The sequence below is a fragment of the Mustela putorius genome, unplaced genomic scaffold (genome assembly GCF_011764305.1).
Source record: "Mustela putorius furo isolate JIRA1106 unplaced genomic scaffold, ASM1176430v1.1 tig00000867_pilon_pilon_pilon, whole genome shotgun sequence".
Classification (NCBI taxonomy): Eukaryota; Metazoa; Chordata; class Mammalia; order Carnivora; family Mustelidae; genus Mustela; species Mustela putorius.
The window spans coordinates 351,952-496,130 of NW_025421501.1; the positions used below are offsets into that span (position 1 = coordinate 351,952).

General features: G+C 43.6%; 1 protein-coding gene across 1 annotated transcript; it reads right to left on the minus strand.

The window, feature by feature from the left end:
* Positions 1-25,269: 25,269 nt before the first annotated feature.
* Positions 25,270-119,355, minus strand: HS3ST3A1 (heparan sulfate-glucosamine 3-sulfotransferase 3A1). The gene is made up of 2 exons (XM_045085390.1): positions 117,884-119,355; positions 25,270-27,190 (listed from the first exon to the last, which is right to left on the minus strand). The coding sequence occupies exons 1-2, from the start codon at positions 118,480-118,482 to the stop codon at positions 26,569-26,571; spliced, it is 1,221 nt and encodes a 406-aa protein (XP_044941325.1). The 5' UTR covers positions 118,483-119,355; the 3' UTR covers positions 25,270-26,568.
* Between the last annotated feature and the right edge of the window lie 24,824 nt (positions 119,356-144,179).

Consider the following 144,179-nt stretch of genomic DNA (forward strand, 5'->3'; position numbering starts at 1 on the left):
CCCCCGGCAATGCAGAGTGATATGAGCTACTGTACATGGCCCGCTCCCAGTAGGTTGTCAGGATACCGCTGGAAAATTGCTCTGGGCATCCATTACCCCTCTCACTGTCCTTCCCCAGAGGTTAGAACGCCTTTCTAAGTTCCATTACCTTCTGGAATGCTAGCAGGGGCAGGGTGATAGTGATACTCAGACACATGTGATCCATGGGTATAGCCCAAACTGTTCGATGAGGGTGTGGAGGGGAGAGAAAGGAGAAGGGTTTTCACCAAATTAGATTGAAATTTTTCTGGACTGACACAGACAGGAAAGAGAGAGAAGAGATTTGAATTCTCTTCTAAGATGTTCCTCTCAACAAGGACTCAGTTCAAGTTCGTTTGCTTCTCGCTGTAAAAGGTCGGAACATCCCATGTGTTTTTCTGCTTTTCTGAGCATATTTGGTATGGCATTATCTTGCTCTTGGAAGAGATTCATTTTTGCATCAATAAAGTTTATGAGCCAAAACAGAAACGAAAACAATGACAAAAGAGCAGTTACTAGACAAGCATCCCAGGACTGCAGAGCATATCCAAAGAGATGCTTAAGAAAGGGGAGACTCCTTGCTTGGAGGGCGGGCTAGACCAGGCAGGGGACCACCAGGGGCACTTTCTCCCAAAGAGCAGAGAGGTGATGGGAGTTGAGTCGGTGCCTTAGGGTTCTCCCATCTTTCCTATTGAACATTATTCCCTGTCACGGAAGGCAGAGCATCTCCCATTTGTGCATACTGAGATAGCCTATCAACGCATTACTGATCTAGTTGCACTTTATTCGGAAAAAATAAATTGAAGAGCCGAATTTTGAAAAATCGCAGGAGAAATCAAATGAAGAACCACATCACTCCGAAAGCCCCCATGTACCATCCCCATTACAATGAGCAATCCTATTTCACCTGTAAACAGACATTTGTGAGACTTTCTGTCCACGTTCTTTGTGCTTTGCTATTGTTTCTGTGCCTAAAGCAATACTAGTTAACTGGTATGCCTCTGTTTTAGCATGCAATGTAAGTCCAACCCCAAATCCTTTTTAATCTCGTGAAGGTGTCCTTTGAACATTCATTAAGTGGTAGTACTAATGCTATTCCAAAAATCGCACATGAAAATCAGAAGGTTAGGTGTGGAATTTAAGTGGTACACATTGCTATGAAAAAGGCCAGATAGGCCCTATGCTACGTCAAGTTATTCTTCAGAAAAAGACCTCTACAGAATATTCGATAGTACTGGAGGAGGACTGGAAGCATGACAACAAAACCTTTTTCAGTGATTGTAGATTTGTGGAATCCAGGGGTGTATTCCTCTTGCCTTATGGTATGCAGGTCTTCCAAGAATTTATCCTTTGCACCAAACATCACATCTTTGGTCACTGATGAGACTCTAATGTTCTCATCTTGCGACTGCTCACCCTGAGGGACATTTAGCTAGACTCTAAGACCTTTGCCCAGTCTCTGTCTTCTCCTTGCCCGTGCAATGCCCCAGAACCACCACCAGCCCAGATTAGAGGGGGGAACATCAGACGCTGGAGGGGATGGAGGGGAACAGGAGTTGGGGAACCTCTTGCATGTGTCCTTTGGTGCCAAAGAGCGTTGACATGAACCATTTCAGAATCCCGTGAGTTGTCATTGATAACCCCTTTCATTTCACTGATGTTATAAAGGTATCAGCTCGGTTTCTCCCTTCAGAGTCATGGTGATGGGATTCACTGAAGTGAGAATTTATAGTTCAAGAAAATGTTGGGGCTACAAGAGTAATCCGAAGGTAGATCAAGTTACAGAACCAGAGAAATGAAGGTTTTGATGTGTGGGAAAGCAAACGCAGAAATAGGATATTATGTCATCTCCCAAAAGGCTTGCTAGTGGTTGATACTCAGCTTTCTGCAGCATGATAGCTCAATAACTCAGGATTAAGGGTTTGCAGAAGGCACTGTGGGTGGGCACATTTCCTGGAATGGGGGTGTGGCCTCTGGGGACTGTGCCTGGGATGATAGCTGCCACCACCAAAGAGTGATATCCTTTAGGATAGTCATGGGTTAGGATGTCATGAGTGGAGTGTAGACTGAAGCCAGAAATAAACTGTGGAGAACTCACAAAAGAAACCAACCACACATCTGCTAGGGTCAGAACTCAAGAGTATTAATGATCATTCTAGAGGTAGGTAAAGTGTTAAAAATAAGGCCAGTCCCCCATCTATCAAGGTTTACTACTACAACTCCTTGGAATACTTGTGTAGATAGATTGAAAAGAAATGCAATTTCCTAATTTACTCAGTTGGGCCGTACACTCAGTTCTTCTATGGATGACTCTTTGCAGAGAGACCTTAGTCATTCCATCTGCTGGGAACTTCCGGGATTGTGGGAGTGACATCCTGTGGCTGGAGAGAATATCCTTCTGGAATATGCCAGGAGTTAAGGAGTAGAGCCTTACTGATGAAATCAACCCACATGTCACGATCTTGATCTTCTCATCTCTTCCCGAGTCCCTTTGGGGATTCTTGCACACTGTTTTATCTTTATTTGTTCTTGGCTTTCTCTCACCTCATGCCACTCCCTCATCAGTGATTTTGGCCTGCAGTAAATTTCCTTCAAACTTTGAGCATTCTGTTTGCTATAACCAGCGCTTTATTTGTACTAGACTCTGGCTCTCTGAATTGGATCAGACCTCTCTCTGTCCCTATCCCACATGTGGTTTGCATTAATATCAGAAAGAATGTCTCGTGCCCACCCTTGAGCTGAGCCCAGCATGCTACACAATGCAGTGGTGTCCATTTCTTCCCTCCGACTCTGAAGCTCCACTTCCTGCAGGTGAATGCTCTGATGCTTTCTGTGTTGAGTCCCAAGAGAATTCAGAAAGAACCTAGAACTGAGCAGACAGCTTAAGTAACTTCCAGGCTACAGACATTGTGGCTAGGAGCATAGCAGCCAGGAGAAGGGGCAAGGAGCTAAACATGTGATTAGCAAGAAAGTCAGACCAAATGGTATTACTTGGACAAATTATAGATTCCACCAAAGCAGGTCTGGATGCACACCCAGAGGGCAAAGCCAAGAGTGACTGAAGGATGGAATTGTTTGTGGTAACCAGCAACTTCCACTGGAAGTACTGGGTTCTCCCCTCCCCACCCCTTCTAATCTTAAAAAAAAAAAAAAAAGTTTCCATGGTGCTATTGGATGCAGTGTTTGAAGTTGTAGAAATAGAGTTAAAATCTCCTATTCTGCCGTGGAGGGTGCATCTAGGATCTCCCTTAATTTGGAATAGTTAATAGAACAAGAGGGGCTGAAAGGACTTCTTCCTCTGTTCTCTTAGAAGGTTGAGAGGATCAGGATGTGACCACAGGAGAAAAGGACTAAGATAGGCCCTTGGTGGGGGGCATTGTGTAGGTCTTAACAAAGCTGGAATGGCTAACCCCATAGATCTCTTTGAATTCCAAGATCAAATTGAATTGAAAACTAATTAAGATTTTCTATATTACAGTTGACATTTTATTGACAGTTCTGTGCATTTGTTGATGCCCCTGGCTAATCATATTGAATTCTTGGATTTGGGTCCAGGGGGTTGGGAAAAAGATCAGATTGTTTTGTTGTCTTTAAAATTCTAAGTAGTTGGAAAACTTTAAAAATTAATGCATCTTCTGTTTTTCATGAAAGAGAGTAGTATAGGTTGTGGATATAATTAGGATCTAAACAGAACATTTTTAGTGGCAATAATTGGAATCAATGAGTTCATTGAGTTTTTTTTCATTGTTTTCAAATATATATATAATTTTTTTTATTTAGAGAATGCACACACACACAGACACTGTGATTTGCCGAATTCTTTAATCAAACCACCTTTCCTATTATGGCCCTTTGGAATGTTACAGTGAGTGGCCCAAGGGAACAAGGAGGAGGGAATGATGTTCCTTCCACGTCTGGAATGGAAGTTGAAATCTCAGGACATTTCATAAATCTGGGGGGCGGGGTGGGGGACATGGTTCTCCCTTATGCCTGTTGGCAACACTTAGTCTCCAATCCCTCAGCCAGATTGAGTAGCACCTTGCCTCCAAGGCTCTCAGATCAGTAGCATGACCCCATTATGCCATAAGAAGGTCCCTGAGGGCCAGCTGGCTCCATCTTTCATTGCTCTTTTGAAAGGAGCAATGAAATGATGTTTCATCCATTCTTTTTAGTTTTAGGCAGTGACATGGAGACAAAGGTAGGCAAAGAGGTTGAGGCAATGACCATCATCCACTCTACCCTGAACACGTGATAGAAACCCAGCATTCTTTTTTGCTTCAAGGCTACAGCTAAGCCCACCGAAACTGCCATGTGTCACCAAGAGCGCGATGACAAAATTACTTTTCTTAATGGCTCTTGAATGCAATGCAGCAGAAAAGGGAAGGATTTCCAAGAAGGATTTCGACTCTTAGCCTCATCGGTAGCTAATGAATCGAGCATTCCGTCCCTGGATACCATGGGTTTTAACTAGCCCGAGGTGGAGGATTTATTGGGGCCGATGGTTATGACGTGGGATACCGCTAGGAAAAGTTCCCTTGGAGTTGGAGGGCGGTGCACCCACTGGGGCAACCTGGTGCTGCGGAACAGATGTATTTCCTGCCCTGGTTACTTCACTTGGGCTCTGTAACGAAGAGGTCCCTCATGACAAATTCCTCCAGCACTTTTAAAACCACATTTCCCACGAAGGTCTTTCTGAGGTGAAGTAAAAGTTAACGGGAAGCACAGTGAGGGGCCAGGGTCAGGTTGCGTTCGGGAAGTTTATTATGATTCACACAACACTGTGGACCTGGCCGACAGAGCCACTTTGCCGGGACACGGTGAATGTAGAGGGAAGCAAGATTGCCAGTTCCTTCCCATGGCTGGTCCCTGAGGCAGAGGCAGAATTCCTCCCAGCCCACACAAGGGAGGCTGTGTTGGTGGGGAAAAAAGACTTCCTAATTTCATCAAAAGGGTAACTTCTTGGAAATCCTAAGTAATATCAATATCAATGTATATTGCTAGTATCTATCAAGTACCTACTCCATACCAGGCACTACTCTTAAGAACCTGTTGTATATAATTTGATTGGATGACTTCAGTAATACTTGATTTGAAACCATTGTTACTCCTCGTTTGCAAAGGAAATTTTTGCAAAGGAAAATGAAGCAAAACACTATAATCTGGCTGTGCAGTCTCCATGAACTCAGATATCTTCTGGGTGCCTGTATTTCAGTTGTAGGGCTGGAAGGCTCAAGCGCGGTGAAGTTAATCATACTATAAGAAAGAGTGAGCTGTCATTTGAGATCCCTGTAATCCTGTCCGTTTTCCTTTATAAGTTTCCCTTCTGCATTTTATCCCTTTATATACCGTGAGCTGTAGAGCAAGGATGGCAAAGAGATTTCATCGTGCGTGCCAGCTTTAATCAATTGGTAGTAGTTTCCCAAAGTATGTGGCGGGGGAGGATTTTCAGGACAAATCAGGGGTTCAGTATGTCAAAGTACTGTGATCAGTTAGCAAAGTCTTCTGCGGTCATGGAGGAAAAGTACGACGCAGGTGACCCAGGGAATCTCCATTCGCACAGCGGTGTCATTGTATCTCTGTTGATGGTTTACGAGTGACCTGAGACAATAATCTCATTTATTAACTTATGTATTCTGAGAAGCTTCTCTGTGGTGGTACTACACTGTCTGCTGCCCTCACACCACCAAAAATAATCCTATCCAGGGGCACCTGGGTGGCTCAGTTGGTTAAGCGTCCAACTCTTGACTTTGGCTCAGGTCGTGATCTCAGGGAGTGAGACCGAGCCCCATGTTGGGCTCCACACTCAGTGGGGAGTCTGCTCAAGATTGTCTCTCTTCCTCTCCCTCTGCCCCTCCCCCCACTCTCTGTCTCTAAGATAAATAAATACTTCTTTAAAAAAGATAACCCTATCCATCCTATGAAGGTACTCTCATATACTACACTGAGGTATGGGTTCACTGTTGTAAGGTTGGCAATTCAAAAAAGAGTTTCAGCAGATACTGACCCCCCGGTTGGAAGTATTCAACTGAAATCTCGAGGTAAAACTGATCCAGCTCTGTATTGTTGTATCTCAGGTTTGAGAATGTCTTTCTCTTACCAGTAGGCAAGAGGTAGGTTGGGGGTAAGCATGGAGTGTAGAGCAGGCTGAGGAGGAGAGAAGAGGGTATTAGAGCTTCAGGAACTGCCATGTCAACTTAAACTAGGCACTAAAGAACCTAGTGTCCTGGGTGGGGGTGGGGACATGTCAGTTTTGAGCTCTTCTCTCCCAGAGAGCATCATTTAAACTCAGAAATGCTATAGTAAAAAGAAGGGTGGGCATATAACTAGGTGGATTAGTGCTGGGAAAGGGTGATGAACAAAGACACCAACACAGATATAAGAAAAGATAAAGAAAGGCAGCGGGCACTTCAGGATCGTGTGTGTGTGTGTGTGTATTTTGCTGCTGTTTTTATTTGAATGCTGTAGCTAGAGAGAATAGAAAATAGGGGGAAAGAAGGTAGCAGAGTAAGCAAAGGGAATCTGGTGGCAAGTGACCAGAGGAGGATTATGAAACAAGCCTTCTAAACAAGAGTCACGTGGAGACGAGGTCTGATTAAAAACATCCCAGGGAGAGGAAAAACAATATGATAGTGACCTTCTTGAGCATCAGTAAGTTATTTCAAAAAGTCGTAGTTCTGTAATTCACCTTTTCAGAAGCAAGGGATTTGAGGATAACCTCAGATCAGCAAAAAAAGTGCTCGTATTCCTCAAGAGACTACACAAGAGAGCGTATCAAGAAAAAAAAATAAACAAGTCAAGAGTGCTCTAAATTTAAGTTATTCCACTCAGTCAGAGGAAAGTGAAAGTTTTGTTTTATGCAGAAATTAAAAATCCCCATATGTTGGTTGAAGAAGCCTTTCTATGAATGCTTACCCATCTTAGCAAATGTAGCTGAGAAGTCTGAGTCTTTTATTGATGAAAACATGGACACGGTTATGAATGGCTCTGTGCTTAGAAGTCAAAAGCGGGACGTGATGGATGGAGGAAGAGGTTACCAGCAGATGCAAACTTAGGGGTGAAGGATCTCCCTAGACATTTAGATACAAGGGCTGAAGGAAATCTTCACACCAACTTTAGTCCCTTCATTCATCAGGTGAGGAAACACATGGCAGACAGACTCTAAGGGGTCCCCCAAGACCTCCACTTCCTGGTGTACATGCCTTTGGTAATCCCCTCCCCTCAAGTGTGGTCAGGACTTCCTTCTAGCCAACAGACTATGGCAAAGGTTACGGATCTCCTTCCTGTCATTATGTTACACGATATAAGATTTCACCTTGCTAGCTGACTCACTCTCGAGACTCTCCTTCCTGACTTGATGAAGTACACAGGCATGTTGAGAAAATCTTCACAGCAAGAAACTGTGGTGGCTTCTAAGAGCTGAGTGACTTCCAGCTGACAGCAAGAGCAGGGTCCTTGGTTCACCTAAAAAAATTCTGCCAACACCTTGTATGAGTTTGAAAGCAGATCCTTTCTCAGACTAGCCTCCAGATAAGAGGGCAACCTGCCTGATTACGACTTTGTGAGACTCCAGTCAGAAGACCCAACTAAGCTGTGCTTGGACTTCTGATCCACAGAAACTATGAGATAATAAACTTGTGACAACTTGTTCTGCAGCAATAGATAATACACACACACACGCGCGCACACACACACACACACACACACACGTGCGCATGTGCTCACACACACACACAAACACACACAGCCCCAAAGAATAAATCATTAGTCTATGGTGAATTCAGTGTAACTCAGTAAATATTTACTTCAAGTCCTCTGAATTTTTGGTACTGCTTGGGACTGAGTTATGTTACCCCATCGAGATCTGTTGAAATCCACTTACCTATGAATAGGACTTTTTGGTCTTTGAGAATATAATCAAGTTAAGAAGAGGTCATCCTATTTAAAAACGATAAAAAATTGAAAGAGAACCACCATATGATCTAGCAATTCCACCTCTAGGTATTTATTTGAAGAAAAGGAAAACAATAACTCCAAACAATATGTGCAACTCTGTGTTCATTGCAACATTATTTACAATAGCTGAGATATGGAAACAACCTAAGTGTCCATAAATAGAGGGGTGGATAAAGCAAACGTGGACGACATGCACAATAGGATGCTCTAAAGCCCTAAAAAAAGAATGAAATATTGCCATTTCTGTCCATATGGATGGACCTAGTGGGCATTATGAAGTAAGTCAGACAGAGAAAGACAAATACCATATAATTTCATTTATATGTGGAATCTAAGCAAGCAAGCAAACAAATACAAAATAAGCCCACAGATACAGAGACCAGATTGATGGTTGCCAAGGCCAGAGGGTGGGGAGTAAGTGAAATGGATGAAGGTGATCAAAAGGTACAAATTTCTAGTTATAAAATAAGTTTTGGAGATGTCACTTACAGCATGGTGACTAAGTTAATCATACTGTATTATAGATTTAAAAGTTGGCTAGGGGAGTAGATCTTGAAAGTTTTTTTTTTTTTTTACCTTTTGTTCTTTTTTTTTTTTAAATTTTTTATTTTTTATAAACATATATTTTTATCCCCAGGGGTACAGGTCTGTAAATCACCAGGTTTATACACTTCACAGCACTCACCAAAGCACATACCCTCCCCAATGTCCATAATCCCACCCCCTTCTCCCAACCCCCCTCCCCCTAGCAACCCTCAGTTTGTTTTGTGAGATTAAGAGTCACTTATGGTTTGTCTCCCTCCCAATTCCATATTGTTTTATTGATTCTTCTTCTACCCACTTAAGCCCCCATGTTGCATCACCACTTCCTCATATCAAGGAGATCATATGATAATTGTCTTTCTCTGCTTGACTTATTTCACTAAGCATGATATGCTCTAATTCCATCCATGTTGTCGCAAATGGCAAGATTTCATTTCTTTTGATGGCTGCATAGTATTCCATTGTGTATATATACCACATCTTCTTGATCCATTCATCTAGGTTCTTTCCATAGTTTGGCTATTGTGGACATTGCTGCTATAAACATTCGGGTGCATGTGCCCCTTTGGATCACTACGTTTGTATCTTTAGGGTAAATACCCAGTAGTGCAATTGCTGGGTCATAGGGCAGTTCTATTTTCAACATTTTGAGGAACCTCCATGCTGTTTTCCAGAGTGGCTGCACCAGCTTGCATTCCCACCAACAGTGTAGGAGGGTTCCCCTTTCTCCGCATCCTCGCCAGCATCTGTCATTTCCTGACTTGTTGATTTTAGCCATTCTGACTGGTGTGAGGTGATATCTCATTGTGGTTTTGATTTGTATTTCCCTGATGCCGAGTGATATGGAGCACTTTTTCATGTGTCTGTTGGCCATCTGGATGTCTTCTTTGCAGAAATGTCTGTTCATGTCCTCTGCCCATTTCTTGATTAGATTATTTGTTCTTTGGGTGTTGAGTTTGCTAAGTTCTTTATAGATTCTGGACACTAGTCCTTTATCTGATATGTCGTTTGCAAATATCTTCTCCCATTCTGTCAGTTGTCTTTTGATTTTGTTAACTGTTTCCTTTGCTGTGCAAAAGCTTTTGATCTTGATGAAATCCCAATCGTTCATTTTTGCCCTTGCTTCCCTTGCCTTTGGCGATGTTCCTAGGAAGATGTTGCTGCGGCTGAGGTCGAAGAGGTTGCTGCCTGTGTTCTCCTCAAGGATTTTGATGGATTCCTTTCGCACATTGAGGTCCTTCATCCATTTTGATTCTGTTTTTGTGTGTGGTGTAAGGAAATGGTCCAATTTCATTTTTCTGCATGTGGCTGTCCAATTTTCCCAGCACCATTTATTGAAGAGGCTGTCTTTTTTCCATTGGACATTCTTTCCTGCTTTGTCGAAGATTAGTTGACTGTAGAGTTGAGGGTCTATTTCTGGGCTCTCTATTCTGTTCCATTGATCTATGTGTCTGTTTTTGTGCCAGTACCATGCTGTCTTGATGATGACAGCTTTGTAATAGAGCTTGAAGTCCGGAATTGTGATGCCACCAACTTTGGCTTTCTTTTTCAATATCCCTTTGGCTATTCGAGGTATTTTCTGGTTCCATATAAATTTTAGAATTATTTGTTCCATTTCTTTGAAAAAGATGGATGGTACTTTGATAGGAATTGCATTAAATGTGTAGATTGCTTTAGGTAGCATAGACATTTTCACAATATTTATTCTTCCAATCCAGGAGCATTGAAAGTTCTTATCATAAGAGAAATTTTAACTGTGTATGATGATGGGTGTTAGCTAGATTAATTGATTATGGTTGTGTGATAACTGATTGTGGTGATCATTTCACAATATATACAATTATTGAATTATTATGGTGTATACCTAAAACTAACATAGTGTTATATATCAATTATATATATTATATATATTGTATATATATGTATAGATATAGATATAGATATATGTAAGTTATATATATATATATATCAATTAAAAAAGAAAAGCTAAGGGCATACTAGATTAGGATGGGCCCTGAATATAATGACTCGTGTTTTTTAAGGATAGGGCAATTTGAACAAAGAGGGGATACAGACAGAGAGAGAGAGAAGATGGCTATATGAAGACAGAAACAGAAATTTCAGTGATACACCAAGGAACGGCACGAATTCTGGAAACCACCAGAACCTAGGAGTGGCATGGAACAGATTCTCCTTCAGAGTCTACAGAGGGAATTAATTCTGCCAAAACTTTGGTTTCAGACTTCTGGACTCCTTAAGTATAAGAGAATAAATTTTTGTTGTTTTAAGCTATTCATTTTGTGGTAATTTGTTAGGGAAGCCTTAATACCATGATAGTAAGCTTACTGACCCCAATTCTCAAGGTTCCTTAGTCTGAGTTCTTTAAAGTGATGAGATCCCAGGATAGAGTTAGAGATGTGCAAGACCAAATGAGAGCAGTGGGGAGATAAATTGTGTGAGTGTGTGTGTGCGTGTATATGTACACATGTTCATTTAAACCACACGCAATCAACCTCAATAAGGAGTAGATGGGAAGGTAGGATTTAATGCCAGATGTCACATGGAAGAAATATTTTTGTCATGAAACTATAAAGACTAGACAATGTGACAATCCCACTTCGTGGACATCTCACATAAGAAGAAAACAAGACTCACTATGCTAAATAATCCACTCCAACAGCCAACAAAGACAAGGTGGCATCATAAATAATAGTCAACTAATCCAAAAGAAGGTATAACTACATAAAGAAAAGTCAAATAGTAAACAAATATCAAGAGGATAGATTTTAACCTAACTATATCAATAATCACATTAAATATAAATGGTCTAACTACCTTAGTCAAACTCCAGAGACTGTCATAATGGCTAAAAAAGGAAGACCCAACAATATGCTACCTACAAGACAAATATTTGAAATATTTTGTCACAAATGGATTAAAAGAAAAAGATTGGGGTGCAGGGAAGGCTTACCAAACTAATCAAAACAAAACTTGAGTGACTATTACTTTTAGACAAAATTTATTTCCAAGAAAATAATATTCCAAGGATAAAGAAAGCTATTTCATAATGGTAAAAAAGTCAACTCATCAAAGGTATAGAATAATCCTAAATGTGCACATACCTAATAACATAACTTCAAAATGTATAAAACAAAATCTGATAGAACTACAAGAAGAAATAAAAAACTTTTTGGAATGTTGGTTTTTTTTTTTTTTAAATTTTGAGTATGGAGATGGTTTCATGGGTTTTTACATATCTCAAAACTTATCAGGTCAAATGCCTTAAATATGCATAGTTTATTACATTCAACTGTATTTCAATAGAGCTGTTAAAAAGTATTTTTGAAATCCAAAAGAATAGCATGAACAAAAAATAAATAAATTGACATTAATTTTTGCTTTATCAAAAACCCCAAATGCTCCCATGTCTTGCTTTTGGGTCAAAGGAAAATTAGACAGCTGATTTTAAGGAAGGATAAGAATATATGCAAGTCTAAAGTTCTGGTAATTTTCATTTCAAAGAACGTAAGATTAATTTTAATTTTGAAATAATGTTTACCCCAGCAGTAATATTAGGATCCTTAAGCATTATGTTGTATAAACAGGAATCAATAGATGAGAACAACTAAACTGTGTTGTATTGAACAGGTGCCTTTTATTAAATAAAATAAAAACACAAGTCAAATTTATTTTCTTAAACAGAAATGACTCTGAGGGAAAATGTCCAACAAAACATTATATGAAGACACATGTTTTAAACTCTTTAAACCTTTATCATAGAAAGCATACATATTTTTTGTTTACGTAAGAGGACACAGAAAACCTTGTGTCATGATGCAATTTAATAAATACATTTAAAATGGGATTTTTCCAATATTAAGTTTAAATTTGTAATTTGTTGCTATTGTCTATACTTTTCTTGGTAGTTTTGTCACAGTGAATTTACATTTAATAGATGAGACAGTTCCCAGTTTAAATTACTGGAGTGGAAAAGTCACAGAATTAAGAACATTCTCAGAGAAGCATTTTGAATAAAAGACCTTTGCAACTATTGTAAGAAATAATCAAGAATGATCAACATAGGGGCGCCTGGGTGGCTCAGTGGGTTAAGCCGCTGCCTTTGGCTCAGGTCATGATCCTAGGGTCCTGGGATCGAGCCCCACATTGGGCTCTCTGCTCAGCAGGGAGCCTGCTTCCTCCTCTCTCTCTGCCTGCCTCTCTGACTACTTGTAATCTCTCTCTGTCAAATAAATAAATAAAATCTTTAAAAAAAAAAAAGAATGATCAACATAAAACAGGAGAAAAATTTATATTTCCTCAGAGAAAGAAACTGGTGAGTTCTCTCAGGTGGGACAAAATTTGCAATACTTAAAAAAAAAAAAAATCAAAGACTTAAAACACATGAAAGCAGCCTTTTTGATGACTTAGTCATAGAAAAATATTTTAAAGGAGCTTTGAAAAGAGCTTTTTAAAAATGTAAATCATCATCAAATATGGTCAAACAACTTGGAACTTCAAATACAGTGCCTCCTTAATATAGCATATGCATAAATATAATTACTACTTCAACAAATATGAGAAAACAAATTGCATCAAATCACCATCCACCACCACAAATGATCTTTCAGTTCCTTTTCCACTACAGGGGGAAGAAAATAAACAAAAATGCACAATTGGCTTAACTGAACCAAACCATTAAGGGAAACTATTAATTTGCTTGTTTTTTATGAACTTTAATATATTTGCAAAAATCCCTGGGATGCCCACATTTGCCTTTGGAAAGCTGTAACTTTTAATTTTAAAAAAGAGAGGGAAGCTAAAACTGTTTAACCAACTTGATAGATACATAAAATGCTAATTTCCCTAGACTATAAAGCTGGGAGCCCTGTAAAGCTTTATTTCACAGCATAGAAGTCTGACTTCATGGTAAATATTGTCATCTTATGAAACCACTGCTAACAACTATTTTTGTCCTGTGGAAATTGTGCAACTGTAGGTGTGAATTTGTTCCATGACCTCAAAACATTCTGACAAACAGAGCATCCGCATTTAAATAACCTAGTTTTAAAGATTTCTATTTATTTATTTGTGAGAGAGAGAGAGAGAGAGAGAGAGAGAGCACAAGCAGGGGGAGGGGCAGAAGGAGAAACAGGCTCTCCACTGATCACAGAGTCGACGTAAGGTGATGGGATGCGTGCTCCATCCCAGGACCCTAGTTCATGACAAGCTGAAATCAAGCATCTCTCACTTAATCTGCTGAGCCACCCAGACATCCTGATTAAGGTAGTTTTTATAGTAGTTGGGGTTGAACAACACCCTTGCCAGAATATGAATCACATCCCATCACTCATTTTTCCCCTAAAGCTTATCACTTGAAAAATCAACAGATTTTTAACTTCAGTATCACCATCTTTCTTCCTCTGCTAACCAACATATACAATCTGCATTTAAGTTGTTTCTAGACTAGATGATTGCGGAACTATGGTGTGGCATGGATGGTTTAATCTACCTGATTGTTGTGCCTATGAAGTGATTTTTTTTTTTAAAGATTTTATTTATTTGTTTGACAGGCAGAGATCACAAGTAGGCAGAGAGGCAGGCAGAGAGAGGAGGAAGCAGGCTCCCTGCCGAGCAGAGAGCCCGATGCGGGGCTCAATCCCAGGACCCCGAGATCATGACCTGAGCCGAAGACAGAGGCTTTAACCCACTGAGCCACCCAGGCACCCCTATGAAGTGATTTTTTAAGTAAAGAATATACTCTGCTATATTGCTACCAAGGCATTACAGAGAAATATTGAACTCAGGTGTTTTAGGAGTGTAGAGTGTGGGAGATGGAATATCCCAGCTTTAGGGACACTGACTGTGAGAGAAAAAAGGGGAATGGGGGTTGCCTGGGTGGCTCAGTTGGTTAGGCATCTGCCTTTGGCTCAGGTCATGATCCCAGGAATAGAGCCCTACATTAGGCTCTCCACTCAGCAGGAAGTCTGCTTCTCCCTCTCCCTCTGCTCATGCACGCTCTCTCTTAAATAAATAAAATCTTTTTTTTTAAAGATTTTATTTATTTATTTGACAGAGATCACAAGTAGGCAGAGAGGCAGGCAGAGAGAGAGGAGGAAGCAGGCTCCCCACTGAGCAGCGAGCCGGATGTGGGGCTCAATCCCAAGACCCTGAGATCATGACCTGAGCTGAAGGCAGAGGCTTTAACCCACTGAGCCACCCAGGCACCCCATAAATAAAATCTTTTTAAAGAAAGAAAAAACTGTAGCCTGTGCCATTTAAAGACCTGTGCAAACCCTGAAGTGTTCTACAAATGAAATGTGTCATCAACTAGAATTCCCCAAGCAAACAGTTTGATGAAACTTGCATTTATATTTGCTCACAGCTGGAAGGGACCTTCGAAACTATTTAATCTACTCCCTGATGAGCAAACGGAAACTCTGAGGATTTATGGAAAGTCACAGGATCATGCCAGACAGAGCAAAACTCCAGAACTGGTTACAGGCTTCTCCATGCAGAGCCTCACAGCTTTGTAGTGGGGAGAACCATGGGTGACTCTACCAAGTATCCCCGAGTGTTTGCCTTCTTCTTCTTTTTTTTTTTTTTAATTAAAAATAAGTAGTACCCCTACAGTGGGGCTCAAACGCACAACTCTGAGATCCACAGTCACATGTTCTCCCCATGGAGCCAGCCCGGGGCCCCAGATGTTCCCCTTCTCTTGGATGACTTGACAAAGAAGCCTAGCTGGTGTCTTTCCTGCCAATGACTTGTTTCTGCAAAATATGGGGATGCAAATATAGAATGACAAACATCAACTCTGCCATGGATTTAAATTCTTCCTTGCTCCTGTTCTCCCTGCCCCCCACCTCCGCCCTGCTGCCCTTCCTGCTCCTTTTGATTTCTACCTAGTTATTAGGCAGATTTAAGATTTGGAAACTTTTGGTACATATCTGAACTGTCTTTTAATTCAGGAGAAAACAACATTAAAGTGTAATGCAGTGATTCCTGGTTGCATAATCTCCATACGAAGGGGCCTGGGAGTGCACAGGAAGATAAGATGCTTGTGTGTGTAAATATATTCATGCAAACTATAGTCATTCTCTGGAACCCACATAAATCTTCTAAATAAAAGCTGGAACTAATATCTTATTTATTATGTCCTGGGCATTGATATAAGCACTTCTCATAACACTTCAGTCTTCCTACCAACCTTATTCTGTGAGTGTTACTATTATCACCCCTTCTTTACACGTTAGAAGACTGAGGATCAGTTTTTGCTTCCCAAAGTCACACAGCTAGAAACTGGAAAATTTAGAATTCAAATCAAAAGTGCACACTCTTTTTTTTTTTTAAGATTCATTCATTTATTTGAAGAGAGCAAGAGCAAGAGAGATCACAGAGGGAGAGGAAGAGGGAGAAGCAGACTCCCTGCTGAGCAGGGATTCCAATGTGGGACTCAGTCCCAGCACCCTGGAATCATGACCTGAGCTAAAGGCAGATGCCTAACCACCTGAGCCACCCAGGAGCCCACTGTTATTGTTTCTAACATGGACCCATAGGTCTCCCTGTAAGTCAGAGCTATCTCTAGGTGCAGTAGAGAGAGGATGAGGAACTAGACAATATAACTGAGGGGTTGAGGGAGGGTTGAATTTGAGGTGTGCTACCAAGAGGGGGGTGATGGGAAAGAAACCACATCCAGCTGATGAGGCAAATGTATCCTCCCCCAGAATCACACAGGCAGAAGTGGAGACAGTTTCATGGGGCCTGAAACTCAGACAATTTTGTAGATCTAAAGTTGGGTAAAGACTCTTTAAGGGTCTTACCACCAGTGAGGGACCTGAAGCTTGAGTTTTATTTCCTTCATGGTAAATTCACCCGCTCGAGGGTAAAGGTAGGAGAGGACAGAAAGCACTGCGGTCTGTGCACCCAGGTAGACAGGAGCTCTCTGCAAGAACACCCTTCAAGAGAATCAACAGCCTCCCAGGGAATATCAACGAATTTGGAAGGAGCTAAAGCCACATAAGCTACCCTTCAGTTTCCTACAAGAAACATTCAACTTAAGAGTGGAAACACATTTGCCTTAGAAAATGTATGAGAAAGGAAATGAGCCATGGTCATTGAAACATGCTCTTTAGAATTAGGCTTCCTGAATTTAGCACAGGTCAACAGTACCATCACTTAGATAATCAAATAAATAGAGAATACTAAAAGGCACAGGTCAGGTGCCTCAGCAAACTCAAATGGAAATTTACTGTCCTATCACCTGACCTGCCTAGGTAGATAAAGCTAGGAAGGGGACATCAGGAATGTGGTCAAAGAGACAGATTTGGACACATCTCCTGAGCCTGAACTAACTGGAGGAAGAGGGTAGAAAGGCAGATACCCAATTGTAGAGGTAAAAGACAACATTTAGGAACTAGGCTGAATTTTGAGATTGGAAGCTTGACTACAGAAAATAAAAATGAGCCTACTTGTCAGAAGTTGAACAAAGTGTCGAGACAGGTGGGACCTCAGTGGGTGTGGCTGCCTATGTAGGATGTAGGCATCTATTCCCATCTGAAGACAGAATTGGGCTATGAACCTTGGGTGGCTCTGAATTTGTTCCTAGTGGCATTTTTCTGAGATACATTTTTCAAGAGACAGCAGCAATAATTCATGCAGATTCTTCTTCTTTTTTTTTTTTTTTGAAGATTTTTAAAATTTGTTTGACAGAGAGATCAAAATTAGGCAGAGCAGTAGGCAGAGAGAGAGGGGGAAGCAGGCTCCCTGCTGAGCAGAGAGCCCTATGTGGAGCTCGATCCCAGGACCCTGAGATCACCACCTGAGCCGAAGGCAGATACTTAACCCACTGAGCCACCCAGGCGCCCCTCATGCAGACTCTTTATTCATGGTAATACTTGGTTGTTTTTAAGTGAAAATGATGAATCACTTCTATTCATAGTGATCCTACTAAGTAGGTTTAAATTTTGCTTATCCCTTCAGAATAAAGGAGACACTGTGACCCAGGAAAGAAGCACTGACTATGTTTACAATTCTGGTGAGGTCAACAAGTCATCCTCGAGACTGTATTGATGAATATATTACATGCAAAAGGAATGTGGCAGGAAGGAAATCATGTCTGTTCTCTGGAACTTGCTTGGTTATGGCTGGTAGTCAAAGACCTAGACTACTCAGTCATTAATGGACTCAACGTCCAGAGGAGGTTGAAGAGGTCTCTTGAGTGTTTTATACCAACAAAAAATCATCTCCAATGTTCAAAACAAGAATCTGGCAATACTTGGAGTAAAAGTGAGACTGAATGTGGTCTTTGGGGGAAGGCTGCGTGTGGGTTCATGAATGTGGGTACCCTTACCACAGGCTTCCTGTGATGAGGAGCAAGGGACAAGTTGGTCAGCTTCAGGAGTCCAGAACGGGGTGAAATCAGGATCCATCCAAATGAAGCCACCACATGCTTTCATGATCGATGACCATGGGGGAGGTTACACGGTGTGGGGAGTGTGAGAGAAAGCGGAGGAAGCAGTTTTTAAAAAGTAGAGCAGCTGCACTTTCCTGCTGTTGAAAGAAAAGGGAGAAGCTTATTTCATCCGAGGGAAGGGGAAGGGGGGCACAAAAAAGCAAGGAAAATGAGAGGTGAGTCTGGATAGTATTATTTTAAAAAAATGATCAAGAAGAAGACGAGGAAGTAAAGAGGCATCCGAAGATTTTAAGTTAAGGAATAAGAACAGGAAACAACCTCTCAACAACAACAAACACCTTTTTTCTTCAAACCTACTAGGATGATGACAATTATTTCGGAGGGAGGGAGGGAAGGAAGGAAGGGTTAGGGTTAGAAAGTAGAATAGAAATTACCTGGGGCTGAAAGCCGTGGGATGGGGAGTCATTGTCCAACGGGTACAAAATTTCTGTTAGGGGTGACGAAAAAGATCTAGAGATGGATGGGGGTGACAGCTGCAGAACCACACGGCAAATGTACTTAATGTCACTGAATTATACACTTAATGGTTAAGAGGGTAAATTTTATAGGATGTGTATTTTACACAGTTTTTTTTTTTAAATGACCCTCCTTTCTTTGTAAAAGGGAATTCAAAAGACACATTGGGACCTAAGTAAATTCCCACAAATGAAAGCTGGCTGGATTTCATTGTAGGGACCATATAGGCAAGGCCCCAAAGCAACGTATAATTGCCTTTTCTATTAATCGATGACACTCCTTGTGCAAATCCTAGACTCAGAAGGCATTTTGATGGTTGACCAGGAAGCCAGAAGCACTCTCTCCAATTTCAAGTTGTTATAAAAGGTTAAAAAAGAGGAAGAGAGCTACATCCTTCTTTTGCAAAAGCAAGGAAGGGAGCAGGGGGTGGGGAAAACATGGTATAAAAATTTTCAGAAAATAGCAGATGTCCAAGGGAAGACATGTTTTATCTGGACCAGATCAAAGTAATGATGGAGGCAATGGTTAGCACAAGAAGGAATGAGTTTCTTTATATTTTACTGTTCCAGGTGAGAGGTGGTCTGTAAATTAAAGAGGCTAAAATGGATGGATTAAGATAGGCCCAATTTAGAAACTGTGATTAAGGACTTTTTTTTTTTTCCCCAACAAAACTTTTTCAAAATCCGGAAAAGATACAGCCTCAGAGTTGAGAAGCAATGATAATGCCTGGACTTTAAGGAAAGTAGGAAGAAACCCACAATTCAAATCCAGTTACACTCCTCCAACGTTGACAAATGTGACCCAAGTGGTAGAGGGAAGAAAATTTTGGTGGCCAGCCGGCACTAAATCTTACTAATAAAAACAGTTTGGTTATAGTTTCCAGTGGCCTATGGTAAAGAGGTAAAGTGATTGATCTAATGATAACCGTTTTAAGAGAGAAGAAAAATAATTAGTGACGACCCCTACCATAAAATGTTTCCAGACATTTTGATTGCAATGAACACAGTTTATTTTCTGCATTTTTAAATTTATTTAAAACACACACACACACACACACACACACTGAAGTTCAGCAGTCTGAATGATTCATGTAAGACTTCCTTATTTGTGGTCAAATTAAGACTATTCCCCCAATTATCCACAAGATATGGGGTTTCATCATTAAGACACAGGAAGAGCTGATGGATTAAAGGAACATCATCTTTTGAAAAAAAAAAAAAGTAGGATCAAGAAAATGGGTGGTTTGGACAAAGTCTGGCTTCCTTTCGAGGCCCATAGAGGTGTGGCATGCCAGGAAAGTCTAATGAATACATAATCACATGATTTATCATGTGGTTGGATCCCAGGACTCAGCAAATGCACAAACATTTTAAATACTTTCTTTATTTGATGTTGATGAAGGAGGGGTTGGTGAAGATGCGAGAGCATCAGGAAAGGCACAGTCAGCACAGACACCTAAAAAGTTGTCATAGTGGTAAGAGTAGAAATAAAGGAATGATTCTGAAATGGGTGATCACTGGGCTGGAGAAATGGGAGCTAGAGTAAATTCAGTGAAAACATGGTGGGAATAAATGAGCATGGAAAAGCACAGAAGACTGGTTGGGAAACCTCGGCACACACGCTGAAGGACTGACTTGAAAACCAGACACTGGGCCTCCATACCACCTGGGAGATTTGCAACCCAAGTTAGAAGACAAGATGCAGCTGGTAGAACCAGATCTGCTTCCAATTTTTTCTGGATATTCATTATCTGTGGGCTTGGGCAAGTAGGGTTTATCATTCTTTTGATACAGAATTTCTTTTTGATGGCCTCCTCAAATAGCAGGGGCTTAAGAGTCCTGAAAAAGAGCTCATTATTTATGGCTAGGTAGAAGAGTGGAGGGTGTTCAAGAACGGAAATCATTTTACAGTTGGAAGCCAATGCTGCTTGCTTCTTCTGTGCTTTCGTGGGTAAGGAGAGGGTCACGCATCTCCAGCCCCAGAGAGTTCCAAATGCCATAGGCTGGAAGGCTGGTGGAAAGGAAGTGGTTCTCTAAAGAGAACGTGCCCTAAAATGGAGAGGCACCATCTGAGCAAAAGTAAAGGGGAATCCAAGCAGATAGAATGATGGCCAACTTTTGAAATGAAAAATAAGGTATAATTCTGGGGCCAGATGGTTAGCAAAAAGTGGGGGAAGACACAGTTACCAGTCTCGTTGAAAAGCAAAGAGGAATACACAAAAATAAAGACATAAGATGGCTTTTCACTGAAGGAAAATATGAAAATGTTAAAGGGTAAAATCTCAGGCAGAAGAAAAATGATACTGTCAGAAGAAATGATATGATTTGCAAGTCGTTCAGTTGAAGGGGAAATGTGGTTAGAAATGAGAAAATGTGATAATTATAAACTCTTTTTTTTCCTCCTCTGGAAAATAGAGGAAAACCAACAAAGGAAAAGATATTCCAGGCTAAAGTTGTATATAAAAATGCTTTGAATCATTTTATTCAAAGTAAGTTGCTGCTATGATAGACTAGTTAGTCGCATCTTTCCTAACAGAGCACCGATCTGGGATTCGAAGAGTAGTATCAAATAGTCGGAGAGAAGAATTGGGTTGGAGCTCTAAAGGCTTCAGTTGATGGGAGTGATCTAGAACTTTTGTTCATGTTAAGAAATGGCAGCGAAAGGTTTTTTGTTTCCTCCTATCCTTTGACCAGCTGTTGTAGGCTTGAAATAAGGAAGTAGGAGCTTGGATAAGACTTCTTGGAAAACAGGCGGGGGGAAATGCCACTGCCCAGACCAGAGGCAAATAGGGCCTCAGAAGGGGAAAGCCAAGGTGCCAACCCTGTTCTTCAGGTGTGTGGTGACGGGTGGGGTGCGGGACACAGGACTGGGAAGTGTCCTTCCAACAGCACCTCCATCCCCTGTCAAAAAAAGTGCCCTGGTTCACATTTCGTTTCATCTGTCTTCCTCTGGGCCCTCTTCTCCTCATATAGACATTCTTGGGGAAAGTTAAAGATTTTTTTTTTTAATTTATTTATTTATTTGACAGAGAGAGAGATCACAGGTAGGCAGAGAGGCAGGCAGAGCGAGAGAGAAGCAGGCTCCCCGCTGAGCAGAGAGCCTGATGTGGGACTCGATCCCAGGACCCTGAGATCATGACCTGAGCCGAAGGCAGTAGCTTAACCCACTGAGCCACTCAGGTGCCCCTTGGGGAAAGTTAAATCCATCTGCTCTCCACCCATCCTGGTGTCTCCATCAGTCCAACTACCTTCTCTAGAGCTGCCGAAGCTGAGAGCAATTTCCCCCCAGGAATCTGAGGTAGGAAGTGGACACCATAGAGGACAGTGCGTTTGAAGATAGAAGGGCTTAGGTCGGTAGAGGCTGGGATGCAAGCAATCACAGGACACAGGCAGGACATGGAGAGAAGGCACTAGAAAGCGTAGGAAGCATGGAGAGGAAGTGAGAAGGGAAAAAGGCACATTGGTCCTGTTTTCAATGAAGACAGCCCCCCAGGGGTGTCTAAACCCTTGGGGCCTACTAGAAAGTGACTTTGCGAGGGATGTGAAGCAGAGACTAGTGCTTGCTTGACCCTACATGAACCAGTCGGTGCCCTAAACGTCTTCTGAGTCATCAGCTAACACCACGCTAAAAATCCAGCCTGATCACATCTGGTCCTTCAGAACCACCTAAAACATCAGACCCAGGAATTGTGGGATGGAAAGGAGTCCTAGCAGAAAGCACGTTCCCCATTTATTGCTAGCTTTTATTTTGACGGTAAAACGGAAGGAGGCTAAGTTGTTGAGCGTATCGCTCTTAAAAGAACACAATGGACAGTTAAAAGGAACTGAAAAGAGTCTGAGACATACTGACATTTCCCAATACGCCACAATGGGTCCATATATTAGAAGCAATTTCTATTTTCAGTTTTCTTTCCTCCTGGCATAGTGAAAATCCACAATTTTACGACTGCGTATAAAGTTGCACTGCCTTGTGAACTCTCCAAATTCATCCTTTTTTCAAGCTTTAAAGGGAAGGACTACCACTCCAACATTCCATGATGGGACACACAGGTTTATAGATTTCCCCCTCTCTATTTTTCACCCAGAGAATTGAGACTCTAAAATGCAAATCCGTTTGCACATTGAAGATGTTTCAAGGACCAGACAGGCTCCCCAACAGGCCTTGAGGTTTGGGTTTGGAAAGAGTCATTTTTCTTCTGTGATTACAGGATACACTAGGAGAATAGGTAGGGTCTTTTATTTCTACAAGAAGAATTTTCTTGGACAGAATCCCAGCCGCACTTCCCCATGTTTGGCTATCATAAGCTCTTCCCTTTCCCTGATTCAATGGAAATTAGACACAAAGTTCTGGGGTTTCTAGAAAATACGGCAGAAAGAATTTGCCTTCCTCTGCAATTTATTCAGAAGCTCAGGGCCCTTGTAAGCCCTAACACATCCGTCTGAATTCTGCTGTTTAACAGAAGTGGGACGTGTTTACTTTTTGCTCTCTCGACATGATGGTTGTGTCAGGTAGCAAGAAATACAGTCAACAGCACTGTTGTGGAGGCAAATTGAAACTGCAGGACTTGAACTTGAGAACACCTTTAGAAATGTTTTATCACCCTGTGAGGTTCCCACTCGAAGTTGACAGATTCCACTTCACAGAAACTCAATTATCTGTTTGTTGGAAGCGGTTCCTGGATCTTGGCTGTAAAAACCCAGTTCAATGAAGTTTCTTGTTAGTGCTCCTCTTGGCCAGACAGGACGGTCAACATTCATCTGCTTACTATGATGGAATCAGTCACGGAGTGAGAGGGAGAATGAAAGGTTGCAAGGGAAAAACTTAGGGTGATGAGGGGAAGAATTCCCAGCCAAGCATTCATTAGAATTTGTAGACCTGTTTCAGACACGCACTAGCTGGTGGTGTGTAGGATGATTCGTGCTACGGGGGGCTCTCCTGGGCATCACCGCCCATTAGAAGCACCCTACACTCTACCAGTGTTGGGAAAACCGAAGTATTTCCAGAGATCCCCTTGGGAGGCAGAGTGGTCTTTGGTGGGGAACCACTGTTCTCCCAAGTGTTCACTTGCTTGTCTGGAAAATACAACTCGTGGAGAACAAGAGAGTGGCTGTCGGTTTAAGGGGGCAATGAAAGGATAATCTGCTAGATGAATGTAATGCACCATTATTAATATGTGCACCTGTAGATATCCACACGTTGAAGTGTAAGTATCTTCATGTGTAACAGATTTGGCCGATCTCAGCCCGCGGAACCGGATGATGGTGTTGAAGCTGATCGTCTTTACAACAGCAAAATTGAGAGAGGAGAATTCCCAGACACGTTCGTGTTCGAAACCGCCGTGCGACTGGTTAAAGAAAGGATTTGAGGGCCAAATGGCAATTTGATCCACTAGGTATATTCTAACTTTGAAGATCTTGGAAATTAAGAAAACTACGAGGAGCAATACTCCTTAGGTAATAAATATTCATTCTCTAGCAGCTTATTAACCTCCAGTTCTTAGAATCAATGAATTTCCCCTAAAAGTTACTAAGTGACTGAGAGAAGTTTTTACACCATAGATGGGGCTTCAAGGGCAAACTGTTCAGGATAAAACTCCAGACCTTAGTTGCTCTTTTAGAGAGAAAGAATGCTCTACCCCTATCAAGAACGTAGGTCAGTGGCGTGGCCATGGAGCCCATGGCTCAGAGGAAGCATGGCTAAGACATTCGAATCAAGAACCGTACCTTTTAATTGGTACAGCTACATGGACAAAAGAAATTTGAAGCCACACATAGCAGGACTAAGTAGAATTCCTGTTCTGGAAGAACTCGAGTGAATGGACTCTAGGTCTCTAGATGTTCTGCTGTGATCTAGAACTTTTGACACTCGTATGAACTTTAAGTTACAAAGTTTTCCTAAAAGGCTCTAGAGTCATTCATTATTTAAAACATAAGAATTTTTAAAAAAAAAAATCTACATGCAAGAAGAGGTGCATTGAACTCAATTCTGTTCTTTTATTATTTCTTCACACAGAAAGAGGAAGATTGTTCAATACAATTTTTAGATGCACTTCTTTCCTTGTGCAAGCCTTGTCTGCCTATTGCCAAGCAAATGCTTACAAAAGGATCAGAGGCACAAACAAAATGCGTTAAGAGAAAAAAAATGGAAAGAGTTTAAGAGGAGTATCTTGTTTCTAGAAGTGATGATTTAAGTACAGTGAAAACAGGGTGTTGCATTGGAAAACTAAGGGCACCAGAAGGGAAGAAAATCTACTGGGCAAAGGAGACCGGGGAATTATTTTTCTTTTCAATCCTCATAAATGGAATAATCACACAGAAATTCAAAGGTTTGGAGCAATGTTGGAATATCTAGACACTTAAGAAATCTTTCCCCTTTTTGCCTGCATTTTAATCCCGTGTTAGCCCTCTCAGGAAGATTTATTTCACCTGATGCAGCTTTTAGGGTTGATGCCCATTTGCACTCTGCGTGTTTTCCAGCAACTTTAGTTTCCTTGGACTGACAACCCTGGAGAAATAAAGAATAACTACTTAAGAATACCATAGTGTCTGCGCCTTTAAATTTTCAGTAGATATGAAAAACTTCCACAAGATAGGAGACATTTTCCTCTTGGGTTTAAACCTGTAATAAAATGTTGCTGACAGACTAATTATAAATGTTTTATATATTTTGTGCATATGTGCTTCTCTCTAAACCAATTTAATTCCCATTAATGCTAATCTTGTTAATGCCCACTCAGAGAGGAAAGGAATACTGTTAATAAACTATTGATTTATTCGAGCTATTTAAATGGGGAACGAGAGAACTAGAAGGGAGAAGAAAAACCTCCGTTTTACTCACATCTGTATTTCTTAGAATATTTTCCAAATATTCATGAATATTCCGTTATTCTTGGTACGAACAGGAAGTGGGGGAAAGTAAAGTGACAAAGTGACAGTCCTCCACTCATGAAAAATAATAACATTTATTCATCTTTTTAGTATTAGCTCCAGGATGAGAAATAGATATTACAAAGAGAAGCAGATTTTCTTTGTTAAAAAAAGAGGTAAAAAAAAAAAAAAAAACATGGTAAAGGAAAATGAGATTCATTCAGTAAGCCCTTACTAAAGTGTGTTTTTCTTATATAAAAAAAAAAAGTCAAAACCAAAACTACTAATTAGTTCCTAATACTTTTTGTCTTGTTCCTAGTGTGATTGTCCATCTCGTTCTCCAAATAAGAATCCAGTAATTTCTCTGAGCCTCAGTCAATCCGAGAGTTCCAACCTCAGGGCATTTCAACTTGCCAAGACTGGCTCTTAAAAGATAATGTGCCCGGGTGTCCTTGAACCCTGGTGATTCCTCATGACAGAGCGTCATAGGGCTGGCCAGGAACTTTCGAAGGCAACAGGAAACCCTCTCTGTCCTGTCTCCAATCATCCCCAAACTAGTGAACCGTTTCTAAAAGTAGAGCTGTGTTACTTCTCATTCTCTCTGAAAAAAGGGGCATGGGAAAGGGAACAAGTGGACGATGGGGTTTTTGCCCAACCTCCCTGAGACTCAGTTTCCTTATCTGTAAAATGGGGATCATCATCTCTGCTACGTTCTTCTACCGCACCGCATAAATACGGAAGGTGTTTTATTTGAAAACACTGTGGTTAACTGTGAGATGGTGGGCAAACGTGCAGTATTATTAACTGGGAAATGGTTTTCGAGAAAAGGAAAAAAACGAAAAGGGAGGAAATATAAAGAGAGAGAGTTTTATCTGGGACCTGTGAAAGAGACAGAAAGAGAGAAGCAGAGACAGAAACAGAGACAGATTTACCCTTAGGACTTCTTTGAAAGTTTTCACGGCGACCGACGCTCAGAGTCTAGAACTGTGCATATTAAACATAAAACAGAAATCAAAAATTGCAAGTATTTCGATGCGTGAGGTTTTCCTTCTTTGTTTATCCAAATGTTCCATGCCCGTGACCCACAAAGATGGGGGCAGAGGTGAGAACACTCTTAACATTCATTGGGGAAAAAAAACAAAAAACAAAAAAATACTGAAACAAACATTTTCAGCACAAATATTAAACTGCCTTTCCTCTACCGATTGGTAAAAAAATATATTATACTTTGATATTCTTTTTTCTTTTTAAATTAGACGGTTATCCATCCCAGCCGAAGTCCTGGCCGGTCATCTGGTAGAACTTCAGGTTGAACGGCCGGTAGAACTCGCGCAGCCTGCGCACCACCTCGCGGTCGATCTCGGGGTGGGTCCTGCCCTTGGTCTTGCCCAGGCAGTGGGGCTTGCTGCTGCCCTCGGCCTTCTTGAGGCAGGGGAAGCCCTTGGTCTTGTTGAAGTAGAAGTGCTTGTCCGTGATGATCCTCTTGAGGCCCAGGAAGTCCTGCACGCGGCCCAGCTCGCCGGCCGGGTCGCTGATGAGCCGCTCGCCGCTCACGAAGAGCATCTGGCCGATGGGGAAGTGGCGCAGCCAGTGCTCCAGGTGCTTGGCGTAGATGCCGATCTGGATGGCGCTCCACGACGTGTCGATGAGGCCCGTCGTGCGGTTCTTGAACGTCAGGCTCTCGAAGGTGGGGATGTCAGGCCGCTTGGACAGCGTCTGCGTGTAGTCCGAGATGGCGCGGGTCACCGGGTCCCGCACCACCACGATGAGCTTGGTGTCCTTGGACATGGCCGAGATGCGCGCGGGCGCTTCGCGGGTGACGAAGTAACTGGGGGTCTTCTCCATGGTGATCTGGCCCTCCAGGGTCCTCGGCATCAGTTCCCTGGGGAAGAAGCAAAAGGGCCTGTTAGAGGCTGCAAAGGGAGCGCTTTCCCTGCTGTACAGAGAGAGCGCGCACTGCAGGGAGGGGAGTGTCCTACAGACTCGCGAGCCTGGGGGGGGGGGTGCCTGGGCTGCGGTGCCCACCCTCCCACTTCCTAGATGGAGAAGTTGCACAGACTTCTCAGGTTCCTCGTGTATTCATTTATTTATTTATTTAGGATTTTATTTATTTATTTATTTATTTGAGAGAGAGAGAGAGAGAGAGCGCCAGCCAAGAGGAGAGGGAGAAGCAAGTTCCCCCACTGAGTGGGGAGCCCGACACGGGGCTCGATCCCAGGACACTGGGGTGAAGACCTGAGCGCAAGGCAGACCCTTGGCCCACCCAGGTGCCCATTCCTTGGGTATTTAATGGGAAATAGGAATCCATCTCACACGATTGTTGGGATGATTAAATTAATATAATATCCTTCAATACTTCCGAAGAGGGCCTGGCACTGAATTTAAGTGCTACGTAATTTCTTATTTTATTTTTATCCTTAACCCACACTGCTGTCAGAAAGTCACCTTCATCAAATTCTTTTGGTAAATTAGACTATCCTAATAATAACACGATCACACTACTAGGAGATGGTATTAAAATATCCTGAGCCTATTCTACAGTTTTCTTTTTTTTTTTAATGTATTTTTAAAAGATTTTATTTATTTATTTGACAGACAGAAATCACAGGTAGGCAGAGAGGCAGGCAGAGAGGGAGGGGGAGGTAGGCTCCCCACTGAGCAGAGAGCCTGACGTGGGACTCGATCCCAGGACACTGAGAGCATGACCTGAGCCGAAGGCAGAGGCTTAACCCACTGAGCCACCCAGGCACCCCCTATTCTGTACTTTTCTTACAAACAAAGGAGTTCTATTTAATATAAAGCCACTGCCTGGTACGCAACACTACTTTTCTTTAGAATTTCTGAATTTTCCTGTTAACAAACCAGACTTATTAAATAATCCATCGTTTATCGAACGTGAAACGCCATCACTGCGACAGTCTGTAGATCTTGGTTCCTCTCAACTGGGCCCAGTTGTTGTTATTATCATGTATTTTCCCCACGACAAAGTGAATTCTGGCTCTTTGCTGTTCCAAACATTCTTGATTCTTGTCTGCTTGTTTTTCCTGATGAATGTATGTTAGGATCACTTTGCCCCGTGGAAAGAAAAATACGCCACTGGGGTCTTGACAGAGCAGACGTTCCCACCTAGGTCAAGCAAACAGTACCTACTGAGAATTGGTGGGTGTCAGGGCCAGTCAAAAAGGATGAACCAGAGAGAAAAAACCTATTTACTCTTCCAATTTAAACATACTACCATTACATCCACTATTCGATATTACCCCACTGTCTTTCTAATCCCAAGTTTTATAAGAAACAGCTCTGGCTCAAATCAGTATTAGAATAAATATAGCTGGGGACTTATTTCAATAACCACACTAAATTTGTCCTCTGATCCATTGGGAGAAGGATCAAACTTCTACATATTCTTATACAGGATTCACTTTTATTCCTGGAATACAAGCCATTTCCATTTGATTCTGATAGATTTTTCTTCTAATATCATTCTGGATTTGGTTCATCATTATTTTGTTCCAGATTTTTCATTCATATTCACTCATGGGATGTTCCTGTAGTTTTTCTTGAGATCAATAGCTTAATCATTGGCTGGAATATGAATTATTCCACCAATAAAATGAGTTGAGAAATGTTTCACATTTTTCTTTATCCTAGAAGAGTGTAGGTAGCAAAATAATTTTTTTTTAAGATTTTTAAAATTTATTTCCTTGAGAGAAAGAGAGAGAAAGATCATGGTGGGGCAGAGGGAGAGAGAGAGAAGTGGACTCCCAGCTGAGCTCAGAGCCCAACCTGGGGTTCAGTCTCAAGACCCTGAGATCATGACCTCAGCTGAAATCAAGAATCAGACCTTTAACTGACTGGACCACCCAAGTGCCTGGCAAAATAATTTTTCTTTCTTTCTTTATTATTTTTTAAGATTTCATTTATTCATTTGACAAACAGGAAATCACAAGTGGGCAGAGAGGCAGGTACAGAGAGAGAGAGAGGAGGAAGCAGGCTCCCTGCTGAGCAGAGAGCCTGACGTGGGGCTTGATCCCAGGACCCTGAGACCATGACCTGAGCTGAAGGCAGAGGCTTAACCCACTGAGCCATCAGGCGCCCCTAATTTTCTGTTGCTTAAACTTGGTGGGCATTACCTTCAAAGCCATCTTATACTGATGCTTTTGAGGGTAAGGATAGGAAAGAAAGGAGAATTTTCAAACCCATCTTTTCAGTTTCTTCCATGGTAATTGGTTTCTGGTAAATACTCTGCCTTGTCTTGTGTCAATTTTGGCAACTGATGTTTCTAAAAATCACCCATTTGTGCAGTGAGTTACATCAGCAGTCTGGACTGTGATTTGATAGTCCCCAGGGTTTTCCTGTTTTTTTCACTTTCTTTCTGCTCTCTAGATTGTTTTCTTTTTAATTTTTATTTTTAAAAAATTTTATTTATTTATTTGACAGAGAGAGATCACAAGGAGGCAGAGAGGCAGGCAGAGAGAGAGAGGAGGAAGCAGGCTCCCTGCTGAGCAGAGGGTCCTATGCGGGACTTGATCCCAGGACCCTGAGATCATGACCTGAGCTGGAGGCAGAGGCTTAACCCACTGAGCCACCCAGGCGCCCTGTTCTGTTATCTTTTTAAATTCACTTATTTGCATTTTACCTTCCTAATGCTCCCCTTTATTCTTCTTCTATCTATCTGCTGTTCTCCTAATTTATTTAGCAGGATGCTTCACTATTTTCAATCCCTTTTTGCAAGTAATAAAAGCATTTTGAAGCTATTATTTACCTCTTTACCTAAAAACTTGGTCAAACTTCATGTTTTGACATGTACTGTTGTCATTTTCATAAATATTTACTTAGTTAATTGTGTTTTGTACTTTTTATCTCCTTTATAGCCCCGGTGTGATCTAGGATTGCTTTTGTTTTTACTTTTAATTCTAATGGTTGGAAAATAATGTACTTTGTGTTATGTGAATTTGTCTTTGTTGACTTCCTATAATTTAGTCCCACTTACACTATATGCTAACTTTATATTAAGAAAAATTTCAGACACAATCCCAAGTAGAGAGAATTGTAATGTCAATCTTGTGTACCTTACATTCAACTTCAAAAAACAACTGGTGGCCAATTTCATTTCATTCATAACCCTCTCCCTTTCTACTCCCTCCTCCACAAATAAGCTACTTTCAAGTCTGTCTCAGACATCACATCAACTAGTTCATAGACATTCTGGTCCCCCAACAGGTGTTAGGAGGATGCAGAGAAAGGGGAACACTCTTGCACCATTGGTAGGAAAGCAAACTGCTGCAGCCACTCTGGAAAAGAGAATGGAGGTTCCTCAAAAAGTTAAAAATAGAGCTACCCTAAAACCCAGCAACTGCACTACTAGCTATTTACCCCAAGAATTCAAAAATGCTAATTTTCAAAGAGATACATGCATGTCCATGCTTACAGCCAAATGATGGAAGTAGCCCAATGTCCAATGATTGCTGAATGGCTAAAGATGTGATTGATACACACGGTGGAATATTACGCAGCCATCAAAAAGAATGGAATCTTGACATTTGCAGTGATGTGGATGGAACTAGAAAGGATTATGCTGAGGAAGATAAGCCAATCAGAGAAAGACAAATACTACATGATTTCACTCATATGCAGAATTTAAGAAACAAAACAAATGAGCAAAGGAAAAACAGAGGGAGACAAACTGAGAAACAGACTCTTAAATATAGAGAACCAACTGAAAGGGGAGGTGGGTGGGGGGGTGGTGGATGAAACAGGTGATGGGGATTAAGGAGCGCACTTATGATGAGCAGAGGGTAACCTATGGAAGTGCTGTATCACTCTCGCGTACCCCTGAAAGGAATATTACACCATATGTTACCTAAATGGGATTTATGTAAGAACTTTTAAAAGACCCATTCTGCTTCCCATTGTCATTATTTTTGGCACAAATTCCTCAACATCTGTAGCAATAAGCCATTGACCCTTGGCTAGTTCAGTGATGCTGGGATTCTCAGATTTTTGTTGTCTTTGGTATTTTAGTCTGGTTATGTTTGCTTTTATCCTTAGGGAAGGACATGATAATTAGATATCTGATTTCTCTTGCTCTTTGTTGTTCTTTCCAGAAACCTGCAATTCTTTTTGCAAAAGAACCTTTTATGTCACCCATCCCCCACTCCCTAAATATACCTTTGGGTCTGGGGAAGATCAAGCAGCAACCAAAATTTAGTGTTGCCGCAAAGCAGACCCAGGTAGCGGTCAGTGTCCATGCTCACACTGGTGTCACTGCACGACCTGAATTCATGGCCTCATCACCGTGCCTCTCCCCACAGAGAACTGAGAAACTGGCGAGGCCAACCCACTGTGGAAGCTTAGCTTACACCTTTATGAGATGAGCCAGGAGATCCATCCAGACATTGTTGGAATAATTCGGTGAAGGAAATTTGATCAACTCTGTGAAAAAAGTCTGGGTTAGCAAAAGCAAATACTAAGCACCAGCAAAAGTGATAAGAAAGAATATTTGGTGATTAAAAAGAAAAAAAAAAGTCCGCATTCTTGCCTCTTTTCCTGTGATCTCTGACTTTTAACTAGTCAACCTCTTTTTTTTTTTGGCCCATAAGATGGAGAGAAAATACTTCGCTCAGAAGCTACTGGTTGGGGATCTCAATCTTCCTCTCTCCTGTCTCAGAGGAACATAGAGATCTCCAGCAGCCCTTTTCAGCCCAGATTCTGGCTGGAGATTGTGCTGCATGAGAGGAAATCCCACTAACATCTCTGAAAAAAGAAACCACATTTTCCATCCTTTCAACAGAGGCAGGGAAAGAGCAATTCAAAATAGGCATTTGAAGAGGAAACAGCTAAAATAGGATTTCAGAAGAAAAACACATTAATGACTGTCATCTCTGGGATGCGGAAAACAGACTGGTTTGCAATGGGGTGGTGGGGGGAGAGGGCGACAGTGGGAAGTCCTAGCAAACCGGAAGCTGCCTGCAAGCCGGTTTTTTCAAAAAGGAAGAAGTGATAGTCTAAATAAATCCTTAATGAAGCTTATATTGTAGAAGGACTCACAATAGGATTCTTTAAATCGTCATCTCCTTTTTCATTTCTTTATTCATTTTCTTACCGCAATTTGAATCTCCATGTTTAGAGCAGAGCTCATCTATCACAGAAACCGAAACACGTGTGTCACTTGGAATACCATTTTTCAAAGTGTTGAGAACTTGCAAATCGCCCTTCCTTACCTGAGTGAGACAGACACTGTGACTCTACTCTGTGCCAGGACTTGGGCCCGAATGGGCAGAGAAAAAGCCACCCCAGTTATCATGAAAGCTTGGAAAAGATACCAGACAGGCTAATAAGGGAAAAGAAAGGTGTGTATAGTAAGATACATCAAGTTTTCCTAAAGATGGGACAAGTTGGGGTGGGGAGTGGGAAATACGACTAGACGAGGGGAGGGGTGGCTCCTAGGAGGCCCTAATTTCCTGGCTCACCAGGTGATGCTAACATAACTTCACTTCTAAATAGTAATGCAGATCTGGAGATGTTAAGAGTAGGTATGGGGATGTGGAAATGGATAGAAATCAAAATGATAAGGAAAAATCAGGAAAACTTATTTACTTTTTGCTCTGAAGGAAGGCAAGGGTTAGAAGGGATCTCACAAGCAAAGTAAGGATTATTACAGAGTGGGTTACACACATGTGCTCTTTCTCCCCAAAGAACACAACAGCCCCAAAATGGAAGCAACCCAACAGTTCATAAGCGGACGAACAGAGAAACAAAATATGCTCCATATCACACAATGGAATAGTATTCAGTCGTTAAAAAGGAAGGGAATTCTGACACCTACTCCAAAATGGAGGAACCCTGAGGACATCCTGCTCTAAGAAACTAGCCTGTCACAGAAGGACAAACATTATGTGACTTCACATATATGAGGCCTCTAGAATCGTCATGTTCATAAAGACAGAAAGTATAATGGCAGTTACTAGGGGCTGAGAGATGGGGAGGGAGTTGTTTAATGGCTTGGAGTTTTAGTTTTGCGAGAGGTAGAGTTCTAGAAAATGATTGCTCCACAGTGTGAATGCCCTCAGCACTACTGAATGGTACACTTAAAAATGGTAAACATTACGTGACGTCTATTTTTACTGTATTATCAATTAAAAAATAAAACTCACCAAGAAGACAAGGTCTTCAATTGCATTAGTAGAATTTAATTAGAAAAAAGCCTTTTTGGTTTTGCAGATAATTAAACATTTAGCACAAGGTGCTGAAAGAGGCTACAGTTTTGCTTTCCTCTTGCTGGACCAAAGGGGAATATAATAATTTATGTGCTATTATGGAACTGTCTGATTAGGAAATAATGTTCTGTAGCCTGCATCTACTCACCACTGGGTAGGTGACCACGAGCTAGTCATCCAACCTCTCCAATCTCAGCTCACCTTACCCAAAAAATCAAGCCAAGGGACTGGGCAATCTGGACCATAAGCAGAGTTGACATGACCATTAGGGTAAGGAGCATACCAAGAACTGTTCCTTAAGAAGGTGATGCCTGGTGTTTAGAATTTTCAGCTGCCAGGAGAACCCCATCTAGTCCAGATCACAAGAGTCCAGAGAAGGTCAGAACCCCTCTGAAATATTCCTGCGACAGCCACACACCTGTCCATTAGAGACCCTATATGTATGACATTCCAGCAGTGACAGTGCCTGGTTTGAAGGCCACAAACTGGCAAAAGCAAGTTATTTGCCTATTACGATGGGAGAGAGGGGAGCTCAGTTTTTAAGGGGAATCAATTTCTTCCCATGCCATGTGGCACAGTTATTTCTGGAAGGGAACTGCTTGGTAACACTTCCACGTGACTCGGGATATTGTGCCTCCTGGATGTCCTGGGGGTTTCATTTTGGATCCAACCAATCACATTGGGTTGAATCATTGTGGGCCTACAGTTATTTGAACAGTTTTCTAGTGGTCTCTAGTATAGGAAACAGCCAAGTATGAACCATGAGACACCTGCCAAATAATTTATTTTTTCTTAAGCCCTAAGCCGACTGAGTACTTCATGGTAAGAGTACAAAGGTGACCCAGAAGGCCTTCCACCTGCCACACTGTGGACAGGACAGATCTGCCTCCATGACAGCGCCCCACTTATAGTCCCAGAGGCAAGGTCACCACCATCTGCATCACCCTCATCCGCGTGGTCAGTGGCACCACCAAGAGGCAGCCCTCAAAGGCAATGAACAACACATATTCATTGCACATACCACACACTCAAGAAAGAGTAAGAAAGAACCTACCTCATGTGCTTCACCCTACTCCTTTGTTCCAAATTCCCTCTGTCCTTATACTGTCCTCCCGTGCCTGCACCCTTCCACCAGAACTGCTATTAGCCCTCTCTGCAGGTCTTCCTTAAAAAATTACCATCCCTCATTGCATTATCCACATGGAAAAATAAATCTTGATATCTCACCATATGGAAAAATCAACTCCAGATGGCTGGTACATATAAATACAAATGATAAAATAATATAACTTTTGGAAGGAGACCTAGGAGAGCATCTTAAGTTTCTTAAAGGAAGAACCACAAAGAAAAGAATGATGAATTGGACTATATTAAAAATAAGAATATCTGTTCACCAAATGATACCAATAAGAGAGTAAAAAGGCAAGCATGAGAATGATAGAAAATATTTAAAATACATATACCTGACTAGAGATTTACATCCATCATATGTAAAGAGTTCCTACAAATCAATGAGTTAAAAAACTAGACATCAGGAAAGAGAAATGGGCGAATGTCTTGAATAGGCACTGCACACGAAAAGCAGTATCAAAGAGTCCATCAACGTATGAAAACATACTGCACTTCATTAGTCCTCAAGGGACTACAAATTAAAACACAATAACCTTCACCCACCTGAATGGCTTAAAATAAAAACCACAGTGAATTCCAAATGTGGCAAAGATGTGGAACAACTGTTGGTCTGAGTATAAACTTGCATAATGACTTTCGGAAAACTATTTGGAACGATCTACCAAAGCTGCATATATATATATATATATATATATATATATATATATGTATATATACACACACACATGTGTACACACATATATGTGTATATATGTACACATATGTACACACATATGCATGTATATGTATATGTATATGTATATGTATATGTATATGTATATACACACACATATATATGTGTGTACATACATATACATAAGTCCCAGCTATTTTGCTCCCAGGAAATATAGACAGACATCATACATATGCCCATCAAAAGTCCTGGTCATGCATGTGCCTTCTAATATGAGAGAGCATAGTAACTCTTCTCTGCTGCCCATAATAGCACAGTTAATTGTGGAGCAAAATTCTCAGCTGGGCCATAAGATGGGATTGTGGCAGAGGAAAGGTCAACGATCTTCCGTCTGTCTGGGATTAATGTAACAGTGTAATTATACTGGAATTTTTAAAAATTAAAAAATTTTTAAATAAAAAAATGACCTTCCTTCTGTACTAATTAGGAAATATGACTAATCCTCTCCTGGCTTGTGAGAGAGAATATCTCCCAAACTGTTTTTCAACATGGGTTGGGAAATAAGTAATTTTAAAGAGCATCTTTAAATTCTTATCTTAGCAGCATCAAAGATCAGCTTAGACTAAAGCAATGTATAAGGTTTGGCTTTACTGAAGTTGATAAATACAGTATGTCTTTTAAAATATAAAATACATTTATTGAACTACAAAAAAAAAAAAAAAAAAAGTCCTGGTCATGAATGCTCATAGTTAATCATCACAGCCCCAAAGGCCAGCTCCCTAAAGACCCATCAAAAACAGAAGGATGTTTGTATATATTTATGTATGTATATGTAGATACATGTCTATATATATGTGTGTGTGTGTCTATCTTTTTTGATTACATAAACAATGTATTGCATACATATATGTATATATAAATAAGATATACATGAAATACAGAATTGGCATGAATGACTCAACATTTGTGAATGAATCCCGTAAACACAATGTTGACACACATAGCCAGTCACAAAAATGTATGTACTGTATGATTTCTCTTATAAAATTTCAAAAACAGCCAAACCCCACCTACAGTGTTCGATATCAGGGACAGTGCCTACCCTTAGGGGAATGAGTGACTGGAAGTGGGCACAAGGTGCTTCTGGAGAGGTGGGCATGTCCCACTCCGTAACGTGGGATTTGTGTTCTTTTCTGAATTTGGTTATACCAATAAAAAGTTGTTTTGAAGAAAGAAGGAAGCTCCTCTTCCTCTCAAAAAAGGGGGGGAGGGAAAATGTTTCTCTTTAAGGAGAGTTGAGACCAATTTTTATATATTTTTTTAATTTTTAAAAAAGATTTTATTTATTTATTTGGCAAAGAGCGAGCGGCACAAGGAGGGGGAACAGCGAAGGGAGAGGGAGCAAGGACCCTGCTGAGGGAGGACCCTGACGTGGGGCTTGACTAAAGGACTCCAGGATCATGATGTGGGCTAAAGCTGCTTAACCCACTGAGCCACCCAGGTGCCAAGAGGCTAATTTTTTTTTTTTAAGATTTTATTTATTTATTTGACACAGAGAGAGAGAGATCACAAGTAGGTAGAGAGGCAGGCAAGAGAGAGAGGGGGAAGCAGGCCCCCCGCTGAGCAGAGAGCCTGATGTGGGGCTTGATCCCAGAACCCTGAGATCATGACCTGAGTCGAAGGCAGAGGCTTAACCCACTGAGCCACCCAGGCGCCCCCCCCTTTTTTTTAAGTTAAGATTTCTGCCTAAGAATTCTCATGAGGGCAAAACATTATTGATTTTATTATAAAATACAATACTGAGGGATCACCTATGTCTCCATAAAGACAACATCATTTTATAGGAAACTCAAAACTGGGAATAGGAATGTGGACCCATCTTGATCCTGCTGTTCCTAAACTGTGTGATCTTGAGCAAATAATTTTCTTTCTCTGGGCCTTGGCTGCCTCACAAGCAAAACAGTAACACTATTGTCCTCCAGGTCTCTAGGGCCTTCCCACCTCCAAGACTCCATGTATGGCTCAGAAGTTAAATTTATTGTTAATTTTTCAGGCTTACGACTCTGCATAGCCTCACAACTGCTCTGTTCTGAAGTGTGACCCCATCAACCACATCAAATGATTTGTATAAATCAGGGGAGCCTGGGTGGCTCGGTCGGTTAAGCATCTGCCCTTGGCTCAGGTCTTGATTTAGGGGTAATGGGTTCGAGCCCCGCATGGGGCTCCCTGATCAGCTGAGGGTCTGTTTCTCCCTCTGTGATCTCTCTTGTTCTCTCTCAAATAAATAAATAAAAATCGGAAAAAAAATTGTATAAATCATTAGGAAAAATCTGCATCAACAGGATTCATTCAAAATCAATGAGATCTGAAAGAATGGGGTTAGTCCCAATGAAGATTCCCTTGCTGTTCCCTTGGTGCTTGGAGGCAGAAGAAAGACCAGGAAGTCCAGGAGATGAGTGGTCTCAAAGCAGGGGTAACCAAGAATTCAAATGGAGGTGTCTGAAGACAGAAGCCAATGGACACTCACCACGCATTTACCACAGACCCGGATCCGATAAAGATTTCTCGCGTCATTAAAAACAAGGGAAAAGCTGGAATTACTAATGTAATTGCATGGTTGTAGAGATAGGTTCAGAGAGGTGATGCGACTTGTCCGAAGACACACAGCAATGAGGGAAAAAGACAGAATGAAAGTCTAGGTTCGTTCAGCTCTCATGTGCTTTGAACCTCCCCCAGACAGCCAGGCGGCACGAGCAGGACCCCTGCGGTGGGGGGTTATTGGCTATCTTGATATTCTGTCAAAACAAATGAGCATTCAATGCACTCACTTCTCTATGCATCGCAGAGTGCAAATCATTCTGCTTGGAATCTTGCAAACAGGCGAGAGGCGGAACATGTTTGTCAAAGGCTTTCTTCCGTCAGGGAAGGTCACGCTGCAAGGAAAAGTCCCCGGAGTTGTAACACAAAGGTAATTTACCTTGAGGAGTCAATAAATCTGGCTCTTGCAAGCACACATTTGCTTTGTCCATACAACCCAACAGAAACAACATGTCTGTTTCTGGAAGCCTCTGGCAGCAGGAAATTCTAGGAAAAACATGCTCTTTGCATGGCCCTGGAGCGAAGGTGGCTCCCAGGGGTCCCTGATGGCGTGAGTCTGGAGCAGGGGAAGTTTCCAGCAAACTCCCCGCGCTGTCAGCCCGCCATCCCTCGGGCCAAGGTCCAACCGCATCAGTATTTCTTTTCCTGCTGTTGTGATGTGGGACCCCACTCCAAACGTGACTTGCAAGGCTGGAAAGAAAACTCCCTTGAGTTGACTTCTGTCGGGGAGGAAGGCTTATGTTTCTGAACCAGCCCCCATGCTGACCCCGTCTAGATGTACGATTCTAATAACCCAACCCTCGTCAAGGCACGTCAACATCACGCGTAAAGTCTGGTACGTGTCCCATGGTCGTTGATGGGCGACTCTGGGTAAAACTGTGAATGATCAAGTGAAGAAAGAGGAAGCTTTCTAACTCTCCCCAGGCTCTATGACAAAGGAAGAAAGCTTCTTTGAAAAACAACCAACCAACCAAACAAACAAAGCCCCATTATGTTCCTTGGTGCTCCAGGGGAGGAGAGAGAAGTCAAGCATTCTTGGTTGATCGTTTTTTTTTCGGGGGGGGGGGCATCATAATAGGGCAGAAAAAACATCTGTATCTGGGTCAGAGGAGAAGAACCCTGACAGGGAAGGAACAAGAGTTATCGTACATCATAGATTCCAGCACGAACCCTTTATGCCTCTGCAGGCCTTACTTTCCCCAAGCCAGGCCACGAATTCTCTCATCCCTGGACTCTGAGCAGATACAGAAATAGACCAGTGTTTCCCAAGGCTCCATGCTTCACCCTGATTTTCTCCTTCCAGGTTTACTGCATTGGGGGAATTTGTGCATTCGTAAGATTTAAAATATAATTTTTAACTCTATATCCATGGATCCCAAATTCTGTTTTAAAAAGGGGTCTGGTTCTTGGGAACTGATGTGCTTTTCCCAATGTCCTATCAAGATGCCAAAAAATATCCAGGGGGGAAAAACAAAAACAAAAACAAAACCTAACAACAATAAAAACTGAAATTCATATACAGCTTTCTCTTTTTCTAAGGAATCATGTAGAGAAAGACAGGAACCTGTCAAGCCTCTCCACAGTGGGTCTGTCTCTGAACTTTAGATATTCTTTTCTTTTTTAAATATATTTTTTAAAGATTTATTTATTTATTCCAGTGGGGGGGGGCAGAGGAAAGGGGCAAGAAAGAATTACAAGCAGAACCCCCACCAAGGATGGAACCCCCGAGCCCACATACACACAGACAAGGAGCTCAATCCCACTACCCATGAAATCATGACCTGAGTCACAATCACCAGTCAGACTACGCCACCAAGGACCCTGAACCTCAGACACTCCTGAGGCACCAAACTAAAAAGTGACAACTATCACAAAAAGCCCTCCTAGAGATCCACGCTTTGAAAACTATTTGCAAAATTCTGGGTGTTTGAGAAAAAAGAAAGCATTTCATAGGCATTTATATAGAAAGGCAAACGCAGTAACACCAGAACTAGCTACTTGAAAAACAAAGGTCAAGATGTGGGGTGGGGGGAGGGTTGAAATTGCACTTCTGTAGGAAGCACCCAAAGGTTGTTATAGATTAAAAAGAGAAGAACTCCTTTCCTGAGCTAAGCGGTGTTTCATTTAAAGTCACAGCAATATAACATTTTCAGATATGCAATGATTCAGAAACCTTAGCATCGATGTGACCTTGGGGGAAAAAACCCTGAAGTTTCACTTTGGTTGAACAACAGAGCCAAATTAAAAGCTCAAGAATAAAGAAGTCCATGTATAAGAAACCAAGGGGACATCTACCATCAGTTAGAATAGAAATGTCTCAAAGAATGATTCGGCAGCTAGTTATAAAAAAAGGACTACAAAGAGCAGAGATGAAGTGTGATTAAATTAGTTGGGATCGGAAGTCTGATAAGTATTTACAAACCCTCAGAAGAGTGTGTGAGAGAGAGAAAGAAAGAAAAGAGAGAGAGGGAGAGGGAAAGAGAGGTGTGGGGTGGGTAGGGGAAGAGACAGATTACAGAGAAGACGAAGGTAGGATTAAAAGGAGAAGAATGTTCTGGAAAAAGAAAAGTGGGAGGACCGCTCTGCTCGGCAGCAGAACCCCTGGACGTGAGAATGGGAGGAGTCTCAGAAATCCCCTAATCCATCCCCCTTCATTTCAGATGCATAAGGTCCGAGAAGTCAGGCCAAGCAGGGGACACAAAGCTTAGCTTAGATGCTGGTCCACTGGCTACCCTCCGCTGTCGCTGGTTCACTCCCTTTCTGTGACAGAGCTTTCTTCGCTGTTTCTAGAAACAAGATGCACCGGGCTGGACCACCTTCTCATTTCAAGGCCCTGGAAAAGAAACTTCCCCTGGTGGAGAATGAATTCCCTTCCACTGTGTCTGACGCCGGAAAGGGACATTGAACGTGAGCCCTGATTAAAAGGAGAATCGGGTTTTCTTGGTCCTCCTATCTGGTACTTTAACCGACGGTAGAAGATAAACGGTCTAGAAGGGGAATATGGAGTTCCTCATGGACGTGGGCAGGCATGCGCGGAGGGTGGGCACCCCCTCCTCGCTCTGTGGCAGCCGCCCCCACAAAGCCCCATCAAGGCTCCTCTTGGCCATGACGGGAGTTTTATAAATGATATGTGGGAGAGCCGGGCTATCAGCTCCGTGCTACTGTGGACAGCTGCTTCCGAGCAGAGCCCTCTCCTAACCCGGAATTATCAGCTCTTTGCAGATGTGTTGCTGGAGATAAGGGAAGAATCATGCTTTCCTTGCCTGGGAATGGAAACTAAGGACAGTGGGGGATACTAGCACAGGTGCAGGGAAACCTGAAGGAGGTCCTTTGTTACGTTTTGGAAACAGTGGGGACATGTGCTTCTTTTGGTGTCTTTGATTTTTTTTTTCCTTCTGTTTTTTTTTTTTTTTTTTTTAGGTTCTGGACGCAGAGTAGCTGCTAAGTCAGTAGGTCTTTCAAGTTTAAAACAGGAAAGGCGACTCGGAGCTGTGGTTTTAACATGGTCCAGGGTGCCAGACTGCCTGGATGTTCTTTCCAAAATTGCCAGCAGGTGTGCATCTTGGCGGCTCAGTTGGTTAAGCCTCTGCCTTGGCTCAGGTCCTGATCCCCGGGGTCCAGCATCGGGCTCAGGGTCCTGCTCAGCAGGAAGCCTGCTTCTCCCTCTCTACGTGCTCTCTTCTCTCTCTCTCTCTCTCAAAGAAATAAATAAATAATAGACAAATAAATAAAATTGCCAGCAGGTGACCCAGTCCCCAGCTTCCCTGGTTTCGTACAGCAGAAAAAGATATACCTTCTGTCCTGCCAATGGAACTTCCCAAATCATCTCACTTGTATGCTATAGAGAAGCCTCCAGAATATGACCTCATCGTGAAATGAGGCGTGCAGACAAAACAAACTTCGGGAAAGCAATCAATGAGCATCCATTAGACACAGTCCGTCAGTGTGGATATGCCACAGGGCACTCTCGTCGCTCTACTAGGGACCCCGGGGCACAGCATCAGCAAGGACGCCCTTGGACGAAAAGCATCCTTGCTCAGAGCCCCGCCATGCAGGAGGTCCTCCTGGGACAGACCTAACTTTGTGGTCCCATTTAGGCAACCCGTGACCCTAGGCATCCACTTTCGTGACTAACCCTACTCAGGTTCCAGGGAAAAGCTTCTCCCTAACTCTTACCCTGTGTCTTCCAAGCAAATGTCTGAATGCTGACATGGGACATGGCTGAGTCACTGCGGACACTGGACGGGGGACACGGATCCGTTTTGGGGAAGATCTGAGTGAGCGAAGTGGATCATGGAGGGAAAGAACAATTCATTTATCAAATAGAGCAGATCAGAGAGCATGGCATCCCTTCTTGGTATGAAAGTATCATTTGCTAGTGTTACTGAGCGATCATTCCTTTGCTTTGTTTTCCTGTTCCAATTCATGGTCCCGGAGGTGTTCACACACTAGCCTGCAGCTCACAAGAGTTGCACCCGGAGGTAGAGGGACATTTTGTACTATTAAGCAAAAGGGGCTATGCAAAACTTTTTAAATGTGTAGTTCAAGGTCAAAAAGGCAGAAAAGCACAACGCTGTAGTCTTTCCCTGGGAAGCCAGATGGGACATGGAAAGCTAGGCTTCAGAATAGTTCCAATTTTCCAAAAATGTTTAGTAAGATTTAATTTAATCATCATTAAATTTTATTTATAATATTTACACATTTTAATGTAGCAAAAATTCCAGTTTATCATTTTTCATGTACTCTTTGTTTATAGTACTTCAAATTTTTGTAATGTTCTCCAATCTGTCAGATTTTTTCTTACGACCTTCCCTCTGCTCCCTCTACTTCCCTCACAATGTTTTCTAAGTAAGGCTGTTTTTCCTTTAACATTAAATAAATATTCACCACTGATTTTCATTTTATTTTGAAATTCACTTGAAATGCTTGCTGATACTGAATTCTAGACTTTTTTCCTTTTTAAAAAATGACAGATAATTGGCTTTTTATCCAGTTCTGATAGGCCATCTACTCCATATACTGAATTCCTATGTAACCTTCGTATTATACATAAAGTTTATAACCTGTTCTAGATTTATTTTTGCACCAGGAGAACACGTTTTCAATTATTGTAATTTTAGGCTATGTCTCCAATCTCACATGAAATTGCCTGTATATTCTATTCTTTAGTATTTTTTTTGAAGATTTTATTTATTTATTTGACACAGAGAGAGAGAGCACAAGTAGGCAGAGTGAGAGGCAGAGAGAAAGAGGAGGAAGCAGACTCCCTGCTGAGCAGACAGCCCAATGCATGGCTCGATCCCAGGATCCTGAGATCACGACCTGAGCCAAAGGCAGAGGCTTAACCCACTGAGCCACCCAGGTGCCTCTATTCTTGAGTCTTTTTTATTAAGTGGGTTTTCTTCCAAAAGAAGGAATTATAAAATATTTTCATCAACTCCCCTTCCCCTCTTCACTTCCAGTTGGCACTGGAATGTCATTACATGCTAAGTACTGATTCAGGAAGAAAGGACATCTTGCTATACTGAGTCTGTCAGTCTAGAAAGACGACATGGTTTTCATGTGCACAGATCTTTACATTCCTAATAAAACTTCATATTTAAATGGACATGTACAAAACTGACTTTTTTGGAGCAGGGTTCTATCAAATTCAGTGTGTATCTAGGTCTGTTTGGCTACCACCTCAATCAGAGTGTAAAACAGATCCATTGCTCCCACATTGTGCTCTTACTTTGTAGTCTTACCCTCTCTTCCTCCCCACCTCCTGGCAAATGTTGATCTGTTCTCCATCACTATAGTGTTGACTTTTTGAAAATATCCTATAAATGGAATTATGACGAGTAACTTTTCTTTTGAAGTAGGCTCCATGCTCAATTGGAGCCCAACACAGGGCCTGAACTCACCACCCTGAAAGCAAGACCTGAGCTGAGATCAAGAGTTGGATGCTTAACCAAATGAGCCACCCAGGCGCCCCAGAATTATGACACTTAATTTTTTGAGCGTGGCTTCTTTCACTCAGCTTAATGTCTCTGAGATCCATTCAAGCTCCTGCATGCATCAAGAGTCTGTTCCTTTTCACTGCTGCATAGTATTCCACTGTGTGGGCATACCATATTTTTATTCATTCACACATTGAGGACAATTGGTTTGGTTCCAGCTTTCAACAATCATGACCAGAACTGCTAAAAATACTTGGCATATAGTTTTTTGTGTGAATAGCAGTTTTTTGTCAGGTAACTAGCAAAAAGATGTATTCCTGGGTTATTCGATGAGTTATATATTTAACTTCATAAAAAACTGCCCATTTTCAAAGAGTGGCCCTCCCATGCACATTCCCGAAGCAATGTATGAGAGTTCCATTTGCTCCAATCCTTGTCATCACTTGGTAGTGTCAGACTTTCTTTGTTTTTCCTTTCTTATAGATACACAGTGATACCTCATACTGGTTTTCATCTACATCTTCTTAATGGCTAGTGCTATTGAACATCTTTTCCTTTACTTAATACCCTTCTTTGTTGAATGTTTGTGAAAGCCTTTTGCCCATTTTTTAAATTGGGCTATTAATTTTCTTACTGCTGAATTTTGAAAGTTCTTTGTATATTGTAACTAGAAATCCTCTGTTGGCAACAGAATTTTGAAATGTTTTCCCAGTCCGCAATTTGTCTTTTCATTATTTTTTTTCATAACTGCTTGACTATTCTGTGATGATTAAATTTTGAACACTGTTTTGGTCTCCACCCCCCCAACTTTTTTTTTGGTTTTTGGTGAGAACATTTAAGTTGTACTCTCTTAGTAAATTTCAACAGTGTTACCAACTATAGTCACCATGTTTTACACTAGATTCTCAGAGTTTACTCATCTTTTAAGTGAGAATTTGTATCCTTTTGCCAGCCTGTCCTTACTTTCCAACCCCAAGCACTTGGTAAGTACTTTTCTACTTTCACAATTTTTACTTTTCTTTTTAGATTCATCATCAAAGTGATACCACAGAGTATTTGTCTTTCTTTTAGCAATGATTCTGGTGGAACAAAAGTTTTAATTTTGATGTAGTTCAATTTACCCATGTATTTCCCAGATTATACTTTTGGTACCATGTCTACGACTCTTGGTTACAAATCCTCAGTAAAGCTTTTTACAGACTAGTGATGTATACTTCTTGTTGCTATTATCCCTGAATAGCTTCTATTTCTTGCTATTTTAAGTGGATTACTGATTTTTCACTTTATTTAAATTCTACCTTAAAATGAAGATGCAAAAATCGTATTTCTTATTTGGCAATGTTTTTCAAATTTCTTTCTTCCAATAAATTGAACAGATCGCATGTTTACACAGAATTATGGTCATGTAATGGCAAATAAGTCATGAGGCATATATGCAATAGATGCTTCCACTCATATGTGTCTCATAAAAATAACATGTGAGTGTCAAAAAATATTTTAGGGGCAGGCAAGATATCAAAAATATAGATGATGATATATAGGTATCTATAGATAGATAAGGCAGAATCCATATATTCTGGCCACTTGGACACTTGGAATGAGCTAAGAATGAGGATTGTGATGGGTGGGTCAGTCACAATGATGGTCTAACCTTAAGTCCTCAGATCTGTCCTTTGGGTAGTCTGACACCTGCCCACCACCTGAAGTCAGAGGTTTTTAACCTAAGCTCCAAGAATGAGTATTGGGAGGTAATGAAACCACTGTTAAGTGTGTACAAAAATGTGAATGTGAGCATATGTGCATTACCCTGGGTAAAAAGTCTGAAATCTCATCAGACTCTCTAAAAATACCATTCTATTCCAAGAAGGCACACTCACGTTCTCCCCATTCTCTCATTTCAAACATATCCAACTCACTGTACACATTCAATAAATATTTATTGAATGACTGAACAAATATATGTTTCTTGAACTATTATGATACAGTAAAACTTTGGGTCTGACCTCAAGTTTAAGGTTTTTATTTAGCATTTATTGAGTGCCTGCTTTGGCCAAGCACCCAAGTAGAATACTTGGGTAGAACTGCAATGTTTCTGCAAAGACATAATAGCAAGTGTATTTCAGTGGGAGAAACTCCAGAATGGGAGTCTCCGTTCATTAAGTTCAGAAAAGGAGCACTGGATCTCCTGCAGACTGTGGAGAAAACTCCCCAAATACAGTGGTGCATGAGTGCAGATGAGAATGTTGATGACAGCAGAGCTCTAAGTGGCCTGCAGAACCCTTCAACTGCAAACGCTGGGACCTGAGGTTATTGAAGAGTGAGCGTGACATGGAGCCTAGGAACCCATCACCAGTTATATACAGACTTTCTTTATCATGGCTTTCAGGACAGTTTATCAAAGTCAAGTAGAAGAGGCAGGAGGATTCTAGAAGAAAGCATTTGAAGACACAGAGGTATAAGAGATCATGGCATGTTTGGGGGACTCCAAGTGGCTTAGTCTTGTTGGAGGATTAAGTGTGAGGGATCCCACCATTCTACATCTGCTGGTTCAGAAATTTCCAGAAATACCAGTATAAATACCCAAGCATCAATGCAAATGCATGTCCACCACAGCACTGTCAAAAAGGTCTCCAAAACAGGAAACGATTTAAATGTCCACCACCAGAAGACTGGGTAGAATCTTCTGGTACACCCATATAATGGAACATTTTGCAACATTAAAAAGATTAATTACAGCTTTTCAAATTAAGATCTTTTCAAACCAATTTCAAGTTAAGTAAGATCACCAAAATCCGAGTCTGAAATTTCGCAATAGTATAAGCCATAAAGCAACAGGATATTATCTCATAATTTTTTTAAAAACATACAATATAAAAAAATGCTTGTGTGTTTAAATATGTTTCAGTGATTATTAGGCTGATTGTATTGATGGCCCCAATTTTCTGCCCCTTTTCCCAATCCTTGCCTTCTGCCATGGATTCTGCAGCTTTTCAATGTGAGTGGAATCTCTTTTCCCATTCCTGATACTGAGTTCAACCATGTGACCTGCTTTTGGCCAATGGACACCAGCGAGTGTATAGTTATTTCAAGAAGAGGCTTAAAAAGCCTCTTGTCTATTCCACTCATGCTCTTGTGCCTGGCCATCACTATGAGGACATGTCTGGACCAGGCTTCTGGAAGATGAAGGACAAAGTTGAGACACCCAAGTTATCCAAGCAAAGACTACCCGAAATCAGCCTTCGGCCAGCAGATTCCCATACATGTGACCAGACCCAGACAAGATCAGAAGAACCATCTGGCCGACTCACAGCTGACCACAGACACATGAACAAGGCCGGCTCAGATCTCAAACCAAGCATGGAACCCAGCAGCCTTGTAAAATAAAGAACTCTATGTCTCTGAGGTTTTGTGGTAATGCCATGGAATATTATTTTAGCCATAGATAACTAATACACTGCATTTGTCTATAATACAGGCTTAACCAAATGACTGGACAGATGCACACCCAACTATTAATAGTGGTTACCTCTAGGGAATGGAATTGTTGGTCAGCCTGTACTTCCAAACACTGAAAGGCCTGCTGTACTCTCGAAGAAACAGAACTGGTACTCCTGATCTGATTCATTTACCTTCTTTAACTTGTTCTTTCAGTGTCAAAAGTGGGCTAGATAAGAAATTAGGTCCTGATTTTGGAAGCTGCCAGAAGAGTAAGTCTAAATGGTTACAGCACTTACTTTATTCGCAAAGTGTTAAAATAGTTAAAATAGCTCCCGTCTGCAACACAAACAGAACATCGGTGAACGAGCCACTAACCTCTACTTTTTAGCCCATTTTTCTTTTGTAAAGAGGCAAGAGGCTGCTGCTAGGGGTGGGGTCACTGAGATAATCATCATTGTCTGCTACGAACGAGATAAGCCTTGATGAGAAACTGTTAAAGCTATCTGAACTCTGTACCAATGAGCAAATAATCTGAGAGTATTGAGCATGGCGATGATGATGGTGGTGGTGATGATGATGGTGGTGATGATGGGGATGATGATGATGATGGTGATGATGACGATGATGATGGTGATGATGGCATGTGTATTTTTAGACCCAGCAACGGTCAACTAACTGAGCTCTTAAACTCCTTGAGGTTGGTCTAGTTTGGACTTTCAGATGATCAAATTAAATCAGATGTTTTACAGGTGGCTGGATACTGATGTGTATCATTATTTCATTCATTCATACCAACTCTCTGGAAGAAGATGTGGTTAATGCTTAACCTTTACCATGTCTTAAACAAAGAAAGTAATTACAAACCACTATTAATTTGCTTGGATTGCTCTCCCCACATCAAGCTTCAACAAGTACAGTTAACTGCCTGCAGAGCATTTCAGGTAACTGCAGAAATCCAAAATCTCAGGGGATCATCCCTTGTTGAGAAGCACAGAACTCAGAGGTAGTAGGATGGGAAAATACCTTGGAAATGGGTCAGGTTTGGGGACTAAAAGTATATGGCCCCATTTTCCAGCCGGCAGGTGACCCATAAGTGTCTTAATTTCACTGTGGCTCAGTTTCCCCATCCATTTAATGGAAATCACCAAAGTACTCTCATTATGAAAATCAAATTCATTTTCATTTGCCATCATCTCCTTACTTCGGCCTTCAAAATAAGTCTGGCGAAGGATCAATAAAAACTGAAGCACTATGCTACTGACACTCTCCATCTCTCTCTCTTTTTTAAAGATTTATTTATTCATTTAGAGAGACAGACAGAGAGAGAGACAATCCCCAGCAGATGTCCTGCTAAGTGTGGAGCCCACTAGGGGGCTCGATCCCAGGACCCTGAGATCATGACCTGAGCTAAAATCAAGAGTCCATTGCGCAACCGACTGAGCCACCCAAGTGCCCCCTCTCACTATCTCTTAGAAGGAGAAAGTTTTGATTCATTATTAAGGACCCTTTCCTGCCATGCCTTTATCTTCAGTGTCCACTTGAATGGAGCTATAAAAGATCTGCTATAGTCAGGACAGTTCCACTGAGACCCAGTTCTCTTAAATCCATAAGACACCTTTATGGATGATACCACCCAACCATACACTCACATTTGCATTTAAACATAAAGGTAAATTTATACTTACAAGTACCTGACTAGGAGATGTGAGATAATTTGCCCAACAAAGTCTAGGACCCCATCGTCTAGGCCAGAGCAGCTTCTCCAACATTCCCCAACCAATATATGTCTGCAGAAGCAATCCATGGTGATGAGAGCTAAGAATGCTAAAGAAGATGCAAAATAGTTCCATTTTTTAAAAAATTTGATTTATTTAATTTGGAGAGAAGAGCATGCACACATCGGGAAGGGGCAGAGGGAGAGGGAAAAGCAGACTCCCCACTGAGCAGAGAGCCCAACGCAGGACTTGATCCCAGGACCCCAGGATCATGAGCTGAGCCGAAGGCAGTCGCTTAACCAGCTGAGCCATTAGGCACCCCAACATTTCCATTTAGATAAATAAAACAGACTGCTTTTCACAGAAGCACTAGAACAACATCCCTCTCTACTGGGCTTGTTGAGACAGCCTCAAACCTTTCAAATAAAAGCAACTTCATATGCTTCCTTCCAGACTCTCCATTGTGCACACACGAACTGTTGTCTCCTTTCTCCACGGCGCAGCTGTCCGTGGTGGCACGGTCCCAAAACCCACGCTTCTGGGTTAGAGCCACAATGTGCCCGCTGGCCGTGTCATTCTACAGACCACATTAGAAGTCCCTCCACCATGTGCCCCGCTTTCATAGTCTTTGCTAATCGCCTGCTTCTTTTGAAGGGCACAAAACCTGCCTCGGCTTCCCCACCCCAGTAGGCAGGATGTTCTCTGCTTTCAGAGGTCACGGCGTTGCCAGACCATAGTCTTGATCTTGGGAAAAGAAGTAATTAGCCCGATGGGGAATAAATTGCCATGTCAGCGATTTTTTTCCCTACTGGATTTTGAAGACACAGAGGCCCAAGCAGGTCAGAAAGAAGTTGACTGCCGTTGGGTCTTAATGCCCCACTTAAGCTCAAATACCAATTACTGGCACCCAGAGCTCATTAGCTCTGACCCAACATTGCTAATCGCCCCGAACACTGAATCAGCTTTCAGGGACACTTAAGAGACGCATTTGTTAACGTTTTAACCTCAAAGTGCCCTGCATGGCTTTGATGACCCAAGTCTCACAAGTTGGCATAAATGCTAAAAAAGCGTCTGCTAAGCACTATAGTGAGAAGAAATGGGTCTACTTTGAGGGGAGCCCATAACGACAAAAATTGTTCTTATGATTCCCCTGGAAAGAACCCCGAGGTATTATTATAAGCAATGTTCCCCCTTTCTTGGTTAACGCTAGCAAAGAAGTGTTTTTAGGTTTGTGGGTACAACTCCTTCGCGATCAGTGTCTCTCAACCTCAACGCTATTGACATTTCGGGATGGGTCATTCTTTGTTGTGGGGCTGTCCCGTGTAATGTGGGGTTTAATGAAGGGTTTCAGCAGCCTCCCCAGCCTCGACCAGCCAATGCCAGTCGCTTCTTCCCTCCCATCCCCAGAGCATGATAACGACCAAAAATGTCTCCAGACGCTGCTGACTGTCCCCTTCCGGGAAGCAAAACCACCCTCTATTCAGAATCATTGCTTTACAAGATTATTACCTGTATTAAAAAGAACAGAGGTTTTAAAAAATAGGACGGGATCGAAATTACCAGACAGAATCAAGTAAGAGTAAGTTTTCTTTCATGAACATGTATTTCATACTTGTTTGGAGATTTATGAATCACAATTTTTAAAAAGTTTGAAAAATACAGATAGAGTATCTTGACTCTCAAAAAATATTTATTTGTGTTACTGCTTAAGAGATGGGTATTCATCTACCACTTCGAAATCTCCGATTTTGGGACGCCTGGGTGGCTCAGTGGGTTAAGCCTCTGCCTTCGGCTCAGGTCATGATCTCAGGGTCCTGGGATCGAGTCCCACATCGGGCTCTCTGCTCAGCAGGGAGCCTGCTTCCTCCTCTCTCTCTGCCTGCCCCTCTCTGCCTACTTGTGATCTCTCTCTCTGTCAAATAAATAAATAAATTCTTAAAAAAAAAAAAAATATCTGGGTGGCTCCGTGGGTTAAGCCTCTGCCTTCAGCTCCTGTCATGGTCTCAGGGTCCTGGGATCGAGTCCCACATCAGGCTCTCTGCTCAGCAGGGAGCCTGCTTCCCCCTCTCCCTCTGCCTGCCTCTCTGCTTACTTGTGATCTCTCTCTCTCTGTCAAATAAATTTTAAAAAAAATCTCCAATTTTTCCTCAAAAGTTTACTGCATGCTTTGAGTTGTCTTAAATTTAATATAGTTTTCTATCAAAACTAATGAAATTTAGTCTTCCTGTCATATTAAGGCAACTGTGGTAATATATGTGCCCCTTAGGTACACAAAATTATCAAAACAGAATGTCACAGATCATCTAGCAATTTAGTGCATCTCTACTATGTGCGAAAGGAAAATGTGTGAAGCCGGACCTCTCTATGTTAGGATTTATCATTTATTTCTATATAAAATCTAGTAAGTAACATGTATGTATGCCTGACTTTGCCAAGAGATCACACAGAATTTGCTGGTGAGTAATGGGAGTCATATAAGAAATGGTTTTTGCTCAGTTAGGCACATAGGACATAAACCTGTAAACACTGAAACAAGTATATAATGATCAAATAATGTTTAACAACACCAAAGCTTGTTTCAAGTCAAGCTTCATAGACAGCACGTGTGTACACACACACACAGACACACACAGTGAGTACAGAGGGACACTCCTGGCTTACACCATATTACTGTAGAACATGGAAGTGGAGTTTTGTAGGCAGTGGTAGAGCACGTTCTTACGCTGAAACAGACATCTGGAATGAAGTAGAAATGTTGAGCATTTGGAAACAAAACAGAAATGGGGTGGAGATGGGAACTAGAGGCAGAAGTTGTGGTCAAAGCAAGAAGTTACACAAGCCAGGAGGTTCATAAAGGAGAGAGAAGGAACTGGACCTCAAGGGTCCAGCCTCTAAGATCTAGGCAAAAGATCAAGGGAAGTTCTGTCCATTCCCTCCTTCTGTAGGTTCCTTTCTAGAAAAAAAAGGATTTCAAGATCTGCTTGTGTCGTTACACAGAAAATGGGTGAATAATAAAGAAGAGACAAAGAATCAGGCCAGTCCCCTTATTTTCTCGAGAGGAAAACAGGATGGTTTCCTTGAGACAAAGGGCGTTGACAACCGGTAGGACGAAGCTTGGACCTTTGAGGGTCCACGTGGGGTGAACTCAGGAAGAAGACAGCACAGAAGGAGTGTGAAGTCAACGGGGGAAAAAACCACAGGGGGTGCATTTTAAAAACTCATTCTGATCAAGTGTCAAATACCAAATGCAGCAAAGTCATGATAAAGACGGCGAATGCAGTCATCCTCAGAAAGCATGGTTTCCTTGGAGCTTACTTTTGTCTGCTCTTACGTGGTTGTTTTTAACGGAATGTGGATCGTCCTTCACTAATAGGTGAAGCCATTCTGTTGCCTGCAGACGGTTTGGCTGACTTTTTGGTAGATAATTTATGTCTAGGCTATTTAGAATTCATTATTCTAATGTTAATGCTGGATGATTTCTAATGTCTTTGATATTTCTGGCCGTATCTCTGCTCCTTGTATTCTGTTCCTTTTCTAGGTCTTGGATTTGAATGCTGATTTTGCTCATTCCTTCCTAGTGTGATCTTAAAGTACAGACATGAATTCATTCTATTTACATCACTGACTACACAAGTATGGTAGGAATTTAGTTTATCATTTGGCTTTTATCTTAATGACCTTTAACCAAAGATTTTGATTTCCTCTCTCATTCAAGGATTTTAAAGAAAGTAGTTTTTAATCTCGACATTCTATTAATTTTATTTTCCCTTTTATTATTATTTTTCATTTGTGGCCAAAGTGTGAGTTTAATATTATTTAAACTTTCAGGATACTTACTATGGACACTTATATAAACATTTCTGCAAATGTTTCACAGGCTTTTGAAAAGACCACCTGTTTTCTGTTTGTAGGATAGGTAGCCTTCTGATAGCTCTTTTTAAAATAAAAAGTAAGTGTATTTTGAAGGGTTCCATGTGTTTATTCATACTTCCTCAACTGCTCTGGCAAAGATTCAGACGGATGTGTTGGAATATTTTACAGGTACTGTAATCTTTTAAGCAATCTCTGTACTGTGAATTTTATCAGTGTCAGTCATGGTTATGATACTGTACTACAACATACAAGATGTTTCTATTGAGGGAAGGTGGGTGAAGGGTACACAGAACTTTTTCTGTCCACTTATTTGCAATCCTGCAAATCTATAATTATTTCCAAATAAAAAGGAAAGGGGACACCTGGGTGGCTCAGTCGTCAAACGTCTACCTTCGGCTCAGGTCATGATCCCCAGGTCCTGGGATGGAGCCTTGCATTGGGCTTCCTGCTCAGCAGTAAGCCTGCTTCTCCCTCTCCCACTTGCCCTGCTTGTGTTCCCTCTCTCACTGTCTCTCTCTGTCAAATAAATAAATAAAAACTTAAAAAAAATTTTAAACATAATAAAAAGATTTTAAAAACCCAAACCATGGCATCTATTTGCATAACAGCTTTCCCTTCATTTATCTTGATGCTACGTGGTTACGCCACCTGGTACCTAAAGGTTCATGGAAATTAAGCTATGGGTTGAATGCTTATTAAAAACGGATCTTTCTGTTTCATTTTAAGTGTTTTCTCTTGGATTTCTGCATTGTCTAAAGCAAGTTTTGTCATGCTTATTATTATTTTGCTTATTTTTATTTCCTTTCTCTCTCTTCTTTGAGGGAGTATGTGTGTGTGTACGTGTATGTGCATGCACGTGTGTATATCTCCCCGTGCACAAGCATGTATGTGCACGTGCACACATGTGTACACGTGTGTGTCTGCGTGTCCGTGTTTTCTCATTCGCCCACGCATCTGAATTGGCTTTGGCTGTTCTTCTATTTGCAAACATTATTTCACACTGTTTCCATACGTCTCTTGCAAACAACAAACAGCCATCACAGATTATTAATTCCCTTTTACACTATACAATTTTCTTCACTCGTTTTTACTGTAAACTTAACTTTCCTTACATTAGCCATCTGAGGTCATCTAAATGGTTAAAAATTCTTAGGTTACAACCTTTTTCTCCCTCAAAATTCTGTAACATGAGTCCAGTGCTTTCCAAAAGACGGTATTTTAAGGAAGACATTTCACCGAAGCTTTCTTTATCTTCTTTTAGGGGAACCTGTGTTTGTCGTCTAGATGATTGTAAGATTTTTGTTTTGCTGTTTTCTCCCTTCTTCCTTTGGGAAACTTTTCTTATATGTTACCTGTAAGGCCATGTTCACTACTTCTGTGTGGTATTTGGATGGCCTTGGAAGACTAAAATCTTGTTGAGAAAATAAATAAGAGATTTTTGTCTAGTCTTCTTCTATTTCACGCTAAAGCTCTCTACATCATGGGAGGAGCAGGCAGGGAGACGCTGGTTCCCATTCCCCCACCTGGTTAGATTCTCGTAAGAGACTGAGACTTGGGCTTGATCCTGTGAATGCAGGCTGCCCCTACAGGGAACTGGAGGTGAAATCTGTTATGTGTCCCTCGTTAGGGCTGAGATGGCTTTTGTTTTTCTGGATTCCCGTTGAGATCCGCCAGGACCAGAAGAAGGGAGAAGAGACATGCTACATATTATCTGGGCTTTACTTTGTCTACTGGAAAGTCAAGTCAGGGGAGGCTAACAGCAGGAATGAGCTGTGCTGAGCAGGGACATGCCACAAGCCGGGGACAGGATCAGGGCCCCATGGCTGACTTTGTGGTCTGCACACATGAACGCACTTGGTGTAGACCAAGTGGTCCCCGGAATAGGCATGGGTCTGCCCCTGTCACTGCAGAGCATCAGGCCTTCCCGTAAGTCCCCGTGCCTGAGCACATGGATGTCTACGAGGTCCCTTCTCTTCCCTTCACGGGCTGTCCCAATTTCCCCACATTCTGTCTTAGAGAAGTTTACGAATTTTTTGCTGGTTTATGAATTTGCATTGCTGGTGACCTTCTCTTGCTCCATCGCTGACAATGTTTGACCGTTTCTTTGGCCCCTTCACCGGGGACTTAGGAGAAGGGGAAACTTCTACCCCTATTAATGTACTGAATGAGGACACATCTTCAGTTTTCATATTTTTCATATTATCTGCTTTGCTCATGAAAGATTTCCATGACCTCAAGGTAGGGGGTTAAAATGGGATTCTCTCCACCTGAGGACACCCAACAGATCACAGCAAAGTCAACTGGAAGGTTGTGAACAGAGTGAACGAACGTCTTATGGGTGCCCCGTTGGGGTGGCCACACACCGCGCTCTGGCTGTATGCGTCACTATTCCAAGGACGGTGGGAGGGGGGTCCCCTTTCCAGAGACTCCCGACACAACTTGGATAGGTCAGCCTGAAACACTTTACCCCCTTTCCACTCCTCCAGCCCCAAGAGCTGGGGCCGGCTGGGAGGAGAAAGTGACAAGTCACAAGAACTGGAAACAGGCAGTCTGGGTCTGCAGTTCCCCTTCCGATCGACATTCTCCCCCCCACCTTCTGCCTGGGCTTTAAAAACACAGAACAGAGACCTCCTATGTCCACAAAATAACACTCTAGGGGAAGGGGAGGGAGGGAATGGAGCATGAAAAAGAAAAAGACAGAATGCTCAAGGGACTGGAGAGTTGATTCTGTCTAATTATACTTTTTAAATTCCCCTAATTGCTCTGTTTAATTATTGATGTGGAAAGTGTTGCCTTTTAGGGAGTTGAGTCATCAAGAGCCCTCAGGACCGAGGAGACAGACATCACCTGCTTTGGGTTTGGTAATTAAGGCATTATGGGTCACCAGTAGCGGGGGGCAGACCCCTGTGGGAGAGGGGAGCCCCCCTTCCCCACCACGACCCCCACAAACAGCACCGAGGGCCAGTGAGAGCAGCGTCTTGAAAAGTGCATTTGGAGCCACAGCGGCTTCTAGAAAGTGCGACTGATAAACAGCAAAGAAAACAGACGCTCTCTTGCCGTTTAGTCCCATTCTGCCCACTGATTTCCTTACTTCTACAAACAAAAATTTGTTCAGATTCCCAATGGCTGCTGACCTGTTGTGAGTTTCAGGTCCCTTTATCATCTGTAATTTGGGGAGTTCGAGTCGTAAAAGCCTAATATTTAAAGCATCGGTGCTGTTTTTTGTTTGTTTAATGTGTTATGGAATCACTACAGCCTACCACCGATATCACTAATAATCTTCTCATTTTCTAACCAACATCCAGCAGCATTTATTTTGTTTGGCCCCCAAGAAAGGTTGGTGCTTCCTGGGTGACCAGATAAATAGAGGCTTGGGTGTCACCGGAACGGGATTAGCTGGGCTGACCCACCAGCTTCTAACTGGGGATTCGATGGGTGATACAATGAAGGAAATCATGATCCAGTGGGATGCCAAAGGGTTCGGTTTCCTTGTCTGTAAGATGTGGAGCCTCGCCTGCATGACCTTGAAAGCCCCTTCGAAGCTAGCATTCCTGGTATGTGGGTCGTGGAATAAAAAGTCCAGTAAGGGGGCGCCTGGGTGGCTCAGTGGGTTAAGCCTCTGCCTTCGGCTCAGGTCATGATCCCAGGGTCCTGCGATCGAGCCCCACATGGGCTCTCTGCTCAGCAGAAAGTCTGCTTTCCTTCCTCTCTCTCTGCCTGCCTCTCTGCCTACTTGTGATCTCTGTCTGTCAAATAAATAAATAAAATCTTAAAAAAAAAAAAAAAAAGTCCAGTAAGGCACCAAAAAGATAGAAGACAATGATGGGCTACTCTGATCCCCCTTCACGAAAGGACTTGTAGCCTAGCTGCGGGAGGTATAATCAGCTGACTGATTCCAGCTGCTGGAGTCCTTCCTTGGGGCCAGTCTCAACGAGCACCTACTTTGCTCTAAGTGGCTCTTGGTCAGTGACCGAACAAGATAGCGGCACAGGAGCTGAGCCCTATCTGCCCGAGTTGGGACCGCCCCTGAGGAGCAATCTTCACCCCAAGTCTCCAGGTGGGGCTTGCAGAGACTGTCGGGTCGGGGTTGGGTCTGCCCAATCCAGCTTCCTTCCCTTTTCCTGTTCCAGGGTTCCCAAGACATTGTTTATACTCCTCATTCCCTCTCAGGATCCGCTTTGTGGAAAACCAAAATGGCGACAAAGCATAAATTATAAACAAAGTGGCATTTAACTCCAAAAAGGAAGGCCAACCACTGGAACCACACGGGGACAAGCCAAGTCACGAAGGAAGTAGCATCGGAATTTATCTTTCAAGAAGGAGTTGGGGAGTAGAAGAAACAGAACAGGGATTTCAGTCAGTGGGATGGACATATGCACAAAGCCACAAGGATATAAAGATGCTGGATATGGGGTCACAGGCCATGTGTAGGAATGGAGTACGGCTGTGTGCAGTGGTGGGGGCTGAAGGGTGGGCTGGGGACATGTGGCTGGAAAGTAGGGGTCCAAGATATACAGCTGTCACAACCTCCTTATGGATACAGTCTTAATGGTTTGCAGACTCCGATATAGGGAAATGGTAACTGTGGGAGAATAATGAGGTACCCAAAGCAATAAAAATACGGAAAATTTCAAACATAGTACTTTTGACAGCCCTTAAAAAAAAATGATATTTTACTTCTATGTAGGTGGTTTCCTTGAACGAACAGCACCTGCCATTTGTTAGGGAGAAAATAAATTGCTTGTCCCATGGTACAAAAGAATCAATCATAGCATCATACCAATCTATCATGTAAAATTCAGTCCCGAGGCCCAATGTTTTCAGGAAAGAAATAGGCAGTTAATATTCCTATCTCTGTCTACTTATTCAGGAGAAGAAAAGGACCTGCACTGGTCCCAAATTAACCTCCTGAAGACCAGCATCAAATTCCAACAACGAAGTGTAACCATCCTGTGATTTTGTAAATTACAACTCGCTCTAATTTTAAAAAAGGTAACATTTCCCAAACTGTGTTCCAAGGAACACACAGCCCTACGGATTTTCAAGACAAACGACTGTCATGGTCACTGTCCTGGGGAAACACTGCCCATGACGAATCCCTTTTGGCTTGTCACAGTGAACCTTAAAACACAACTATGAAAAGTCCACTGTCAAAAAAATTCATTCAACAAAGAATTCATTTCCCATGCGTATCTGACCGCAAAATCCCTCTTCCTTCATGAAACCTACAAAGACTCTAGAAGTAACATTATAAGGAATACATTTCATAGGCTGACTTTGGGGGTTTCAAAAGCATTTCATATCAAAACGGGATGGCAATAAACAAAAGGATTGAACTTATTCTTGAACTTGCTGCCTCTGGACTCACGGATTAGTAAGTTAAAGGGGTTTGTCTCTAGCTAGCTATGAGGACAGTCCTTCCAACGGATCATGTTGTCGAAGGTCCAGTGAATGGTGAGACAGGAATGTTCAATTTACTGTTTCTGTGATCAAAAGAGAAAAGTTCACAGCCGAAGCCCACTTTGAAGACGTTCCAGGCCTACAGTTTGCTGAGATACTGAACAACCATCTAGGGAAAGAACTCCCTATTCTATAAAACTAAGGGACTTTTAGGACTGCAGTGCCATATTCTTAGGCTCATTTTAAGTTTCAGTGATGTGATTAAAAAATTACACACTACTAAAACAGTGATACAAATCTGTCTGACACAGGGAAAGCTCGGGAAAATGCAAGCCAGTGAGCTATGCATTCAAACCAGGCTGAGGCTTCCTGGAAATATTTTTGGGAAACCCAACTAAGGAAGAGAATAGATAAGCAGGTGGATTCTAGACATCCCCTCCTTCCTCCAACCAGCGCAGATTCTATTATATGGAGTTGGCAACAGGGTTTGTTTTTAAATTTAAGAATGAGTCCTAGTGGCACAGACACTGAAAGCCACAACTTTAATCTATGTATCTACACAAACACACAGAGGAAGGTAAATCAGTCATTGGAAAAAGAGTCATGACCAGGGGCTTGATCACTGGTAAAGAAATGCCCTCCTTATCATTGTTGTGAATAGATCCAAAACAAAGTTCCCAAGGAATTATCCCGGTTCCATATTACAAACCCCACCTACCATATTATTCTTACTTTAACTTGAAAATAAGTTGAGTTTGCAGGGTCCAATGTCTCTCGTCACTGTAAGAGGGAAGGACGCTCGCAAATGATGTGTCCAAAAGGGATGGCTTCGTGGGCTCAAGGGTCAAATGATAAAAACCACCATAATCAAAACAGTGTAATTCATACACACCACCTCTACTCTTGACCAAAGCCAGGCAGGGCAGACTTCACGACTTCCATTTTCACAGAGGCTAAGTCGCTTGTCTAGAGTTGCCCCAGGGGATCAGGAAGGGTGTTGGGACTTCAACCCAAGCCAGGCAGATTTCCAAGGCATGGGTCACATTAACTAACTTTTGACAGCCCTGGGTACCATGATCCGTCCAGACATAGGACAAAATGGATTGTCGGCTCGCTATCTCTCAGGGTTTTGGGTTTTTTGTTTTGTTTTGGTTTGGTTTTTTTATTCATTTGACAGAGACAGGGAGAGCACAAGCAAGAGGAGCAGCAGGCAGAGGGAGAGGGAGAAGCAGACTCCCCACTGAGCAAGGAGTCGGATGCGGGACTCCATCCCAGGACCCTGAGATCATGACCTGAACCAAAGGCAGAGGCTTAACCCACGGAGCCACCCAGGAACCCCTCAATGTCTGTTTTTAAATGTGGCTTTCCACATGGTTAGTGGAACAAGAGAGTGTGAGGGAGGCATCTGCTCTTCTCCACCCAATGGTTTTACAACGTTGACTCAAACCCTCTTCTCTTTCCCGGAGACATCAGGGAGGGTCCTGATGGCTCCGTTCTGCCCAGGACCCAACTCACCGGCTTTTACATGCACATCAACAGAATCAAACACTTGTGAGTATTTACTTCCACTGGACCCCGCTTGAAAGCAGCTTCTCCCGAGGTCACTTTGGTGTCACCGACGACTGAAGAGAATCCATCCTCTGCACGAGCCCGAACTTCCTGATTAACTCAATCAAACACTTAAGGAATAAAGGATGCAAAGAGGCCTCGTGTAATTTTATCATGACTTCTCTCCTAAGTGAATTCAGAGCACAGCGTGGACGGAGTGTTGTTCCAAGAATGGCCAACGCCTCGGACAGGCTCGGGGCTCAGAATCCAGAACCCAGCGTTGGGTTTCCCCACTTCCCATCAATTTCCATTGTAGGTGCAATTCTGAGCGGTCCACCACCTCCGTAGCTGGCCTTTCCCCCGGCTGGGTTTGCAACTGGCAGCCGTATGTGAGGGGGTGGGCTGGGGGTCCGATCCTAACCACATCTCAATGATCTGCGAGGGGAAAAACTAAATAGGTTTGGTCCCTTTTAAAAAGTGTTTCAGCCAGGAAAGACCTCCTTGAATCTGTTATAAACTTGAATAGGAAAAATGTCCACTCTCCTTCCCCGCCCCCCACTCCCGTTCCCGGAATCTTTGTTTGCACGAGCCTCAAAAAACATGTAAATCTTGGCCCAGACTAAGCAAATCACCTTAAAAAGGAAGGTTAGAGAACTGTTTATTATTTGAAATGTCTCTCCCTAGACCTTATTTTTGATAAATTGGCTTCAGCTTCATTACTCCATGATATATCTCCCTTGACATTTAATTATACTTACTCCAAACACATTAAGCGAATCAGTCTGAACAGCTTCTTATTAATATGCAAATTTCTCCTTTGAAAACCCATGAATCTGTGAAAAATCTCTTTAGACTTCCATTAAACCCACTCAGGAAGTTGTATACCTCACACAGACACTTGCATTATTCACTGACTCAATGATTCAGCATTTACTAATTGTCTGAGTTAACTATTCTGCCCACATCAAGGGGAGGTGGTAGGAAAGAGAGGGGGACAGAGAACCAAATGGGATTCAGAAGCTGAACACTTAAAAGATGAATGATCAGAAGGCCAGGCCTGAATTAGCGGCTGTAATTAGAGTGGAGAATCAAGTTCCTTTGCGAGCCCAGCCAGCCCACGCTCAACTGGAAAGGCCACGGACGGCAGGGACCCGGGAGTGACTTCTTTGGCAAGATCCCGGGAGCTTGGGGGGGGGGGGGCATCGGCGCTCCCCTGCCCTCCTTAAGATCTCAAACTGGCCACTAAACGGTCCTTGGGCTGTCGTCCGGGGGGGACCGGAAGCCAATTCCAGAAGAAGCAGGCAGCAGACCTGGCACCGAGGAGATGGGGAGACCATAAAATGGCAGGAAAGAAGTTTTCCAGGAGCCTCCACAGCCCGAGGGGTCAGAATGAATGCAGAAAAGCAGCGATCCGCCCAGAAGAGGAAGCTGGATCTTCAGAGTGTCGGAGAGGATTAAGAAATTCTCGGGGTTCTGCAGACAGGCTCCTCCGGCGTCCTCGAATCCGAGTCTGAAATCTGGGCCATCTGGGCAGCATGAGGTAACAGTAGCAGGCTACAGTCCAGTGCTGGCGGTTTTCAGAGCCTTGGTGATTGTGTGTCCAAGAAACATTTGCAGCAAGGGAGCAGTATGGTGACGTGATTTACCTGGACCCGTAATGATCACGGAAGAATGATACTGAGTTATTTTCAGGGATATCGGCAATCAATAACCTCTCCCTCTCTAGACCCCTGCCTGGTCATCTTACCTAGAAGGAGGCAATGGCACCTGCTCTGTTCTTTTCTCAGGGCCGCTACAAGGATCTCATTGAATGAAATACATCTGAGAGTGAGAGGAAGCTTTGTAAGCTAGAGAAAATTCTACATGTGTCAAGTTATTATATATGGTAAGAGCTGTACAAGATAGGCTTGCTCGTGTGCCCTACTAGCCTTATAAAAGACCCCAACTCTTAAAGAAAAATAACCATTTAATAAGGAGAGTAGAAAAGGAACACATATGGAAGGCGCCCCATGATTAACACGGGTAGTGCTGAAGGCGATTTTTATGTATCCTGCTCTGTCCTTCACAGCGACCTTTGGAGAACATGGAAACAGTGGCATTGTCCTAAGTTCTGTTTGGAAGGGAAAGGTCTGACACACAGACCCTACTTTAAAAAAAAAAATCCCCATGGGATGCCTGGGGGGCTCAGTTGGTTAAACATCTGCCTTCGGCTCAGGTTATGATCTCGGGGTCCTGGAATCGAGTCCCACATCGGGCTCCCTGCCTGGCGGGGATTCGGCATCTTGGTCTGCCTGCTGCTCCCTATGCTTGTGCTGTCTACCTCTCTGTCAAATAAATAAATTAAAATAAATAAAAATTCTTAAAAAAAAAAAAAGTGTTCCCAGACTTTTCAAGGCAACAACAGTAACCACAGCAAAACCCCCAAATAACTCATAGTCTGAAAAGTTACTCAACTTTTCTTTAAAGCGGAAACCACTCTGTATCTGTTATTGGATCTTCCTTACATCCATCACAAACAGGTTAATTCAAAATAATAAGTAATAAGAGCAATCTGTATGTAATAAAAAGATGTTGCTTTCACAGAAACAACTTCCTAATGCTTTAGATGTGGTCTATAAATTGGTCGAACAGGGCAACAATAACCAAAAAAAAACCCCAAACAAACCATTAAATGCTATTTATTTTAACAGAGCATCATAGACTAGAGAATAAAGTTCTTTTCTTGTTTAAAATTTTTATCTGATATTTACTGCAACAAAACAGAAGACAAAGGACTTATATTAAGGACTATAAATTCTAGAAAAGCTTCTCTGAGAACATTTCTGCAGCTCTCTCAAAGCAAGCCAGAGGGAGAAATTAGGATGGACTTGGTGTTGTCAAGAAAACCAACCAGAAATATCTATTTTGGTTCCTTCCCTTTCTGGGTCCAAGAGTGACCGCACTTGTCTTCTTCTTGACTAGTTAAATAGAAGCATGTGGGAGAATGAGTTTGGGGAGTCAATGAATCGGATCAGGTCCCAATGCTGGCTGTTCGACTTAGGAGCTGGGGCAGCTTGAGACTTTGTTCCTATAGATGGTTTAATGCCCAGCTTACAGTATCACTGAGATAATTTAAAGCAGATACTGTATTCAGGTGCCTGGAATAAGTAATAGTCAAACATGGTCCCTGTTGCCATTAAACACACTCCTTGAGGATGGGGTTCATTCTGTGACACTTTAGGGTTCCTGACCAAGATGGGCCTCAACCCATATAATCTATTCTCATTATCTGAGGTCCTTGTATTCCATAAAGTCCCCAGATATGCTGAATTAGGGTATACTGAACCATCGATCCCAGGGGAAATGTAGGGTTAGGTTCTCATGAGCCTGGTGTCACACTTTTGCCAACCAATTAATGCAAAATCTTGTATGAGTTTCTGCTTAAAGCCCCCTTATTTAATACGCACTACTGACCTATTAACACGGAGCTCACAGCCAACCGCACGGTAACTCCTGCTGAACAAAGCTTATCTAACACCCGTATTTTCTCCATAGATCACAACACAGCCGTCCTTTGCTTAGAAACAGAAGGGTGTTCTTCAGCACTCCCGGGCAGGGCGGGAGAAGGGGGGACGCTTTGAACAGTGAAATCACAACTAACAAAAAAACCCACAAGAATGTGAAAAACACAGCACTGCGTAAGATGGGAAAAAGGATTCTTAGTTACAATAGGAGAGCTGAAAACAGGAAGGCAGAAGGTCGCTTTCTTTGACCTCGGCTGGGAACGTGCATTCAAGTGACTCAAATTTCTTGTTGCTCTGGGCATGTCCAAAACTGATAGATAGGTATTAATTTGGGGGGTTGCAAATCAATTTTAGCAAGCGGACGAGTTCACAGAGAGGAACCTATGGGCAGTGAAGGTCAGCTGTATTGATCAGACAGCAGAAGAGAAAAAAGAAATTAAAAATGTATAGAAGTAGACCCAATGTATCGCGGGGCTTCTGTTCTTCCAAATCGGGTTTTCCCTTCTTGCAAAAAAAGCAAAACAGCTACAGATCAGAAACACACCCATTCCTACAAAATAGCAAGTTGACGTCAAACTGCTTTCTTTACGCTAACGAGTGGGTTCACTGACCTCATAGTCTATTCTCCCGGGCAAGAAAAGGGGGAAAAAATAGCAGGTCCACTGAACTGTGTTAGAGTCTCTCTTCAAGACCAGAAACGGAAAAAAGCATGTTTTTCTGGGGACTCCAAAACCTTCCCCAAGTGATCTGGAGAACCACAACGTTCCTCACTTTTCAGCTGTCAGACACAGAGTGATGTTTCTCAAACTCACAAGCCAAATCGGTATGCTCAAGTTTAGTGATACTTTTATGCTTTGAACAAGAAAAAAAAGTTATACTTCGACCAAATCCCCTCTCTCATCTCCCCGTGGTTCAGCTTGAGAACCCAGGCTTTAAAGATGGCATTAGGGTTTCAAGGTCTCTTTTCAAACAGATAAACTTACCAACATTGTCTGCAAAGTCAGTTCTAAGACAGATGAACTTATGCTTTTTTTTTTTTTTTTTAAATTTCTGTGTGAGGGATGAGAAGAGGTTTACATGGTCTTAGAAGAAAGGCAAAGAGTCATTTTTTTTTAAAGATTTTATTTATTCCTTTGACAGAGACAGATCAGAAGTAGGCAGAGAGGAAGGCAGAGAGAGGAGGAAGCAGGCTCCCTGCCAAGCAGAGAGCCCGATGCGGGACTTGATCCCAGGACCCTGAGATCATGACCCGAGCTGAAGGCAGAGGCTTTAACCCACTGAGCCACCCATGCGCCCCCAAAGAGTCATTTTTAAGGCAAGTGAATGGATTTGAATTTACCTTATGGATATGATAAAAGAAAATTTTTATGTTTTTATTTATTTATTTATCAGAGAGAAAGCAAGCACAATTAGGGGAGCAGGAGGCAAAGGGAGAAGCAAATTCCTCACTGAGCAGGGAGCCAATGTGGGACTAATCCTAGGATCCCAGAACCATGACCTGAGCTGAAGGCATACACTTCACCGATAGCTACCCAGACACCCCAGTGCTATTTTTCTTTCTTTCTTTCTTTTCTTTTCTTTTCTTTTTCTTTTTTTTTTTGACCTAAGTTCTTCTTTGCTCTACAAGACAACAATGGCCACAAGCTTTCTGTTTCCCACCTCCTGGGTACCCAAGAAGGTCCCAGAGGCACATCTCTCTGCAGAGACACATGGTTTAAAGAACAGGATGGGGAGAGGTTCTTTGGAACGAAGACCCGAATTCCATAAAAGAGAGAAGATCCAACTTAGTATGACTGCTAACTGACTTCACCAAGCTTTCACCACGCCCTCCTCCCCCACCGCCATCGGTTTATTTTAATCCCTGGAAACTCACAACTCAGATGGGAGCCCTCTTACACTGTTGGTGGGAATGCAAGTTGGTGTAGCCACTTTGGAAAACAGTCTGGAGATTCCTCAAGAAGTTAAAAGTAGAGCTACCCTATAACCCTGCAATTGCCCTACTGGGTATTTACCCCAAAGATACAGATGTCGTGAAAAGAAGGGCCACCTGTACCTTGATGTTCACAGCAGCAATGGCCACGGTTGCCAAACTGTGGAAAGAACCAAGATGCCCTTCAGTGGACGGATGGATAAAGAAGATATGGTCCATATATACTATGGAGTATGATGCCTCCATCAGAAAGGATGAATATCCAACTTTTGTATCAACATGGACAGGACTGGAAGAGATTAGGCTGAGTGAAATAAGTCAAGCAGAGAGAGTCAATTATCATATGGTTTCGCTTATTTGTGGAGCATAAGGAATAACATGGAGGACATTAGGAGAAGGAAAGGAAAAGTGAATTGGGGGAAATCAGAAGGGGAGACGAACCATGAGAGACTGTGGACTCTGAGAAACAAACAGGGTTTTGGAGGGGAGGGGCATGGAGGGTTGGGTCAGCCTGGTGGTGGGTATTAAGGAGGGCACGAATCGCGTGGAGCACTGGGTGTGATGCATAAACAATGAATCTTGGAACACTGAAAAAATAAAATAAAATTTAAAAAGAGAGAGAGAGAGAGAGAAGGTTCTTATCACAACGTCTTGGAGCCTGGATGGTCTTTCGGGGCAGGAATCCAGTATCCCCTCTCAGACTCCACGCTGGGAAGAGCCCCCCTCTTTGTTTCATGCTCGGCCATCCCTCTCTCCCCCAAAATTCAGTTTTTTAACCAAAAGCCCTGCACTTTCATCGTGCATAAAGACTCGCAAATTAGAAACCTGGTCCAGCATGCAGCTAATCGCCGACGGAGGGAGGATGCCACAGATCCCTGGTTTAAGGGTATCTCCCACCTCCGCCAAGTGATTCGACATTAGGGCTGCGAGACAGGTCACACACAGACTTCTGAGTGGAGTCAAGTTCGGGCCTCAAGAGCCCACCCATCTGCCCGGAGCAGGCTGTGAGCCAAGCTCTCTTGAACACTCTGGAATCGTAGCCTCTGCCCAGCTCTGCACAGATCCACTTGATCTTTATTCAAGGAATGAGCCAGGCAGGTTAGGAACACAGTCGTTTCCCGGATCCACAGCGTGGCATGTTTTATGCATACGGGTTTTTATAAAGCAGCTCGAGAAATAAAGTAATCTTATATCATCGAAGAACAACAATGGGACTTGGGGTTTGGCAGACCGCCCCGCCGTCCCTCGCTCTGCTTTCTCTCTGCAGTCCCCCCCATCTCCTTCAGGCCCCCAGAATAGTCTCCCTCGTGCCCCCATTCCTTTGCACACGGAGGAATAAATCAACGTGAAACTCTGATTATCTTATTTTCTCTCTGCTCCCTCCTGTTCTGTCCTCCCGATCTTGAACGGCTCGAGAAAAATTAATGCCCGTGTCTCTGGCAAATGTATTACGCCTATAATTCAGTTTTAAAACAAGCCTACCAGCAGTGGCCAAAGCTCGGGGAGAACGTTCATTTTTCATAGAAGTAACTGGATCCGGCTCTTCAATTTTCTTTCAACTATTAAAGACAACTGGTGCCTCGCTAAAAAAAAAAAAATCTTATAAAACTTCCATCAGACACTTGTCAACAGAGGGTAGACTCTTGCCCCAGATAGAGAGGATGGGGGGGAGTTGGGGAGAGGGGAGGGAAACATTTTCCTCTCCTGCACAGGTAGGTTACTCCAAAGCACTGAAAGTCATAGGAATTATTTATCTTATCAGCCTCCACTTTTGCCATCAGTATTTCAGTAAGGTTAACATCTGGGCTTTCGTGTTTTCTTGGGTGACAACGTGGCTGAATTTGACTGAGTTTCCCACTAACACAATAAACATTCGTGGGCAGATTGCTTGGCCCTGCCAAGCTCTTAGAAGAGGTTTTCTATCAAGAAATATCTATTTGGCCTGTAAGTGCTACATTTGTGTATTTTAAGTGACACATCAATTTTGGAGTGTTTTCCTATCCAGCAGAAGTGACATGTCTCCTTAGTTAATCTTCAGACATCCAGCAACTGTGTTTCATGGAATTAAACTCACTGGGGTCCTTCATGAGTAAGCCATCCTTTGTGTTTACAGATGGTGATTCCACCTCCCTCCCAAGAAAAAATACGTTTTATCGTTGGCTGACGTGACTCCATGACTGACTTATTTCCAGCTATCGGGATGGAAAACTGAGCAGCCCAGGAGAGATGGATACACCATTTTGCAAGCCATGGAAAGGTTGTTTTTTGAGTTTTTCGTGGTAGTCCTTCATTTTCCTAGAAACTCATTTACTCTTCCTTTCCCTCTAAGTGTCCAATTTCCCATTTCTGATCCTTATCACTGCCTCCTTCTCCCCGAGGATTTTAACCCTTTGGCAAGCAATTGTGTGCCACCTGTCCCTGTCTCCCTCCAAGCTAGGAATTGAAAACCAAGCACCAGTAAAATAATATGGAAAATGAAATTTATGAAACCACGCCCAGCACTGGTGACCTACAAAGCTGAGGGCCTCATCGACACACAGTGGCCACGTCCACTGGCTCCACCATGTTTGAGCAGAAGGGAAGCTTCGACAGGATCCTGGGAAGTCCCTTCTGGTTTACTTGGTTTTGACTGTTTTACGTTTCTTCACCAAAAGTCTGGGCAGCATCAGAGGTTAGAAAAACAGAAGAATCAATCTGGGAGAAGGAAAAATAGCCAGCAAGGGTCTACGAAACCCAATGTCCTAGAAATTTCCTGGCCAACTGTCTCAAAGATCTTCCGCTGTTTAACAAAGCACTCGGAACATAAAAAAAACAATTCAAAACATTCATTTGCTCATGTTTCTGTATTATAGGAAAGACTGGACCAAGTGGTTCTTCTGCTTCATGGGATGTCAATTGTAGTCACTGAGTTTTATTCTTCCTAGAGCTCAGGTGGGGCGAGAATGACCAAGATGGCTTCCCTCATGCATCTGACTCCTTAGTGGGGAGGCTGAAGAGCTGGGGGATGGCTGACCTCTCTCTCCAGCAGGGTGGTCAGCCTCCACATACAGTGGCTCAGGGCTCCAAGGGAGCAAAAGAGAAAATCACTGGGCCTCCACGTGGCTAAGTCAAGAACCAACACAGAACTCCTTCTGTCTCATTCTACGGATCACCACAAGTCACAGGCCAGCTCAGCTCCAAGGGGGAGGAAATAATTCAATTCTTCATGGGAGAAGTAGAATGTACGAATGCGGATGGCAGGAAATGCTAGTAGCCATCCTTGGTGATAAGCCCATAACCATCCTCAGTGTTCTTCTAAATCCAGATCCTAGCTCAGGGGAGAGTACTAATGGCCAGTTTGTGGGCGGCAGAAGGGGAAGACATGGTGATTCTCCATAATTTCAATTAACAAGTTAGAAACAGGGGACTCCTGGGTGGCTCAGTTGGTTAAGCAGCTGCCTTTGGCGAGTCCCACATCGGGCTCCTTGCTTGGCGGGGAGCCTGCTTCTCTCTCTGCCTCTGCCTGCCACTCTGTCTGCCTGTGCTTGCTCTCGCTTCTATGACAAATAAATAAAATCTTAAAAAAAAAAAAACAACAAGTTAGAAACACTACCAAAGAACTAAACATAAACATAAACTTACACATTACTGTGTATTTGTTATCATGTCCTCATTTCGAATTTATTTAAGTTACTGGACAGTTCGATCACCATCAATCAGCGACAAGAGCAGAAAATCTGTACAGCGGAATCAGAGCTTATGCAATTCCTTCCACATAGTCAGCCGATCAAGGTCACACAGAACATATGTAGGTCATGTTGCATGGTTCAAAAGACACCTTGGCCTCCAACATCACAGGAAAAGGAACATCTCAGCCAAATTTCCAAAGACAAAAGTAATAGATGATATGTCTTTGAGTTTGTAAGAGCCCAAAGGATTCTCAGAGATCATTTGATTCTGCAGGATCTTTGCCACTTATACTGTGGCAAAGAACATAGATCTATTTTTTTGTTCAGGGTTGTTTAAAGTAGGCTCCACGCCCACAGTGGGGCTTGAACTCACAACCCCCGAGATCAAGAATCGCATGCTCCACAGCAGAACCAGTGCCTATATTGATTTTATTTTTATGTTTAGCTTTTTGTATTGATTTTAGAAACTCACCACCAACTATGTAAGGTGAAAGCCCACTTGGTATTCTCCAAACATTTCACTCAAGAGCTGTAAAGAGGAGGTGCCCCTCTGCACACCCCCCCCCCCAATTTGGGGTTAGGCAAATAAGCTTTCATTCCCTCCATGAACATGTTTTAAACTTACAGGTCCAGACTGATAGACTTGTGTTTTGTGTGCCAATATTGAACAGTTTCTTGGGATCCATCTCAGGTATAGATAAAGTGCCTTTTTCCCCCCTAGATTTTACTTATTTATTTGAAAGAGAGAGTCAGAGAGCACAAGCAGGGGGAGAGGCAGAGGGAGAGGAAGAAGCAGACTCCCTGTTGAGCAGAGAGCCCAGTGTGGGGCTCAAACCCAGGACCCTAACATCGTGACCTGAGCCAAAGGCAGACGCTTAACTGACTGAGTCAACCCAGGTGCCCTAACATGCATTTTTACACAAGATAAAGTATTGTACTTTCTGACTGGCCCCTGATTACTAGGCTTTTGTGACTTGATCTAAATGCCCTCAAACAAAAATCTACATCCTAGTGTTATCTGCGTCTAGCCACTTGACGCTGGGCACGATATTTTGCCCTTTCTGAGCTCCAGTTAAGGGATTTAGAAAGAAATACGAAAGCCCTGGTTAAAGGAAAGGAGATGGATATCATCACCATCAACATTTACTCTTGCAAAATGTTTTATAGGTTAAAGGCACCTTTATGTAATTATTTCATTTGATTTCAATATACAGGGTCTCTTCCATCTTCGATGGTGTATGATTTGATGATTTAAGAAAATACATGCTCGGTTGGTAAAATTCGCTTTTTTTTTTTTTTTTTTTTTTTTTTTTAGCAGTTTGTTTTAAACAGTCTGCATTTTAAATGTTCCTGCTGTGGGAAAAAGTCATCACCTTTAATGTCTACATTTTTGTTGGAAGACCACATCGCTTTCAAAATATTTTTCAAAACTCAAGGAGAGGTGTGACTTACTATTTAATGATCGGCTGTCGTTCACACATAGTCTGTGGTTCACGGGGAGAAATTCACCATAGAGTAAGACTCTCCAAGAGAAAAAGTATTCAATCTATCTTCTTGGACGATCTTGGCATTTGTTCCCATCAAGGGCTACCCAAAAGAGTGCAACGGAAACACTAGGGTCTCTGAGACCCCACATCCTTCTGTGAGCAAAGCAACTTCTTTGTATGAGTTTGGTTCCGTTTTCCTTTAGTGTAAAATTTCATTTGAGCCAAGAGTTCCAAGGTCATCAAATATTTGAAAACTACTGCTTAAGGGAACACATGTGGATTTGTAAATTCTGCTAAAACTACTTATATATTGTGATATAATTCTCCCTACTGATGCTGTAAAAGAATTTTTCTCTTCTCTTTTTTTTTTTTTTTAACTGAAAGCTACGACATAAACTATTCACGCTGACCCTACATATCCCCAAAGACCTCCTTTATAATTCCACGCTGTGGCTTGAATGAGCTTTGAATGGATGCCAAACATTTTCTATCTCCCCAGCTAAAAAGGCCAAGAAATACAAAAGAAGTCAGGCCAAGGGGGTGGGGGGCGGGGGGAGAAATCTCCGCCGTAAAGTTTTAAAGAATTTTCAGATGTTAATTCTGACCCGAGCTCCAGAGTGATTCACTGGTGGGTGATGCTGACTAATCTTACTTTGGATTTCTTAATCCATGTTCTATTAATGGATTTTAGCCACAGCTCCAAAGGTTAGGAATTAAAGACCCCATTTCCACCTCTTTTTATTAAATTATTCTAACCTCATCTTGGGTAATTCATCACTGTCTCACTCACTCTTGGTATCCACGTTGGGAATGGAAGGGCCAGTAGCTCACATTACCCTCACCACCTTCCCAGACGGACTCTGAGAAAACAAGGCCTGCGTCTAGTTGCTTTGAGATATGAGAGGGCAAGTCTTCCTATTTTCCATCCTGCGCTGCAAAATCTCCAGCACTGGGAGACTCGTGCTCCTTGACAGCTCTCTTCCCTTCATTGAATCACACCCCCTTCCTTAGGGGTGACGGTTTTCAACGCTGACTTCGGTGGAGCCTTTGGGCGTCACACCCAAGTAGCCATCCGTTGGCTATACACAGAATGCATGCAGTGGACACAGATCCGGAAGGCTACTCAAACGACAGACAGACAGCTCAGGTCCTTCTCCACCAGTGAATGAATGGGGCTGGCTTTCTGCCTCCTGTACAGGGCACAAACTAGGCTGAAGAAACGGGAGGCTTTGACTTAATCGTACCTATTACGGGTAGAGTCATGGTGTCGCCAATTCACGTGTCGAACCCTTAACCCCCAATGTGATGTATTCGGAAATAGGGTCTTCAAGGAGGTGATGAGAGTTAAATGAGGTCCTAATAAGACTTAGAGACTATTCTAGTAAGAAGGGGGAGAGACCCCAGGGTGCCACACTGAGAGGCAAAGCCATGTGAGGACACAGTGAAACCAGCCCTGCTAGGAGACACCTTAAGCTTGGATTTCTAGCCTCCAGAGCTGGGAGACAACAGATCTCTGTGGTACTTCATTATGGCCACCATAGAAGACAGAGACAGCACATCCCTCCATACTTGGAATCAGCCTAAAGCGGAGACAATTCTAGACTCGTATCTCTGTCTTTAAATGTCTGAAGGGCTACCATGTGGAGAATCAGATTTTTCTATGTGTCCCATGGAAGAACTCTAGAAAGAGCGGGGAAGGGTAAAGACTTTGGCTTTATTATTATTATTATTTTAAAGATTTTATTTATTTATTTGACAGAGATCACAAGCAGGCAGAGAGGCAGGCAGAGAGAGAGGAGGAAGCAGGCTCCCTGCTGAGCAGAGAGCCCGATGTTGGGCTCGATCTCAAGACCCTGAGATCATGACCTGAGCAGAAGGCAGAGGCTTTAACCCACTGAGCCACCCAGGCGCCCTGACTTTGGCTTTATTATAAAACAAGAGTATTTAACTGCTGAAGGTATCCAAAAGAAAAACAAACTGTATACCCCCAAAAAACAGGACGCCCTGACACGAGTCACTATTTAATAGGATCTTGTAATGTCGCACTAATAGGACTCTATGACAGTGTCAAGATGGTAAAAGAAGACTAAGGAGATCTCTCGGGAATGGTTATCACTAACGAGCCTGTGATCTTGGGCAAGTTGCATAAAGTCTCTTAAACTTAGTTTCCAAAAAAAAAAAAAAAAATTTTTTTTTACAGCAAGCCCAATTCTCATGAAAATCAAAGACCGTATGAGTGGAACATCGTCTACATGGAAACATCATCCTTGTAAATGTAATTGGACGGAGGGTTCCTCCCCGTTGAGAACCATCCAAACCAGATCCGGACACAGAGAAAACACACGTGAGCCCTTCATTAGATGGGTCGAGGGCGTCCTTTCTAGCTCGAGCATAACCGCCCGTTCTGTCTTTTCCTTGGAAGGAAAGGGCTCCCTGCCCGGGAGTGGATCTGCTCTCCCCCAAGGCTCTGGCTCATCACTCCCAAGCCCCGCAGTGTCTGGTGCAAACCCAGCCTCTTTATTCGCTCTGCTTGGCTCACGCTGCTGCGTAGAAGTGATGTCAGGAGCTCAGACTCAGGTGAGCAATGAGGAGCAGATGGTGTGTCCCAAGCCCAGAGCCTCTCCTCGTGCCCCGCTCCTTGGAACAAGAGTAATGATTGTGAGCGGGCAGTGATAGGATGAGCAAAGATGCGGGTTTTCCACGGGGATCTGCAAAGCAACATCCTCTTAAAAGGCAAGGCAGCTGTTGCCGCGGGCAACACAAAGGCACCCCGATTGGTTATTGTTTAGGAACATGGTGTCCCCTCCACGGCTTTACTGTCCTAATCTGATTAATGAAAGGGGGTCGCTAACAGGGTGTCTAGCTCGCTGCACCCCACGGCTGACCCGCACCGGGCAATCCCCCCACTCCCCAGAACATCAATTCTCAGCGCCCTCGTCAGATAACCATTTATGAAAAGATGAATGCGTGTGGCGATCTCGGGTGAAGGAGGCTGATGTATGGCTTGTTAATGATCGAAATAATCAGTTTGGGAATAAGTGGTGTGTGGGTTTGTCAAGTGGCAAGCTGGGGGCCATTAGCATTCTCCAGGCACCTCGTCTTTATCTCCAGGCTGGTGTCTGACAACTCCCCAAGATCCCCATGAATAAATACCGAGCCTTGCCCAGACATAATTAAACTGCCAATGCAGATATACCTAAATAACACTGATATCTTAATGACACCAGATAGTGTTCAAATAATGAAAGCACCACGAGAGGGACCATGCACAATGAATGGAGACATCAAGGCTCTCTGCTCACTCGGTGGCTCGTCCTGGGGTTTGCCTGTCATCATGGCAGAGCTTTCCTTCCTCGATTTTCTCCTCCATTGCATTGCCTTCACCATCTGAGAAACCTTTTCTCCCTTCTGCCTATCTCCGCGCGGGAACGAAGCATCTCTCTGGAGGGAAGAGGTTTTTTACTTTCTGTCTCAGTCCCCTGAGCTCTAGAACTGGGGGTCTGTCTTGGTGATCTCCCCAGTGACCCAGCTGTGCTTGGGACACAGAAGGTGGGCGAGCCTGGACCGGAGGCTGCATGACATCTTCCAGGAGGTCACAGAAAAGACCTCTCTCTTCCACGGAAGAGATGCTCTCTTCCTGGTATCTTTGTCATGCAGAGTATCTAGCTGAGTAACTCAAAAAGTTTCAGATAAATGGACATTCATCTCCAACTTCGAGTCGTTTGGGGCGATCACGTAGGTGTAGTTCTCTACTTAATTTCCACCAGTCCTTTTCCACTAAGTTCATGACACTAAGAGGTAGACCCTCTTCTCACCACTAAGATGTGTGTACTTTCACTCTATCTTCCAAAAAAAAAAAAAGTAGCTGTTTCCCAAATTTTGTTTCTACTGGTTCCGTATCACACGTCTCAAATTTCCATTATTGTGCCACTGACTTCCCTAGGGGAGGGGATTGTACCTCTCTCGACTGACTATTCACAGGCTTAATTTCCTCATCTGAAAAACGGAGAGGTTGGACAAGATCATCATCTCTCAAACTGTGTTCTCTAGAACACCAGCCTTTCACAGTGATAGTGCTGACTAGAGGTTTGGTAAATAATGTGTTCAATGAGTGAAAATACATGTACCATGAAAAAAAAAATGGATTTCATAGGCAAATAAGTTTGGGGAGAGGTGAGATAAATGTGTTTAATCTTGACTCTCAGGCTTTCAGACCCTGTAGCGGGCTAATAAGCAACACGAAACTCCAAGATATATGATATGGAACATTAAGCAAACATATTGAACTGGGGGATTCATGTTCTGCAAGTTTCGTAGACAGCCCTCTCAGAGTCCGCATTAGACTCAGTGACTACCAAATTTCTTACTCTATTAGATTCTATGACCTATTAGAATCCAGGACCATGTGTCCCACGTAGAAGTCCCTCTCCATCCCCATCCATGACAGAGGAAGGAAAGGAGTCTTCAGCTCAATCTCTCCCCTCAGCACCTAACCCCACGTCTTGCCTTTAACAGTCCCTATTATTGAACTATACTAACAAGTCCAAGTCTCCTTTTCATACTCTAATGGTTTCCAATAATAGTCATTTCCACAGTCTTTAATGACTTTGTACCTGTATTGCTTTTTATATATTGTCTTTATTAGTTCGGGCTATTATAACAAAATACACAGGCTGGGTGGCTGAAGCCACAAACTTTTTCACAGCTGGGAAACTGGAAGGTCCAAAATCAAGGTGCTAGGAGAGCTGGTGTTTAGTGAGAGCGCTCTTCCTGTTTTGCGGATACCTACCTTCTTACTGTATCCTCTCACGGCATGGGGACAGAGGGCTCTGTCTTTTCTCTTCTCGTAAGGACACGAATACCAACCTGGATGGTTCCCCCATCATGGCCTCATCTAAACCTAATCACATCCCGAAGTTTCCCTCCAAGTATCATCACATATGAGATACAGGATGGGGGAGGGAGATGAAAACCTTCAGTCCATAACATATAACCACCATGTTTCTTAACATCCTAAATAGTATTCAGTTGAGCGAACCACACACAACCTTGACCTTTGTTCTACCGTCTTGACTAAGACTTCCCTGACAGCCTCTACTCTATACCTGTCACCCGTCAACAATGGCACAAACTTAGTTAATGTACAGCATTGCTCAGTCTCTGCTTCTTATGGTGGTATTTGCTCTTGCTGCATTCCCTTGGCTCCCCAATATTCAACAATCCTGACCCAGGGAGATTTCCCTGACACTGATCCCTCTCCACGAACCAACTCCATTGTTCCTCACTCTGTTGGGTTCTGTAGCTGGACCATTCACAAATCCCCTCAACCCCCATGAAGAGTTTACTGTTTGCTCTAGTAGTTGTCATACTTGGAACTTGCTAGTCAGGTCTTTTTCCATTCCAGCTTCTAGGAAATTTACCGCAAAAAGTCACAAAACTTGCCTATTTTAACTCACTATAAATTCTCTTAAAAAAAAAAAATTTGTTATTTTTTCTTATGTATTCTCTACCCACAACACAGGGCTTAAACTCACAACCCGAGATCACGAGTCACATGTTCTACCAACTGAACCAGACAGGTGCCCCCTCCATAAATTCTTTTCAACAAATTTAATAGGACTGTTAATGGCTAATGGTATTTACAGGGCTTTCTATTCATTTCTTATTGATTTTATCTGAAAACTTTCCTTTTCTCTAGACACACCATTTCCCCAAATGTCCATAGGATATTGATGGATATTCTATGAAAAGAAGAGTCCATGGTCATATATATGTTTGGGGGAACATAAAGTCACTAAAACAAGCTTGTTTCATTTATTCTCAGAGTTTTAAAATGCTAATATGCATTATAAAGCTGCTAAAAAATACAGCAGTATTAAACATTTAGAAGTTTATTCAATATTCAAACCTATTTATTAGTAATCTACCAGGACACTACTCCTACCTGGTGGTAGCAGAATTTTTTTTTAAAACTGAGAACGCAAGAACCAAACTCAGAATAGAGTTAGTTTAAATTTTCTTTTCTTTTGCTCTTGAAATTTTGTATTTTTTTTTCCAGTTACATTTTCGTTCTAGAACTTGTGACACAGGAGTCTGCTAGCAGTTCACCCGCTGATCCCCTTTGCTTTTTGACAAGATGATATTTTTCACCCACCCAATCCAGTATGGTACGGCATGTGACTGAGCTCCCGCCAACAGTGGGAGAGCAAAGATGGCGTGCATCACTTCTGAGCCTGGCTTGTGAAGACTTCTCCTCCACTATCCTTCAAGTGCTCTTCTATTTCTGGCTCCTGGAATGGGGATAAGCCCCAGAGCAAGCTTGGAGGCATGTGTCAGATGAGAAGCCTTGGTCCCTGAATCACTGTGTGGAGCAGAGTCGCCTGATTCGAAACACCTGCAGTGTCAGAGATCTGAGTGAAAAATAAACCCCCGTTTCATGCAGACAATCCTATTTGGGGATTTATTCGAGGCCGGGACCAGGCTGAGACGGGTGCACAATTTTCAAAAGGTACACCCTATGAGGAGGCACCCCCAAATTAGTAATCAAAGTAAGATTTGAATGCATTTACATTTTTAAAAAATCAGAATTGGTGCAAAAAATTACCCATCGTGAGCAAACTATCAACATTTTAAAGAAAGACAGGAACACCCATTTCTTTGCTCCAGCAGCTTGTTTCCCAAACTAAGAGAGGGTTCTCCCACCGTGCACACAGCTGTAGATTAACTGTCCCACGCAAAGGGCACCCAGGTAATTGTAAACCGCTTAGCTAGAGTCCTTCACTCTCAGGCTCCAAACTGTTTTTTCCTGCTTACACAGATCTCTCATTCTCTGGAAAAAAAAAAAATTTTTTTAAAGACATTTTATTGAATAAATTGCATTTGCTTCCATCTTTATGTGGTACGTTGGTACGTGAACTGCCTCCCATCCGTAGTTGCTCCTTCTTAACCTTCTCCATCACCCGGAACCCTCCTCAGTGAAGGACCAGACTCCACCAACTTTATCATTATCATCTATTTGCCTTGTGGCACTTCCTTGCTCGTTTTCATGTTCTCCATATCTGATTGAATTCAGGAATCACTACTTAACATTCCAGGTCTGAGTCTACTCTATCCCACTCTGCGGAAGGCTTTGAGAAAGTCAAGAATCCTGTCTGGGTACTCCTTCTTTCCCCACACCCACAGATGCCCATTGATCGGCATGTACTGATTTGATTTCGCCTTCACTTTGTGGCTGTCTGACTGGCAACTGCTGGATTTGCTTCTTGAACACTTTCATTTTCCCTTGCCTGGCCACAAGACTTATAATCTGAGTGCTAGGTACGTCAGGGAAAATACGATCGCGGCATTGATCAATATAGCTTCCCCACGAGAGCATTCTCAAGGGCAATATCAAAAGGGGATACGTACACTGGGGAGGGCCTGTTTCTGTTTTCTCATTTGTAAATTTATTTATATACATTAAAAAAGAAAGGAAAAAAAAGAGTTCCCATCTGTACCGAAATGCATTTTTCTCCAGAACTCTGCCTACTGGCTGGACAAACAGTGTTAAAATTCACCTTCAGGATTTCTCAGTGCACAGTTTGTTAGGAACATCCCGGGGGGGGGGGGGGGGGGGGGGGGGGGGGGGGGGGGGGGTCTGGGGGACCCTTTCAAATGCAAATGAAAGCAAAGAAAAGTGTAGCTAAGACTTTTCAACTTCCAGCCTCATCAGCGGCCCTTGTCCTTGAGAAGAGGGAATCAAAACAGTAGGTTAGGGTGAGGGCTTCCCACGAGTTACCTTTTCACAGCAAGCAAACAATCTGAACCTTGAGCAAACCCAGTCAAGGAGTTCTTCCCTCTGTGGTTCCTGACTCTGCCATTATCCTTCCCTTTTATCAGGGAGAATAGTGATCTATCGATTGCCTCTAAAAGAGGCCTTTTAGTGTCATTGGAACTTCCAGTTCCCAGGGTCTAAGACTTCCTAGTCTTTCCACAATTGAGTTAGCTTAAATTCTTCTTCTTCTTCTTTTTTTTTTTTATTCCCACAAGGCAGGGTCTACACAGTAACCACGAATTATTTTTTTTTTTAAGATTTTATTTATTTATCAGAGACGGGGAGGGGGAGAGAGCGAGCACAGGCACACAGAATGGCAGGCAGAGGCAGAGGGAGAAGCAGGCTCCCTGCTGAGCAAGGAGCCCGATGTGGGACTCGATCCCAGGACACTGGGATCATGACCTGAGCCGAAGGCAGCTGCTTAACCAACTGAGCCACCCAGGCGTCCCAGTAACCACGAATTATTACTGGCGCAAAGGCACATACAAATTCCAGAGCCCTGTTAACAAGTGAGTAGATTTTCCACCATTGAGCTGGAGCCCCGTTCCTCTGGCTCCTTCCAGGCACTCCCCGTGCACATGGGACAGGAGAGTCAGCGGGGGGGGGGGGGCGGCACCGCAAGTCCCTGGCCCAGAAACACCTTTCCACCCCCAACAGGTGCAGCCCTGGTTTGCAGGAAGGTGCAGCTCTCTGCTGCTGCACCTGCTGATGTGGGAGCTCCCACAGGCCCTCACTGTTCGGTGGTTTTACAAAACCACCAGTAAAGATCCTCTGAGGAAGATTCCTTGCATGCTTGCTTTCTCTCCTAGCTGCCAAAACTCATATCCTGTGTCCTGTGCCTGCTACAGCATCCTCTCCAGGTCAGACTGCTTCCTCAAGAAACCACCCGTGGACCAACATTCTAAGCAGCAGTTCAAGTCTCCCTAAAAATCTCGGAGATGACATCTCCACGTTCCCATCCACAGCACACTTTGGCTTTGGAGACTTTTCCTCCGAGGTGCCCTGGACAAGCTCATTGCTATTCTCAGTGCTCCTGGAGTTCTTTCTAGGCACATGAACAGGACTGATTTCTAAAAAGATTAAAAAATTAAAAATCAAGCTCTTTATCCCTAACCCCCACCCTTAACTCATTCAAGTACTTCATTTTATTTTATTTTATTTTATTTTATTTTATTTTATTTTTTAAGAAAGAGAGAGGGAGAGAGAGCATAAGTGAAGGGGCAGGTGCAGAGGGGGAGGAAGAGAATCTCAAGCAGGTTCCACGCCCAGCACGGATCCCAATGTAGGGCTCGATCTCACAACGCTGAGATCATGACCTGAGCCAAAATCAAGAGTCAGATGCTTAATCGACTGAGCCACCAGGCGCCCACTCAAGTATTTACTTTTTTTTTTTTTTTGAAAGATTTATTTATTTGACAGAGAGAGCATGGGGTTGGGGGTGGGGTAGAGGCAGAGGGAGAAGCAGACTCTCTGCAGAGCAGGGAGCCTGATGCAGGGCTAGATCCCAGGACTCCGGGATCATGACCTGAGCTGAAGGCAGATGCTTATTGACTGAGACACCCAGGCCCCCAAATACTTCCTTTTAAAACTGTTAGTAGACTCTTGGGACTACCTGCCCACATCTTTATCAAATGTCCTCTAACACGATATCCAGAGGGAATTTTATTCCTTTGATGCCCTTTACAGATAGGCTCTTCAGAGCAATGGATGATCTAATCATTCTCCTACGAAAAATTTAGGCAAGCATCTCAAGGAAAAGGAGCCCCCAAGATCCATGCACGACGTGGCTGACACGAATGCCTGCAAGGATGGGGGGCTGGACCCTGCCAGGAAAATCAGAGGTTCAGAAGGAAAAACAACATTCTTGGTGAATTAACCAGAGCAGGGGATTTCTGGCCTCAGGAATAAGACATCTTATCCATCCGATTGTAGGTTTATTTCTGGAGTGGGGTGGTCAGGGGGAGGGTGTTTGTTCTGCTTGTTTCTGGGGTTTCTGGAGCCTGTGCTCTGGGCAGGACAGCAGTCTGCCCAGTTCCGAGCCTTCTGCTGATGGCGGAAGAACAGCAGGGAAATTCACAGCATTCTAAGAAGTAATTGCCAGTTATTGTTCTACTAGTTCCAACTTTAGTAGCAAAGGAGCAATGTAAAAATGTATCAAGTTGGGGCCCTGGGTGGTTCAGTGGGTTAAAGCCTCCACCTTCAGCTCAGGTCATGATCCCAGGGTCCTGGGATGGAGCCCTGCATCAGGCTCTCTGCTCAGCGGGGAGCCTGCTTCCCCCTCTCTCTGCCTGCCTCTCTGCCTACTTGTGATCTTTCTCTGTCAAATAAATAAAAAATCTTTAAAAAAATGTATCAAGCTTATTAAAAATAAAAACGAGAAAGTGATCACAAGGGACATGGCAAATCCACTAAGTTCTCCCAGACACCACCACCACCACCAGATCGGCTGTCCCGTCAGGCAAGGTCCCACGTGGCACTGATGTCACCAGGGTGCGGTCCCTGAGGGATGGAGGCTCAGGGATCAGGGAGCAGCCCCGCCCCGTGATCAAAGCCTTCCCTGCTGAGCGCTGGTGACTCAGAAACCAGTCAAGTCCCAAACCCACCATGCCAATCTAGTTTGAAGCACGTTCAGCCTTCCTTCGAAAGAGAGCCGGGGTGCCAGTTTTCAACCAAGAGGGGGGAAAGTTCACCCAGATTTTCAAAACCTGCCAGCGTGGGAAAAGATGCCATCCCTGAGGTTCTACGAGGTACCACTGCCCTCCCATCCCTCCAACTCCAGGACCGCCTTACTATCTCGAAACAACACTATGACAATATTCTCCTAAGTGGCTTCCCTGTAAGGCAGACCGCCCCTCTTTCTAGTCCGTCTTGCATCTGGGTTCTGTCAAAGTTGTCTTCCTTAATTTCCCTGGGGAGGGCATTATTACTCCAAATCATTCGGTGATGAGCAGATCTTGATGGAACATTTCAGTCTGGAATTCACCGCTATCCCCTGCGGAGTCCCAGACTGCCCGCCCCTCTCTAGTCCTATCTCGGACCCCTCCCCAGCGTGCGACCCACATTTCTGCTGATCTAGAACACCGACGGCTCCCTGAGCGCAGACAGAAAGAACCTTCACCCTCCTTCTTTGCTGAGCCCTGTGTCTGCCTGGAACTCCCTGTCCCCCTGATTCCATTCTGGGAGACCTCCCCCAGCTCCCTGCTCTTCTAAACCCACCGCTTCCTGCAGTGTGGAGGACTGCAGTGAGAACAGGCAGACAGAGAAGCATGACCCTCCCCTTAAATAATGCCCATTTCACTTAGATTCAACTCGGCAGCAAAAAAGCATGAGCGAAATAGGGCAGGGGATCCACACTGACCTTCGGCTGGGGTTGCAGGCCCTAGGAAGTCAGGCAGAGGAGCTGATGCTGTCCACGCCTCCTCCGCAGGCTCACTGGCTTCCGGCAGGACCCCTCCAGGGGGATCGCCTCCCGAGCCAGCACTCCAGACCTTAAGGAGAGTCTCAGGTACGTATCTAAGTCTCTAAGAACTTCCCCTCCCCACGGAGTTTAAGACCTAACACCCCAACAAGACATGAATCCCCTACGACATATATGTGGCACTTTAACAAAAAAAGATTTTATTTGTTCATTTTGACAGACAGCGAGCACAAGCAGGGGAAGGGGCAGAGGCAGAGGCAGAAGCAGGCTCCCCACTGAGCAAGAAGCCGGATGCAGAGCTCGATCCCAGGACACTGGGATCATGACCGGAGCCTAAGGCGGATGCTTCACCGACTGAGCCCCCCAGGCCGTCCCAAATGTGGCAGTTTTTAGTGAAATAATGAAAATGAAAATATTTCTTTTCAGCCCAAGGGGCTGGGATGACCATGCAACTTTGAAATCAGACACAAATTTCCATGTGCCCCTCCAAGCACACGGCAAAGTTTAGTTCAAGGTGTGCGAAGAGGTAAATGCGCATGGGCCTGTGGTATGTTAATATACAAGAACTGGGAAACGGAGACGAGGGCACGGATATTCTTGGAGAAGTTTTTCTCAGTGTAAATGCACAGAAACAAGCCATGAGAGGAGAAGAGACCTCGGGCTTCATGAAAACGCCTCCTTCTCAGATCCTTCATCCGTTCTAGGCAAAAGGACCCCAGGAAGATCAAAATGCAGGAAACCTCCCTCCTCATAGAAAGCTCATGTCCAGGTTCCTCCGCAGAGCGGACACAGTCGGACTTAAGCTAGGGGTTGGTTGTGGGGTTACGGTACCTCATACCGTCCCTGAACAGCAGTGCACTGCGGCCAGCAGTAAACAGAATCTACCTTAGAACAACAAGGGTAGGGCGCCTGGGTGGCTCAGTGGGTTAAGCCGCTGCCTTCGGCTCAGGTCATGATCTCAGGGTCCTGGGATCGAGCCCCACATTGGGAATCTCTGCTCAGCAGGGAGCCTGCTTCCCTTCCTTTCTCTCTGCCTGCCTCTCTGCCTACTTGTGATCTCTCTCTGTCAAATCTTTGGGGGAAAAAAAAAAAAAAAGAACAACAAGGGGAATCCCCCTCAATTTAGGGAGGGTTAGAACACAGGGAGAAGTCCTAAAACACACACACACACACTCAGAAACACAATGGTATGAGGGTCTGCACCCAGCAGAAAATCCACAGAATGGCAGAAACTGTCCCGGAATTCAAGGTAGCAGCCAGGATAGGAAGATCAGGTAGTCGGCACTGTATATCCAGGGACAGGGCTCAGCAGCGAGTGAAACAAAACCCACACAGCGTCAGTGAGCAGAAACCCGTCATCTTGTCCAGCAGAGTCACAAAGACGGCCAGGGATCAGAGGGACAGCCCAGAAATGTTTTCCCAGTGGGTGCTCTGGGCTGTGGCCTCTTTCCCCCTCCTCACCGCTGCTGAATCACCAAATCAGAATGTTTTCCATTAACTGGACCTCCTGTTTATCTGAGGTGAATCACGCACCCTGTCTTTTGAGCAAATTACAGGCTCAACCGTCAAGTATGAGTCAACAGATAACCACCGGCGCGAGCTCTAGAAAGGGAAGCCACAGAATTAAAGGAAAGGAACAAAGCCCTACCTAAATAGAAAGAAGACAACAAAGGTACATTTTGGAAAGGAAAAAAAGAGTGTACAGCACACCGACAAAACCCGAAATGAGATTTAAGTGATAGGTGCCCAACGTGCCCAGATAGAGGAAGGACTTTATAAAAGCAGAGAGAAAATGTGAAATGCTCAGACGAAAGACAAAAATGAAAAGTGGATAGGTGAGGGGCGCCTGGGTGGCTCAGTCAGTTAAGCATCTGCCTTCAGCTCAGATCATGATCTCAGGATCCTGGGATCAAGCCCCAAATAGCGCTCCCTGCTCACTGGGGAGCCTGCTTCTCCCTCCACTTCTGCCCCTCTCCCTCCTGCTCATTCTGTCACTTGCTCTCTCAAATAAATACATAAAATCTTAAAAAAAAAAAAAGAAAGAAAAGAAACAGAAGAGAGGGAGGAAGGAAGGAAAAGGAAAGAAAGAAGGAAAAAAGGGAAGAAAAAAGGGGATACATGAAAAAAATCATTAAAAGAGACAAAACAAGTGGAAAAGGTAATTGTCAGAGGCTAAATTCATGTTCTGGAAAAAGCTTTCACAATCTGGGATCTCAGAGAGGAAGAGATTTGCCATCGAGGAGGCACACTTACCGAAAAAGGACAATCACGCAATGTATCCCAGCGAACGTTCTGAGTTTTAAGAATACAGACAGAATCCTACAAGTCATCTGAAAGGAAGACACAGCAAATGGTCGGAGGCATCTCTGTCACAAGGTGAAGCGCTGTTAAGGCCGGGAATCCGATTTCGGCAGGATTTCTGGAGAAAGTATTGAAGACTCAGGAAAGCTATATTCCACCAACACTAATGGTCTTTTCTTAAAGTTTTATTTATTTATTTTTAGAGCAAGAGAGTGAGTGAACAGGGGGAGAGGCAGGCAGAGGGAGAGGGAGAAGCACACTCCCCGCAGAGCACAGACTCCGACGCGGGACTCGATTCCAGGACCCTGAGATCATGGCCTGAGCTGAAATCAAAAGTTGGATGCTTGGGGTGCTTGGGTGGTTCAGAGGGTTAAAGCCTCTGCCTTCGGCTTAGGTCATGATCCCAGGGTCCTGGGATCAAGCCCCACTTGGGGCTCTCTGCTCAGCGGGGAGCCTGCTTCCCCCTTTCTCTGCCTATTTGTGATCTCTTTCTCTCTGTCAAATAAATAGATAAAATCTTAAAAAAAAAAAAAGTTGGATGCTTAACTGACTGAGCCACTCAGACACCCCTAGATACTTCTGGGTGCATCTTCTTCTGAAAAGATTTTATTTATTTATTTGAGAGAGAGAGCACAAGCAGGGGGAGCAGCAGAGGGAGAAGCACATTCCCCACTGAGCAGGGACCCCAATGTAGGGCTCGATCCCAAGACCCTGGGATCATGACCTGAGCCAAAGGCAGATGCTTAACCAACTGACCCCCATGAGCCACCCATGAGATGTCCCCTGAGTGTATCTTCTGAAGAACAGAAACATTCTCCCACATAACCAAACCATGATCCTACTCTAGATATTAACATCGAGACAATTTATTATTATTACCATTATATGTCATAACATGTGTCTGGATTTGGGTTCAGACTATAGGGTCATGGGGTGATGGGCATTAAGGAGGGCATGTGCTATGATGAGCACTGGGTGTTAAACACAACTAATGAATTGTTACATCAAAGACTACATCAAAGACTAACGATGTCCTATATGCTGGCTAAGTGAACATAAGAATAAAAAAAAATTGATATTTACAACTAAAAAAAAAAAAGAATATAGGGTTTTCATTAACCTGCATATTCTTGTGTATTCTGCCCACGTTAGGGTGAGCTGACCTCTTTTGGTGCAAAACCAGACGGCTCCATCTCTCCATACCAAGGAGAAGAACCGCTAAGTAGTTAAATATTATGTCTTATATAATAATGATATCATAGATAATATTAAATATTATAATTCTATCTTACTCAAAGTACAACTACAGCACAAGTCCCACGGGAGAAACGGACTTCGAACTCACACACTTCAGGGACAACGTTGTAAATTTTTTTGTTTGTTTTTTGTTTTTTTTCCCAACGTTTGGGAAATTAAAGTGACATTCCTCAAGGTCACTGGCTGAGGAGAAATCCAGACTGAAATTCCAGCAGTATCATCTGGCAGAGCCCCAAACTTGAACTGCGGGGACGAGGGTGTAACAGATTCGTTACGAGGCCAGGAGCAAACGGTTGCCAGGTCCCTGTTTGGGTTCCTAACTCATCTATGCAGAGGGGCCCCGTCCCTCGTGCACGCTGGAGCTGTCTTGGGACCTTGTCAATGACACACAGGCTCCTTGGAGCCCACCTCTGGCCCATTCAATAGGCATTTCCGGCCAGGACAGGTGTCCCGGGGGATTTTACTAAGCATCGAGCACGGGGACCCCGGGCCTGGAGGACCGGGAGCTCAGGCACAGGCAGGGCACAGCTGTGCGTTTCCATCCGTCTCCAACAAGCATGGAGTCTCTCGTCTCAGTGCGTAACACCGGCCTGCATTCTTCTCTCCCCGCTGCTGATTTTCTCGCAAGCATTCACCCTGACCGGCTGCCAGGCCGGGGCCATGCCTCCACACATTGGCCGCAGACCTCCCACCAGGCTGGAGACTCTGGGGAATTCGAGCAGGATGGAGGGACATGGCGGTCGACGGCAGCCCTTTTGCATACATGGGGCCGTGCATCCTGCCAGCACAAATGCCCAGATCGCAGGCTGGGGAACAGGAGGAACCAAGGGCCCACTGAGGACGCCGTGTACTGGGCAATGTGGGGCCAGAGACAGCTTCCACAGAGAAGTCCTTGGCCGTGATGAGTGGGCCAGAGAGCTCAGCCGCAAGAGAAATTGGTAGCTGTCAAAGACACCCAAGTGTCCCTTATGGACAGTTGGATTCCCCAGCAAAGACCCGTGTTTGTGCTGTTTCAAGTACCCAAAAATGAGAACACAGGACAGATGGGACTCTGTCCCTTTTTACCCTTCTGGCCATCCCCACGGCCACACTGTCTTTTCTGGAATAGGCAAGTGGTAACTTTGGCTCCCTCTCCAGGGAAGTGGAGCTCTGCACCATGCGACAGGCCAGGAGATGAGTCAGACCCTGGCGTGGCCTCAAGCAGCAAGAGGTAGGGACACCCCCAGGCCACTCTGTGACACCTCACATCCTGTCCCCAGTGTGACAGCCCCAGGCACACACAGAGAAAACAGCGGAGCCAGGACAGTAACCCTATCTGACTCCTGACACTGCGGCCCCCTCCCGCCCCCTCTGATCTCCCTTACATCCTGGGATTGAATGACCCTATAAAAATGTCTAGCATGAAAGACAGATTCAGAAACCAAAGAAACATTATCCTGATGGCAGTCCTTGAACGTCCTCTGTCTTCAGGCCCTTTCCCTGGGGGCCCCACCATACCTACCCACCCCCCAACCCCTATCCCACTCCAACCCCCAGCCGGGCAGAGAATTTATGGGCTGTAAGTCCTGTTTTTCTACATTGATGGAAATCGCTGGCAAACATTTCCACTGGCCCAAACTCCATCCAAAGCGTCAAATATCAAGGCACCCAGCTGGGCTCCGGGAGGCAGGGTTTATGAGGCCCATCAATGGACCCCAAGACCCTAAACCGTCTTATATTTACGACGACAGGACAGTACTTGAGTTCATAAAAAAGATGGTTTTTGTCGAACTTCGGTTGCCCGGAAGGCCTTAGCTTCTTTTTACAAGGAGACTGTGTATCGGGAGCGGATACAGAGCCTGAAAAGCTCAGTCAGCCAGCTGCTGTTGGCTCACTTGGTTGGGGTAGAGGAGTCAAAGTCAGACTTAAAACGGTCCCTCAACAAGAATCCACGGATTGTCAGGGGTTGAGCTGGAAGTGGGAAAACATGTACCTGCTCTGGGCGTGCTGCAGAGGGAAGGGAAGGTGGGGGGAAGGCAAACACATTCCCCAACCTTTCTAACCCCCCTTCCTCCAGGGACGCGTGAATCCCAATTAGAAAGGAAGAAAGGCAGTTTGTGGATGTCTCAAACATGCCACCGGAACCCTGGGACAGATTAGAGGCACGATCATCTTTTCAGGGTGGCAAGGGTACTCGAAGGGGGTAAAATCAAAACACAGTGTGAGCGGGGACATGACAGGGGTGCCACCTGCCCTTGAAGGGAGGGAGCTAATTCTCTGCTCTTTCAGGAACCTTAAGTGTCTGCGTGTTGGGTCTGTACCAACGTCATGAATCACTCGGTCCCTATGCATCCTTAGGGGACCTTAGGTCAGCTGGAGACAGGGCAGCCAAGGAGGACTTTTTTGCAGGTCATCTCGTAGTAGGAATCTGGGCAAACAAAGAACCTGTCAGTTATGTCCAGCTGTTCTGCTGATTGCATTCAGGGTAGGAGGACAAAAAGTTTTCTTCATCCCAGTAGCAGGTTGGTGGGTTGGAAATTCATTAAGTTCTTCCCAGCTCCGATGCTCTCTGCCTCTAGGAATCACTAAGTGGAGTCCAGAGGTTTTTTGGGTTTTTTGTTTTGTTTTGTTTTTTAAGCCCATCAGAGCATGAGGAAATGTCCTCCCCTCAAGATATTTATTTGTCCGTGAGGCTGAAGACCACCGTTCTCTTTCTCCCTCCCCTTCTGGATGTTTCTCCCTGGACAACATGGCTGGAGCTCCTTCCTTTCCTGAGTATAAGTCTGTGAACTTTTTAAATGCTCTTAATTAACGGTCAGAGGGCAATGTGAAAATCACAACATGGCAACTATTAGAGCTAGAGCTCAATCGTCTTTTATGCAAAGAAACTTTTGGACCCGTCCCATTGACCGAAAAGCTGTCTTACCATTTCTCTGTAGGAAGCTTGAGCTTGCAATTGGTTTTAGGAAGTTTTTAATGTTAATCCAAGAAAAGCTGTTCTTCCATCAGCAACACTTTAGGACATGTGTTAGTGCTTTTTTTTTTTTTTCTATATGCTGATTTTATTATGCCTGTGCACAACATGTATTTTTATCCCTTGGTGTGGAAAACACGAGAAGTGGAAGGCATTGCCAAGCTGTGAAGAGAGTTAAGGATCTTCCCCAAAGATCCAGGTTCCTTTTGACAGTGACCTGTATTTCTACAGAGATCACCCAATCTGTGAATCTTTCAATGTTTGGGTTTAACCCATTTACATTTATTTTGGTTAAGTTATAAATCTGCACTGGTGTTCTACCATCTTCTTTGACACTTTTTACTTACTATGTCTCTTTCTTTGCTCCTTCCTTAACTTCTACTGGAACGATCATGTTTATTTGTATTCTGTTCTACTGTCTCTCCAGCTGGCAATTCTTCTAATTCTTTTAGTGGTTACACAAAATGTGTATGATGAAGGACTTAAGAAAATCGGAAAACTAATGATTGCTATCCTTATCCTTCTTGTAATCCACACAAAGACTTTAAGATGCCTTGACGCTGACCCTCACTTCACCTTCCTTTCATTCTCACTAATAATCCCAACAATTTCTTCCCTTTGTTAATTTTATACTCACGGCTCATTTAGATGTACTACCACATTTAACAATCTTTTGCCTTAACATTGCTGTATGACATCACATTTCCCTTCTGGATACAAGTCTTCCTTGCCAAAGTATGCCATCTAGTAGTGGTCTCGGTCAACGGCTGTGTGTAGTTAACGCCTTGTCCATGTTCTCTGTGTCCCATCCCTTGGAAATCTTATTAAATGGATCTAGGATCTATGTAGCCTACTCTTCTTGCCTCTAAACTGCCCGTTTTTAGTTTCTAGTTCCTTATCTCTTTAATAATTTTATCAAATCTTTTAGTTATTCTTATTTTTCAACTGTCTGGCTCTCCTGTTTGGAAAACTTATCAGACTCATCTTTTATTATTACTGGGTTTTTCTGCTCTTTTAATCTGCAGCTTATCCTATCCATTTAGTTGTTCATTTCATGTCTACTTCTTGTTTCATATTCTCTCTGGTTCTTTTTCCAATTCTCTTTGTGCTGTCAGCTTTTTCATTATGGTTTTTAAATCTTATTTCTTGAATAATTTGAAATAAGCATATTTGTATCTTTTAGTGTACTGGGTTTTTAAAAGATCTTATTTATTTTTTGAGAGAGAGATCATGTGCATGCATAACCAGGGAGAGGGGCAGAGGGAGAAGCAGACTCCCTGCTGAGTGGGGAGCTCGATGGGGAACTCGATCCCAGGACCCTGGGATCACGTCCTGAGCCAAAGGCAGACACCCAACTGACTGAGCCACCCAAGCACTCTAGAGTATCTGTTAGGGCTATAGCCTCTCCCTCATGGTTGGTATCTTTCCTCAAGTGACTGAAATTGCTAATGGTGCATCCTCAATCATGGTTGTTCATCTGGGGGAAGTTAGGAAACCAGGGGAACTAAGTTATGAAAATCATCCAGAGTAGTTTCAGTTTTTCTTCTGCCAAAGCTACGAGGGCAAGGCTGGCGGCGGGGGGGGGGGGGGGTTCCATGGTCCTGAGTCCCGTTCTTAAGTTGATTTCTCGACTTGTGGTTCTACCACCTTACAGGAAGTGTAAACTCAGACCACGTGCAAATATACAACTCTTATTACCTGTGGTTTTAATTCCTTGTGGGTGATTTTTTTTTTCTTTTGTCCAAAATCCTATAGAGAGGGAAAGCTTCCTCAGCACTTTTGTCTGAGCCGGCAGGCAACCCATGGGGTCAAAGAGCATGGAGTGTGTCAAAGCATTTGCTTTTAAGTATGTGTGGGGCAAAATTTGTAGCTCTTGGTAAACCCAGGTCAAACCCCAGAACCCCAGCCTTCTGCCTGCAGATCCTTTTTCCTGCTTATCCTCTGTGGGTTCCTGCAGCCCCGAGCTCTCTTTGCTGTTCTGACAGAATTCCCTTTCTTTAAACTTTGACTGAGTGTACTTGTTTTTACTGTGACTGTTGTTCTATTTTATGCAACATTCCTATGTGTTTATTGTTAATAGTCAGAAAGAGGTGGGAAGTAGACCACATCTTTACTCCACTCTGTCCATCTCATCACCAGAAGTGTTTCTGGGATAGTCAAAGGTTTTAATGACAAGGTTATATTTGTCCCACATCTCAGAAGCGGAGAGGCTAAGCATCTAGCAGCTCCGTGCACAAAGCCTGATGTTCTGAGATGATATGAAATCAATCAGATGATTCACTGCTCATGTTCCCAAGCTATGCCTTGCCCACTCCGGCAATTTCTAGCTTCCTCCATAACCATTCACGATTTTTAAGACATTCGTTTTTCACAGCTCTCGGCTTCTGAAACTTTAATGCAGAAGACAAGACCGAACGTAAGATTCGGAAGGAAATTCAATCCCTTGGAAATGGGAGTTGGGGGGGAAGGTAAAAATGGAACTTCTGAATCATACACACCCAAAGAATCTCAATGACACCTCCCTTGGGACCTCCCCTGGTTTTTGCGTTGCGTGTTCTAGAAATCTAAACTGGATCTTTAGACATTCCACATTCCTCCCACCTTCCTGCTCACATAAACTGTGTCCTAGATGGGTACACTGGAAATTCTATTCTGGGAGTCACCACTAATCCTGCTCGGAAAGTAGCTCAGGGCAGAAGACAGCAGTTAGCCCGTTACCCAACAGTTAACCTCACCTCACAAAAGTCTTCTTATAGCTCAAAAGTGATAAAATCTGCTAGAAGTTTTGACATTCAAGTATTTTCAACACATTTGAGAGATTCCTGCTCTTTCCCCTTTGCAAGGGTGCGAAGTAAAGGAATGTTCTTAAGGTATGGAAGCCCTAAATCAGCAGTCACTGATCCTCTTAAGCAAAAAAAGTTTCATCTCTATAATATTTCAATTTGTCTCCCAAATGACTGGTCATTTTCCTCTTCAACTATCTACTGTAGAAATCATTTCTTGTTTTTTGTCTTGATGTGCTAAGAACGATGCTTGGTCCTCATGCATTATCTTTTTTTGAATGACAGCATCATATTCTAAGTAATTTTAGAAACCAGAAGAGGAAATAATCACTCATCCACTAATTCTAGCGTACTAGTTTCCTAATGTACATCAGTCATTTTTTTCCTTTATAATTTTTATTTCAATACAGTTCAAGTTTTTCATGTGTTTACAGGAGTTTCGGGTTCTTAAACTTCCTCTCCTTCCCTCCTCTCCTTTCTTCTTTTCTTTCTTCAATCACAACAACCTTCAAACTAGAACAAGGTAAAAATTCTTAGCCGTAGCTTACAGAAAAGGAAATGGAGATGTGGGCATTTGACCCTTTGCAGAGCATCAGAGAGAGACGGGAGGTGTCCCTTCATTATTAAAGCTCTTCTTGGCCAACTGCAAGCCCAGGGAGCTCATATTTGCTACTGCAGTCCACACAAACTCATGCGTTTTGAGAGGAGAGCCACCACCAAGACTAAGGGGAAAGAGGTGGGATGGGGGGTGACTTTGAGAAGTGTCGATTATGAATCTATAATCAGTGTGTGCCCATCCAGAAGCAATGAAACTGGTTTTCTTGTGAGCTGGACAGTTGTGAGAAGAAAAATATCCACCCCAATATTCTGCATAACAGCAATATTGGAATAGGCATATCTCTCTACTGGAGGCTGCTTTGAACTTCACTCACTTAAAAGGACAAATTATAAAAAACGCAGTGTCTTTATTTTTATATTTTATATTACACAGTTGATGCACTACTCTAGCAAACGCTCTCTTCTGAAGATTGCATGAAGAAAATCTCCCTTGGAGGACATCCAAGATGGCGATCAACTCCAATTTGCCTCAGAGGTTCACTGACAACTTGCCCTAATTTTCCAATGGCCCTGAGGATTCCCAGTACCCTGAGGGATCATGAAAATGGAAGAGAATTCTCAGTGGACAGAGGACCAATAGATGGCAAGATAGGTGATACAACAAGTAAAATAAAATGTTAAGGACAATCTAGACAATGAGTTGGTACACACACACTGTAAAATTCTTTCAGCTTTGCTACATATTGCAATTTTTCATACTAAAATGCTGTTTAAAAAAAGAAAACAAGGGTAGCACAGTGGGTTAAGCCTCTGCCTTCGGCTCAGGTCATGATCTCAGAGTCCTGGGGGTCAAGTACCGCAAAGGGCTCTCTTCTCAGTAGGGAGTCTGCTTCTCTCTCTTCCTGCTGCTCCCCCTGCTTGTGCTCGCTCTCTCTCTCTCTCTCTGACAAATAAGTAAATAAAATCTTTAAAAGAAAAGGTAAGAAAAGAAAGAAGAAAAGAGAAGAGAAGAGAGCGAGCTTCCCAGGAAAATGCTTTCCTAAGTAACAAAAGGCTGCTGGGTACTTTTTTCCCACGTCTCTTCAGCTTTGTTCTCCTCACCCTCTCACCCTGTTCTTTTGACTTCTATGAATTTCTTCAGACCATGTCCCTAAAGATGACCAAATGTGGCCCATAAGTACTGAGCCAAACCCGTTTTGGGGAGGACAAAAGTGAGTCTTAAAGAGGGGAACTGACTTGTGCCAAATCAATCCATTGCACAAGCCAAGGCTGGTTCAGGGTCAGAACACAGGTGTCCTGTGTTCCAGAAGACACAGTATCCCTATACACTTTCCTTCCTAGGGGTTGAGCAGTTGACCTCCTTCTTGTGGGACTTTAATCTGAAGGGAACTGGAGAACTAATGTGTTTGGAAACTTTCAGTGGAGGCTTAAAACAAGTTAGGACGCTGAGGAAAGCCACGAGCTAGCCAAGGGTATGGGAGAGCTGCCCCAGTGAATTCGATTCTATGGTTAATAAAGGGCTGTTACTGAACCTCTGGCTTCTGTTCATAGAGGCTGGGCTCCCTGGAGGAGATGTCCAGACTGCCCAGCAGTGATTAAGGTCATCTTCATCTGCTAAAGTCACCTCACCTGCTTGATCTTCAGATCAAGCTCTTATTTTGCAGGAATAAAGGAGCCAGGGAATTCCACAGCTAGTTTCTGATTTCCTACCAGGTGTGAGGCACTGGGCCAGAAACCACAGGAAACATATATATTTTTTTAAAAAACTGAGCAAAATACTGACTCGAGGAACTCACCATCCTGTTAAGGCTATAGGAGACATGAAAAGAGTAACTTAAAAGGTTACGTATTGAATTGCAGAACAGTGATGACCCTTTACATAAGACCCTGCTTATTTAATAGCCCAATCCCAGTGGGCAGGAGGGGATTTTTATGTGTGGCCTTGGAGTTCGGGAGGTCCTGGGGAAAGAGCACAACCCGCTCCATTAAAGGTTTTCCTCTTACATTTGGATTTCAGTCAAAATACTGAATGCCCCTCAGATTGCTCACCCTGACCTCCTAATTGCCAGACCCATTCGATCTTTATTGTTCTTGGTTCTCCTAGCTCCCGCCTGTCTGCATTTAAGATGAACACCGTCCCCCCTGGCATCCCACTGAGCTTCCATCTGACCTCCTGGACGCATTTTAAAATATCCCAATGGCTCCACTAAGACTTCTTGCAAGGCTTCCTGCTCGTCCTCTCTTCAAAGTGCGATCCATGCCTGATGTGTTCTCAGACTTCCAACAGATCGCTCCAAGTCTGCACTGTAGCGTGACCCCTCTGTCTGATGAAAGCTCCCCCAGAACTCATCCCCAGACTGCTCGGTGCATCTACAACGACAACTCTTTACCCACGCTCACTTGCCTTCACCCGTCGCCATACCTCTGGGATGAGAAATTGGGGAGAGCTGCTTTTAATTCCTTGTAATTCTCCCAAGCCAACTAGACCCCAAAATGGGGATGATTTGCCCTCTTGCACGCAACAGGTATCCTACCACGGCTCGCTTCACTAGCTCTAGCCCCGAAGACAGAAGTGGTTCCTTGGTGGGAGCTTTATCCCATACCCAACACCCCCTTGATTAACTCGGTCTACACTCGTGGCCCTATCCATCTTCCTAAGGCATGTAAGGGCATTCATCATTACCCTGCTCTGAAGCTTCCCTATTTTCGTGGAAAAGAATTTCAGAACTTTCCAACTGACGTCCCACATCTCCCACCAAGAGGTTCTCATTTTTGTCTCCTTTGTCTTATCTCATAATTCTCTCCATAGACAAAACAGCTACCCAGTTACATGAATCTTATTGCCTCCACAGTGCAACAGTGCCCACGTGTACTTCCCTCCCCCACCCCGGAATTCTTCCCAAAGTCCCCTTGCTTATCTACTTTCTACCTGTTTTTAAAGATCTTACCTCCTTCAGGAGGCTTCACCTCAATGCCCCACCACACAGGGATCTCTCCTGCTCACTCAAGCTCTGAAATTCTCTGCTATTTGCCGTCTGCCCCCCTCACCTGACATTGCGTATGCTACCCCGTACTGCAACTCTTTCCCAAATCCCCCCACCGAATGGCAAGCTTCTGTGCTGAGGGGGCAGAAGGTATCTTTTGGAGGCTCAAAAAGTTGGATCATGATGCTTGAGATCAGAAGGAAATGAAATTCCCAGACTCCCGTTCTGATTTTATCCTTTGCTAAATTTGCAAGACATCATAAGTGGAACCGCGTGCACTCTCAAGAAGGAGCCAGACCACAGAAATGTGTAAAGGAGTTCACACCCAGTGGATTTCTAGTTCAGTCAGGGAGCTCTTGCTCTCTCTCTGTCTCTAATTATGGTGATTCTGTCAGAGAAAAAAGTCGGATTTTTTTTCTTTTGAGAGAGCGTGAGTGGAGGGGAGAAGGGTGGAGGGAGAGAATCTCAAGCAGATTCTCCACTGAGCACAGAGCCTGACACGGATTTTGATCTCACAACCCTGAGATCATAGCTTAAGCCAAAATCAAGAGTGTGAACACTTATCCGACTGAGCCACCCAGGCGCCCTAGAAAAGCTTTCCTAACCTTCAACTCCCTCACCTGATATGCACCTGATAGCCTATTCAATGGGTCATTCAGAGATTTTAGCTCCTTCTGCATTTGCCTGAGCCACTCCCAGACGGTGCAAGACCATGCCAAGGATTAGCAAGGAGCCTGCCAATAAAAGGAAAGAAAGGAGAGAGACTGTATTGGTAAAGAGTGAGCTGGAAAGCCTCCATCTTTGGTCTTCTTTCTCAAGATTGCTTCAGGGTTCTTCATGGCTACATATGAATTTTTGAATTGTTTCTTCTATTTCTGTGAAAAATGCCACTGAAATGTGATACAGGATGCACCGAATCTATAGATTGCTCTGGGTAATACGGACATTTTAACAGTATCAAGTCTTCCAATCCATGAACATAGACTATCTTCCCACTTCTTTGTGTCTTCTTTAATTTCTTTCATCAAAGGAATCTGTGTTTTAAGGTACTCTCTAGATAATTCTGATGCCCACTTAGATTTGAGAAATCCTGGCTTCACAAATGGTGCCGGGGAAGGGAGCGTTGGGTTAGGAACGGCCACATAACATGACTCCAGAACTTAGTGACTCAGAATAACAGGGATTGATTATCTCACAGGGTTTCTGACAGGACAGGAGTCCTGGGGCAGCTTATCTGGGTAATTCTGGCTCAGGGTATCCCTTGAGATGGCAGGCGAGTTATCAGCTAGGGCTGCGGCAGTTCACAGGCTTGATTATGCTGAAAGATCCATTTTAAAGTCACTAATGGGGCTGCTGGCAGGAGGCTTCAGTTCCCTGCTACATGGGCATCTCTACAGGGTTACTCACAAAGCATGGCAGCTCACTTCCCCGTGCCACGTCATGGGAGACAAAGAACACACCCAAGTTAGAAAGTGTAGTCGCTGAATGAGGAAACCCCGGAAGCAGCATTCTATCCCTTCTGCCATACTGAATTTGTTGTTGTGGGTGAGTCACCAGGCCCAGAGCACATTCAAGAGGAGGAGGACCAAGATCCATCTCTTAAAGGAAGGTGTATCAAGAACGTGTAGACCTATCTTCAAAACCACCACAGCAGTGTTGGACGTATCCCACAACCATTAACAGCACCGAGCACCCATTTTAATTAAGATCTCCCCAGAATATGAGATCAAGAGATGCTGTAAGACACAGTTACTCTGAGTACAAGCAATTACTTTAACTTTTTCTTCTTTTTTTTCTTTTTTGGCCATTAAATGGACCAATGCCACTAACACAATTTCCATTATCTAGATTAGATGCTAGAACAGGCATGTGTTGAGGCAATGGCCCACCTAGCATGCTGGTAATTAGTGGAACTTAGGTATCTTACTCCTGATTCAGCCTAGCCTGGACTAGGCAAGAGATCCTTTAAGCTACTATGGGCTGTGTTTCTAACAGGCCCACAGGGCTATTTTCCAGATGTCTTCCCCACAGCCTTTCACCTCGAAGAACCTTTAGGTCTGGCTGTGGAGGGAACCAGCCAAGCCAACTGTGCCCTCCTAAGAGAAAGGAAGAACGGGAGCTTGAGAATACTGGTCATGAGAGAAAAATCCAAAAGTTTCCCCTCTATTCACACAGAACAGTCCAGAATTCCCATAGAATGGTACAACTGTAGACCAAGGGAGTGAACAGAAATCACATAGTTTGACATTATTTTGACAAAACTCAGTCTCAGGGAAATCAAGTGCCTGGTATGAGTTCACTAATCAATGACAAAGCCAGGAGTAGACCCAGACTTCTTCACCACAAAATGCTTTTCCACCCCAGTCAGTATGACTGCCATAGACATCAAGTTCAGGTACAGTCTAATTCAACTTTCATGTCTGATGACTCTTGTAAAGTATTTCTTCTGTATACACACCCACGAATTTCTCAGAATGGCCGTTAATCTACAACCCTATCAAACGTACTCTCTCACACCACCACCAGGAGCATTTGGTGTAACTTTGCCCAAAGCTAATTCTGCACTCTCTGTCAAAACCCTTAAAGGGGCACATGGGTGGCTCAGTGGGTTAAAGCCTCTGCCTTCGGCTCAGGTCAGATCCCATGGTCCAGGGATCGAGCCCCGCATCGGGCTCTCTGCTTAGTGGGGAGCCTGCTTCCTCCTCTTTCTCTCTCTGCCTGCCTCTCTGCCTACTTATGATCTCTGTTTATCAAATAAGTAAATAAAATCTTAAAAAAAAAAATCTTAAAAAATGCATATGCCATTTTACCCAACATTTTTCTCCTGAGAAATTATCCTAAGGAAATAATCATGGGTGAGCATTCAAGGATTAGTAAAGAAGAATTCACCACAGTTTTGTTATAGTAAAATACCAGAATCCAATTAACAGCATGGCAACATAAATAACTATTTGCAAGTATGGCAATCATTTGAATTAGTTCATGTATTATAAACAGAAATTGGGGGCACCTAGGTGGCTTAGTCAGTTAAGCATCTGCTTTTAGCTCAGGTCATGATCTTGGGGTCCAGGGACTGAACCCTACATTGGGGTCCCTGATCAGCAGGAAGCCTGCTTCTCCCTATGCTTCTGCTCCCCCCGCCTCTGCTCATGCACTCTCTGTCACTTGTTCTCTCTCTCAAATAAATAAATAAAATCTTAAAAAAATTGATTTTCCATCGTTATGGTAGTGAAATTCGCCATTTATATTAAGTATACAAAATGTATGAGCTGTAGGATGTCTAAATACCTAGAAAAATATTTTAATATTAATATATTTTTTAAAAGGTAACCAGGCAACTTTAATCCTTTTTTTTTTTTTAAGATTTTATTTGTTTATTTGACAGAGAGAGATCACAAGTAGTCAGAGAGGCAGGCAGAGAGAGAGGAGGAAGCAGGCTCCCCACCGAGCAGAGAGTTTGATGCGGGGCTCGATCCCAGGACCCTGGGATCATGACCCGAGCCGAAGGCAGAGGCTTAACCCACTGAGCCATCCAGGTGCCCCGAAAAATATTTTAATATTAATATTAGATATGTTGGAGACTCATTGACCATCCCGCACAATGATACACTCTAAAATATCCAGATGCCCAGCACTGTGTCTCTTTTTATAAAAATAAATGTAAGACATTTGTATAACTGAACACCTTTTTCCATTTAAATGAAATTTTTCTCTCTGTTGTTTGAGAATCGTGGACACATAGGAAGTTTGCCACACTCCACCTGTTCAATACTGTTGGGAGTATACATTCGTGCAATCACTTTGAAAGTCGACTTAGCAAAATGTATCAAACATCCATAGCCTTTGACCTTTAGATGCTATTTCTGGAAGTTCGTTCTAAACAACTTGTACTCCATGTAAGGAACAGAAGGAACAGAACTGTAAACAAAGATAGCCATCACAGTGCTATCCTATAGCAGCTCCAAATTAAAAAGTACCTGAAGGCTAAATGACAAGTAAATGAGGTGTTCTTTGTAAATTATTTTATTTATTTGTGAGAGAGGGAGCACACGGATAGAGACAGAGGGACAGGGAAAGAGAGAATCCCAAGCAGACTCCATGCGGGGCATGGAGCCAGAGGTGGGGCTCAACCCCAGGATCCTGAGATCACCACCTGAGCCAAAATCAAGAGTCCAACAATTAAAAGAGCAGGCCATCCAGACAACCCTATGATATGTTCTTAAAGGGGAATTTAGAAGTCATCCCAGTATTTATAAAAGGACTAACAATATAGTTAAAAAATGTTTAGGGGCACATGGGTGGCTCAGTTGGTTAAGCCTCTGCCTTTGGCTCAGGTCATGATCTCAGGGTCCTGGGATCAAGCCCCACATCAGGCACCCTGCTCAGTGGGGTGTCTGCTTCTCCCTCTCCCTCTGCCCCTATCCCCAGAGCTCATGCGTCCCCAAATAAATAAATAAAATCTTCAAAAGAAAATATTTAAACTGTTCCTGTAAATGATAAATTCATAAGAAATTATATATACACCCTGAACCAAATTAGGTAAACCATTTTTTTTTTTAAACTGCGTGACAATGAATAAAATGTCTGGGATTCTGGGAGTCAGCACTTCAGACTGGTTACCAGGACAGTCTTTAGTGCCTTTGCTACATTTTCTGCAATGGGTGAGCGCACACACAGGGCCGCTGTTAATTCCAACAGGCGCGTTCCTAAAATCACCGCACTATATAAAATCACACAGTAAAAACCGCAGGGCCCGTGGGGATAGCAGAGTTAGGGTATTACGCTCTCAACTTTATCCGTGCCATATTTTTAAAAAGATACGAACCCAGTAATAACGGTAGTACAGTTTTACACACTTCCATGGTTAAGAAAGTCATACGTCCTACAATAGGAGGCTTGACCTTGACAGAGCCCTAAAGTTTGCTTGTGGCAGTGGGCACCAGAGGGCTGCATCTAGCAGGTTACCGGGCAGGGGTGGGTGTGACTGGGGAGGGGGCAGTGAACGGACGTAGCTGGTAAGAGCTGAGCTCATGTGTGTGCACACGGGCACACCCGTTCCTGCACGGCTGGCATCAGCTGAGTGCTTGCTGTTTTCTGCATTCATCCCACGCTTCTCGTGCCCCAAAATCTGCATAAGCAAACGTGATTGGCATCATCCGACAATGGGCTCCTAATATATTAATTCCGTTGGCACACGTTCCTGTTTCCAAAACAAGCCTCAGAGCAGAGCGGACCATATTATCTTGCTAATAGGCAAATAAACTTTAATACGAGCTAATAAAATCCTATTTGTAAAGTCGTCTACACACCCTACACTGTCTCAAAACACCTAGTCCTAGGAACAAAGAATAAACAAATGTGAATCAGCTTGACAGCTGTGTCTGCAAAAACAGCAACGGAGGGACTAAATATTTCGCTTTTCAAAGAAGTTGTGTTTTATCAATGTTCTGAAGCCCTATCTGTACCGCACTCCATCTGTACCGCACTCCTTGATAAGAGCCCTGAAGCTGTTTTAATAAACTTTGGTCTATCAGATAACTATTGCACTAGATAACCCGGGGGTCATTTCCAATGCTAATGATGAGATTTTACGACAGGACGCTTTTTTTTCTTAATAACAAGGTATTTATTTGGGCACCAAAAATAAACAAGCTCACGTTCCAGGGGGTGGCGATTTAGTACTAGCGAGCTCCATACATTCCAAACAGGAACTGAATATAATAACGGTCAAGTCCAGTCATGCCATTCTGAGCCTAAATATTTCAGATTTTTCACACACACACAAAAATATTTAAAATACATTTGATGTTTTGTTGAAGCAGCGTTTTAAACAACCACAAATATGTGAAATATCTCTTATCTCTGTCATTTTTATATGAACACATGCTGTGAAACAGTGCAAATTGCTTTCTTTTGATTACAAACGACACTAATTTCCTTTAACTACTGTCTTACTTTCTCTGTGGCTACAGAAGAGAAGCCAGAAACTCCAGCCTTTTCGCTCTGTAAATGTCACCCGAGAACCATATCAAGTTTTCCTTTGATTTTAAAAAGTTACCTTGACTTAAGCAAACACACAAAAAGGCTTTTCCTGGGAAACAGTTTGTCCGGTGAGACACTTCCTCGTTTTCCTGATGGATGTTATAAAAAGGGAAGCGACTCATTTGGCAAAGTATCGTACATCATTACTCAAATCTGAGTTCAATAGTTCAGATTTTTAGAGGCCTTGGGGAGGAAGAAAAAGAACTTTCTGTTTTCAAGGAAAATGATTTTGCCCAACCCTTCAACACGAAGCTAGCATATTCTACAACATTGTGATAACAGGCATACCTAAGTCAAACGTCCAAATCATTATACCGAAATTGCTTCCATAGCTCACTACTTTTCAATTTTTTTAAAAACTTCCTGTTTTGAAGGGCAATGATTTCACCCAACCTTTCCAATGGTTATGGTAACAGGCACACACAATTCACATGTTCAAGCTGATATATGGGGAGAGAGTCCTTTAAATGAACTATTATTTATTTGTTTTTGTTTCTGTATTTTTTTTTATAAAGGAAGGATAAGCATGCTTTTAAAAATAGAGCCAAACTAAAATGTATCCATCTGATGCTGACTGTGAATGAGGTTAATGTCCAATGGATTTCTAAGCATTTCATAAACATCACCTTTTAACATTTGCAGTGCATGACTCATACATCGTATCATTTGATTAGTAATTTTCATGTTTCCTCTCTCTGAGAAATCAATCATTATAAGAAACCACATTTGAAATACCACTTATCTTTCCGAATGCCTTATGTTTAAACTAGCATCACCATACAGAATAACCCTGGGTGCCGGCTTTGATAATGTGTACATAGATGACACAGTTCATGAGATCCTATGAAGACTGTGTAGCCATTCAGTATCCAAAAACAGGGGCAATGTTTCTTTTTGAAAAAGATCGAGTGGACAACAGTTATGGGGGAAACTGAAAGGGGAGTAAATTGAGGGTCTCAGGAAATTTCCTGGAAACCCCTGGCTTAAAGAATCATCATCTGACCATGGAGACAATATCAGGAGAGGGACACGACTCGTCTGTTACCTGGTGTGCACAGTGAAAAAATGAGATGATGTCATTGATGGGGAAGACAATTTGATGGCTGAAACTCAAAAAAACAATTCAGCGTTGATGAGAGAGCAAGGAAACACGAAGCTGTTAAATGTCTTGCTTCTCTGACGGAACTTTCAAGCGAGTGTGCGAAAGGAGGCTCGTAAAGCAAGTCCATTTTCCCTTCCACACTTGCAATGGTGTTTAAAGTAGGCTGGTGCAGCACTACCTTGGAAAGTTACCAAGATTTCCAAGAAAACAGGCATATCAACACTGCTTGTGTTCCATAATCAATGCTGAGAGCCTTAAGCATCCATTAAAAAACAAAAAGTCCTAGCTAAGAGCCTCTGATAAAAGAAAGTCATGATCAGGTCACCACACCTAAGTAACCACGGGCAGAAGGCAGGATGTACAAATACAACCACCAAACGAAAAGCCCACTGAGCACGTTTTAAGCCCTCCTTTCACAAAGGGCAGTTTTAGCTACATGAGGACTCTCTGTCATGGCCAGAAAGCCTTGTACGAAGACCCCACTCGCTGACTCCATTCCAGACGAGAAGAGGGAGACAGACACAGGGCCCAAGTTCATTACCTACCTTGCATCTTGTGGCACATTTCCATGTACTCATCAACCTACCGCTGGCTGGCGTCTGTCATGTGACAGCCACCCACCAGGTCGCAGGGTCACCAGTAACTTCCTACCTGATGACCAAACACTCCTCCATCATCCCAAACGTCTATTCCCCCTCTTCACAGCATCTGATACCGCTGATCGTAAAACATATCCCCTCTACGGCTAACATGTTGTGGGGAAAATTTTCGACACCGCAAAAACTGGAAGGAATGCTGCAGCAAATGCCCTCTGCCTTCCAACTAAATCCTAAATATGCATTTTCCTTAAAAACCTCTATTTGTATCATCACCTTATCCATCGACCCTCTTACCTTTTTTAATGTGTCTCAAAGGAAATTAATAGTTCCCACTCTACACTTCCTGCATGCACAGCATAAATGATAGAAACTATATGCTCTTGGGATAAAAATATAAACACGGGGGCGCCCGGGTGGCTCAGTGGGTTAAAGCCTCTGCCTTCGGCTCAGGTCATGATCCCAGGGTCCTGGGATCGAGCCCCACATCGGGTGGGCTCTCTGCTCAGAGGGGAGCCTGCTTCTCCCTCTCTCTCTGCCTGCCTTTCTGCCTGCTTGTGATCTCTGTCTGCCAAATAAATAATTAAAATCTAAAAAAAAAAATTAAAAAATATAAACACGTTTTCCTGGTCCTGTTCTCTTTGCCCCACTCCTTGTATTCTGCTGCACATTTTCACCTCTCGGCTGTGTGACGGCTGACCAAACCTTAGCAGTCATGCCTTACGTGGCTCCCAAATCCGACCTCACTCATGAGCTCCTGCTTATTACCCTGAAGCCCTTCCCGTTCATGCCTAACACACAGATGTTTGCTCTCATCGGTGCCCGTTACTTCTTCCCATGCTCCTTACCACCGTCGCAGGTCCTCAGGAATACACCTGAGCCGGAAATCTTCAAATACCCTCCAGTTTCTCCTCTTTCCCTCATGCCTTGTGGCCCACACCAAGTTTTCTAATCCCTACTACCAAAATTTCTGGCAAATCTTTCTCCCGTTTCCCATACCCACTGCCCAGCTCCAGATCAAGCCTCCGTCATTGTCCTCTGGATTCTGAGACAGCCACCCAGCTCTGTCTGCATCTTCCCCCTTTTTCCACAGCAGAACCTGAGGTCATCTGTTCAGTCCTCCGCTAGAAGTCCCCACTACCTACTCCCCCGTTCCTGCCTCCTGAGCTGTGGTGTCCAATATGATGGCCACCAGCCTCATGGGGCTCAGGAAGACATGTTGCAAGCATCAAACACACAGATTTGGAAGACTCCGCAGGAAAAATGCAAAATAGCTCATCTAGAAGGCTTTGTTTTTGATCACCTGTTGAAATTACCATATTTCTGACATCTTGGCTTTCAATCAAAATATTACTGAAATTAATTTCACCCCTTAAGTCTTACTTATAAGGTGGCCCCTAGAAAATTTAATATGCCCAGTGTGGTTCCCATTTATATATATACTATTATGTATAATATTCATTATAATATTAATAATTATTTATATAAATTGCCATCTAATTTAACAATCAATAAATGATCATTAATATTAATCATTTATCATTAAATGATAAATACTTAATTTGACATTGATTATTATTATAAATAAATTATATATATTTTTAAGTAGACTCCACACCCAGCAAGGAAGGAGCCCAATGTGGGGCTTGAACTCGTAACTCTGAGATCAAGATCCGAGCTGAGGTCAAGCATCGGAGACTTAACCGACAGAGCCACCCAAGCGCCCCTCCCATTATATTTCTGTTAGTGCTGATCTAGAAGAAAGCCCATCTCCCCACACACACCAATTACTAATCCTCACAACTCTTTCCCCATGCTTGGTTCCAGCCATGATGTCTGCAAAGACAATACTGAATTCAACCACAAGGCAGGATGCTTTCTCCTAACGGTGATAAGCTGGGGAAGTATGACCTCCTGGCGTCCTCCCTCTAAAGGCTTTGCAGGATGCACTGGGTACCCAGAAGACTAAAGGGAAAATGGAGACACAGGGGTAGATCTATCAACAGAAAATGCACTCAAGTACAAGGTCAAGGAAACATCAGAACAGATTCTTAAGATTTTTGGAAAAATGACCAAAGGTTCCTTTTGATTTTTGTTCATGTGGTCTCTCTTCCAAAAAAAAAATGTGTGTAGTTGAGTGTATGATCAACTCCGTTGACGTGAAATGCCACCATCCTAAACCTGCAGATCTCGCCCAACGTTCCGCAGTTCACTGCTCTGCAGGTAGGAGGAGCTCTGCTCGTCTGAGCCGGGTTCAGGTGCAAGGTTACTTCCACACCCTGCGCGGGGCGGCCATGAAGGTCGGTGGAGGCCACTCACCAGCCAGTAACAAGATTAAGTAAAGAAAGGGAAATCACCCAGTTCGAAGCCTTGCGCCCACCCTAGAAGGCTGCAAACTTTTGGCAGTGAGCCAGAGATCTGTTTTGGCAAATAAAGTTTTATCGGAACACAGTCCAGACTGTTCATTTATTCACTAACTCAGGGTGCTTTTTCCAGGACAAAAGTAGGGCTCAAGGGTTGAGAGCTTCCGCCCATGGCATTTCGGGGTGTGTGTGTGTGTGTGTGTGTGTACCTAAAATATTTACTATCAGGCCCTCTGATAGTATATTGCTGACCTCTGACCCAAGGGCCAGTTTTTCATAAATTAGCAGTCAGTCTCTCTCGAGGCACGCAGAGAGCTTCACGCCCTGGAGATAACAAGGTTGAAGAAGCCTAAGGTGGTGATTCCACAGCTTGGAGCACGACTCCCACTTAGTTTCTCGAGAGACCCGGAAGCACATTCATTTTGGATTTCTCTAACAGGACTTCTGCTCACATGAGCCAGCATCTTCCAAACGTTTTTCCCCATCAAGAGGCACTGTAACAAATACATTTTACACCTAACCCTCTCTACACCCACTCATCTATGCCTATATAAACATCGGAACCAATTTTGTCAAGATAACCCTTGTCTTGCTTATTACTATATGGGATCAACACTCCTATTTCATCCTATCGTAGTGCCTTTTATTTAAAAAACTAACAATGGGGGTGCCCTGGATGGTTCAGTTGTTGGGCGCCTGCCTTCGGGTCAGGTCATGATCCCAGGGTCCTAGGATCGAGCCCCACACATCGGGCTCTCTGTTCTTCTCCCTCTCCCACTTCCCCTGCTTGTGTTCCCTCTCTGATTGTGTCAAATAAAATCTTAAAAAAAAAAAAAATAACTATGGATTTTATTATAAATTCATGTCTTATGACTCACAGTTTAGGAAACTCTGCGTTTCACCCCAGCTTTTTTGATGGTCTTTCTTCCATCTCCACCGCAGACCAAAGGTTATTAACTAGCCACCATTCACCTTCAGAGGAGACTAACCAGCTCCCCCCCACATACAATTTTGTTTTTAGGACTGTTTTGGGTTTCTCATGATCATTATGTCATTTCTCAATTATGGTTTTTTGTTTTGTTTTGTTTTGTTTTTTTAAAGATTTTATTTATTTATTTGACAGAGAGAAATCACAAGTAGATGGAGAGGCAGGCAGAGAGAGAGAGAGGGAAGCAGGCTCCCTACTGAGCAGAGAGCCCGATGCGGGACTCGATCCCAGGACCGTGAGATCATGACCTGAGCCGAAGGCAGCGGCTTAACCCACTGAGCCACCCAGGTGCCCTCAATTATGTTTTTTAAAAAGTCAGTATTCCGAGATTATTTTGAAAAATCAGAGGGCATGGCAATAATGAGTCCACTTTCTTACTTGGTAACCACCAGCTAAAGCTGAGAAGCGATTCCTGCCAACTCCCCACCCTCTGCCACAGGGCAAATGCACCTGAAAATCCCAAGAATTTTCATCACAGGCATTAGCTCCCCATGACCTCCCCCCAAGATAAATATAAAACAGATCCAATTTGTTTTGTTTCCATCATTAAACCATAGCAGGGCTTTCTACTAACCCTCTGGCTTTGGGGAGACTTTTTTAACAGATACTTTTGTATCCCAAATCCTCCCACACCTAGAAGAAAGAGTGAGATCTCATTAGAAAGAAAAACAAGTAGCTTTTCTTCTTTTACTTCTAAAAAAAAAAAAAAAGGAAGAAGAAAGAAAGAAAGCAAAGAAAAACCCACAGCATTTGATCAAATAATAAGAATAATTAAGAGTCTACCAGGAAATTTTTTTAAAAAAAGAAGAAAAAGAAAAAAAAAGAAACAGAGGCCAGATTTTGTTTACTCAAAAGCTGTGTTTGGGAAATAAAATAATGTCATCTCTGTAGCATTTTCCTAGAGCCACAACCTTCTAACCTATCAAGGTAGAACAGATGAGGCTCCTGTTTGGAAAGATGATGAGGCACACAATTAGCTTTGGTTATAGCTTAACCCATTTTTTTGTTTGGTTTTCTTTTTTAAAACTACATGAACTTTGTAAGAATCTGCAAAGATTTATGACCATACCAAACACATTCATCGTTTTTGACTTGGTCCTTCAAACCAGCCTGGCAACTTTGATATTTCTTATCGAAAGGAGAGATCTAATCCAAGTAAGAACACTGAAAACGGGTAAAAGAATTTTATTCTCATAATTTGATTGATTACTTCCTACTCTGAACACTCAAGAGAGAAAAGGCAAACTTAAAAAAAAAAGAAGAAGAAGAAAGAAAAAGCAAACTTCTTCCTGTCGGTACTATGATTTTCCCTACTAATCTTTACCAAGCAGGCACCTACCATAAAATACAAATTACTCATGAGGATCCACAAGCCAATCATGCTAGCTGGGTCCCCAAATCTATATGCACCAAAATATTGGGGAAGTAAGTCATCTGAGATGAAAACCAGCCACTGAAAGACAAATTGACTGTTGACTCAATTCAATTCAATGCTTTAAATCATGCATTCTGGAAAGAGCAAAATGTAATGCTGTAACTTGTTCCATTCTCTGGAACTTTTCTGTCATAGTTGCCAAGTCTCCAAAACCGAATTTGTATCTTCTGGACACAGAATTGTTTCTTTCTTTCCTTTTTTTTTTTTTTTTTTTTAAGATTTTCTTTATTTGACAGAGATCACAAGTAGGCAGAGAGGAAGGGAAGCAGGCTCCCCGCTGAGCAGAGAACCCGATGTGGGGCTCGATCTCAGGACCCTGGGATTATGACCTGAGCCTAAGGCAGAGGCTTTAACCCACTGAGCTACCCAGGCGCCCCAAATTGTTTCTTAATTGTACTCTCCAGAACGGTAGTGCAGAATTAGAAGCCCCTTCTTGTCTTTTAGCTGAACATTGAGCAAGGCATGGCGGACCCTTTGTAAACAAGACAATCTTTATTTCCCAGATACCCTCTGACTCCAGCAACCTTTGAAGTCTATGATCCTATCCGGCTGGAACCAAAGGAAATTCACATCACCAGCGATGTCTTACGAAGCAATGACCTGACCGCTAGAGTAAAGGGCTTGGTGCTCATGATGACCGGCTGCCAGCAAAACAATTAGATGATGGTGATTAATAAAATAATGAAGATAGACAGAATCATGCTTTGGGGTGACAATTAGGCTGTGCCCTGATGGGCAGTATTAACATACCTCAATTAATTAAAAAAAAAAAGAAACGTCAATCAAAAGGTGTACACAGGGGGGCTCCTGGGGGGCTCAGTCGGTTAATTTGCCTTCAGCTCAGGTCATGATCTCAGGGTCCTGGAATCAAGCCCCGGCATCATCAGCATCATCGGGCTCCCTGCTCCATGGGGAGTAAGCTTCTCCCTCTCTCCGTGCTCTTTACCCCTGTTCTCTCGGTCTCTCTCCCAAATAAATAAAATCAAGGAAGGAAGGAAGAATGGGAGGGGGAGGGAGAGAGGGAGAAAAAATGTACACACACAGGGAACACTGTGAGAAATCAGGACGTTGGCAGTGACTCAGCCTCACTCAGGAGGACCAGGCACGTGTTCAGTGGATTCTTAAAGGCAATGACGGGACGGGACATAATGACAGGATGAGGGGAGCCACCAGACACAGCCCCCAGCTCACTCGGCCCCAACTGCCACACGCAGCAAGCAGCCTTCCCAGCCTTCCGACTGCTTGTCCAACACCATCTTGGGTTTCCCATACAGCCGTTGAGGAGGAAACTTACTCATGTGGACCACTTCATAGTTAAGAGGTTTTGTTTTTTTGTTTTTTAGTTCTCATAGTTAAATTGTTTGTATTTAACGGGTTGGGGGGGGACCAAGTGAACGGCCAGGATTTTGCTATGCTCAGGAAGATGGACTTTGTCATCAGATTACTTTTGTTAAAAAAAAAAAAAAAAAAATGGAGAGAGAGAAGTTGAGCAAACACGCAAGTGGTTTAGTTTTTCCATACAGATTAAAAGATTCACAAAGGTCTAGAACTACCTTGAAAAATTTATTTTTCCAACCATATGTTGGTACGTTGCCCAATTTTCTAATGAAAGGTCCAAGACCAGGATCAGACATGTCCCATCCTATGGGCAGCCTTTCCATCCCCACAATCTTGGAGCCACTGGCAGAACCACACAGGGGTAATTCTGAGAACCCATCAAAATACCCTGGTGGGGAGGGGCTGGCCCAGGATCCCGCACAGCTCTACCACTGACTTGGCTGTATGACCTTGGACAAATTACTTCACCTTTCTGGGCTTCTCTTTCCTGATCTCTAGAAGGCAAAAAGTGATAGGATTTATCTAATAACAGTCATCATATTAATAAGATATCCAGACTACATGCGGTAACATCCAGCACAAGGTAAGGCCTCACCAAACGTCACTAAATCATTCCCGTCCATTTAAAATAAAAGATCGTCCGTCCAGAAAGAAGATCAAAAAGGAAACACTGACCTTGATGATCCTTTAGACCAGCTGGACCTCACAGACATACACAGATCATTCCAACCAGAGTAGCAAAAATATAGATTCATCTCCAGCTCACGAAGAATGTTCTCCAGGACGCATCATGTGCTGGTCCACGACACAAGTATTCACAAACTTAAGAAGACTGAAACCATGCCAAGTATCTTTTCCAACAAAATGGTGTGAAACTAGCGATCAATAACAAGGGGAAAACTGGAAATATTATGGATATGGAGAGATACGGAGAGATACTCTTAAAGCAGGTTTAAGATGAAGTTTAGAGCAACGAGTGCCTAAGTTAAGAGGAAAGAAAGTTCTCAAATGAGCAACCTAACGTGACATCTCAAGAAACTAGGAAAAGACCTCCACACCCAAAGTTAGCAGAAGAGAAAGGAAAGAAAGAGCAGAGCAGAAATCAATGGACGAGAGACTAGGAGGAGATATTTCATCAAGTGTCCATTTCAAGGTTCAAATATTTTGCCATTTTTAAGAAAGGTTCAAAACGCATGAAGAAAAGTGTAGAGCGACTATGATGGAAAGATGCCAACACCCAAGTGGAGAATGGTATTCAATCACAGAAATTGTCTTATCTACACAAGCATTAGTAGCCTGCTCTTTGCACAAAACGGGTTCATAAAACTAATCCAATCAGTGGGGCACCGGGGTGGCTCCGTTGGTTAAGCCTCCTGATTCCTGATTTTGGCTCAGGTCATAGTCACAGGGTCTTGAGATCAAGCCTTGCGTGGGGCTCTGTGCTGGGCTCTGTGGAGTCTGTTTAATAGGAGTCTCCCCTTCCCTCTCTCTCTGCCCCTCCCCACCACTCTCTAGGTCTCTAAAAAACAAAAAAACTGATCCAATCAGGAAAGAGAATAACGACTAAAAGGAAACACTAGGCTTTTCGTGTCTCAAGAGTCAGTGCGCCCGGTTTTGTTTTGCTTAAGTAAAGATGTAATGTGGATAACACTATTTTTACAGTTGTTAAAAATATCAAAGGCAGTGTTTCAAGGGAGATTTTCATTACTCTGGTAAACCGGAATCTCCAATGCACAACTGTGTGTTTAAAACCAGAAGCAGAAAATGCCAGGAGGGTGTCCCCCAGGCGGAACGTTTGAATCTGATGGTGCGTGGGACATCCAGGCTCAGTAGTCCCAGTGGGAAGAACCCCCCTGGGTGCCCAGGTCCTGGTTCTCCAGTGTTCTAGAAGCTGGATTTTCTCTGGTCCTTCCTTATCCTTGAAACCTGGGATCGCTCCGTGTCTGTGTTGCTCCCACGCCTGGTCCCCTAAGCCACAGTGTGTAAACCAAAGGCACCAGGTCAAGTGAGCAGACAGAAAAGGGAAGCTGGCAAGAAGATCTGAGACGTGCCAGACCTCAGCCACGAGAGTCACCATTCAGCCCCATGACCAGCTTCCCTACCGAACAACCGCTTCTCCTATGCTGCAGCCAAAAAGCCAGACACCCACGACGGATTTGCCTGTGACCCCTAACTGCCATTCTCTGTGCTCTCTAAACCTGTCCTGGACATCACCAAAGTTTCAGAACAAGCAGGATTCAGTCAGGGTGGGTGACTTTTTATTTTGTCTTCACATTGACATGCACCAGCCCTAAGAGAAGAGAAGCAAGGAAACATGAAACAGTCTCTGTGTTTGTTTCAGGGACAGGAGACTAGGAGGGGAGCCGGGAGCCGGTTCTACTGGGGAATGAGCTGAGGGAAGGATCAGCATGTCTGGAAGCGACCGGTGTTGGCAGGAGCAAGGGATGCCGGCAGGCCCACGCCGGGGGCCTTCGGAAGGAAAGAAGGAACAGGGCAGAGACGGGAGCCGGTGGGCAGAGCAGAGGAGTCCTGCGATCAGAGCCCTCGCCCATGATGCCATAAGGCATCTCCTTCCTCTTCTTTGTGGATGTGGCTATTTTTTATTTGGTTTTAAAGGAGTATTAGATAGCAAGACAGTTAAAAAAAAAAAACCACCAGGGTACCTGGGTGGCTCAGTTGGTGAAACGTCTGCCTTTGGCTCAGGTCATGATCCCGAGGTCTTGGGATTGAGCCCCCTGACTGTTGGGCATCTTCCCTCTGACCCTCCCCCCTGCTCATGCGTGCGCTCTCTCTCTACAAAAATTAAAAAAAAAAAAAAAAAGTGCAGAAAATTCTCAGATACCCCTCCACCCAGACTCCCCTAAAGTTAGCATCTCACATTATTCTCGTACCATGATCAAACCCCAGCTTGGTATCATTCCATGAACAAACTAGCCCTATAATTCCCATTCTTCCATCGGGATCTAATCAAGGGTGGCACACAGTGTTTAGTCACTAGTGGTTAGTCTCTTGTCTCTGATCTGCACGATCTCCATGTGATAAAAAGGCGGTGTTAACCTTAACTCCTGGCTATAATGGGGTCTGCCAGGATCTCCTCTGTAGTGTTCCTATATTTTCCCTCCTCCCTGCGTAACTTTCACCTGACCACCGCCCCTGTCCCCCAACCTGCCCTCCCCGGGGCACAGAGGAGCTGCAGTCCCAGGAAGGATTCTCTCTTTGGGACTCTGAAAGCAACCTCCTGTGACACCATCCCCTGTGCGTGGGAACTTCATAGTGTGTCTCCGTGCATTCGGGATTAAACATGCTTCTATGTGGTGCCTGTTAGGAATCTGGGGACTCTCCTAAGACTCTCCTAGAGCCTGTACACCGCAGGGGAAGGAATAAGGCTGCATTACTGCTGTCAAAATAAAATCATCTGGAAGTATTTTCATTTGAGGCCGGCTTTCAGAAACAGAGGCAAGACACACTAACGAAACTAATCTGGGGCATCTGGCGTTCCTTTTCACTCATGCGCATTTCTAATAAAAATCTCCTAATCATTTATATCTTGTTTCTGAGGTTTATGGTGAAGGCAAGTCTCTTTTATTTCTCTCCAAAGAATAAACTCCTTGCCTAGAAGAAGTGAGCTCAGACAGGCAAAGCACAGCTCAGCCACGCTAGACAGGCGATCCGCACTCCAGGTGCTACCCAAGGTGACCTGTCCCGCTTTCCCTACTTAAGACAGCACTTTCTCTCTGATAACAGGTTTTTCCAAGTTCAAGCCTCCACCTTGGTCCCTTGCTGACTCTCCCTCCCACTAGGTGGCGCTACATGTCACCTCCACAGTGGGCTGCCCTCCACCGTCTGCAAAAAAGGATTCTATTTTTCAACTGTGCAAGAAAATCACACAGCTCGTGGCAAGTACTAAATTTCATTCATAATGAACACTCCCTCTTTTTTTTCTTTCTTTCTTTTTTTAACATTTACTGTCATCTGACAGCTTCTGAAACAGCTTCTGGACTTTTGGGATACTGTCTTCAAGGGATCACGGGGCAGCACAGTGGTCCTGACTTTTCTGAATAATGCAAAAAAAAAAAAAAAATCAAGTGTTGCATCACCAGAGACCAGCAACTGGGAAGACGCTTCAGGTCAGGTCACTGACCTCTGCATTTCCTCAATTTCTCAGTTCTGGTTTCACACAGGTTTATCTGTTAACTGTATCACGATCTGCCACCGAGATTCTTAAAACTGTATCAAATTAGCAAACGTGCTGTGCAGTACCTTAAGACACTGTCACAAATGCGAGGAGCAGGAAGTTACAACATTATGCAGTTACAGTACCACTCTGATTCCCTATTAAAGGCATAGCTTCAGAAAGAAATCTCATTTTCACTATTGTAACTCATCACCCCAGCAGAAACCAATTTTCGAAAAGCAGGGAGTCTAGGATCACCTGGAAACGTACCAAGAAAGGACACTTTTTAAACCACTGAGCCACGCAGGCACCCCGAAAGGACACTTTTTATCAGCCAAGTTACTATTACTTGGGGGAGGAAGACGTCCTCCCCCTAAGGAAAAGTGCTAAGTGCATTAAATTCCCAGCAGGACCCGGCAGTTGGACTGATGGTTAATTGCAATTTGCAGTTGTTCACATGGTTCCCCCCTTAGAGATGAGAGGCCCTTTCGTTGTTTATATCAAGGAGGTTTGTTTGCTCTGTGACACTCTTCCCCTCGCAATGTGAGCATCTGGTCTATGTAAGGTTAGCCCCCTCATGTCATTAATTGCACAGGCTTATTATTTTATTCCCATGACCCCCTCCGAAACACAGATCCGGCATGTATGCCTTGCTGGCCAATCAACAGACTTATGTATACGAGACACATATTTTGGCCGGAGGGTTCTCTTTTCAAGAGGAGGGCAGAGGACCATATTATGGAGCGTTTTTTGCTCTAAGACAGTTATGCCTTTCACATGAAACGTATCCGCACACGATAAATCTCATTGTTATACAGGAATATTGGGGCATGCGAGGTATTCCCCATTCCAGGACATAACAAACATGGTTTTTGTTGTTGCTGTTTGCATATGCCTGTTGCATATCCTGAGTGTCTGATAGTGCTCGGGAGTTCGACAGTAACTTAGTAACTTGCCTGTTCCTAATTCCATCACTTTACACACCTATGCAGTGCCTGTTCTTACCCGCACACTTGGACACACACACATACTCACGGGAACTGGGCTGTCTGAACTGGTATTGCTGGGAGGCATCTACTGGGATGCTAAGCCCAGAGGGGAGACGTTCAGCTAACAAAATGACAGCCCGGTGGCTTCTCAAAGGAGCTGTTTGCAGCCTCTGGGGGGATAGAGAGTGTATCGTCCCTGAGAGCTCCTGGGAACTCTTATGCCCAAGAGAAATTGCACCCTCTCCCCCTGTAGACAAGCACCCTAGACTCGCTATCCAAAGCAACTTCTGCCCGCTTTCCTCCTCACCCCACATCCCTTCCCACTGTTCTTAACTCTTCTCTAAGGACAGAAGAGCTCTCTTTGGACTTCAGTCCTTATGACCTTGCATGGGTGGCCAGACTCTGCAGCTCCCTTGGCTCGAATTTCATTTCCACCCCTTCGTGCAGAAGGGGCTCGTCGCTTGGGAGGGTGGGAAACTGTACATGGAGGTACTTTGCAGCTGCTCCCAGCTGCTAAGAAAGGCCGGTTTCTCCTGATAGGAACTGAAAGTTCCTCTGTTCCATCTGCCTCCTCAGTGGATTTGGAAAACAAGGCAATGATCATTAGAGGCCAGAAAATTTTATAATTTTGATGGCGTTGGGGTGGACATGGGGGAGAAGAGAACCAACTCCTAAACCCCAAGTTGAGTGATCTTTGATCTTCCTGGATGCTATACAGTAAAATATTTTAGTGATATTCTTCTCCACTCAAATTATCCAGTATTCCTGAAGAAAACACATGAACACATAAAGTGCTAGCACTTTCAGAAACACGGAACACTTACTCTCTTGCCCCCAAATTCGAAACGAGACGGAAACGTTATAGAAAATAATAGCGTTATTTATATATACACATATATGTGTGGGTACACATATATCTTCAATACTTTATAAATAGGTATCGTTTGTCTAACAACAACAAAAAAAACCAACATAACACACCTTGCTGGCGCAGAAATACACAGGGAGAGGGAGGCCTTCTTAATGACTTCTAACCTGCTTTTGAACTACCATAGAGGCATCTGACATTCCAGAAAAGGATCCCGAGTTTTAAAGTGAATGCAACAATCCCCTACGTTCCTTTATGAACCCGCCACCCATACAATGGAAATGCAGACTGTTCACTGCAAAGCATTGCTTTCCCATGACATGCAAGCCACAAACATTTGTTGCACTGGTATCATGTCTGCTAAATTAAGTAATGTGGAATGTTTTTTTAAAACCCTATCAGGGTGGAGTTTCATTCACATGCAGAAGACTGGGGTGAAGCATCCTCTGTGATCATTAATAAATTTCCTGGCATATAAATATCAGCCTGTTTTCACTTGTTCTAGAATAACATTAGGACATCTTAAACCAATTCAGAGGAACTTCCTTTCTTAAGGGATTTTGAAAAGAACTCACTTTCTTGCCTTTAGGACCAACCTGCTGGAAGAAAGAAATTGATTATACTGGTCTCCCAGTGCAATTTGAAAAGTACTTTATGTTTTCTCACAGTGGAAATTTACAAGGGAAATTTACCAAAACAGCCCAGCCATGGTGTCCTCCTTGTTTTCATTCTCAAACTCATTCTCCAAGGCTTTTCCCTCTGCCTTCCTCGCAACACACTTCTCCCTTTGTCTGGACAGTAGGGGGCACTGCCACAACGAACTATTATGGCCAACTGTGAGATGTCACCAGGGGAAAAAACGCACGCGTGGACATATAGGACTGTCCCATGTCAATGAGCATCTACAAAATATTTTACACACTTTTTTCTTCCATAATTCACTTCAGGCTGCAAACGCTGCCGTTTTCCTTCTGTTCATGTTGTTGGGGGGGGGGCAGGGAGTCAGCAGTATGTGGTCAAAATCCCATCTTACAAATTTGGGGCTGACTCAGGAAGGTCTCACTAAATCCCTAACTGTAAATACTAGCTAAACACAAGCAGTAACATGCGCTTAATATAGGTTTAAGTAGTATTCCGTACAAGAGATTTTTTTTTCATACTCTTCAGTTTCTCTCGCAAACATCAAACTCCCAAGTTCAGAGCCAAGATGAAAGAGAACTGTGGCAAAATTTCATTAAATAATTGTATAATCCAGGCTGCATAGGTGGAGGGTTTTTTTTTTTAAGTAAGAGTTTTATACGTAATTGAGTTAAACTTAAATTTATGCATCCAATAAAAACCATTGCAAAAGGTAAAACAAAGACATTGCTCCGACACTTAGAAAATTAAATTCAGCAAACCATGAAGTCTACCGTACAGTTATTTTTGTAACTACCATAAATTGCTTTATAACACTCTTCTGCTGGAATCCAGCAGAAACAATCCAAGGAGAGATTTACTTCACAGCGTGCATCTAGTTTCCAAAAGAGAGAGTGACCTAAAAGTTTATAACTCTTTCCTTTCTTCTTCGTCCCCCCCCCTTTTTTTTTTTTTTTGGTTAGTACTTGTGTTTCTAGTTACCTTGAAACCTTCCTTCTTTTACATGAGCTTAGAAAGGCTCACAGAAAATAAGATCCAGGTCTGTGGATATCCTGTGCCCTCAAATACTCATTTCTGGAATAAGAAGAAACAATCCTACTTTGTGGAAATAGGGTCTATATGGCAAAACGAAAATAAAGGGTTTTAGTACTAAATATTTCACCGAATTTAATGGCACCTCACAGCCAAACATTGTCTTAGGCCTTTCGTGAAACTGACTTGAAATGTGTTCCCTTCCAGCACTATACGAGGCCCAATTCAATGCAAACGGCTATAGATAAGAGTTTTAGGGGTCTTTAATCACTTCTTTCTTGTGTCCTTGACGGAAAAAACAGAGCTGCCTTTGTGCTAAAAAGAAGGACCTGTTGTTTTCAGATTCAACAGGTCATTTTTATAAGAACTTCCCAGAGGATACAACATAAATGATAGAAACACAGGGGGATTTTTTAAGTGCCTGATGATTTTAAATGATATATATTCTATACTGAGGAAGGTTGTTTGTTTTTCTTTCTAACAAATGGAAAGTTACTGTTTTAAAAGTGTTTAATGTTTGAACTTGACTTTTAGGACCCAATGTTTTCTCCTAAGTTGGGTTACTGTAAATTCGGCTCCCGAAATCAACCTGGGGGTAGGCCTGACCAGGCTCAAGTAAATAAACTTGTCAGATCATGTCCATTTCTGTTTGGGAGATGAATTATTTGTTTAGTGGACTTTTGAAATATATCTAAATTGTGCTGTCACTTTCTCAATGTCCTTTCAGTTAAAATAACAGAGAATGCATGCTTAATGAACAAGATGAGACTTCCTAAAATGAAAATTCCGGCCACGTGATTTTTGGTTGTTCTCAGAGGAAAGAAACAAGCCAATACTTTATGGCAAATAAAATCCAGGTGACACCAGGATTTATTGGTGTTTGGCTGATTCCATTACTAACGGTAGTCTAAATTTGAGAAGACTGGCAAATTTAAGATTGAGATCCGAATCAGACTTGTTTCCTAAACTTTTATTAGGAGGCTTTTTCACAATGTAACTAGTACACTTATTTTTCCCCCTTTTCTTCTTTTAAGGAAAAAAAAAAATTGGCTACCTCTTGTGTAAAGAGAATTGTTTGAAGATCTTTAGGAAAGTTTCAGCCAGGCCAAAAACACAAGGTAGCATTCCCTTTAAATTTAGAGAACACTTTCCAAAACTCATTCCTCACCACAAACAAAAGTTATTTTATCCAGGAAGCCCCTCCTTAAAGCAGCCTGACTGGCTGTTGGCACTTACGCGGACGGACATATATTTCCCAACTACCTAGACTCTATCGAGTTCTTCACACTTTTACTAAGTCTCGATTTTACTCACCACCCTGGACAATGATCTGGCCAAGGGTCAAGGTAAATGAACACGTGAGGGCAAAGACTGCGGGAGCCGCAGGGGCTAGTTCCGCAGATAAGAAAGAAAGAAAAACTAGGCGTTCTGGGGAGCGCATGGAGTAGACTGCAAGGCTAATAATCGGGGAACAAGTTTCTCACTTAGGAAGTTCCTTTTTCCCCCCTTTAGCTAACAACAGGGTCACTTTCAGGGAGCAGGAGGAAAAGATGGCATTGGCTGTGTGACGGAAAGGAAGTCCCCAGGACTAAAGAAAAAATCACGAAGGCCAGAATTTCCCTCCCACCGTCTTCCTGGACACCCACCTCCCTGGAAGCAGAAGGCACGGGGCGGGGGGACGAGACCCCTCAACTCTAAAGCAACCACTGAGGACCCTTTGCCCTCTGCAGGAAACCCAGAGGGAGGGGAGCGGGGGTCCCCCCACCCCGCGCTTCGGCTGCGCCCCACCCCTCCCCGGGCTGTGCCCCGCGCCCGCTCACCGGTACCAGGCGAGGCCCTTGTCGTAGCTGCGGTCGAAGAAGTGGGGCTCGGCGCCCACGGCGCGCACGTCGGGGTGCACGCGCAGGAACTCGAGCAGCGCCCGCGTGCCGCCCTTCTTCACGCCGATGATGATAGCCTGCGGCAGCTGCTTGCTGCCTTCGTCCAGCAGCAGGGCCAGGGTCCCCGGCGGGGCCTCGGCCACGCTGCTCCCGGCCCCGGAGCCGCCGGGACCTCCGGTCAGCCCGGGGGGCTCCTCTTCCCAGGCCGCCTCCTCGCCGTCGTCGCGCAGCGCGGGCAGCCGGTGTCTCCGCCACTGCCGCAGCTGCAGGAGGCGCTTCCTGTGCGCCGCCGCCGGCCACACCGCCAGCTCCCTCGGGCCTCCCGCCAGGGCGCCGCGTCCCGGGGCCCCCGCCTCGTCGCCGCCACCCGACGGCCGCACCGCCGGGCCCGCCAGGCTCTGGCAGCGCTCGGCCAAGCAGTAGAAGACGTACAGGGACGTGAGCAGGGAGCAGAGCATGAGCAAGAACTTCCGGAAGATGCTGCGGGACAGCGGCTCGGCGGAGGCGGGGTGGGCGCTGGCCGGGCCCGGAGGGGCCATCCTAGCCGGAGGCGACGTCGGGCCGCGCGCGGGCCATGCTAGGCCGGGACTCCGCCGGGTGCCGCGACCTCCTGCGGGGGGCCCCGCATCGCCCGTGCGTCCCTGCAGCCGTGCGAGCTGCCCCGGGGGAACTGAGCCCCCGGCGTCCCGCGCGGGATCCCTGCCTCCGGTCGAGGGGGCGGGAGGGGGTCGTGGTGCGGTGCTTAAGAAACCATCGTCTTAGACTCGCCCGAGTCCAGAGCCTTGGGGTCGCCCCGGTTCTCTGAGAGTCGCCGGATCGGGGGTCCTGGCGGCGGCGGCGGCCGCGAAGGCGTGCGTCTCAGCGCCGGCCCCGAGCGGCCTCTCGGCGCGGGTCTCCGCTCAGCGATCCTGCATCCCTCGCTCGGTCACGGGGAGGGCACTCAAGGCTCCCGGGCCGCGGAGTTCCGTGCGCTGCAGACAGCTGCGAGCGATTGTCCCTTCCTTCGTGCCCGTGGCCGCCCGGGCGCGCCCTCTGCGCCCCGCTGCGAGGTCCCACCGACTCTCTCTGCCCCAGCGGGAACCCGAGGCCCGCGGCGGGCCGTGCACCCCTCTTCGCGCGCACCCGGCTGCTCCAAACTGCCTTCGGTCTCCACCTGGGAGCGGCGTGCCGGAGCTGGGCGGCGCGAGACCTGTCAACGGCCGCGCCACTGCGCTTGCAGGCGCTCCCCCGCCGCCTCCCGACTGTCGCCGCTGCCACACGTGGGGCGCGGAGGGCAGCAAACTTGGCGGTGACGTCAACGGCCCGGGCCGCACCGGCCCCCGGAGGAGCGCAGCCGAGCGGACGCGGTGGGATGGAGAAAAGGTGGCGCGGACCCCGCAGCGTCGGCCCAATGAATCGGAGAGGGCGGGGGCGACCGGGGCGACGCCCCTTCCCCACTCCACCCTCCCTGCACTGCCGCTGCCTCGCCCCCTTTCCGGCGAGCGGGGCGTCTGCGGGGGCTCCAGGGTAGTCTGAGTGACAGCTAGGGCCGGCCGGATCCCCGGGGGCCTGACTTCCACCCGACCCAGCCCGCAGCCTCCGCTCAGCCCTGACTCCCTCGGAGTCCCTGCTCCCGCCTCTGTCGCTCCATCCTACCCCCCTGCCCCGCCCCCTGCCACCTCCCCGGCCCTTTGGAAGTTTTGTTGGCGGCCTTTGCCAGTCCCCGAGGCACGCCACGCCCCCGTTTGTCTGGGGCGCACTGAATTCCTCCCGGGCCGCTCGGGCTTGCACCTACTCCCAACTGTCCGCAGCGGGCCGGGAGGCAAGCCTTTTAGCCTCTCGGCAGTATTTTATTTTGTCTTTCCTTCTGCCGGTCTTGCCTTGTATTAGTTTAGGACGATCGAGAGTTTCTCCAGGACCTGGAAAGGAACAACCTCTTAGGAAACGAACCAATAAACGAATCAAGGAGAGAAATCAAGAATTTTAAAAAAAAAAAAAAAAAAAGCTCCGATTTCACATCCATATGCCTTTTGATGAAGGAATTTGTTTATGTTGTGTGTACCAGCGTGTGGGTTTGTAGGGGTGTGTGTGGACGCGCGCGCGCGCACAGGCGTGTGCGCACGCGTCTGGGTAAAGGAGTTAAATATCCTTTCCCAAACAGCGGTTTCCTCTTTCTCTTGCCTCCCCTGACCCTATATCCTCTTCGCGCGCTCCTCGGAGAGTAGGTCAGGAAGGGATACAAATCACCTTGCTGTTTAATGGAGGGAGGTGGCCCGTGGACCCTGCATGGGGTGGTTTTTTATTCCATTTCCATTTGTTGCTGATTTCTTAGCTTCCTTGTCTCAGCAGGACGCCAGGCAATGTGGGCGGTAGCCTGACCGCTGGGCACCAACCCGTTTAAGTTACACTGGCAGCTTTCTGGGCCCAGTGTAGACGCTGACCAGACACTCCCCCCCCCCCCCCCCCCCCCCCCCCCCCAGCAAGCACCGCTCCTGGGCCTCACAGGGAATTAAGCTGCCCGCTGCTGGGACTTCCCAGCCTTCTTCTCGCCTGCCTTCCTGCGCCCTGTGCTCTATTTCACCATGGAAGTGGAAATCAGGGGAGTCCTACCGACCCTTTTAAAGAACATCCAGTGATTCTAACTCTGTGGGCGGGTGGCGCTGGTGTATTTGTGCCTTTGCCAGACGTGGTTCTATGTTTATGAAGTACCAATCCCACCGTATTCTACAAAGCAGCCAAGAGCTTATTAGCTTCCGATGCCTTAAAGCAATGAACTTTTACAAGGATGAACAGGGAGGACTGCCAGGGTCTGCTGTCTCTTTGTGTCCTAAAATTGGATATCGACAAACCAGTTCTGTGTTATTACGGTCTTGCGCTGTAATATATTGTGAAGTTTTTCTCTAGATATTTCAGTCTGATTTGCAGAAGGAAGACATAAAAACAAAGTCCAGTTTAAAATGAAGCTGAAAGCCTATAGAGTCTCCTAAACGCCAACAAACATGCCTTGGTTTCCTCCTTGGGAAAATGATGGTCTCCACATTCCCTTCCAAAGCTCCAACAGGATACAGGATCATGCATTTATGCTTTCTCGTTCCAAACAGGTATTTTCTTTACAGGAACGTTGAAGACCTACACTGTTGAGGAGACACGGTTTCAGGATTATGCACAATGTCTAAGGCAGCACTGTGCCTCCCAAATAAATTCTGAGCCACAAATACAAGCCTTAAAGGCAACTTTGAAATTTCTACCAGCCACCTTGAAAAAGGTGAAAAAAGAAACAGGTGAAGTCAATGTTAATAGTCTCTGGCACGTCTAAAAACATGACTTCAACCTGTAGCCAATACAAAAAAATGATCATTTTACGTTCTTTCTTTTCTTATCAAGGCTTCGAAATCTAGTGTGTATTTTACCTTCACAACACATCTTTATGGGCACTGGCCACATTTCAGATACTCGGTATCCACGGGGGGCTACTGGCTGCCATGCTGGGCAACATCAACGGTGATGTTATTTTTGGTGAAAGACATGTATCTCTCAGCATCTAAACAGAAAACAGCACATTCAAATCAGGATAACTCATGGGGGGGGGGGTATTTGCAAAGGAAGTACAATGTTTCAGGGAAAGAGGGAAAGAAAGAGTCTTGACCAAACATCAGGTGAGAAGAATGTGGCGTTATGTCTGATCATGAGAAGGACATGGAGAATACTGATTAAAGTCTCGGATAACATTATGAGAATCATAATATGCTTTGTCTTTGATCCACTCGATGCATTTACTAGAGTGGAAAACAATTCCAGCTCATCATTATTAAACAGGCGCTTTCCAAGAGGAACAATGGCCATGAAAATACCAAAGAGCACAATGGACTGTGTTGCAATTTCTCCTTACTTCTGCCTTTCTTCCATCCTTCCTTGTTAGAGTGCATAGCTACTCCTTAAAAGTGACAAGGTGGGAGTGCCTGGGTGGCTCAGTGGGTTAAGCCTCTGCTTTCGGCTCAGGTCATGATCTCAGGGTCCTGGGATCGAGCCCCGCATCAGGCTCTCTACTCAGAAGGGAGCCTGCTTCCCCCCTTCTCTCTGTCTGCTTGTGATCTCTCTCTCTGTGTCTGTCAAATAAATAAGTAAATAAAATCTTAAAAAACAAAAAACAAAAAAAGTGATAGGTTCTGCTAGGAAAAGCTTTTGTTACCATAGAAGCTGATACTGTATTCAGGGTTGAATAGGTGAGGTTGACTTCTAGCCTCCTTCTTCTCTCTCCCTAGTGGGTACCCACCCCTGTGCCAGCATCCTCACTCAGTGCCTACCCTCAGGCCTCCCCCAGCCCTGGATCCCATAAACCCATTCGCTCTACCGTACAGAGGACCCCCTCTTATCTTCTCTCATGCCCCACCCACAGAGGGTTTACATTTTAGAAGGAAGAACATCTTTACAGATGCCTTTCTCCTACTTGCCCCAGAAGCAAGAATGTGTGCTATTTTTAAAATGCGGTACATGAAAAGGTATCAAGAATAAAACAAATCATATCCCCAGTTTCCATTTTTATTGCCCAGAGATGACCATGATTAATATATTGGCTAGTTATTTCTATATCATATATGTTATTTATATGCATTTCTATATAGTGTTATATACATAAGTTCTTTCTATATAGAGATAAATATATATAGAGAGAGGTGGATAGGTATATATGAGATAGATAAACATAATTTTTTTTAAGATTTTATTTATTTATTTATTTATTTAAGAAGGAGACAATGAGACAGAGCGCAAGAGGGGGAAGGTCAGAGGGAGAAGCAGACTCCCCACTGAGCAGGGAGCCCGATACAGGACTCGATCCTGGGACTCCAGGATCATGACCTGAGCCAAAGGCAGCCGCCCAACCAACTGAGCCACGGAGGCACCCAATTAAACATAGTTCTTTAAAAATACTAAAACTTTTGGGGCACCTGGGTGGCTCAGTTGATGAAGTGTCTGCCTTTGGCTCAGGTCATGATCCTGGGGTCCTGGGATCGAGTTCTGCATCAGGCTACTTGCTAAGTGGGGAGACTGTTTTTTCCCTCAATCCCTCCCCTTACTCATGGTTTCTCACGCTCTCTCTCTGACAAATAAAAAAATATCTTAATTTTTTTTTTAAATACTAAGACTTTCTAGCAGTGTGGACAATATAGATAGATAGCATCCTTTAGCCTGTAATAACAGACCCACGAATGCTCAACTTGGGGTACCTCGTTTGGACCTTTTTTTTTTAACCTCCCCTTACCCCAGAAGACATTCCTATGGCCCTCCACTGTCCTGTTCCTTTGCTGTCTGTCCCTTACTCCCAGCCCTCCTGCCGTGTCCTTCCCACCCCGCTCGCCACACCAGCATGGAAGCCAGAGAGGCCGGGAGCCCACTGACGTAACAGGTGCAGGAACAGGGAGTAAAACGCATCCCAGAGAGCAGAGTATGTCCCACAAACGGGGAAACGGGAGCCTTAGGAGCTTATAACCTGAATGAGACGAAACACATACACACAGTCCTTAGAATGCAAACTTGCACTGTATTCAACTCACGTACCTGACATTGTGTTCACCAAATTCATTGTCAGTGCTTGGTTATGCCCTCCCCTTACTGTCTCAAGGTGCACCGTGTCTCTCCCTATAATACGCATCCCTCCACCCTTCAGCTATCTGCTGGAACAACACATCTTCAAAGATCCCTTCGGGTCCATCCCTCACCCTTGCTTTTGAGCAAATCTCCCCAGGCAGATTCTCCCAGTCCCCAACAGTGTCCCTACAGATTTTATGGGGCTTTGTAATGTTATCAGAGCGCGCCTGTGCTACGTCTCTCCATGAGAGTGTAAGCACCCCACAGAGCCTGAAACCGTTCCTATGTAGTATCAACTGCTATAAGGAGATGCCCAGTAAAGGTATGTGGACGAACTAATGACCCCAGGAAAATATGGAGCTGGGCATTCCTATCTGAGAGCACCTCACAGAAAGGTCAAGTCAAGACAGGGCGCTGTGTGTGGTTAACTGTGTTTCAGCATGAACCAAGCGTGGGCTTGGCCTGGGGAAGCCATTGGAGGGAGCCAGAAGTGACCCAGAAATGACCATAGAGAAGAAAGCAGCAGCCAGATGCTGAGGACGTTGTGTGATTTTCTTGAGAGTCTACTTTTATAGGACATCTGCGGAGATCAACAGGAAAACACTTGCTTTCTTAGGAAGACTTCTTCCCATAAAAGCTTTCTCAGCAGGATCAAGACTGGAGGGCAGGCTGCGCCAGCCCAGTCACTGACCCTCCTAGAACAGAGCCATTGTGACAGTCCACAATTAGCTGGAAATTAGGTGGGGAGGGGCTTGGGGAAGGTGGTGGATTTCAAAATGGGTCCTGAGGAATTGGTTGGGAGCAGGGATCGCAGCGTGTAAGTACGAATGTGGTGGACACAACCAATGGTGGTAGTAAATGCTGAATTAATAACGGACCAAATCTTTATTTAGACTGATTTTAGCCCCCAAGAAAGCATTTATATTTATCTATTCATTTAAGGAAAGTTTCCTAGAAGCAGAAGTGTGATTTTGGTAGCCTCATGACTTGACTTGGGCTTCTGAATTACGCTAGTCTCTGTTTAACTACGCATCTCTTGTATTTTCTCTGGGGGACTCACCCTTCCTGAGAATGACGTCACCAGATAAGAAGCCATGTTCCTTTTATCATGGTCTCACCCAACATTGCTGTTACCCTCAGTTGTCTCCCTCTCAACACTTGCCTCAGACATTTTGCATCCAGGAATTATCTTAAAGTCCCCTCGGGATCAACTTCGGTCAAAAATAGCCTCAAAAAATGTCCCTGTTATGGGGCACCTGGGTGGCTCAGTCATTAAGCATATGCCTTCAGCTCCGGTCCTGATCCCAGGGTCCTGGGATGGAGCCCCACATCCGGCTCCCTGCTCAGTGGGAAGCCTGCTTCTCCTTCTCCCACCACCTCTGCTTGTGTTCCCTCTCTCGCTGTGCCTCTCTGAGTTAAATAAATAAATAAATAAAATCTTTTTTTAAAAAATGCACTGTTCATCAGAAAGGGGAACGTGAGGACTGAAGGACTGTTAGCAATGGGCCGTACTTGGGGTGTATAGGTCTGACCCACCTTGATTCATCCCAGGAGACATCGTCAGCATGGTAGTCATTGCTGCTCTGTAACAATTTCCTGTCAGAAGGCGGGACAGTGTTTTGAGGACAAAGCACCTTGATCAATGTGAATGGGCACTTAGATGGGTGCTGGAAGTCTCCAGGATGAAGTTTGCCTGTGACAAGGTCCTGCGAAGGACCAGAAAGCACCTCTGACCATTCGTACCAGAGGTAGGAGGGCAGTGGTCACCTATGATGTTTGTCTGCCCTTTTTCTAAAACCAGCATCCAGGTTGTCCTGCTGGCAAAAACTCCTTCTTACACTCATGCCATAAAAATCTCAATACCGCTAAACTCACCCCTTGCAACTTTCTCAATGTCAGAGCAATCTGTCTCCCGGTCAGGGCAGCACCTAGTTTTCCAAAATGCAAGTAAATAAGCCAGACCCAAAGGTTCAAGGACAGGACTTGGGTGGGATTCTTGGAAATCTGTGCCCTTGCCCTAGGTGGGCAGGACATAATCTGGAGCTGCTGGCCACCATCCTTTATTCCAGGAGGGAAGAACCTGCCTGAGGAAGAAATTATCAAAGGAAACAAAGGTGAGCCAGGGAAAGTGGTCAGTTCTGGGAGAATTGGTCTGAGTCCTGATTCATCTCCACACTGGAGTAAATTCTGTTCTGTCCAATGTTCTTTGAGATTTTAGGCAGCATGTCTTGCCTCAAGAGAATCAGATCTCGTTTCCTATTGCACCATACAGAATTTCTTGCCACATGACCAGATGTTCCCACTGGTGATCTTATTAATGACCCTGAACTGTACCTAGTGTGCTTGTGAGGTGAGACCTACCAGGTGTCGGATTGTCCCTCATCTTCTGCCCCCACATACCAGCCAGGCCTCAACTGTTCACCACCTGGCCTGATTCCAGAAAGTGTAGCTCTCACAGGTAGGCTAATCTGGATATTTTAAGTCATCTTCGTACTTGTCTGATGAGAGGTTTGACACATTACTGCTTTTTTTTTTTTTAACTATGCTATAGAAATTCTTGCTTTCGAAACCCAATAATCAATGACTCTTATGCAACAAATATACGGATCGTTCTGACTTTTACGTGCACATCATTCCAATATAGTTTTTAAAAGCTTTATCATTCATGAATATTTTTTTGCTTCTCAGAACTGATTTCAATCACAACAATATTAAGAGAATAGAAGGTTGATACATCCCTGCTTGGACATAAAACTACCTGGTCCCACATATTTGGGCTTACTTCTAATCAAAACAGAGAAAAACAAAGAGACAAAAAAAAAATAAATAAATAAGAAGGTCCAGGATCTTCATACCTCAAATTCAAGTGCCTGATTTCTTGTTCACAGCCCCAGGATTCATCAAGGTAGCATTTTAGAAAATGACTTTGAGATCTGAATGCTGGATAAGGTAGAAAATCTTGAAGCAGACAAGCCAGCGAAGAAGCTGAATTAAATAAATACTCACCCTGAAATCATAGCATCCCAAACTACAGTGTCTGCAGGGGGGCCACAAAGAGGAAGAGAAAATCTAAAATATCTCATAAAGCAAGAAACATGACAGCGTAGATACAGCAGATGAAGGAGAAACAGAAGTCAGAACTGACCCGAAGTATTGCCATTGAATTGGTCCATCCCTGGCTGGTCTGGTGTTTGTTTGCCAGTTGGCTTTTCTCTCTATCTCTGCGGTCATGTAGGCTTGTTCCTCGCTTTAAATTGACCTGGTGATGTGCCAGCAGGATTGGAGAGATGGGGTGGGGTAGGTAGCGGTCAAAGGGACAAGCCGGAATGGAAGCTGGGTCAAGTCCCGTTCAGAATTGAAAATACAGCCCTGGTGTCGAGTCAATTCTCAGCAAATGATGAGGCAGGCTGGAAACGAGGTCACAGGGACTCTCGATTGTCCTCTAAGTCAGATGTGGTCCTCACTCACCTCACACCGGGGGAAAAATGGTTTTCCCAATTGCGAGTGAGACGATGACTAACAATTTGTGATTTCCACACTGTGGGTTATTGAAAGTTCAAATCAGATAGAGAGATGACCAGGAATTCCCATAGTAGGTGGAATTTAGAAGGTCCTTGTTGAAGAAGGAGTATGAGTTTTGCACTGGGAGAGGACTGCAGTGGTTGTTCCAGATTGAGAAACAAACAAAAATTATGACAGGGCACTATGAAGAAGTCTGGGGGATTCCTGTTAAATATTATCATATGATAGTTTCTGAGATGACTTTTCAGTAAAGGCAGATTTCGCTTAATCCCACGTTTTCAAGACTTTAGGACAATGGATTCCCTTTACCCATGTCCTATCTCATAACATTCATTGTTCTGAGGAACACAGATCCAGAAACATAACCCTAAACTGTGTGGAGCCTAATATTGTTAGGAACCTCAGAGGACACATGTTTTGTGAACATGGTGGGGTCTCAGCTGCCTATAGTGAGAGCCTGGTTTACTTCGAGATCAGGTGGAGGACCTTTCCCCAAGTATCTGGGATTTCCTTTGTTCTGTAATTTCTCCAGGGGCCCACCACCCCTAGGGGATGGGATTTTATCTAAGGACTTGACAAATGGTAATTTTCATGAATTATTGATTTCACCAAAAATAACAGGGAAGATTGATCATTACATAAAGCTTTCCCCGAGCTGCTTCTTGCTTCTGTTCTGGCTCAATTATTTCAGATTCTCTCCCAGATGGAAAGAAAGGGGTGCAGGTTTCAAAATACACCCTACCAAAAATTGAATTAGCATGCAAAAGCGTCAGGAGACATTTGTGCCATAGGCTGACCATCCCACTAAAGCATCAGAACAAACAACTGATTGTTGAAAAACTGGACCTATTTAAATAAGTGACATTGACCTAAAATTTGGCTCATGGAGGGTTATGTGATTATTTTATTCTTCCTCAGTTTCTTTTCTCAACATGGAAGACACTGAGTCCATAACTTTTTGTTTGTTTGATGGTAATACTGGTGCTTTATTTTATTTTAGATTTTATTTATTTATTTGATAGAGAGAGATCACAAGTAGGCAGAGAGGCAGGCAGAGAGAGGGAGGAAAAGGCTCCCTGGTCAGCAGAGAGCCCGACGCAGGGCTCGATCCCAGGACCCTGAGATCATGACCTGAGCCGAAGGCAGAGGCTTTGACCCACTGAGCCACAGAGGTGCTCCTCTTTCTTTTATTTTAAAGACAATATTCACTTTTCATAGCAGATAAAATTAAGTTAATCTTTTGAGTGAGCTTGAGAAGGATGTAGGATATAAATAATACATCTGAAATGTAAGGGGGGTCTGAGTGAGTTTCCCTGCTTCCCCACCTGTATAGGAGATTCAGAATTTTTCTTTGCCCTTTAAGCAGGGATAAATCAGAGAGAAAGGAAGAGAACAACATGCTGGTGCTTTCTGAGCAAGAGCCAATGTCCTGTCCCTTCCACTCCAAGGCACCCATTCAGTAGGACCTGGAGGAGAGACATGGGCTGAGCCTGAGAATCTGAGAGCAAAGGAGAGTTCAGAAGAGCTTTGGTGCTCCTTTTCACAAAGTACCCACAACAATTCTTTGGGGGTCCTTCGAAGCTCTAGAGGCTTGGAGAAGGACCCAGAATAACTGAGAAGGCTGGCCGTCTAGAACAAGGCATAAAACATGGGTAGGGCAAAAGGGCAGCTCATCAGTCGCCCCATGAATGGGTAATGGTGGCCAAAGCCCATATTCTCTATGACATCTCGGGACTCTCCAAGACCAAACAGGAGACACTGGGTGGGACCTGAAAGATTTACAAGGGTTTCCGGGACAAGGGAACCGGAAGTGACCCTGAGATGATCAAGAATGGAATGAGAGTACATTTCTACCACTTAGAAACGCTAGAATGGAAACTCAGTTCAGTTTTCAAAAGCACAAGAAAGTTCTCTTGGGCACACCTGACTTCCCAGGCAGAGATTTTTATCCCTGAAGCACTCACGGAGGTAGGTATAGATCCCTACCTGTGGTTTTCTCATGAGCCCCTAGAAGGCATGCCTTCAAACACCCATGGATGGCACATCTTTCCGCAGATGGTTTTTCCTTTTCTTTTTAGTCCTGATTATTATTTTCTACGCAATAACATAGCTTCTTCAGTCATACCACTAAGCAAATAAAAGCACAAAATTAGTTACCGTACACTGTTTGATTTTTTTAGGGCTGCCATATCAAATGGCCACAAACTGGGTAGTTTTCACCAACATAAAGTTATTTTCCCCTCATTCTAGAGATTAAAAGTCTGAAATCAAGGTGTCAGCAGAGCCATACTCCCTCTGAAATATTAATTACAGCTGTAAAGACCCTTTTTTAGAAAAGTTCATGTTCACGGGTATTAAGGATTAGGACATGAACATGACTTTTAGGAGGACGCAATTCAAACCACAACAGACATGCATCAACACAATTGGCTAACTGATAATAGCTAATACTGATGAGCTCTTACCTGTGTTAAGTGACTCACAACCAGGTTTTCCTTGGTTCTCCTGTGAGAGTGAGTTTTATTAGTCCTATTTGACAGATGGAAAGGTTGAGGCTTGAGGAAGATGAGGAAACATGTCCTAAGTTGTGTAGCTCAGAAGGGTGTTGTTGTGCCTTGTTCACACCTGTAGGTGTTCTAGAAAATTCCTCGGTGTTAGAACTCCTACAGGCTTTCTCCTCTGGAGGCTTCTGCTCATTCTTACCATTTTCATTTCCTAGGACCTGAAGATGATCTTCTTCTGTCCCTGATCACCTCCGTAATTCTTGCAGTCTTTCCAGGACAAGAATGGGGACAGGAGGGAAAGAGGAAGGGAAAGAGAGAGAGAAGGAAAGAAGGGAGGTGGGAGAGAGGGAGAGAGAGAGAGAGAGAAGATGAGAAACAGAAACGGATTTTGCCAATGTCACTTCTCTGGAGGGTAAAGGAGCATTGCGTCCAGTCTGATTGCCTCTTCTCCATTAGCATTCTCTCCTTTAACTGCGGGAATTATATAAGCTGAAACTGCAAAGAAGTTGCTTATTTTTACTAGTTAAAACACTGGATGTCCAAGCTCACTTCTTCGCTTTTTACAGCTTGACCTATGACACAGGTGTCCCCCTGTTAAAGGACTTAGAAGAACTCACATCCCAGCCTATATAAGAATGTGACTTTTAAAGACCCTTTACACAGGACAAAACAATGTTTTTAGACAGGGCTGTATAGTCATTTCCGAAACAGTCCCTTCTTTGCTTGTATATGATTAGATCTCTTTGTTTTTGTTCCTAAATGGGGAGTAAGGGCAAGGCTAGGGAGAGTTGCCAAGAAAGAGATCCTCTGAGGGAGCTTCTAACCTAATCAGTTTCTCTGTCTGTAATAACAACCATCTAACTTTTTTTCCCCCAAATGATGAACTAGTTTTCCTAATACCCATTCTGTTCCTCAGCTGACTTGAAATGACACATTTATCTTGTATTTAAATTGGCATGTACTTGAATCTGTGCTGGGACATTTTATCTAGGTCCATGGATCTGTCACTGTCATCAGAACTACACAATATTGGTATTTATTATATACTTTCACTCGAAGACTCCAAATACTATCATTTCAGGTGTCTTGATTATTCTCACATGTTTATTCTCCCCCCAGTTTTAGGCTTCTTAGGTCAGTCACCCCCAAAACAGACTGCTAACATTTTTATTGGTCTATCATTACATTTATTGATTGCTTGGTGGGGGGGAAGAGGATGGAATTCACCTATTTATAATATAATATATTCTGACCCCTTCAAGGAACATGAACACTTTATTCTATTGTATGACACAGACAATTTTTCATTGCCTTCATAAAATTCCTTGCATTGTTTGCTGTGGTTGTTCCTAAGGGATTTAGATGAATGACTCTTCTGGGGATGAATCTTTCCGCCATGATATTTTCATGATTTCTTCCCCCCTGAATCTAAGCAGGCTATGAACTTTTCCAAATACTTCCAGTAACTTGCACCTTTACTGGGAACACCTATTACTTTCAATGCTTTCAATGCTCTCTCAATGACCTAATTTCTAGTTGGTAAAAATTTTTAAATCCTTTTTCCAAAAAATCCAACTCATTCATTTTTCTTGCCATGTTGCATTGGTTCAAACTCTAAGAACACCATGCATCTGGGTGGCTCATTTGATTGAGTGTCTGATTCCCGATTTCAGCTCAGGTCATGACCTCATGGGTCATGGGATGCATGACCACACTCAGCCTGGAGTCTGCTTGAGATTCTCTCCCTCACCCTCTGCCCTCCCCTTGCTCTCTCTCTTTCTCTCACTAAATGAATTAACTAAGTAAGTCTTTTTAAATTTTTTAAAAAACTGTTAAGAATAATGGGAAATAATAGTAAAAAATCATGTATCTTTCTTCTGCTTATGTTATTAATGAAATGCTTCTATACTTTGATCATTAAGTATGGTATTTGTCTTTTTTCCCACGATGAATTCTTCCTCTCATTAAAGAATTAGCTAACTTTATTTCTAGTATTAAAAATGCACATTCATTATAAATTGGTTTGGATTTTATTTAGAGCAGATACTAATACTAAGATATCTACTAAGATACTTGGGTGGGGGCGGGGAATGTCTTGCTTTGTTTTGTTTACTTATTTATTTATGTGTGATCGAGCCATATTTGTGGTACATTATTTGTTTTAATGTTGAAGTGTACTCACATTTGCCTCCTTGGTGGTGGTGGTATTTTTATTTTATTTTATTTTGCTATTGAGTATTTTTTGCTAAGGTTTTTATTTTCTTCCATCTGTAGTCCTTTAAAGGTCCAGCCCTTTGGGGCACCTAGGTGGCTCAGTAGGTGAAGGCTCTTGGTTTTGGCTCAGGTCATGATCTCGCTGTTGTGAGATCAAGCCCCGGGTTGGGCTTCACATTCAGTGCGGCATCTGCTTTTGATTTCTTTCTCCCTCTCCCACTTCCTATGACCCCGTCCCCTCGTGTGCATGCTCTCTCTCTAAAATGAATAAAGAAACTTTTTAAAGGCAATTTTAGTTCTTTTTTTTTCTTTCCTTTTAAAGATTTTATTTATTTGTTTTTAATAATAATAGGGTGAGGGGCAGAGGGAGAAGCAGACTCCCCACTGAGCAGGAAGCCCAGTGTGGGCCTGTATCCAGAGACTGTGGGATCAAGACCTGAGCTGAAGGCAGAGACTTAACAGACCGAGCCACCCAGGTGCCCCTAGATCTTTTTTTTTCTAAAGACTGTTTTAGGGTTTTTTTTTGTTTTTTTGTTTTTGTTTTTTTTTAAGATTTTATTTATTTATTTGACAGAGAGAGATTACAAGTAGGCAGAGAGGCAGGCAGAGAGAGAGAGAGGAGGAAGCAGGCTCCCTGCTGAGCAGAGAGCCCGATGCGGGACTCGATCCCAGGACCCTGAGATCATGACCTGAGCCAAAGGCAGCAGCTTAACCCACTGAGCCACCCAGGCGCCCTAGGGGATTAATTAAGAGATACACAGAGAGAGAGAGAACAACTGAGCACAAGTGGGGGAAAAGGACAAAGGGAGAGCAAGAAGCAGCCTTCCTCCCTGAGCAAGGAGGGTCCAGCAGGGACTTGATCCCAGGACCCTGAGATCATGATCTGAGCTGAAGGCAGTTGCTTCATGGACTGAACTGTCCAGGTGCCCCAATAAATAGTGACTTTTAAAAAATAAATTAAAAAAAAAAAATAGGCCGGCCTTTTGTTGTGTTCCATTTTTGTCGGGGGTCTTCTAGTGTTTCTAAGCTGAATTTCTAAAATGACGTGAAAGTTTTCTATATTTTTTAAGTGGTCTGCAAGAGTATAAATCATTTAGAGATTAGATATTTCCTGACAGTAATATCAAAATTATCCCTATGACGATTCAGATCGAGAGCCTAATAGAAAAGGTACTCAGTGACGATTCAAACTTTTCTTCATGGCTGTTATATTCAGAATTTCTAGCATTTTTTGATTCAGTAATTATTCCTTAAAGTCATTTATGAGAAATGAGATCAAGATGGTAAAGGGCAGGCTCATCCCTGTCTTCACCTGCTCAAAGTGAATCAATTACCTCAAGCCCCACCCCCGCCCCACCCCCACCCCACTCCACCCCACCCTGAAAGGAAAACAATGTAACCAGGAGACTGGAAATGTTGCTGAATGGACGAAAGCAAGACAGAAAAATAGATTAGTTACGTTGAGCCAAGCCAGTCTGAAATATTGTAGGAAGAATAGTTTTGGAGAGGAGAGTGGTCCCACGTAGTCCCAATGTCACAGGCAACAAGTAGGTTCAAAAAGCAAAGGGCAATTCATCAGGGGGATGAAATGGAAAATGACGTTCAACCCTCTTCCTCTGCCTCTTCCTCCCACACTGATTGCTGTGTGGCCCAGCCTGGGGAAACCCTCAGAGGCTCTGGTTCCCAAAAGGACCAGCCCACCTCATCTGGAAAACAACTCCTGACCCCTCGTCAGTGGCCAAACCACAGAGAAAAGCTTAGACGGAAAAACAGAGATTCTTAAAGATAAGCCAGATATAAATTGCTATTTTTGTAGGTTACAAAACGGCTGAATATCAGTAATGACATTTGGTTTAACCTGCTTTGAACCACCGGGACAGATCAATACTTAATCACATTAAAAGAAAAAACAATATCTGTAGGTAAAATGGTGGACCAAGGAAATATCTACAAAGACCCTTCTTACTTTTTTTTTAAGACTTGGTTTATTTATTTGCGGTGGAGGAGGGGGAGGAGGGAGAGAGAGAGAGTCTCAAACAGACTCCTCACAGAGCAGGAGCCCAACTCAGGGCTCGATCCCAGGACCCTGAGATCATAACTTGAGCCGAAATCAAGAGTCAGTCCCTTTACTAACTAAGCCACCCCAGGCGCCCCTGAAAAACACTTTAAAAACTAAAATTAAGGAGTGCCTATGTGGTTCAGTTGGTTGGCTGTCTACCTTTGACTCAGGTCATGATCCCAGAGTCCTGGGATCCAGTCCTGCATTGGGATCCCTGCTTGGTGGGGAGTTTGCTTCTCCCTCTGTTCATATCCTGTGCTTGTGCTCTCTCTTTCTCTAATAAATAAGTGAATAAATAAAATCTTTTTTTAAAAAAGGAAATTAATACCATCTGTGAAGATCAAGACACTATTGCATTCATAGAAAAAAATCAACTAGATTTCTGCCTTAAAATTGAAGTGTCTTGGGTCCCTGGGTGGCTCAGTCCATTAAGTGTCTGTCTTCTGCTCAAGTCATCATCCCGGGGTCCTGGGATCAAGGCCAGCATTGAGCTCCCTGCTCCGCGGGGAATCTGCTTCTCTCTCGCTCTTGCTCTCTCTCAAATAAGGAAAATTTAAAAAAAAAAATCTTTTTAAAAAATTGAAATGCCTTCACAGAAAATCTCTTTCCCAATACCTGCAGAAATGAGTAAAAAATGAAGAAACAACCTACCTCTCTCCCATTCCAAACTTCATCAATTAAAAAAAAGAAAGAAAAAGAAAATAAATCTGATTCATTCAGAACAGAACAGGGTAATAAAGCTTGATTCTGCTCCTGTCTCTGCTGTTTAATCCCCAGAACCCATCCCGGTGAACAGACATAATCCTGAGAATTTTTACAAATATTCCCAAGTCAGGAGGGAATACAACGGAGGAGAGCACCTTTCTCGCCCTGTCTCTTCTGATCAATGAGGAGTAGAGATTGCTGTTGGGGAGCAGGGAAATGCACGGAATGAATTATGGGGTGGCCTCATCCAATTAGCAGAGAAAAAACATCGGTGATAGAAAGTGTTTTCAAGAATGAGCAGAAAATAGAAAATCTGAAACAGTTCTATGAAAACTGTATTGGTGTTGATTTCTACGAAGGCAAGTTGCCACTCTCTGTCAAAACAGAAATGATAAATCCTTCCAGGAATTTATGCTAAATAAGTATTTGCACTTACATCCAAAGATGCACAGAGATGCTATTTGTAATAACAAAATTGTTAGCATCCGAAATGTCCATCAACAGAGAAGCAGTTAAATAATTTAAAAGGCAGACGTTCCTGAGAAGCGCTCTAAGGCTGGGACGTTGGATGAGATAGACCCATATGTCAGCACTAGATTTATCACCAACTCATTTGCTTAAGCGAAAAAGTACATTTCAGAGGGGTATGGATAATATTAACTCACATGTGGATTTTTCCATATAACACAGAAGGCATAAATCCATACATTTGTAAATGGATTCATGGGGGAAACGAATGAAAACCCAACTCCTGAAAGTGATTATTTTTAAGAAGAAAGCAAGCAAAGAAATGTGAAAAGGAGACATTCTTTTTCTTGCTGTACTTAATGATTTCTTTTGTGATAATGTATTCATGCTTTATCAGTACGATATTTGTGTAATATACGTGAAGAACAGGCTAAAATTATTCTATTCATCAAGTTATTCAAATTGTATATACATGAAATTTTAATTTTTAAAAACATGGTATCTCTTTGTATTATAATTCTAATTCTTACTTAGTGCACCCGTGTTTCTCCACCCCCCCCTCCGGCCCTTTTAGTAAGTGTTTAAGTGTGCTGGAGTTCTGTGCATTTATTTCTTTTGTTCAGAAAGGCAATTGAGAGGTACTATTTTCTGTTTTCTGACTTGTTGATTTTTGCTTGTAACTTTTTTATTTCCTTTCTTCTTTCCTTAGGTACATTTTGTGGTGATGTTCTAGAACATGGAGCAAACACAGAAATCATATTTATTCATTTTCATGTCTTTCTTGCTCAGTGGTAGGAGTTTTTAGGACTATAATGTTTTATCTAAGTAGAACTTGGTCCACACCCCAAAGTTTTCCTTGTGGTGTTTGTATCTGGTTAATGGATTACTGACTGTATGCAGGGCATTGTGTTATGAGCCTTATATATACAAAGGAGAAACTCTTGCTTTATTTTGCATGTGAAAGACCCAAAACAGCTCTCTGGGGAGCTGGTCCTCCCTTATATCCTTAGGAAGAATGGAGCCAGCCTAACTTTGAGGAATAGGTACAGGAGCCAACACTAGTCATCCCTTAGCCATAGTCCTTGATTCAGGATTAAGCAAATGATCCAAAGCCAACTGAGTTTTTCTAAAACTCTCAAGACTTGCTAAAATAAAAAATATTCTTTCCTATAGAATTGTCAGCTACATAACAAGATGAAAACAGAGATATCTCTGCCCCATTGTGGGTAGAGTTTGCTTGAGTTTGAAGACCATAATGAGGTATCGGTGGTGGTTTATGGCAAAGAAGGGACAAATTCCTAATGGTAGCATCTGAGTACCTATAACCAAATATACCCAAAGTCAGAAGAATCCCTTGAATTTCCGGATTTAGCAAGCTAATAAATTCTCTCTTGTAATTTCAGCTAGTTTCTATCGCTTAAAATCAGAAACAGTCCTTAGAGAGTTAAATCTGACAGACCCCATGGCTATTAGTTGGCGGGTCCAAGACACAACCATGGGTAATCTAATACCAGAGCCCACACTCATAACCACCAACTCTGTTCCTTTTATTTATTTATTTATTTACCTACTCATTCATTCATTGAACACATATGACATTGAAGAGGTATGGATTAGATCATTTAGCATCTTTTAAGACACGGAGAGGAGTATGGAGCTTATTCTAGGTGCGATAGGAAAACCATTGAGGATTTTCAGTTAAAAGTATTATGATACTATTTACATCCTTAAACGATTACTCTAGTGATGCCTGGTGAATAAAATCTGGGGGACAAGAGAGACCACATGAATACCATTGAGGAGACTCTTATCATTTTCCAGGACAGAACTCATGTTCTGCGGAGAGGAGTATTACTGGTGAAGATACTAATTAGAGAAGATATTGAAATGTATTTTGGGGGTAGAGCCAATGGGATCTCCTGAAGGATTCGATGTGGGGCACAAAGGAAAGGGGGTAATCAAGGTTGGCTTCTAGGTCTTCGGCCTCAGCAACCCAGAGAGTGATTGTTTTACTTACATAAATGGGGAAACAAGGATTCCACGATGGCCTGGAAGAAAGAATCAAGAGTAGAGTTTTGGTCTTGCCAAGTTTGAGATGCTCATTGGACATCTGCAAGGAGATGTCAAACAGACACACACCTGGAGCTCAATGGAGAAGTTGGGACTGAAGGCGTAAATATGGAAGCCACTAGCTTATGGAATGTACTTAAATCTATGGAAGTATATTTAATCAGGGCCTGAAGAAAGAGCTTAAATTAAAACAATGAAGAATACCAGGCTCTGAGACCTTTGATGTTCCATATGGTGTTTCCCATAAAGACTGGGTAAAGGAAGAGAAGTCAGAAAAGAAATGTAAGAAGAAAGAACCAGTGGGGTTTGGAGGAAAATGAGCTTAGCATGATAAGGTGGAGAAAGAGCTTGTTTTAAGGACAATCGCTTGGGTCAATTACTTCAAATGCTACTATTGGTCAAATTCAATGTGACCTTATAGAAATTTGGGGGCATAACAAGACCAAAAAAATGGTCAATGAAATGAACTGTCACTGAATCGATGCTGTTCAATGCCAAATAGTATTTTCTCTGCAGGGAATAAATTTAAAACTGGAATGTCTTCCATTCATTTCCTTTGTACATTCTCGCCTTCCCATGGTCTTCTGCCTCTTAGCAACTCTGCCAAAGTCAGAAGTCAGGAGACTTTTAAGGAAGACTCCACTTATATTGCTTGGTGGGTATGATGACTGGCCCAATAATCTCTTGAAAGCAAAGCTAGATTTTTCAATTTAATCCAATCTATTCATGACCATGATTAAGTCCCCCTTCGTAAGTCCCTTTGTCATCAACACTCAGTGATTAAAAGCAGATCACTATTATTAAAGTACAGAGGTATGAGAACAGATGTTTAAGATATATTTTATGTTAATAAGACCTATTTACAGAAGAATGCATACATTATGAATTGCTGAATTTTAGGCAAAAGAGCATGCCAACATTGTACCAGAGTGTAAGATATTTGAGACAATCATCCTCGTGTAAATGTCAAAAACTCCTTTTAATACAAAAAACAGTTAAATATATGAAAACCTGCAGGATTCTTTTAGTCTGGTGTATCTATATCGGTAACAATAGTTATTATTATTATTATTATTATTTTGTTTATTTAGCCAGGATTTATCATGTGTCTTACACACAGGAGGTCCTCAGGATGGAGTAATGATGAACATGATGGGCAAATCTGGCTCTCATCAAAGAGGTGGCATGAAGAAAGAAAGATACAAGACAAGATGAGAAATAAGTAAGTTCAAATATTGCATGGGTTCTATGAATAAAAATAATATAGACCAGAGATATGCAGAGGTTGGAGGGGAAAGGACAACACAAGATAGAAGACTCAAGGACAGCCATCTCCTTCTACCGAACATTGACTATGACATGTGTTCAGCTAATCATGCTACATGTATTATTTCCAATTTTTTTTTTTCATCATAAACCCTCCAGGGATTATTCCCAGTCTGCAGATGAGAATACTGAGGGCTCAGTATCTAGTGTAACTTGTCCAAAGTCACTGACCTAGAAAATGGTGGAGGTGAACACATACCTCCGGCTGAATAACTCGAAAACTCAAGTCTACACGATTCCCGCCTCCTGTTGTTATTAATATTTATTCACGATTCCATTTAACTTTAACACATGCTAGGACCATGCACTGAGCATGCACTAGGTATTAGCTGTATGCTAGATTCTCTCTACCAACTCTCAACCTCACAGCTCTTCTACGGGAATCTTGGAAATGCTAGACCAGGGCCAGAAAGTAGAAGCAGGGTGAGCTGGGATGCGTTCCAGGTCTTTCTGGCTATGCTCTTTCCCCTCTACTGAACCTGCAGTAGACTGAAGGCCACAGAGGTGCCCCAGAAGACCTGTTAGCAAATGCTCTTTACCCATTAGGCCACTGCATTTGAGTCCACAGGGCAGGAAGCATGTGCCCCTGGCCCACACCTCCTGTGCAGAGCTTGACCTTGCCACGTGCGCCTCTAGCAGACTTGGATCAGGTAGCAATTATAACGGAAGTGCAATGTCATTCCTCAAAGAATTTTAAGCGGCTGAAGTCTAAGTCCATTCAACTGACATCATCAAACTGACATAATGAAGGATGGCGGGCAGAAGGAAAATAGGTATAAAGGATACCTTCCCGTGCACTTGAATCATGGTTGAGCCATAGTGAATACTTGATTCCTAAGTGTAGACACTCTCAATTCAGTAAAGTTAACATTAAAAAAAAAAAAAAAATCCTTGGCACTTAGACACAGGTGAATTTCTGATCACCTGCCCATGGGAGAAATAAACTTGGGTATATGGGGTTGAATCTAACATCCCCATCTTACAGATGAGGAACTGAGGGGTTATATAAAAGAATAACTTACTTTTACCTAAGGCTGTTCTAGATTGTTCACACATATCAAGTCTTTTGATCTTTATTAACGATGCTTGTGAAATAATCATGGTTCCCATTTGAGATAGGACCAGGGAGGTGCAAGCAGGTGATGGGGAGACGGTCAGGGTTTGAACCCCACGGTCTGGCTCCAGGGTCCATGTCCCTAAACATTCCATGATATTACACTGCCCTCTACACACCTGCAAAGTGAAAATAACCATTCATGTGGTGAGCTTTTCACGCCACCTTTCCTGTTTTTTCCCCCTTCCTGCCTTTAACAGTACCCTGATTTGTGTGTGTTACCCTTTTAAACAAGGAAGGAAAAAAACGGGAGAAATTGTAACACTGCTAACCTGGAAAGACTCTTTATTGTTTAAAAATGTGTTTGAAATTTGGGCATCTTTTTGTTCTTTGAGATAACATTTTCTGTACTTCTTTGGAGGGGAAAGATATTTCTTAAATTCACGTCCTGTATTCCCAACAAAAGAGTCAGAGCAGGTTCTTAGGATAAGGGAAATAATCAAGAAGTTGTATTTGGGAAGCCTATCAAGGCTGCGGAGTTCTAACATACACATTTAGAGAGAAGGAAAGAAGAGACCTCTTCATGCGTCTGGGTGTTAACAGCTCAGTGAGTCATTGTGAGCAATCAGTGAGTTTCTACATATAATTATGACTTCATAAGGCACCCGACTCACAGCAAGTACTCAGTAAATGGTAAATATTGTAACCAGTATCATTTCACTCTACTTACTCTTTAGGTACGGCAATGGGAACACCCTCTAGCCAAACTTACAGTTTGTGTGTTTTATATCTTGTTTCAAGGCTGTCTTAGCACCAGAAATACCAGACTTGAAAGCATGCGGTGATCCTTGAAAAAACAATGGTTTTTAGTTGGAGAAAAGTGGAAGATCATGTGCCCTATGACAGTGATAAGTTTGCCCCACTAACCACACTTCTCCAACACATGGTGGGTATTCAGTGAATCTTTGCTGCATGATGTACTATTCCACAATCAAGTTTGGGCCAGAAGACGGACATTTGAAAAACTCATTGGCAATGAAAGGAAGAGGGTGCCTGTCTGACTCAGCCAGTGGAGCGTGGGACTCTTGAACTTAGGGTCCTGAGTTTGAGCCCCATGTTGGGTGTAGAAGTGACTTAAAAAAAAATACAGAGCAGAAGGGGCGCCTGGGTGGCTCAGTGGGTTAAGCCGCTGCCTTCAGCTCAGGTCATGATCTCGGGGTCCTGGGATCGAGCCCCACATCGGGCTCTCTGCTCGGCAGGGAGCCTGCTTCTTCCTCTCTCTCTGCCTGCCTCTCTGCCTGCTTGTCATCTCTCTCTGTCAAATAAATAAATAAAATCTCTTAAAAAAAAAATACAGAGCAGGCCAAATGGGACCAGGGAGGGAGACAAACCATAAGAGACTCTTAATCGCAGGAAACAAACTGAGGGTTGCTGGGGGATGGGGGTAGGGATGGGGTGACTGGGTGATGGACATGGGGGAGGGTATGTGCTATGGTGAGTGCTGTGAAATGTGTAAGCCTGATGATTCACAGACCTGGACCCCTGAAGCAAATAATACATTACATATTAATTTAAAAAAATACAGAACAGGGATACCTGGGCGGCTTTGTTGGTTGAGTGGGGGCTGACCCTTGATTTCAGCTCAGGTCACAATCTCAGGGTCCTGGGATCGAGCCCCACATCAGACTCCATGATCAGCTGGGAGTCTGCTTGAGGAATTGTCTCTCCCTCTCCCTCTGCCTGCTCTCTCTCTGCTCACATGCTTTCTCTCTGTGTCTCTCAAATAAATAAATAATTTTAAAAATACAGAACAACAAAAATAAGAACCCACCAAAGAAATAGAATTTGGTGAAAGGAATGCCAAAATGGAATTTCTAGTGTTCATGAATCTAATGTAAATATGTACCTGAACGGATAGTTTATGATACAAATTATATGTAATTAAATACAAATTACGTGATAAAAGTATGCAGGATTAGAAATGCAGGGAATTTGCTTTCTGTGGTCTGGAAGAATCTGAAGGTTTGAATAGTTTTTTGTTTTGTTTTTTTTGTTTGTTTGTTTGTTTGTTTTTTAAAGTTTAGGGTCTGGATAGGTGGAAAGAAGAAGAGGGGCCTTCCGGGCAAGGGGAATGACATGGGTAATGACATCCAGGTAGGAATAAATATGGGCAGAAATATTGATGAATAAGGTCCAGGAAGAAATGACAACTCTCTTAATGGGTGTGGCACAGAGCACCTTGGCTGAGTTGCCTGTCCCAGCGGGTAAAGTTTGCAGACACCGTTTTTTGAGATCTTCTTTGAGTCCGGGATAGAGAAGAGGTCTCCTTATCTATGTATGGATGTTTGGGGTCCCCTAAACAGGTGACCTCCTTACATCCTCCGGTTTGGATGAGCTCTTTTGAGAAGTAGCATGGACCTGTTCCAGGGGTAAGGCTAACTGTTTATAAATGTCTGAGAATTCTGGAATTTTGGAAGGGGTCTCTGTGTGACTGTGTACCTAGTTTACAGATACAGATGAAGGAGGCTAGTGAGAGACAATCACAATGAGGGAGGAAGGACTCTGATGTGTGGGCCCCACTCGGGGACAGAGCAATCACGAGGTGGTGACTCCAACAGCCGTGTCCCACTGTGATCCAATTACCCTCTTCTTGGGGTCTCCCTGGGTGGTAGCTTTCCTTAGGACATTGCTTCCCAGAAGTGGAAAAAAAAAAAAAAACCCTGAAATTCATCCCTCAAGAAGATAGAATTAGAAAATTAAGAGTAAAGTCAGGAAGTGATTCCAAGGTGGCAGGAAGAAAAAAAGAAGGCTAATTGAGAATATGAGAAAGAAGATGAAAGAAACAGAGAAGAAAGAATGGAAAGACTGATCATGTCTATCTTTAGTGTTCTCTAGGTCTTCTCTAGAATAGATACATCCAGAACAGAATCAGCCTAAACCACCTGAGACTTTTCTGGAGTTTAACGATGCAAAACAAACAAGAGCAAATCTTTGGAGTAGTAGAACCAATGTAATCATCAAATGTCCCTGTGCCTCCCCTTCTCATCAAAAGCCTGCTATAGGAAAAAGAACAGAGCGCTAAGTACCAGGAGACAAGAAGCCAAGAAGGGCAGGGAAGGACTCTACAGCAGAAACAGGCATCCCAAGGTATCCAAGGTCAAAGGTGATCCTCAAAACACCTGACCTGCCAAGGTAGACAGACAACACGAGAGAAGAGGCAGAGGGTAAGCAGCTCAGGTTGGGGCTTAGAACCCTGCTCACTCCAGACGCTGTCCACAAATGCACTCGAAGAACCTGGACAGTGTGACCCAGAACTTTCTGTCGATCAAACTCCCCTGGGACGCTCGTTAGACGAGCTAGAACCCCTGCCTGCCCACGTCCACTAAGAACGTCCAGCAGAAGGTCTTTGATTCACAAGCCCTCTGGGTTACGTTTATCCCCAAGGAAGTTAGGACAACACTGATTTAAGGATTTCTCAAAAGGTGCAAGGGTGGAAGGTGGAGGTCTGGTCACTTAGCATGCAGAGAGGCTCCTGACACAGCGGATCTGTTCAAGTGAGTGATGTAAGGGGTGGCATGCAGAGGACATTCGGGTGAGAGCTGTAAACAATTCTGAGTTGGCAATGCTCTGCAGATGTCAGCCTGTGTCTGTGGCATGCATTAAACAGGCCACAAATCCTGGGCAAGAGGGACAGTCTGCCATCAGCAAATGTATCATAAGTCTTTCTCCCCGAGAATTTTTCTGATGACAGTGTCGGAAACAAATCTAGATATTCCACTGAATCAATGTTGTCATTACCAGATTTACAATGTAATCAATAGTATAGGCACTTCAGTCCAATGGAGTGCATAGCAGTAACAGTATGAAATGCTTGACAGCTTAAGGAGTTATTTATCTGTTCCTCTCTCTATAAATCTATCCATGTTTTTCTATCCATAGAGAAGAGGAAAGACAAAGAGAAATATAGATATATATTCCTTTGAGCCACTCCTACCTTGCACTTAAACTCGCCTCCATTCTCAAATGGCACTCGAAATAGAAAGAGTTGACGTGAGCCAGTATTTTGTCAAGCACATCTCTGGAGGAGGCAATGATGTCTCCGTGCCCCACAGATGAAGCTCTGGGACAAGGCAGGGAGGCAAAGACTCATGGGAGCCCATGGCAGAGAACTTTCCAAGCCTTTCTGTCTCTGCATCCTATAAACCTTACCCTCATTGCAAGATGGAGGTACCCACTCCTTGAATATGAAGTTGTATTTCCCGTCTTCTGTGGACCTGGCCCCGAGTTCACAAACTGTAGCCCTTTGCCCACCAGGAGAGACCATCATTTAAAGGAAACTTTTATGCCTTTCTGGAATTCACCCCGGTCCCCTCCTTTCCCTCTCCCCCTTCACCTTCACCCCTCTCTCAGCCCAACTCGGCCCTTGCCTTTAAAAAAAAGTGGCATTAGTTCTTTACAAGTGAGCAGGAACAGAACGAAATGTTTCACATCTGCTCTCCGGGTTCATGGATTAGCATGAGAATGAGTAGCCAGTGTTTCAATGATGCACAGTCCAGTGGATGAGAATGGAGATCGAGCCCAGTATCAGAGGGCTCTCTGGCTCCTGCCAGATGTCCTAAGCCCAGGACACAAAAGCGGTGAACCCAGGGCTTTAACAAATCACCTTTCTCTGGGGCTAATCACTCAAGAAAAGGTTTTGTTGTGGGTTTGGAGAGGGTCAGGTTGGTATTTCTCCAGTGAGCTGTAGCC

Coding starts and splice junctions, on each gene's coding strand:
- HS3ST3A1 (XM_045085390.1), bottom strand. CDS start 118,482: ATGGCCCCTCCGGGCCCGGCCAGCGCCCACCCCGCCTCCGCCGAGCCG. Junction 27,191..117,883: donor AAGGGCCTCGCCTGGTACCG/GTGAGCGGGCGC, acceptor CTTCTTCCCCAG/GGAACTGATGCCGAGGACCC.